Raw genomic sequence first — 144,179 nt, forward strand, 5'->3', positions numbered from 1 at the left:
TGCCAAACCCATTTGGGCTGGTATTCTTCAGTGATAAATTTCTCTTCTCCCAGCGTGCTACTCATGAAGAGACCCAGAATTATAGAAAGTCAGAGATAGAAGAGACCTTTAAGCTTATCTAATGAATGTGGATCTGTGGTTTTACAGATGGGAAACTGAAATACAGGGAGACAAGAGGAAGAAGATAGACCCCAAGTCTCCCAAGGACTCCCTGTCCCACAGAAAAATCTCCCCATTCCCCCACAGGAGCCAGTCAAGGAAATACAACTAGGCACATTTGGTTAAGATCAAGCCAGGTGAAATGTGGACCCCCTATGGGAGAATTCATGGTGATCAGTGAACTAGTGGGACTCTTCCCCTATCACTTCTTTTAGTTCTTTTCTCCAGTTTCACCCCTCCTCCACTTTGCCCAGGTTAGCAGGAGACTCTCAGATAAAGGATATGGAAAAATTACCTCATGGCATGGTGTTAAGAATGTTATTCTGTTAAAAGACAGCCCCAGTGTACAATTTCTCTCCAAAAGGGATACATATCTATGGATAAAATATATCTGTTGCTGCTTCCTGAGGTGAGGTCAGTGGGGAGGCTTTCCAAACAAGGGAGGGGAGCTTGCTAAGGTGAACCCAGGCCACAGTGGTGAAGGCTGAGGAGTTAACTGCAAAGCAGCCCTGAGCTTTCCATGCCAATCCCCAGGGACCTCGCGAATCTCTGTACTCCATTCAAGTCACTGTTTTATGTTTGTTTGTTTTATTTTGTTCCCTCCACCCTAAGACCTTGGGTACAAAGTGGAATCTGTAAACAGTTTTATGTAATTCATCCACGGAAGTGGGGCTCTAGGCTGACAAAACTATATAAAATTTTCCAGACTATTCCTTCCCAAAGTAAGAAATGAATCCAAAAAGCACAGAATATTTCTAATCTATTTTTCAAACCACATATTTGAATTAACTCTGTTTTGCCCAAGGTATCCAAGGTATAACCCACTGATATGACTCAAATAATAATAATAATAAAAACAGTTTTTCTAGCAGAGGAAAACCCGGTGCCACCCATGGCTACTTCCCGCTTTGCTTAAAGCAATCTTCAGTGTTTACCAGCACACTTGGGCATAAACCCAGGAAACAGAGGCATTGTTTGCCCTCAGGAAACAGAGCTACTATAGTTACAGATCCCTAATCTCCTTTATTATACAAACCAATGCAGCAACAATGAAGATTGCCCCTAATTAGAGTGGTGAGATTAAAACGCCTTTTGCACCCTCAAATTCAAGAGTGAATTTCAGGTGTATTTAAGTTTTAAGGAAGTTGTCCAGGATTTATTTCTTGGTCCAGACTGCCCCCTGAAGTTTGATAAGGGTAAGTACAGTACAGGCCTACTGCCTTCTTACAAAATGCGAATTGTCTTTCCATAGAAGAACCACTTGAGGTTGTCGCAAGATGGCTAGGTATTGATGGAATGTATCTCAAAATAATAAGAGCTATTTATGACAAACCCACAGCCAATATCATACTGAAAGGGCAAAAACTGGAAGCATTCCCTTTGAAAACCGGCATAAGACAAGGATGCCCTCTCTCACCACTCCTATTCAACGTAGTATTGGAAATTCTGGCCAGGGCAATCAGGTAAGAGAAACAAATAAAATGTATTCAATTAGGAAAAGAGGAAGTCAAATTGTCCCTGTTTGCAGATGACATGATTGTATATTTAGAAAACCCCATCGTCTCAGCCCAAAATCTCCTTAAGCTGATAAGCAACTTCAGCAAAGTCTAGGATACAAAAAAATACAAAATCAATGTGCAAAAATCACAAGCATTCCTACACACCATTAACAGACAAACGGAGAGCCAAATCATGAGTGAACTCCCATTCACAATTGCTTCAAAGAGAATAAAATACCTACGAATCCAACTTACAAGGGATGTGAAGGACCTCTTCAAGGAGAACTACAAACCACTGCTCAATGAAATAAAAGAGGATACAAACAACTGGAAGAACATTCTATGCGCATGGATAGGAAGAATCAGTATCGTGAAAATGGCCATACTGCCCAAGGTAATTTATAGGTTCAATGCCATCCCCATCAAGCTGCCAATGACTTTCTTCACAGAATTGGAAAAAACTACTTTAAAGTTCATGTGGAACCAAAATGAGCCCACATTGCCAAGATAAATGTGGCTTCAAACTATACTACAAGGCTACAGTAACCAAAAGAGCATGGTACTAGTACCGAAACAGATATATAGACCAATGGACCAGAACAGAGGCCTCAGAAATAACACCACACATCTACAACCATCTGATCTTTGACAAGCCTGGCAAAAACAAGAAATGGAGAAAGGATTCCCTATTTAATAAATGGTGCTGGGAAAACTGGCTAGCCATATGTGGAAAGTTGAAACTGGATCCCTTCCTTACACCTTATACAAAAATTAATTCAAGATGGATTAAAGACTTAAATGTTAGACCTAAAACCATAAAAACCCTAGAAGAAAACCTAGGAAATACCACTCAGGACATAGACATGGGCAAGGACTTCATGACTAAAACACAAAAAGCAATGACAACAAAAGCCAAAATACACAAATGGGATCTAATCAAACTAAAGAGCTTCTGCACAGCAAAACAAACTACCATCAGAGTGAACAGGCAGAATGGGAGAAAATTTTTCCAATCTACCCATCAGACAAAGGGCTAATATCCAGAATCTACAAATAACTCAAACAAATTTACAAGAAAAAACCAAACAACCTCATCCATAAGTGGGCAAAGGATATGAACAGACACTTCTCAAAGGAAGACATTTATGCAGCCAACAGACACATGAAAAAATGCTTACCATCACTGGTCATCAGAGAAATGCAAATCAAAACCACAATGAGATACCATCTCACACCAGTTAGAATGGCAATTATTAAAAAGTCAGGAAACAACAGATGCTGGAGAGGATGTGGAGAAATAGGAATGCTTTTACACAGTTGGTGGGAGTGTAAATTAGTTCAACCATTATGGAAGAGAGTGTGGCGATTCCTCAAGGATCTAGAACTGGAAATACCATTTGACCCAGTGATCCCATTACTGAGTATATACCCAAAGGTTTATAAATCATGCTACTATAAAGACACATGCACATTTATGTTTATTGCAGCACTATTTGCAATAGCAAAGACTTGGAACCAACCCAAATGTCTATCAATGATAGACTGGATTAAGAAAATGTGGCACATATACACCATGGAATACTATGCAGCAACAAAAAAGGATGAATTCATGTCCTTTGTAGGGACGTGGATGAAGCTGGAAACCATTATTCTCAGCAAACTATCACAAGGACAGAAAACCAAACACTGCATGTTCTCACTCGTAGGTGGGAATTGAACAATGAGAACTCGGACACAGGGCGGGAACATCACACACTGGGGCCTGTCAGGGGGTGGGGGGCTGTTGGGGGGGATAGCATTAGGAGAAATACCTAATGTGGATGAAGGGTTGATGGGTGCAGCAAACCAACATGGCACATGTATACATATGTAACAAACCTGCACGTTGTGCACATGTACCCTAGAACTTAAAGTATAATTTTTAAAAAAAAGAACCACTTGGAAAGAAACAGAATGGGACTTTTACCAACATTTGCATTAGTCTGATAAACACTGCACTACAGAGTGACCCTCTGTCAGCCCCTTCATTTGTTCTGGAAGCGTAAGAGAAATGGAGAAAATTAATCTTTCTAAAATAATTATTTACAGATCTGGAAGAGCTTATTCAATAGAGGGCTATGCAAAGTCTAAACATGAGTTCTATGTGAAACTTCCTGACAGTGGAATTTCTTACTCTGAGGGCCTATTATATCAATACGTCAGTGATTGTCATGTTTCAAACTCAAATAGTCAAGTCAGGGGCCTCATCTTCCCTGACTCTCAGCAGTATTTAACCCAGTTGCTGTCTTTGAAAACCTTCTTGAAATGTTTCTCTGAGCTTCTGGGACACAACATTCTCCTGGTTTTCCTTCTACCTCACAAGGGTGTTCATTCTCACACGCCTTTACTGGATCCTCCTCCTCTCCTCTCCCTTTCTGTAAATGGTGGGGTACTCCAAGGACCTCCTCACTTTTCCACCAGTCCCTGCTAGGTGATCTCCTCTGGTCCCATGGCTTTAAGCACCATCCCTATGCTGGTGACCCCAGAAATGTATCTCCAGCCCAGACCTTCCTTTGAACAATGGGTTAGTATACCCAGTGACTCACTTAACATCCTAAATTGATGTCTCATAGGCATCTCAAAGACCTGAAGCAGCTGACTAATACCACATAAGAGTGGAGAGCACTGAGCCTCCAAGTTCAAGCAAATAAATCAAAGCGACTTCTAATTTTAGGATATCCTGAATGTTTCCTTCAAGTTACGCAACATACCCAGGTGCTTGCACAATTTATTTATGTTGAATGAAAGTCACATGAATATGATTTTAAGAGTCAAATAACTCTATGATTCCCTGCTTCTCAGAGACAAATATTTTGAACTGATTTAGCTGGTTCTTTTGGTATTTTTCACTTATTTCTAAATAACATGGTTATAATACTACTTCTTGGTTTCTCACTTTTATTGATTTACAAAAGCAAAGAATGAAGATTTATCAGGGGTGTCCAATCTTTTGGCTTCCCTGGGCCACACTGGAATAAGAAGAATTGTCTTGGGCCATACGTAAAATACACTAACACTAACGATAGCTGATGAGCTAAAAAAAAATCACAAAATAAACTCACAATATTTTAAGAAAGTTTATGAATTTACGTTGGGCTACATTCAAAGCCGTCCTTGGCAGCATGCAACCTGTGGGCAGAGGGTTGAACAAGCTTGATTTAGATCTCTTTTGCCATCCTCCCCCCCACCAAAACACTCTCTAGTCTCCACCTTCTCAATATAGTTACATTGTTATTAGTTTGGTTATATCAAAATCATTTCACCTTATTGAGATTGTTTATATTCTATTAACAGCTGAGCTAGGTTGTATGCATTGTTTTTTTTCTTTTCTGTGCAGCTTTTTGTTTCTGTTACATGTTGTATTTTCTTTTTATTGCTTGAATATATGTGTTCTAATCAAAATTCATCCCCAAACTCTCCTTCTCCAGTAAGTAAACCTCTTCTAAATAACACTCAGATGCATTGTTTTTCTTTTTCTGAGCAATCTCTTCTGAAGATCCAGCGTGGATCTGCCCTGTAACTGCTGTCTGGGAAGTTCCCTTTATCCCCATCAGGAAGGTTCTATTCCCTCTGCTTCCTTTTCTATTGCATCCTTTGTTTTGCTGGGGCCATGTCTTCATCCTTCTGGGTTTACTCCCATATATGGCCTGGCATATTCCTCAACAATTTTGAGGAAAGGAAGCATTGGAGGGAAATTTATTGAAAACTTCCATACATAAAAATATCTTTATTCTTCTTCACATTTAGTTGCTTCTAGGTTGCAATCATTTCTCCTCAACATTTTGACAGTATTCTTCATTGTTTTCTAGCCTATAATATTACCGTGGAGAGTTCTGATAATATTCTGGTTTTTGACCCTTTGTATAAAATCTGTTTTTTTTTCCTCTCTGAAAGTGTTTAGATCTTCTTTTTGTCTCCTGTGAGCTGAAATTTTGCAAAGATGTGTCTAACTATGGTTTTACTTTCATCCATCCTACTGAGAATTTGATGGGCAATTTCAACAGAGAATCTCATGTTTCTTGGTGATAACATTTTTTCTCCATTTATTTATTTAATGCCCTTCCTTCTGCTTCTTTCCCCTTTTTTCTGCAAACTGTACTCAAGTTTTGAAACTCTTGGTTTTGTCCTCTAATCCTCTTTTCTAATTTACAACTATTTTTCTTTAATTCTACTTTCTAGATCATTTCCTCAACTTTATCTTCCAATCCTTCTACTGAAGCATTTTATTAATGATGTTTTAAATTTCAAAGATATCTTTTTGTTGTCTGTGTATTCCTTGTTATAGCACTCACTTTATAGAGGCAATATCCTACTTGAGGATAAAACTGATTGTTTCTTAGGTCTCCTGCCTTCTAGTATGATTTTCTCTCCTAATGTGTATTTGTATGTTTGTTTCTTCATTGTTCTAGGTAAGCTTGTACCACAGGGCTAAAGGTGAGACTGCATTGCCTCTCCCTGCCTTTTATTTTCTCTTTTTGGCCTCTGCATTTAATACTGGAAGCTTTTGTAAAGTACTTAATGATCCTAGACTGTTTGCTTATATTTCAGACTGAGACACTAAAAAGCTGATTTGATGTTTGGATTGTCTGTGTATGAGGACTCTTGGCCTTCCTGTAGGGTGATTATCTGGAAAAATAATTCCTTAGTAAATGTTCAAAGTCAGTATCTTCAATGTTTCCTCCTGTTATCATCAGATTCTCCAGAGATGCCTGTTCAGACTTGACTTGGGTTGGCTGTGTCCCCACCCAAATCTCATCTTAAATTGTAGCTCCCATAATTCCCACATGCTGTGGGAGGAACCCAGTGGGAGATAATTGAATGATGGAGCCAGTTTTTCCCATTCTGTTCTCATGGTAGTAAATAAGTCTCACAAGATTTGGTGGTTTTACAAGGGGAAACCCCTTTCATATCGTTTTCACTCCCTCTCTTGCCCACTGCCATGTAAGAAGTCCCTTTGCTCCTCCTTTGTCTTCCACCATGATTGTGAGGCTTCCCCAGCCATGTGGAACTGTGGGCCCATTAAACCTTTTTTTTAAAATAAATTACTCAGTCTTAGGTATGTGTTTATCAGCAGCATGAGAATGGACAAGGCTCTTGCCTTAAAAATGTAAGACTTGCTGCCATTATTATATGTTAACTTTCACTAAACCTTTTGTTTTCAGGATGGGAAAACCTCTCCCAACTGATTCTGGTGTCTCTCAGTCCCAATATCCCATCTTTTTCCACATCTCCATATAATCTATTAGTAGGATGAAGGAAAGGACATTTGCTTGGCTACTTGGGATTAGGGAGGTACCTGGGGGACCAGATGCTTCCTAAATTGAACTTGAACCAAACAACTCTGCTATTCAGTCCCATATTCGTCCAAATTCTTAAGGTACCTGGTGCTGCAAAGTCTTAAGTCTCTTGGGGGATTCTGCAGTGTAAAGTAGGTTGCTTCTTGTTTTTCCCCACCGCCAGCTTAATATTTAACTTTCTCAGGTCTTCTAAGTCAGTTCACACCACCCCACCTGCTTTCCAAAGTGGTGTTGCTGTTATCTGCTCTCTCGTTCCCTATCTTTGGAATTTCATGTCTGTGACCTCCAGTGATCCCTCCATCCTGGCATTCACACCTTTTGAAATGCCCTTCCCTCGATTGTGGCCAGGACCTGTGGCTTGGTTCTAACCTGTGAAATATGGCAAAAGTTATGGGTTGTCACTCTCCTAATTATCTTACATTAAACAAGACTCTCTCTTAAAAGCAGACTGGAGTTAGCAACTGTCCTTGCAGGCTTAATGTTGTAAGTGGCCAAGTTGGAAAAGCCCATGTGGTGAAAAAAACAGGGGTGGCCTCTAGGGTCTGAGGATGAACTCTAGCCAATCGTCAGCAAAAAGCCACCATTCTCATTCCCACAACCACAAGGGGACAAATTCTGCCAACAACCTGAATGAGTCAGAAGTGAATTCTTCCCCACCTGCACCTCCAGATGACATGACAGTCCATTCAGTACCTTGATGACAGCCTTGTGTAACCCTGAGCAAAGTACAAGCTTAGCTGTGCATGGAATCCACCCATGACCACTTTGAGATAATAAATGTGTGTTGCTTTAAGCTGCTGAGTTTGCAGCAATTTTATATGCAGCAATAAAAAACTATCATAATAGAAATGGAATAAGCTACTATAATAGAAAACACAGCAATAGAAAATTATTACAATGTTATTCACTTTTTTATTATTTTATTGTTATTTTAGTAGCATTTTGAGGTGAATGTATGCATAATCAGTGAATTAGACAAGCATGCACATACATGATATCTAATCAAACATTTTTTGTCTCTCATCATCCTCATAAAATTTATTCAGTGGGAGAAGCTTTTCTTCTATCAGATACATTCCAGTTATATACCAACATACTCAGGTAAGAGCAACATTTTGGTCATTTTAAATAGTTTGGTAATTATGACTCCCAGTCGCCTATAATAAGAAGAAACTACAATAATTTAGTACTAAATTTTCTTCCCTCCCCAACTGAGTCTTGTGTTGAGTTGCCTACTTGCACTAGCACATCTTCCCTTGCTGGTTGACATTTTTGCTAAGATTTCTCCCTTTCCTTCCACCCCTCCTTGGACACTGAGGTTTCTGGCCTCCCCTTCCCCAAGGTCCCAGAAAAAAGAAATTTGTCTTATGAGATAGGGCCGCCTTCACATGGTGTCAGGGTTCTCTGGATAGTAATTGTGTATAATAAGAGAGGGAGCATTCAAGAACTCCCATAGAAATTCTCATAGTCCTGACTTCTCATCTTTAGCCTGTGCAGATTCTTTTGTATTCCAGGTGGTCATTTGTGACTCCTTCCTCATCCCACAATCTGGCTTCATCTCCCACTTCTTGATGCTGGGTTCTCTCCACCTCTTTGGACAACCCTATCAGAGAGGACCTAAAAGAGCCCCATGCTGACCTTCACTCTTGCATGTCTCACCATGGTTCATGGGAAACACGCACATCCATTGCCCTGACAAACACTAGACCTACAGGCTATTCTCAACACAGAACCCATTCAGGGCTCTACTACTGGAGCTGTGGCCACAATTCTAGGCAAGAATCAGGCTTCCATCAGCCATGCACCCTAATTGTTGTGGTTCCATAGAAAGCTATCTGAGAAATCTTCTCTCACTAAATTTGAGGTCAAGAAGCAGACATTCGTCCTTCTCTCACTTTTGTGGGTAGGTAGAGTGAGAAGGCTCATAGAGCAGTTTTCTGCAAGGAAATCTTTCTCATAAAATTCTGTTGACTCTCGTATATATTTGTGGGGTATAGAACCATCTAACTGGTCCTCAGTCACTTCCTTTGAACCTCTCACTTTCATATTTCATGTGTGCTACACCTTGGTGCCTTGTGGAAATCTAACTTTGAATTTCTCTTAGGTATGCTTATTTAATCTACCACCACTAACTAGAAGTTCCCGCAGCTGTCTTTATTTGCATAGCGTGAAGGCTTTCCACGTCAGGAGGCTAAGAGACACTCCCTAAGCCTCTCAAAACAGCAAGGATGAATCAAAGGCATGGGTTCCTCTGGGCACTATCGTCATGGCTGAAACTCAGGTAGGTGAGCCAAATGTGATGGAAGTATGGAAAAGAAGTGTTGCTTTACATAGCATCAGCTCCTGCTGCTCTGTATGTCATCCAAAAGTGGCACTGGCTGTACAATAAAATAACTTCCACAAAGTGCCTATGGTGTATTATGAAAGAAAATAAGGATGTTTTAAGGTACCTCCCTGGAAGCTGACCACCAAATTCTCCCTTAATTTCTCTCTTACATAGAATTCTGGGAGTGGTGAACTGTGTAACTGACCTCATAAAGATTTACTAGGGCTAAAGGTAATTTTCAAGGCTTTTATTGGCTGTAGAAATGGTCTGGGAGACAAAAGTCCTAAAAATCCCCAATTCCCCTTAACTGTCTTCACAATCTTTGGCAAGTCACCTTACCTCTCTGAGCCCCCATGCCCTCATCTCTGCACTAGGTCTGCCTTGACACTTTGGTTTGCAGGGTTTAGGACCAGATGAAAGTGCCTTGTAAACTGAAAAATACCACATTACATATCATATCACATTATTATACTTTCTGATAAATGGTTACAAAGCTATCTGAAATGGAAGTTTACATTTCATTTCTGATTAACTTTCAATGTTAAGTGATAGAACCTAAAAGGCAAAAGCAAACATAAAATTCAACTGGAAAATTTGAAAGAGAAATGGTTTTTTTATCTAGGAAATTTGCACTAATAACTTTTTCCCACCCTCCCCCCACCGGTAACTTTTTGACAAGAAAATGAATGCGGCCTATTAATTTATCTAAATCTATTTCATAAAATTTTCTTACTTCAATCCAGGTTATTGGAAATGCCATGTGAATAATGCTGTTTTATGAAAACAGAAACCATATTTTATGGTCAAGGTACAACTGACACAATTTCTAACAAAACCTACTCTTCTGCATTTATGGAGCACTGTCTTTGAATCAAATCACATGGAAATAAATCTTCTTTTCATTTAATTGAAGACAAAAGGGAGCAGTAATGAAGCCACTGAGATATTCTTGTTTTATTTCCAGACCCCTAAATCAGAAAACCCAGTCGAATACTGAGCATAATTTCTTCATTGACATTTGTCTCTAAATGTCAAGTTGTTTTGGAAATTTTTTCTTGATTTGATGATTCCTTGCCTTATTCATTTGAGAAAAACTGAGTTAGCATGATGTCGTTGGAGGAATCTCCAGTAGGAGAAAATGCATAATGGCCTGAAGGGGGAAAAAAAGGAAATAATTATTGTTACTCTGTTGAAATCAAGCATGAGACCAACGTGAAAATTAGCCTGTAGATTATTTTACAACTAGGAACAGTTTTAAAAAGATTCCAGGGAAAGACAAAAAAATTGTGGTTGGTGGAGAGAAATAGCATTTCACCGACACCCCAGAAGCTTGCATTTGCCAAGCATCACTTATTTCAGAAATATCACGTTTTTCAAATATTGCTGGGAAATGGCATAAAGTAGATTGAGATCACAATATGTTATTGCTGGAAGAATCTTAGTAATCTCTTAGCTTTTTATTTTATAGATGAGGAAAAAATGCCCCCAAAAGGTAGAGACTTGTAAAAAGCACTCAAGCTGACTGGTGGCAACAACAACAGAACCCAAGGGTCCAGGACAAGCACATTCTCCAGACACTTGTACTTTATCTGGAATTTGAATAATTTCAATGGGAATATAAAATGAGTTTCCTACATTAATGATGACATTAACATAACTGAATGTGAAATGGGACTTGAACTCTTAAGTATGATTTCAACTTAACTTGTAAGGCAACGTCTCCTCCTCCACTTCCATGTTCCAACCTTCTCTCTCCTCCAAGAATGCTGTGACTACTTGCAATGTTTAAACACTGGTCTTGCAGTTGCTGAATAGCACAGACTTTAGTAACTACAAATCAATGAACATAGGGCCAATGCATGTCACAGGTGGAGGAGACAGTGCTCTTTCACTCTTAGCAGGTGTGGCCCCTTCCTGCCCAGGGGCATTTTAGGGAGGAGGACATGTGCAACATCAGGGCACAAGCACCTGGCCGCATGCCCATTGCCCAGCAGCTGGCACAAAGAGGTGATTCTCCAGTAAGGACATAAGTGGTGTTTGTCTAACCACATTCCTTCCCCTCAAGGCCTCAATGATCAATGCCACAGATTTATATACCGTCAAACTGGGGAAACAGAGATAATTTGTGATGACATTACATAAAGATACTCTCTGGGTCTCCGTGAGCATCAAGTCGCCTACATTGTTCTGTCAGCCCTGAGCACAGTCCGGATGAACTCTGAAAACATGGCTGGCTGACAATCCCACACTTCTCACATGAGTTTCTTACATGTTGCCATTGAATTTTATTCATATGATATACTCATATTCTCTTTTCACACCTTTTATAACCTTTGGTTTTATTGTAACTCACCTTTGTTTTGCAGTGGGTTGAAAGGCTTTGAGAATTTGGGTTTGGCAGATAAATCTGATGAGTTTTGCTGCACAAAAGAAAAATAAGTCGTTTGGACATTAATAGCATTCTTTTACTGTTGGTCTGCATTTCCTGACTTCCTGGTGTCATCAACGATTCTTTATTCCATTTTCACGGGTGCTATTCTCTTTTAAAGAATTTGGAATGGTTACTTTTTCACTCTTTCTTCTGCTTTAATTTATTTAAAATGCCTAAAAATTTATTTTCAAGTGAATGCTGTGTTCCTGTATATTTTTATAACTTCTAACAACAAACTAGAAAACAGTTTTAAAGGTGGCATTATCCCTTTTCATGTCTATGCTTACATTTCTTTGGATCACATTTGTTACTAGAAGAGAAACCTACGGAGGAAAATGGAGGAAAAACAGTGCTCCTATTAAAAAAGTTTCCCAATAAAGCTCTGCTTTACTCTTGCTCATCTTAGCTCTCAAACCTACTTGTGAATGACGCTTTGGTCATTGCCGCAGAGTTCAATAATTTAAAAGCTGAATTATCAAATAAAATAAAATATTTGAAACAAAAAGCATGTACTTATCAGGAAAGATAAAAGTGTTTACATACATTATATATTTTTCTACTCATTATTTCATCATTCATTTGTCCATTAATTTACCATCTCATATTGAATGTCTTTGTGTGCCAGATGCTGTTTTGGCACTGGGAATATTGGAAGGAAAAAGTTCCATTCCTTGCTGCAGTCTATGCCACAAGGAAACCAAACCAAGGTGGGAAAAACATGTTCTTATTATATTCAGTAGATAGAACAGTGATAGTTTTTCAATTTTCACTGGTATTAAGGCACACTGAGCTCTGAAAAAAAAAAAAAGCTACAAAAATAAGAATTAAAAAGATTTGAAACTTTCAAAGCAAAATAATTAATTTTCTAGAATTCAGGGCTCAGCAAACATTTAATGCTATAACCCTTTTAAAAAAAATCACAAGGTCAGGGATCATGGCACTTAAAATTGCATCCTGTACCTTTTGGAGATAGAAATTTTAGGTTGTAACACTCAACATACTTCCTTGTGGTCTGGGAAGAAGTAGCCTCTTCAGGTGTGTGAAGTTATATGGGTCAAAGCACTTGGCCAAATAACAGGCCGTGAGTTACTGGAACTCAGATGTAGGTCTGTAAATCTGTTCTTTGTGGAGGGGGGTCCATTGAGGCCACCAGAGTCTGTGTCTTGAAGAAGAGTTACAGAGAACATGCCTAAGGACAATGGAGGGTCAAGACAGGGGCCTGAGCATGGAGAAGATTTGGGGTCCATACAATGTGCTGTAGCTTGAAGGATGGTCCTTGCTGAGACTATTGCTGGCTCTTCTTTCATTCCCTTCAGTCAGCTATCATAGTCTCACTGCTCTGTTCAGGATCCCTACTTTACTCCTCCTTTAGCTATCTCTCAGAGGATAGCCTTGTCCACTACTTAAGAAAAACAAACAAACAAAAAAAAAGTATCAAGGTTCAAACTCTCAACATCATGACACTGTAAACAAAAATAAAATTCTAAGCCCCTCAACCAACTGAATGGATCCCCTCTCAGCCAAGGAGATTTCAAAGAAACCTGAAAAACCAGTTGAGGTTATGATGGGAAGTGGGGGTCAGACATGCTTCATTGTACCCTTGTCCCTTTGGAGCTCAGACACAAAACTGAGATCTTAACACTGAGAACAGATTCTTTGTTGCAATAAGATACCAAATTCCAACCAAACTCTAGCATAGCATCATACGACAGATAGGTCCTGAAAGAAATCAAAGTATTTTACCACAAAATATATTTCTTGGACATATTTTGAAATGGCCCTGCAAGGCTGTCTCTTGTGGAAGAAATTTATATTCTGTAGAAAATTCCCTTCCCTTTCCAGATCTTTTTCTGATCCTGAAGAGATTAGCTGAGAGTCTATATCCTTTAAAAGGTCTGAATAGAAAACATTTGCATCTCTTGCATCAAACGGCTTCGTGTACATAAAAAGAACCTTGGTCTACACAACCCCTTAGCTTAACCCAGAAACTCCTTTCGATTGATTCCAGGTCTTTAGACAACAATGTAACTCTTTCAGCCAATTGCCAGTGAGAAAATCTTTGAATCCATCTATGACGTGGAAGCCCTCCTGCCCCTACTTTGAGTTGTCCCATCTTTCCAGACTGAACCAAGATATACCTCACATGTACTGACTGATGTTTATGTCTCCCTAAAATGTATAAAATCAAGCTGTAATCCAACCATCTTTGGCACACATTCTCAGAACCTCCTGAGGCTGTGTCATGGCTCATGATCCTTAACCCTGGCAAATAAACTTCTAAATTGATTGAGACCTGTCTCAGATACTTTTTCACTTAGAATCCCAATTTATACATGTTGCTCCTCCTGCATCAGTGTGGTACTTTCTGTGTCAAGCTAAGGAGCTAATCCCTCCATCTTGGGTCCAACCAATCCCTCTGTCTTCCCAGGAGTCCTCTTCTGCCCATTATCCTCTCTCTCTCTCTCTCTCATTTGTTTTCAGAGTCTCTTCACTGGCTCACTCCTCCCAACATACGAACTTGTCACATCCTGGCAACTTCAACTCTAGCCTGTCACTGCCGTGCTGGGTCTACGTCTGGTTACCACTCTCGCTGATTTTGCTCACCAGCGAGTTTCTCGGCAGGAATATTGATCAAGTGTGATCTCTTTCTCACCTTCTCATCATCTGTCATTTGGTGTCCTTGGGGTCCTGCCTTTTCATTCAAACTCTCTAAGAAAATTATAAATGCCCATATTTTCTTCTTGAAAAAAATGTATATTTATTTTAAAACAAATGAGCCACCTAACCAGCAAAAAAATCTCATTTTTGTCACCTAATTTGGAAATGAAATTGGGGAGAAGGTACAAATACAGACACTGCCTTCTCAGAAGTGTCAGTGCTTGATGTTAGAAACAGAGAGAAACCATTAGGCATTCTTGCTTTTGCTTTTGTTTTATTTTACTTGGGAGTATTTTTCCTTCTTTGGTTTTCAAAAGAGAAAAATTCTGACTTTCTGCTTTGCAGGGTGGGGAGTGTCCCGTCTCATTATATTCACTAAAGGTTTTATCTTTGATGTAGTCACATGTGCTATAATTTTCTCCTTTTCCTAAGTGTAGATAATGACTCATTAGTTTCACAAATTCTGGTTCGAGTGATTTTTAGTTCTTCCAGACATAAAATCTAAATCCCAGAATGTGAGAACTTCTGCTTTGAATAACTAGTCTAACGTTTATTTTCTACAGTTGAGAAAATTGAAACTTAGAGACGAAGTGACTTTCCTAAGATCACACAGCCAACTGGTTACGGAGTCAAAAATACAAGGGCAGGACTGGTCCACCTGCTCATGGGCCAGTGCTCCGTAATTCACAGCAGTGCTGTCTGCTGAAAAATGCAGACCAAGGAAGATTTTTTAATGCCAGAGGAAAATTTCCTTATTGATTTTTATTTCAAAAAGTTATATTGTCACTTGTAAAAATCTCTAAATACCCATATAGATTTGGATGCAGTTAAGTCAGTTGACTTTTATAAAATACAGAAATTCAATGCTTTAGAACTCCTTCTGAAAGGCCCTCAGTGCCTTGCTGAAAAACAAAAGTCTAAATAACATTGAAAACACAAAATATGTGTTCAAGTACTTTTGTTTCTAAATATACTATCCTCATATGGATTATACTTTTATGGCAAAGAATGAAACAGAAATCCTCCCTTTCCTTAAAAACTTGTGAGTTTGTAGACTTAAGAGCTAAGATTGCAAGTAACAGAATCAGTGATACCAGCCTAAAAAAAGAAAATTATTAATACATAATACTTCTATATATTAGAAGTTAACCAAATTTAAAGACAAGAATTTAACCAAGATCTTTCCTTTTATCTGTCTAGAGAAGGAAAAATGGCTTACAGAAGGTTCAGAAAGTCAGATGAAGAAAAGGGCCTTGCTAGTTCTAAATATTGACAAGCAAGTCAGACTAAAGTAAATGCCATTGTTCAAAAGTATTCACTCACAAGCACCCACAGACTTCCATACTTGAGCATCCTTGTAAGTTTCCATGACTTCACAGTCATTCATTTAATCACTCATTCACTCAACAACTCTTTACTATCGCTCATGTGCCAGGCTCCATGTCAGATACCAGGAATATAATGGTGAAAGAAATTCAAGGGGTTTACACAAAAGTTGGCTTGCAGCAAGACTGTATAAAGAGAAGAATGCAAAACTGGAACTTCATGTGTTGGATTCATGGCAGTAGGAGATAATTACCTTTTCTGTTTGCTTCCAAGAACTTAAGGCAGACAACTTGTTGAACAGAAGTTGTCGCAGCTATAAGGGCAACAAAGAAATATTGAGGAGATACACATACAATCATACACAGACAAATCAAGAGCAGCTGCAGGTTGAAATGGTTATTTAATAGTATTATTTCCTAGAAGCAGTTAGTAGACCATGAATGGATATCTGGTAGAAAGATTATTTTCTTCATCTCTTTACCTATAAACAAAACTAGAATTCAACAAAGAACAATAGTACCAAATGCCATACTCATTCCAATTTTAGACATTAGTAGTTGGCAATAATTGCTAAATTGAAGTGTATCTTTGAAGTGAAGAGTTTCCTAGCCACAAGAATGGTAAGACAAGGCAATTATTTAGTACAATTACGAACAGCAAATTGCTTCTTTGTAGATAGGCGTTTGTTCATGTGCAAAATTGTTCCTATAATCCAACAATTTTGCTAATTATAAAAAAATTTTTATTTTATTATAAAACAAAGACTATACATCTATTAGCTTATGGCCTTCACCTCTCCCAACAGAATTGTTTAATGCTTGGGTTTACGAAACAAGTATATTTAAATTTTTTTTCTATTATCTTTCATCTAAACTCACTGTTTTTCACTGGGAATTTTATTTAATGTGAGAGGCTATTTATTTATTTATTTTTCTTCAACAGCATACTTTACTTTTTAAAATATTTTTATTTCCATAGGTTATTGGGGAACAAGTGGTGTTTGGTTACGTGAGTACGTTCTTTAGTGGTGATTTGTGAGATTCTGATGCACCTATCACCTGAGCAGTATATACTGCACCCAATTTGTGGTCTTTTATCCCTCACCCCCTTCCCACCCTTTTCCCCTGAGTCCCCAAATTCCATTGTGTCATTTTTATGTCTTTGCATCCTCGAAGCTTATCACCCACTTATGAGTGAAAATATGCAATGCTTGGTTTTCCATTCCTGAGTTACTTCACTTAGAATAATAGTCTGTGAGAGGCTATTAACACTTACTGTTTAAAACTCTACAAGTATAGAAGTAGATATATCCTTCAGCATATTCTAAATAAATGGGCAGGCTAATTGAAAGAACAAAAGAGAATTCACCTCTTAGCAAAGCAAATTTGCTATGGAATTATTGCCAGACCATAATTTAAATTAGAAAAGTTAAAGGTAAAAAGAATTCCCCTTTTTTCCGACAACATTTACATTACATGTTTGATTCGTTCTGCAAGCTTTATCAGCAGTGACTGTTTAGTTCCTTTGTTTTCTGACTGAGCCTGACTTCTCTAAAAGCACAGAATTTTATTACAAAAGTACCCATAGTGCAACCTCTTATTATATGAATAAAGGTTTCAGAACAAAGGGAAGGGGGCCTAAGATGTCTGGCCTAGGGGTTAATGAGAGAAATAAATGCACATACCTTACTGTCCAAGAGTATTCCAAAGCATAAGATAAAAAATCCCTTTAAAAAAAAAGGAATAAATCACATGTATCGTATTTTTCTTTTCCAAAAAAGAAAGCATTTATATGTAACACTATTCAATCACCCCACATTGAAACTGTTTTCTTGTCTGTATCCCTAAGAGACTGTAGTCTCCTTGAAAGCAAGAACACCGTGTGGCCTCCGCAAGTGCATGGCACTATGCAAAGTACTCAAAAAATTTTTTTGTTGATGTCTAAATAAGCAAATGACCAAGTGAAAGAAGTTTTGCATGTGGAGCTTCATTCTCCCCTATCATACCATCCCAACCCAAAACAAATAGCATCCTTTTTTGTCTGTATCTTAGTCTTTCTTTAGACCAGGCATTTAATGTCTAAGCATCTATGGTGGCAGCAGGCACAGAGATCCAATCCTATGGCCAAGTGGAGGGATTTGACCTATATCAGCACCCTTTCCTTCCAGTGCAGGTCTTGGGGGAACCCTTGGTAAATGTTTCGGTGGACCTTGAATTCCTTCTCTCAGGCATAGCTCCTTCAGTTGGTGCTTGTTCAGACAGTGTATCACCATGAGACTGTACTCCTGCTCCCCAACAGGAGTGCCCTAAACTTGTCACTGCTAGGGGCATGCTCTATGATTGCCATCCATACTAGCACCTGACTGTTCACCGGTTGCTGAATGGGTGGAGAACCAACTTTTAGGAAACACCTATTGAGCATTTGTTATGTGCCAGACAATGAGACAAGTGCTAAATTATCTCATTTAACCCTCACATTTATTTGATGATGTAAGCATTACTATCTCTATTTAAAAGGTGAGAGAATTGAGAGACAGAGAGATTAAGCAATGTGCTAGAGGTCACACAGTTTGTAAAGTGATGTATTTGAGCCCAGACCTATTTAACTCTAGAGTTCAAATGTTTAACCACCACTTCCCTGAGTCATTGTCTGAGGTGGTCCAGCAAAACCTTCACTGAACTGGGATTGAAGGCTCTCGTCCAGATTCATCAAAACCTAATCATTGCTTTGTCCACCTCCTCTCTGAACACTCTCTGACTGTGCCAAGTAAAAACCCATTCTTTGTAGGAGAGATTAGCAAACCTTTCCTGTGATCAGCCAGGTGGTAAGTACTTTAGACTTTGCGGGCTATATGGTTTCTTTTGCAACTACTCAACTCTGCCATTGCAGTGAAAGCAGCCATAGACCATATGTACATAAATAAGCATGGCTGTATTCCAATAAAACTTTATTTACAAAAACAGGCTACTGGTTGCATTTTGCTAGCCCCTTCTCTATTGCACCCTAGGAAATTCCTTTGCACCATTCAGAGTCAACAAGTGCTTATGATGTATTTCCCTTTCTCTGTTTAATTTTTTCCCAGAGTTCTGCATAAGAGAAAGAGAACTGAGTCAGCAGCAAGAGAGATTGTTTGCCAGAAGAACTCTGATAGATTTAAAGCCCTGTAATGGGTTACTAAAGAAATCCAATATTCTGCTTCAGTACGATAGTAACTAAGTAAGAAAAAGATTTTTTTCTGTTTATTGTTTCTATGCAGTTTTTTCTGATGGTCTTGCTGGAGGCAGGGAGATGAGATAATCTCCAGAGTGGTTTTACCTGCCTGAGTTCTCTACTTATTCCAATCACTTGACAATACAATAGGTTAGTTATTGTTCTCACCTGGAATGCATTGAGTAAAGCAAAAATAACATGCCATGCCGGATTCTGGCTGTCCACTATTGTTCCTATTCCAAAGCCCCAGGTGAGCCCTAGCAGAGGGGTCAGAATGAGGAGGCTCTTCCCCACGCGGACGATGGTGGCCTTGTCATCCCGACTCAGTCTTTCCCCAACAGTCGGCCTCCAGAGCTTTGTGAGAACTAGCAGCACCACAACGAAGTTCACAGCCACAATAGCCAGTGCAGGGACAACAAAAGCCAGGAGTGGTTTGCTTCCATTGGACCAGTTAAGCCAACACACATCTTTCCTTTTGTAAGTATTGCTAGGTTGCGTGACAGCAATGGTAATGACAGATATAATGAGAGGGCACCCATAACCCAGGCAGAATCCAACAGCCATCATCAAATGCTGGGCCACGTGATGGAACACAAGGATGATCCGGTAAGCCAGCAGGGTGCCAAGCATGAGCATCCAGAAGAACAAAGAGAGGTAGAAGAAGTGTGTAAAGAACACAGCAGCTGTGCAGACTCCAGAAGGGTTCACTGTGGTGTCCACTGTGGCACCAACAATAAACCAGACATCAGCAATCAGGAGGGACAGGGCTATGTTCACCATGCAAATACAACGTGTGTGAGAAGTTTGGCTTTTTTTAATCTGCTTCCAAAACAGAGCCTCGATGATCAGGCATAAGATGAGACTTCCAATGGAGATACCCAGTCCCACATAGGTGATCCATTTTACAACGGGGAAGATCGTAGGGGGGACAAAAGGTGACATCAACATGGAGAAGGAGGTCAAGTGAGTACATCGGCACATCACGGTGTCTTGAGTTTCATTCACTAGGTGGCAGCCTCCATCGTTCCACTGCAAATGACTGAAATCCCAAAACACACAATGAGGCTGGCTCAGGTTTGACTCTATCTTGGAAAAAATTAGGAAAACTTCATTTATGGAATAGTTTTGAATAACCGTGGATATCACAGGTCCATTGACCTGAGCATTTCCATTTTTGGAAATGGGTAGAACGCTCCCCAGAGTCAATGAGGCCATGCTGATAATAGTTTCTGGAAGGGATCTCTGGAATTGGTCTGACCCAATTAACACACGGCCTCTGATGGGAATAGATGTATTTTGGGGAAACATTTCAATCTGATAGCTGTAACCCCTTTTGAGTTGGCTTTTGGTCACTGGAATCCCTTTCCAGTTAATGAATTTCCGAGGAAAATTCAGAGGAAGGGCTGTCGGAGGCACCAGAGTGCTGATGTTTTCCAATGTCTCTAGTAACCGTGAGCTGGCATGCTTTTCTTCCTGCAGTAAGACTGTCCAGTTGGTTACTGAGGCTGAATTAAGGATATTGTCAGCTATACTGATGACATCCTGAAACACAAGGGTGAGAGTCAGTTTGTGTTTTTGAGTAAACAGATAAGAGGACCAGCAGTGGATAGTCATTAGCATTAAGAATAGGAAAAATGCCCAGAGAATTGGCTCAGTCATGAACCACATTAAAACTCATCCATGAAATTTAGCTCAATTCCTCTGTACAGTAGAAGCTTTGGGCAAAATCTTGGGTCAGCAGAATCATGTAAGTCCCAGGGTGATCACCCCAGAGCATTTGTAAATGCACTGGGGCTTCAGGACGAATGAGAAAGCATCCTGCAATTTCAGCTGCACATGTGATGTGCATTTCCTCCTCTCTGAGATGTTAAAAATGACTACACTGCTATTCAGCCTGAGGCTCAAAGACGCAGACACTACTTTGTACTGCTTTCCCATATTATGTTTGTTTTGCTAACACCAGAAGTTCAAAACGCACATAAGAGATGCTCAAATTTTTAGATTTCTTGTTTACTACAGTTTTTATGTTTCTTGTTTCCTATTACATAAAGCAAAACAATTTTTAAAGCCTGGACCCAAGCATTGAATTGTCATGGGTTTTAAGGATCAGTCTTAGTCTGAGATTCATTTTCCAAGCAACTCCTTGGAAACCGTTACTTCTTCCCACAGAACCCCTTCTCTTGCTTATGGGTCTGGCTCCCAGACATTCTGCTGCAAGCATCTGTCACTCCACCTGAGTCTTACCCTGACCCAGCCCTCTCTGCCTTCTAGTCCAGAATCCCATGATGTTCTACTTCTACTTCAGTTGGTCTCTTGTAAACAACATGTGGTCAGGTTTTTAAAAAAACAAATTGGAGTATCTTTTCTTTAACTCAGGGAGTTTAACTTACTGATATTTAGTGTCACTTCTGAAACAACTTTAATCATATATAGTTAAGTATTATTGTGTGATTATTTAACATAACGTTGACATTAATATAATCCAATTTTGTAAAACGTTATATCCTTTAACATATAAAATGTATACACCCAAAATGTTTGGAAGGATATTTATTGAAAAAATATTTATTGAGCACATGCTCTAGATCACTTGTCATTCTTCTAGGTACTGAGGTGATACCTAAAATGTAAGCAGTGTCTATTTTAAAGTGACCAGGCTACAGATAATTTATTTTTCTTTTTTGCTTATTTGCACTTCCTATAGTGACTAAGTATCATTTATGTAATTCGTAAGTTAATCTTTAAATATCCAAATTAAACCATATTCAGTCGAGAGAAGGTGTTACGATGGGAGTTCTTAAAATACACACTGTTCATGTCTGAGCTTGCGGCCACAGGAAAGAAAAATTATAGATTGCAAACACATTGAAAAGTCGGTGCCTATGTCACATAGTGCAAAAGCTCACCCCCTCCTCTAAGCCAGGTGCTGCCCAGGTAACCTGCATAAGAATGGCTCTGTCTTCCTTTGAACTCACACTATGGATCCCGAGTTCCTTGTATACCTCAGAGGAAGCAGTAAAGTTCACATAAGGACGCTTACATGACTTTCTGTCTTTTCCAATAGTTCCCCATCTTTAAGGCTTTGTCATTCCTCCTACAGGATCAAGCATTTAAAGTGAGCCCTTCAAGCATAGGCAGACCATACCTCCATTGTTGAATTGGACACCCTGAAATGGCTGGCCAGTGACAGAGATGAAATATTGCTCAGAATCGACACCACGGAAGCCAGATTCCCCGCTGTGGTTGATGGGTTTTGCCGAATGATGATGGAAAGATTTTGCACCAAGGATGACACAGCTGCCTCAGTGGCATTGCCTACAATCATACTGAAATTCTAGAAGCAAAAATCGTTAAGTTCTAGAAAACAATGACATGCTGTGTTTCATCAAATTTAAATCAGATGTCTTGGCCATATAGAACTAACATTTGTATGGTGTGTTCTAATGTAGGATAATTACATAACAATAGTAACAAAGGCTGTTATTCAGTGATTTCTATATTTTAGACATTGCACTAGATGCTTTACCAGGGATTCATTGAATTCTTTCAAAGTCCTTTGAGGGAGGTACCTTTATTATTTTCATTCATTGAATTCTTTCAATATCCTTTGAGGGAGGTACCATTATTATTTTCATTTTATAGCTAAGGAAACTGAAACTTGCAAAGATTTACTAAAAATCATTTTCATATAAATTATTATCTTAATTATACAGAAACTCATGTTCAGTGAGATTTAATGACCTTCCAAAGAGCACTCAGCTGGAAATGTTAGGGTAGGTCTACCGGTACTAATCCTGTTATGTTCACCACGCTACACTGAGAATGTGTTGTAAGATGGGAAGAGAGAGAAACATACATGGAGATGTGACTACTGGGCTTGTGCCAGCCCCCGTTTTGTCACAAGATTTGGGGTTTTTTTTGTTTTTGTTTTTTCGAGATGGAGTCTTGCTCTGTCAGCCAGGCTGGAGTGCAGTGGCGCAATCTCAGCTCACTGCAACCTCTGCCTCCCGGGTTCAAGAGATTCTCCTGCCTCTGCCTCCCAAGTAGCTGGGATTACAGGCACGCACCACCACGCCCAGCTAATTTTTTTTTGTATTCTTAGTAGAAACGGGGTTTCACCACGTTGGCCAGGCTGGTCTTGAACTCTTGACCTTGTGATCCACCCGCCTCGGCCTCCCAAAGTGCTAGGATTACAGGCATAAGCCACCGCGCCTGGCCCTAGATTTGGAATTTTACTTCTTTCTTGAGGCTCCCATCTACTTTTACTACACCAGGCTAACTTGGAAAGCAGCAAAGGAGGGCAGTCTCCTTCCACTCAACGTAAGTCCACTCAGGAGCCCAAGTGCCCACCATTTTCCTTCTTGCTCTTCTCAACTGACAATGCTGTTTTCTGTTCAAGCCACCTGGGATCTGCCTGGAGCGAACTAGTCTCAACTATTGCTCATGTCCAGAATTGAGGCAATGAAGGCAAGAGCAAGAAGAGATCCCAGAATCCAGCTAATCTAATTCCCTTCCCCAGTTTACAGATGAGGAAACTGAGATCCAGAAAGGGAGAAGTAAACATTCCACAGTCCTCCGATGAATACTATTCTGGGGTTTTCTACTGCAGCAGCAGCAGCAAGGTCTCTGGCTGGAATAGAAGTTCTGCTCAATATGGAAATCTACTTGCTGAACAGTATCTGTGAACTGGTCTTGGGGTCCATCTTTTCTGTGACTTGAGTTCTTCTGATTCCTAGATATTTATTTCCTTCTTTCTATCTTCCTTGTCTTAATACTTGAACCTTCCTAAGGAAGCATCATGTGGAGGGCATAGCACCTGATATGGTTTGGCTCTGTGTCCCCACCCAAATCTTATGTCGAGTTATAATTCCCAATGTTGGAGGTGGGGCCTGGTGGGAGATGATTGGATCATGGATGTGGTTCACCACACCATCCCCCAAGTGCTGTCTCATGATACAGTTCTCACAAGATCTGGTTGTTTAAAAGTGTGTATCATCTCCCCCATTCTCTCTCTCTCTCTCTCTCTCTCTCTCTCTCCTGTCACCATATGAGGATGTGCTTACTTCCCTTTCGCCTCCCACCATGACTGTAAGTTTCCTCAGGCCTCCTCCGATATGCCTTCTGTATATCCTGCATAACTGTGGGTCAAACCTCTTTTCTTTATAAACTACCCAGTCTCAGATAGTTCTTTGTAACAATGTGACAACAGACTAATATAGCACTGGACTAGGAAGTGACCATGCTTCTTATTCAAAACTATTGCTACCAGAGGAACTATTGGCCCCTTGGTCTTTTGTTTTCTGATCGGTAAAATGAGGTTGGTAAACCAGATGGCCCTTAAGGTCCATTGCAGTTCAGTCATTTTATATGGTTCACCTTTGTCTGACCCACTCCTTGCCCTAATTTCTGGTATAGATATATCCTTACTTGTACTAAGCCTGCTGGCTTATGACTCACACCTTCACTCTTCTCTTTAATTCCCAGGGCTTCTGAACTTCAGAGACCAGCTTCGTTGCTGCTCTACCATCCATCATAGACCTCCTCAGCATTGATACACCCCTCCACAACACTTCTGCCTGACAAAACTATCAACTCTGTCTTTGAGCTGCAACCTAGACTCTGCTGCCCAGACGCTACCACTCATGCACAACTCCACGGGTTCACCAGGGTCTGATGTCATCCTTGCTCTTTGCATACTGGCCAATGATGCACGTAGGTATACTTACCCTCCACCTAGCCATGCTCACTTGGATATTGCCACTCTGAAACTCAAAACCAGGGCAAGTCTACAAAGTGAAAAAGCCTCACCTTCTTCAGTTCTTCAAGCTGAGAGAGCACACAAGTCTCCCTGATGACCCGCCACCCAGAGGACTCACACCGGGCTGTGATGTTTCCCCTGTAGCCACTGCTGCAGGGCAGGGTATATTCATCATCCTTGGACCCAAATCCAAAGACAATGTTGTTACACTGGGCTGGAAACAAAAGAAAACAACGAAGAAAAATGACCCTAGAATATCCTGGCACTCTATATAAACCATGTAGTCATGTTTAAATGTTTTAGAACTCATTTTTGGAGATGAAATCCAGGCAAAATTCAGAAGTAAGAGAAGTTTGTCTTTGATGCCCAGCTTCATCCCTCTCAACATTCCTTACTCATTCCTGATGCCTTACCCTCCCTGAGGCTGACTCTTCCTTCCAGGTGTCTGATCTATGCCAACAATATCACTTTTAATGGGCTATCAACTAGTAAGTATTAGGTGATAATAAGGAAAGATGTGATTACTCTCAGGAACTCTTTTTACTCTTTAAAGGAACATTAGAAAGCCAGACAATTTTCCAGACACTATAGAATAAAGCAGTAATGTTATGGTTAAAAGATGGGCAGTTGCTATTTGTGGGCAGCACTTCCTACCTGTGCCCCTTTAAGCATTTCTCACATTGCAACCTGTTGCTACTCTTGCCGCTGGCCTTTAGTAATGCATTCTTACCATGATTAGAACTAGGAGATGGAGACATTAACTGGAAGATCCACAAGGGCCATGATTTTTTTTTTTTTTTGAGATGGGGTTTTGCTTTTGCTGCCCAGGGTGGAGTGCAGTGGTGCGATCTTCGCTCACTGCAACCTCTACCTCTCAGGCTCAAGTGATTCTCCTGCCTCAGCCTCCCTAGTACCTGGGAGCACAGGTGCACACCACCATGCCTGGCTATTTATTTATTTATTTATTTACTTTCGTGACCGAGTCTCGCTCTGTCACCCAGGCTGGAGTTAAGTGGAGTGATCTCAGCTCACTGCAACCTCCACCTCCCAGGTTCAAGTGATTCCCCTGCCTTGGCCTCTCGAGTAGCTAGGATTACAGGTGCGTGCCACCACGCCTGGCTAATTTATTTTTATTTTTATTTTTAGTAGAGGCGGGATTTCACCATGTTGGCCAGGCTGGTCTCAAACTTCTGATCTCAGGCAATCTGCCCTCCTTGGCCTCCCAAAGTTTTGGGATTACAGGCTTTAGCCACTGCACCGGGCCTGGCTAATTTTTGTATTTTTAGTAGAGTCGGGGTTTCACCATGTTGGCCAGGCTGATCTTGCACTCTTGACCTCAAGTGATCTGCCCACTCTGGCCTCCCAAAGTGCTAGGATTACAGACGTGAGCCACTGCACCCAGCCAGGGCTAAGATTTTTGTTTGTTTTCACCATTGCTGCATTTTAAGTGTCTAGACACTTTGGACTCTCAGTAAATATTTATAGAATAAATGTTGTTGAAAGAGAGTGGTACAAATTTTGGTAGGAAAGGCTCAAGATTGAATGTAAAAGGAAAAAAAATCTGAAGAAAAACAGTTTGTGTGTGTGTGTGCGTGTCTGTCTGTCTGTCTTTATATGTGTTAAAGACCTGATTTCTTGGATCGTGACTTAGGAATATTGTCAGCCTCAGGGCTCTTTCAACGTGTATGCCAGTCAACTATTGCTGAGCCCTTTCCATAGCAGCCTGCAGTGAAGTCAGTTCTCCACACTGTTTACACTAAGAGGTACAGATCAGATTTCCAATTAGCAAGAATTTGAAATAGTCGGTTGAAGTTAAGTTTCGTCGTGGTGCTGGGGAGAAACAGCTGCCTGTTTGTACTGAAAGGCAGTTAGAGAACAATTCTTTATAGAAATGTCTCAAATCTACTTCCTGAGGACACAAATGAACTACTGATTAAAGGACTCTCTTAACCTAAGCAGAGGATGGGAATCCAGCATTACCTTTTCTGAACACTCTGAAAGAGCTGTCTTCTAACGGAAACAGCTTGTGAAGGGCTGTCTTAGCCTTCTCGGCAACCTGTTCAATGGCTGACAGCAGTTCAGATGCACTGCTGGAAGCAACAACTTCATACCCAGCAACGATGCTTCCATTCCTGCAGTGATTATGGGGAAAGAGAAATGAGATTCATTACTTATTCATTCATTCACTCAGGGCCTGTGCTGTGGCATTGGGTCCATAGGAATAAAGCAAACAGGGCTTACATTCTAGTGGATAAGGCAAGGCAAATAAAAAAACAAGTATCCACCAAAAATACATATATATATGATATACATATATATATAAATGCATCTGTATATATACAGATATAATTATGGGGCCCCACATTAAATAAAGCTAGTTATGGAAGGCTTTTTTGTGCTGAGGGTCTTTGAAGCTGAGGCCTGAGGCCAGCTATGCAAAGAACATTGGTGTGGAATGTCAGCACATGTAAAGGTCCTGAGGCAGGAACATGCCTGTGAGTTTGACAAGGTTAAATACTAGGATGATTGAAATTCAACAGCAAGGGAGCAATAGCAGGAGATGATATTGGAGTGGTACCAGGAGCCAGATCTCACAGTACATTACAGTTGGGATTTCATTCTTTAGTAAAAAGTTTTCTTCTTTATTAAAAGGCAGTGGCATCATAAGATTTATCTTTTTAAGACCATATGGGCTGCTGTGTAGAAAACAGATGGAAGGGAAGCAAGCAAGGAACAGGGAACCCAGTTAGGAAAGAGCTGGTGGTGGCTTGAACTAGTTGGGTAGCTCTGCATGTGGTCAAATTCAGGTTTTATTTGGAGCCAGAGCCATAGAACTTACTAATGGAGAAGATTTGGGGTGTGAAAGAAAGAAATCAGTCAATAATAACTCCAAGGAATGGAAAAGCAAGTTTTTATATATTCTTACAATGGAGTACTACTGGACTACAAGAAGGAAGGAACCACTGATAGAAAAATGGGGATGAATCTCAATGATATTATGCTGAGTGAAAGATGCCAAACACTCAAAAAAAAAAACTGGATTATTCTATTTATGTGAAGTTCTGGAATAAACTAAACTAACCTTTGGTGATAGAAATCAGACAAGTGGTTGCTTCTGGTGTGAGGGGATGGCATGGAAAGAGTCTGGAAAGCAACACAAGAGAACTCTTGGGGTTATGGGAATGTTCCATCTTGATAGGAAGGGACTTGCACAAGCGTTTGTCAAAGCTGATAGAGTTGTACACAAAATTTGAGCACGTAACTGTGTGCAAGTTATACCTCAATAAAATAAATTATAGCACAGGATGGCTCCAAGGATTGGATCTCTGCAAGTGGAAGAGCAGCATTGCTGTAATAGAAATAGGGAAGACAGTGGGAAAAATAAGTTACAGGTTAGGAAGGGGAGAGTCAGAGGATTCCCAGTTTGGACATGTGACATTTGACATGCCAGCTGGAAAACCAAGTGGAGACTGTCAACTAGGCAGTTGGTTATTTGAGCCTGGAGTTCAGGGGAGTGCCTGAGCTCAAGTAATAAATTTAGAATCCATCAGCATACAGATATGTTTGAAGCGATGAAAGCACATGAGATCATATACATTAAGTCGATCCTGCAATAACTCATGAGATAAGCAGTGTATCATTCCATTTTATAGATAAGAGAACTGAGGCCCAGTGAGAAGTTGGGTGAAAAAATTATCAATTACTAATTGATCGGAAGCTCTGCAGCTCAAATTCTTACTACATTGAACTTCTGCTCACAATGTATAAATAAGTGCAGACACCCTTTTGCATAATGATGGTCACAATACCTTTGCATTGATATGTCCCTTCTATTGATTACAGAGTATTATCCTGCTTGTTATAGATTTGATTTAATGAAGTTAAACCAGGTTCCACAGGTGTACAACTGTGCTGTTTGACAGATAAGTAAATACAGTGAGAGATTAAGATTTATTTTAATCTGGGCATGGCACTTTGGGAGGCCAAGGTGTGTGGGTCACTTGAGGCCAGGAGTTTGAGACCAGACTGGTCAACATGGTGAAACTCTTCTTTATTTTTTAAAATAATTTTTTAAAAAGAGATTGATTTTAAATCATATATGCAAAAAGTAAAACTTTAGGCTGGGCTTAGTGTCTCATGCCTGTAATGCCAGCATTATGGGAGGCCGAGGTAGGAAGATCGCTAGAGCCCAGGAGTTTAAGACCAGCCTGAGCAACATAGCAAGACCTCAACTAATTAGCCAAGCATGATGGCAAGTGCCTGTGGTCCTAGCTACCGGGGAGGCATTGATGGGATTGCTTGAACCCAGGTGGTCAAGGCTGCAGTGAACTGAGATCACACCACTTCACTCCAGCATGGGCAACAGAGTGAGACCCCATATCAAAACAAAATGAAACAAAACAAAAGTAAAACCTCAAAAGTTGTAGTTTATAGACTTGTGCCTACTTTTACTGTGATTTGCTCTGCAAATTATTGGAGACAGCTTATAAGATATACATGACAGAATATAAATTAGAAGTATAAATAGAAAACAAGGCTCACAGAAAAGAAAAATATGAATATTGAAAGTATGGTTAACTGTATAAACCTCAATATAAAAAAAAAGCAGTGTTTTTGCTAGTATTGAATTTTAAAGAAAACTATTCATGTATGACTTAAAGGACAATGCCCAGGACAATATGTTTATAGCAAATGCTGCTGAAAATTCCCTATGGGTTGGCCGGATGCAGAGGCTCACACCTGTAATCCCAGCACTTTGGGAAGCCGAGGCAGGCGGATCACGAGGTCAGGAGATCGAGACCATCCTGGCTGACACGGTGAAACCCCATCTCTACTAAAAATACAAAAAAATTAGCCGGGTGTGGTGGCACACGCCTGTAGTCCCAGCTACTTGGGAGGCTGAGGAAGGAGGATGGCGTGAACCTGGGAGGTGGAGGTTGCAGTGAGCCGAGATCGTGCCACTGCACTCCAGCCTGGGCGACAGAGCGAGACTCCATCTCACAAAAAAAAGAAAAAAAAAAAAAGAAAAGAAAAGAGAAAGTTTCCTATGGGTGTTTTTAAGTTAACTGTGAAAAAAATATCACAAGTCAAGTTCTCTGACCTCTAAGCCACTTTCTCTAACAAGCAGACAGACTATTAATAGTTGGTAATTAATGTAAACATGGCTAACTAAACAACTTTTGGAATTAAGGCATAAACAAAAGGATAATTTACTAAATATTTCTTTATTTGCTGTAAACAATGACTACTGGGTTTTGAACTATGATGTATACATGATATCTGTGCAAAGATATCTCACCCAAAGCCCCACTTCTGGCTCCGAATTATGAGGCATCGTATCTCCTGTGGTTGCTGAAGGAGAAAATCCACCCTTCGACAACCCGTAACCCTTATCCCCAACCCTCGCTTTTTCCCATGCACTGTCACCATGATCTCCTGCCTTCTTTCAAGTTTCTGCCCTACTACTCTTGTTTTGTAGTTCTACTCACTGACCCACAGTTTTGACAATGTTTTCCAATATTTAAGGTCCTAGGCCAGATGTGGTGGCTTATGCCTGTAATCCCAGCACTTTGGGGGCCGAGGCAGGCGGATCACCTGAGGTCAAGAGTTCGAGACCAGTGTGGCCAACATGGTGAAACCCTATCTCTACTAAAAATACAAAAAAAGTTAGCTGGATGTGGTGGCAGGTTCCTGTAATTCCAGCTACTTGGGAGGCTGAGGCAGGAGAATCTCTTGAACCCGGTAGGCAGAGGTTGCAGGGTTGCAGTGAGCTAGATTGTGCCATTGCACTCCAGCCTGGGCAACAAGAGTGACACTCTGTCAAAAAAAAAAAAAAGAAAAAAATTTAAGGTCCTAAACTCATTTAAGTGGGAATCTAGGCTTTCCTCTTCAGACTTTTTAAAGCATCACAGATCCTTGTTCACTTAGTAAAAATCCTACTATAAAGATGAATTCTGTCCTGTTTGCTGTCAGGGTCACCTAAAAACAGTGCTCTGCCTTCTGCAGAACTGGTGCCCAATTCTGGGGATGCCCTTCTAAGACCATTGTGTTACTTACCGAAATTGGGTGACCTGAACCGACTCAAAACCTTGAATTCTTTCGTATGCTTTTTTAAGCTTAGAAAGAGAACAAAGAGCAATGTGTTAATCGTTCTTCCCATACTTCAGAAAGACATTTGAGCAAAAAATTGATATAGACAAGAAATAAATCAACAGTAGCAAAGGAGCAAAGAAAAGAGATACAGTGGGAAGTAATTTCATGTCATACAAATACAGTTAAAATAACAGTTGTGAATGTATACATACACACACACATATCCATACATATACACGTATAAAATGTATCTTTGAGATTGCTAATAAATTGTGAGTAACAACTGCTTAGAATAGGAGATGAATTTGATGCCAGATCATAGAATAAATTTACCCAAAATCCATTTTTTCCTTATCAAAAACAAGCCATTAATTTTTGCAGGTACTTAGACTGAATCCATCTATTAAGTGTTTGCTCGGGTCTTCAGTTAGAGCTACACCTGAGCCAGCATCCTAGGCAGAGGGACGCTGATCTAGTTTTTATGTGACTTTATTATAAAGTTGAGAGTTTTGCTCAGTAACTCTCTTCAACCTCTAACAACAGAGTTTTCTTTATAGAACAAATCCCAAATGCTGACAATTGAGCTTAGATCATGATTTTTTTTTTTTTTTTAAGGTGGAGTCTCACTCTGTCACCCAGGCTGGAGTTCAGTGGCACAATCTCAGCTAACTACAAACTCCACCTCCCGGGTTCAAGCGATTCCCGTGCCTCATCACCTGAGTATCTGGGATTACAGGTGTATGTCACTATGCCCTGCTAATTTTTGTATTTTTTAGTAGAGATTGGGTTTCACCATGCTGGCCAGGCTGGTCTCTAACTCCTGACCTCAAGTGATCTGCCTGCCTCAGCCTCCCAAAGTACTAGGATTACAGGCGTGAGCCACAGCGCCCAGCCCATAAAAAATTTTTATAAAAAATTAAAAGAGAAAATAATCAAGAAGCCTTAGTATATTGCTAAAATAAGTGAGCAAAACTGAACACAAGAGAAGTGCAAAGAAGTCAGCTACTAAACTTTCCTAGAGAGAAGATGCTCAGGGAATTTCAACTGTGGGCAGAGAAAATAACTGTTCCATAATAGCTCACTGAAAATGAATAATTAAGAATATGTATTAAATATACATGCTGAATTGAAAACATTTGAACTTGAGTGTAGCAAACAATTCCTTATATAATAAGTAGAAAGTGCTTACTTGAATTTCAATTCCATTTGCATATTTGGAGTATATAGCAGAAGATGAATTCAAAAGGTCATTTGTAAACCTTTCATTAATTTTGAAAGTGCCCCAAATCTCTGTAGGAAATAAAAATAAGTTTATATATATAATAAATTTCTAACTTGATTTTATTAGTAGCATACAATTATAGAAGTACAATTCGGAGTCATCTATTCAACAGTGATGTTTCAAATTTTTTTCATAAGAAATGTTCACCTAAAATAACACAGGATGCATACATAAAACCAGAGTTTTCAATTGCAGATTTGGAACAGTAATAGGGAAGTGCTGGTAATCAGGGCAACCTTAAAAGTAGGTAAATGCATGGCCTCTCAAGTGTCACTAAAGAAGGCATTCACTGAACTCTGAAATGTATCTTCATCTAGGCAATAAGCTTGAGCATTGTCCGTATTAAAAATTAAATGATGACTGTAAGAGCAACACTACTTGCTAACTCCAACACATTCCTTACTTACCCATTGCCAGTACTTCTCTGCAGTGGGACAATTCTCTGTGTGGACAAATCCCATTTATCCTTCATTCAGGACCTAGTCAAATATCATCTCTTCCACAGAGTCTTTAATCCTCAGATGCAGAGTCTTTCTCTCCTCTAAATTCCTACAGTACTTTATCCCTATCTCCCTCCCATCCTCTTACGTATTCCTAAACATTGATTTGTGTACGTCTCATCTATGCACGTCTCCACGGTACTGTGGGAAGCTCCTCATAAGTGTCATCCCTGTCTGATCCAGCTTTGTATCTTTCAAAGATGGATTAGACATGGACCATCCTTTTTTTCTCTTCTTTTTTTTTTTTTTTTTTTTTTGAGTCAGGGTCTCACTTTTGTCACCCAGGCTAGTGTGCAGTGGCACGATCTTGGCTCACTGCAGCCTCAATCTCCTGGGTTCAAGCAATCCTCTTCCCTCAGCCCCCCAAGTAGCTGATACTACAGACACACACCACCACACTCAGCTAATTTTTGTATTTTTTGTAGAGATGTATTTTTGCCATGTTGCCCAAGCTGGTCTCGAACTCCTCCTGAGCTCAAGCAATCAGCCCGCCTTAGCCTTCCAAAGTGCTAGGATTACAAGTGTAAGCCACTGTGCCTGTCTTTCAAAATGTAGGCTTTCATCAACATTCATTGAAGAAATTACATTATTTTATTTCCTGTATTACAGCCTGGCCTCTGCAACTAGTCTCCTAATTCATAGACAGCAAGAGAAATTCTTCTGTGTGTCCTCCTAGAATTTGTCCCTGATCTGGGTGTAAAGATGGTGCTTAATAAGTAGTGTGTTGCCATAACCTGAATTGCTGTAGTCCCAGGAAGGAGAGCCAGTATTCCCAATTAAGCTGGGCTATTTCAGGCTCACTCTTTGCTCAGTTCCACCAATATCTGGGGCTTCCAGTTAACCGGAGTAATCACTGCAGGAGCTTCGTAAAGTCCATCATGCCCTGGAGTCTGTGTCATTTGGCTCATCTCATCTTTCATTGAACATAAACCTAAGTTAGCCATAGCTCCCCCAGCTTCCACTGGTTTCCTAAGCTAGACTTTTGGCTTTTGTTCTGTTTTAACAAGGCATTCAGTACACATATTTGTTGACAATTGAGAGCATTTCTTTTAATGGAATCATTCACTATGTGTTCCTCCCTGCATCCATATCTCTAGACTCCCCTTTCCTTGAAATTGATGTTGGCAAAAGGTGTGAAAAGAGGGTAGGAAGACAAATGTTGCTTACTCAAGCAGTTCCTCTTTTTGGAATTTTAGCAACTCTTCTTCAGAAATCTCAATAAAATCATATGATTGCAGAGCTGAGCTGGATGGACCTAAAGGTTGAAGTGACCTTCACATGTCACCATGTGTTTCTGGATCTTCTGTGCTATGAAGGCTCTCACTGGGTCCAGCCAGGCCTAACATGATATATCATCGCTGTCCCTCAATCTCCCTGTAGACAAACATTGACTAACTAGACAATGAGCTAGAGTCCCTTCTCTGTTGCATGTTGGGGTGGGAGAAGCCCCAGTCCAGAGCATTCTTAGTTCCTTACTTGTTCTCTCACAGAAATTGACACTCTGGCTGAGGTTGTTGAGATGACATTCACAGCTTGGGAGTGCTCCAGCCGTGTGAAGGTAGCAGTTCTGGGGATCAAGGCATGAGGGAGGAAACCAGGTGTAGCTGTCTTCACAGGTACACTGCAGGACCCCATTCAGGCTGTTGCAGTCTGCACAAAAAATAGAACTCAGTCTCATGGATTCTGGTTTATAAACTGACTACTACTGAGCAGTGATTTTATTTTATATATGTTTATTTTTCAGATTAACTTCCCACATCTTCTATGAGTTTTGTTTTGTTTTGTTTTGTTGCCCAGGCTAGAATACAGTGGCACGATCTCAGCTCACTGCAACGTCTGCCTCCTGGGTTCAAGTGATTCTTGTGCCTCAGCCACCTCAGTAGCTGGGATTACAGGCACGCACCATCACCCTGGCTAATTTTTGTATTTTCAGTAGAGACAGTATTTTGCCATGTTGGCCAGGCTGGTCTTGAACTCCTGAACTCGAGTGATCTGCCCGCCTTAGCCTCCCAAAGTGCTGGGATTACAGGCGTGAGCCACCACGCCTGGCCCTGAGTAGTGATTTCTGATCCTTAGCTCTCACATGGAATCTGGACCAAGGATTTTGTTGGTGCAAAAGTAACAGCAATTTTTGCCATTAAAAGTAAAATAATGGTAATATTTCTCACCAAAAGCTAGAAGGATGAAACCAGGACAGCAACATATTCAAGGTAAGAAAATGTCCAACTCAATAAATTCTGAAGTTGGTATCAGAAAGCTAACAAACATAAAGCTACAATGCCTGGGATTAGCATGCAGAAGAAGGGTGTATGCCCCATGCATAGCCACTGCAATGGAAGAGAGAAGCAGAAGAGGACATTTGTAACAGGAGAGTTGTTTAAAGGATTCTAGAGCGTATTTGACCACCATCTCATTGGAGGCTCCTTTCCATCCACCTGCCACCACTACCAAGTAGGCCTTATAAGCAAGATGACAAAGGCAGAGAAACATTTTTGGGGAAAGTCATGATGAAAAGTTTCTCTAGTAGCAATCCTGTATGCCTGCCCCCTTCTATTACACCTGAAATTCCCACCAAAGTCATCTTTTTTTTTTCAGTAGATCAAAAACCAGGGCAAAGTCACCAGACACCTTTGTGAAAATATCCATGGTGTGCAGTGAATGAGTCTCAAGCTTTATTGCGACACAGAATGACCTGGAAGATCTCACCCTGGAGTTTCTGATCCTCTAAGTCGAGACAAATGAAGAATTTGCATTTTTGCTAAGTTTGCTAATGCTGCTGCTGCTGGCCTGGGGACCACACTTTAAGAATCACTACTTCAGATCAATAATTTAATTTCTCTGAACCCCACCTTTGTGCTTATTAATGCTGTTTGCCAAATATTTCTTGCTCTCTTCCAGGTACACAGGATTGCATATCCTAGTCCCCTGAAGTTAAGTGGGGCCATGGAGCCAGTTCTAGCCAATAAGTTGTGGGCAGAATTACTGCGGTCACTTCTGAGTTAGAGAATTTAATTGCCTATGGAAAACCCTCCAGTGTTTCATTTATTTTTTACTCAGCTTGGGTACATATGAGACAGGATCTGATACATCACTGGGTACTGGTGGCAACAAATACAGCCCTCTGCCAATCTGCAATGGACATGTAGCATGCAGAAGATATAAAGCGTTTATTCTTTTAAATCACAGAGATTGTAGGGATGATTGTTTCCACAGCATAACCCAACCTAGCCTAACAGATACACCCGCCTTCCCCATTTACACATCCAGTCACGGAGAGCCACCCTACATGTGGTAGCCTTTGCTCTGATAATCTTCATTAGCCCATGTGACCATAATAACGGAGGCTTCAAGAGCTTCAGAAAATTTCTCAAATCTCTTTTCTCCTTGGAATCTCTATAGGTCACCTGAAGCAGCAGCTCATATTCTTCGACTGGGCCTAAAGAGAGAAAGAGAGTCAGAAACCTTTTTTTCTGTCCGTGGGGAAAATATTGCTGAGGAAGTGACTGAGAAACAATCATCAAATTCAGCCTGGAGGTCAGGGACTCTACCATGCTGCTTGTTCTTGAGTTCCTCTCATCCAAACATGGACTAAAAATGAACACTGAGGGTAAACACAAGCAAATGTTTCCCACACATGCCAAATATATGTCTGTCCTCTCACTTCTGCCAGGCCAGCTGCCCCAGTGCTGTCTCTCCTTCCCCAGAATCACTCTCTCAATGTTATACACTTCCTCAGGGCACACCCAGATTCAAGCTTCAGGTGTCAAGACTGAAGAGGGAAGAGGTGAGGAAATACAAGTCAACCTTCCCTCCCCCGCCCCCAGCTCTGATCTCCTTGAAGTTTCTCCAATATAAGACCCCTCAATCTCACACTTACGAAGAGCCCTTTCTTCTCCTGTGAAAATATTCCATTCGTTAGCTGCGTTTGGGTATTTATATGAAATCCAAAAGCAAAACAAAACTAAACCTTCCCTTGAGGCTTGATGCACCCTCACCTCCAGCTCATCATTTCTGGACAGCACCTTTTCTTTCCCCATGAAGAAGCCATTAACTGATTTTGACAGGGAAAGGAGAGGAATCCTATGAGTCTTCTCCCATCCAAAATTCACTTAAGCCCATTCGCATAAAACTTGACATGAAATTCCCAGGGGCTTCAAGTTCCCCCGAAGCTCACCTATGAAAGACCCGACATCTCACACCATTGCACCCCAGTCCCATCTCTTACTCTCCCCATCTCCTTACTGACTGGAGCCACTTCCCCAGGCATTGCAAGTCCCCTCTGAGAGCTGGGAGCTGAGATGAGTCCCACTTCTACTGTCCAAGCAGATGCGCAGTGGGGAACAGGGAAAAGGATGGTCCTGCTCACATCGGCGGGGTTAATGGCACTGGTTCTGGAGCCAGATTGACCGGATTTGAATCCTGGTCCCTGCCCCTAGTTCTGAGCCTTAGTTTCAATATCTGTAAAATAAAGGTGACCACTGTACCTAACTCAGAGGGTCAGTGTGAGGGTTTAATTCATCTAATGCACTTCGAATAGTCCTGCCACATAGTAACATCCCAACAATAGTTGCTATATTTTTATTGTTATTTCTACTGTCAGGGAAATTGTATTCATGTCATTCCAAGTTGAAATTTTGATTTCATTGTCCCAAAGAAGTGTAGCCTTGCATGGTGATAGGTGCTATGGTACTATTAGCACATTGCTGTATGGCAGATTTATTGCATGGTAGAAAAGCTATTGCGGACTGACCTGGGAACCTAACAACCGCATGTGCATCACTGTTTCTATGAGGAAATGTGTTCAGCACTAGAAACATCAGATCCACAAACTAAATTTCAGAACACAACTCATTTCTGGACTGGGGCTATGGCCATTAATTACATTGTTAGAATCAAGGCACAGAAGAAAAGGGCGTGTGTGAAGAGCTACCTGCCAGGTCTGATGTAAGATACTATGCTCTCATGATATTATTTAATCTTCACAAATGTCTTGCTCATAGGAATTACTGTCATTCTCCTTGTACACATTTGGATGTTTAATAATGTGCCTAGGATCATACAACCAGTAAGGGGCACTGCTGGGATTAGAACCCTGGTCCTTTGACACCAAAATCCACTGCACCATGCTGTCTAACAGAGCCTCACCTAGATGTTTTTTCTTATTCACAATGAGTTCTCTTTTTGTTTTGATGCCATCATTTCTCTGTTAAAAAGAAAAAGAAAATAGTTTTGGTGAGACTTTGAAGAGTTGTGCTTCATAAGGCCTTGCTGAGTTTTCCAGATGAATTAAAGTCATGAATCTAAAATCCAAGCCAGGGATGGTGGAGAAGCGGCCAGGGAATGCCTCACTGGAGCAACTTTTGAGCAAACACCTGAAGGGTAAGAATATGCCTGGCAGGTGAAGGCAGAATGAGGACACCAGATCTGCTGAGACAGGAGAGTGAGAGGAGAGGCACAAGAGGTGGGGTCAGAAGGTCTCTGGGGAGGCAGGTTGTGCAGATCTTTATAGGCCATGGAAAGAGTTTTACCTTTTCCTTAAGTGAGATGAGAAACCGCTGGGGAGCTTTGAACAGGGGAGAGACATGCTGTAACTTACTTTGTAGCAGGCTCAATCCTGAAGCCCTGCTGAGATCAGATAAGCACAGCAACAATGAGTGCATTTCAGGGGTTGTTGAAATCATGCAGTCAAGAGACAATGAAGGTGTGGATCAAGGTAGCAGCCACTTAAGTAGTGAGAAGTTTTTGAATTCTGAATATATTTTAGAGGTAAAACTTTAAAAGTAATGCCAGTGGTTTAGATATGGAATGTGAGAAGAGTCAAGCATGATTCTTAAGGTTTTTTTGCCTAACTAGCTGGAAAGATAGTGATACCACTTGCTGAGATAGGCAAGAAGGAGTGGGTTCAATTTTGGACAAATGAAGTTCGGAGGTCCGCTGGGTTTCCAGCTGGAAATGACACATAGGTAATGGATATGTGAGTGTGGACAGGGGAGAGGTCTGAGATGGAGCTATACAGCTGGGAGTCATCAGCATGTAGAGAATATTAAAACCATGGTCCTATATGAAAGCATCATGCAAGAGAGTGTAGATAGGAAAGAGAGTGTCTAAGGATTGCTAACGTCCATCATGTGATTTTTCTGCATCCGAGAAGCCATAGTAGAGCATGTGTTGAACTGGAAAAGATCTCTAGGATAGTTTAATCAAAGATCCTCCTTTTGCAGTTTGATCATCTAAGCTCCGAAGAGATGAAATGACTTACTTATCCAATGCCACACAGTGAATGTTGGTAATGTTGAAACAAGAACTCAGGACTTCTGATCTCAAGTACATTAAATTATGCAGTTGCAGTCCCCTAGAGAGTGAGGGGTTCTAAAAGTGCCAGAACAAGAGAGGAGAGATAGTTGAGAAGAGATATGAGACATAGCACCAACTCACCCCCAGGAAGCCACCGTGGCCATCAGTGAAGGTGAAGAAAGAAATGAGCCACAGCACTCCAACTTTCATTTTCCCTGGACTGAACAGCAGCAGTCGGGTGCATAGTCTGTGACTAAACAAGCAGGGTACCAGGTAAGGTAGAGGCACAAAAACAAGAAATTCAAGCCAAAATGTAAAAATGTACACAGTGGTAAGGCCTCACTGAGCTGATCCGAACCCCTGGGTGTTTGATTATGTTTCCACTCCACGGAACCTGTGACATCATGACTTCTGCTCCCATTGCAGACGTAGGAAATTTCCATCTTTACAAACTTACTAGAAAACTGCTCTAAAGCTCTCTTCCAGGTGATGGTATCTGACAAAACACAGGCTTTTTTTTTTTTTTTAATCGTGACTTGCTTAACATTGCAACTAGGTGCATTTAACATCAGTCTTTTATATTTCACTGAGGTTTCCTTTTCATTTCAGGAAAGAAAAACATTAAAATAACCAAAGACTCTTTAAACCATTAATACCAGGATATAATTTGAGCGTTTAAGCATATAAAAAATAATGAATCAACCCAGCAAATTTCCTTCTTCATAGTAGACATAATTAGCAAAAAGATGTCCTCGAGTTTATGGTTATCTCAAATAATTTAGATAAAACTCAGTACATAGACCTGGTCACAAGATTGATCACTTATAACCAGGTTATTTTGCATCAAAAAAAATCACAAAATGTTAGAATTGTTCTGTCTAATACAGTAGCCACTAGCCATGTGTGGCTATCTAAATTTTAATTAGGTAAAATTAAATTAAATTTAAAATTCAGTTGCTGAGTCACATTGACCACACTTGCAGTGCTCAGGGGCCACATGTGGCTGGGGGCTGCCATATTGGGTAGCTCAACACAGAACGTTTACATCATTGCTAAGTTTTACTCCACAGCATTGGTAGAACTTAAAGGAATACCTTCTTCTGACCTCTCAATGTTTCTTTTACATCTCACAGGAGAAGATGAGAAAGTTTGATTCCCAAACTCAAGAGTCCTCCAGTGGAATAAGTGTCCTTGCTTAGCAGTCCAGAGTACACAGAGTAGGGCTCTCCACCCAGCCCTTACCTTGCTGCCAGGGTGTGCTTAAAATTCATACAAACGCTGCCATCTCTCCAGTGCCACCCCACACTGCCCTCTAATCTAAAAATCAGAGAAAAGGCATTAGAGACAGGGAAGGACTACCATAGAGGTGGCCTGTGTTTCAGCAGAGACCTTTTCTAGGGCTTTCTAGGGCAGCATGAAAAACAGGCAATGTGACACGCACAGCTTTTGAATTTACCTTCTCCTTTTGGATGAATGGCCCTCTTATGCCCAACCTTCCTGTTTGCCAAAGACTCCTTGTAAATCTATTGCTTTAAAATTCTTTGGCAGCAGCCTGGGCTCTAGATTATTCTTTAGGGTCTTGTTTCCCCACAGTTCGTCTGCTCTGAGTTCTATTCCTTCCCGCCTGTGCTTTCTGCTTTCTAAAAGTGATGAATGTTTGTCTCTAGAGCAGTGTTTTACAAACTTTCTTGACAGGATCCCATAGAAAGAAAGATATGTTATAACATGAATATGTGTGTGTGTGTGTGTGTGTGTGTGTGTGTGTGTGTACCTTGGATATTTTCTACTTGTTTTTATTTCATTTTTATTAGTAAATTGTTATATTCTACTAAACTGTTTCTGCAATACCCTCATGAAGTACAGTCACATTGCAGAGGGGGGTTGTGCCCCTTCCAGCCCCTTTTCCACTTTTTCTTCACTCTTTTTTTTTTTTTTTTTGAGATGGAGTCTCTCTCTGTTGCCTAGGCTCGAGTGCTGTGGCATGATCTCGGCTCACTGCAACCTTCACCTTCCGGGTTCAAGTGATTCTCCTGCCTCTGCCTCATGAGTAGCTGGGATTACAGGCGCCCATCACAACGCCTGGCTAATTTTTGTATTTTTAGTCGAGATGGGGTTTCACCATATTGGTCAGGCTGGTCTCAAACTCCTGACCTCAAGCGATCCACCTGCTTTGGCCTCCCAAAATGCTGGGATTACATGGTAAGCCACCATGCCCAGCCACCTTTTCTTCACTTCTAGGGAAGGAATTTTAAATTTGAATTCCCGGGAACTATTTAGGCCACAGTTTATAGTGCTGGAGCTTTCAAATGGGATAACAGTCTTGGTGCCTGCGGTGTGATCCGTTCCGCCTCTTTGTGCCAGAGTCTGCTTCCTAATGGGAGACCTGGCCCACATGTGGCTCTCTTGCTCGCTCTCTCTGTGTTTCTCTCTCTCTCTCTCATTCTCACCTCCTCTCTCACTCTGAAAAATCTTTCTCATACATGTAGTCCAGGCCTGAGGCTGTAAAGCCAGCTTGAGAAAGCCTGAGGACAGCTCTGGGCATTGCGAGAAAGCCCTCTCTCATAGACTCCACCTCTTTATTCCCTCTTCTCCCACCCTAGAGATATATTCTGGCATCCTTGGACTTGCTACAGATGGTAAACTCTAACTTAGTGTCAGAGTTTCAGACCAGTGAGGAAGGGAGGGAAGAGAAGGAAAGGAGAAAACATTTAGGAGCTCATTAGAAAATGTGGGTGTCCCCGTCTCACCCTAAACCTACTAAATCTTGGACAGGTCAGACCCAGCTATGTATATTACAATTATTGTTATTGATACATGTCCTTGCTCTGTCACCCAGGCTGGAAGTGCAGTGGTGTAGTCATGGCTCACTGCAGCCTTGACCTCCTGGGTACAAGTGATCCTCCCACCTCAGCCTCCCGAGTAGCTGAGACTACAGGCTAATTCTTTTAATTTTTTGGAAGAGGCAAGGTTTCACTATATTGTCCAATCTGGTCTTAAACTCCTGGGCTTAAGCAATTTTCCCACCTCAGCCTCCACGGTGGGACTACAGGCATAAGCCACCATGCCAGGGCAGCCCACGTGTATTATTAAAGCTACACAAGCAATGCTCACATCCAGGCAGGTTTGAGAGCTGTTATTCTAGACTGTTTTAAGCATAGGAAAAACGATTTCAACAGGGGAAAGAGGCTGAGGGAGAGGTTGTGGCACCTGTGGCCTCTACTGTGCCCCCTCCTCCTTAAAAAAATACAAATAAAATAAAAAATAAAGATTTCTCCACCTAGCCTAGTCCTGTGATAGGAGTTCTACTCTGGGATTTGAAACCAAAGTTCAAGTGAGTCAGAATTGTTTTCTTTGCTTCCTGGGTGCATATAGCTCCCTCTGGGATACAGTTGGAAGATTTAGGAAGTAAAAATACGAGATACCCTCAAAATTTTGAATTTCAAATAAACAATGATTTTTTTTTTAGTTAAGTATGCCCTGTGCAATATTTGCAACATTATTTGTTGTCTAAAATTATTTGTTTCTTATCTGAAATTCAAATTTAACTGGACACCCTGTATTTGACAACTAGTCAAAGGTGGGAAAAAATGAAATCTCAAGGCACATGGTCAAAATGGGCTCTGTAGCTGTACTAGCCAGGGTCCTGTTCCCAGCTTTGACATTTATCAACTGGATGCCCTTTGGAATTGTCTCAGGTTTTCTATACTTTGGTTTAGCCATCAAGAATATGGGGAAAATAGTATTTAATTCACAGGCTCTTAGGAGAATTGAATGAGTACTTTGCAAGTAAAGTACCCAGAGCGGTGCCTAGTATTTCAACCTTAACCATCAGTTTTTATAGTTACTTGCTGGATTGTGTCAGAATTTGACTTCTCAGAGTGCACTTGGGTTAATTGATGGCCATCGCTCTGGAAATGGAGGGATCCCAGCTTTGAAGCAATAAAGTACATTTTTACAGTAATTGAATTATCTGACTCAAGGAGGGTCCACAGCAGCAAAGATGTCAGGGATTGCTTTGCATGTGTGCAGGGTCATCATAAATCCCTCTGAACTTCGCCTTTAGTAAACATAAACCCCATGGTATTTTCATTGCTTCCCTTCCAAGCCGGAATGGTCCTGGTTATTTAGAAATTCTCAGAATCCTTGTGTCTTTGCCACAGATGAGGAGCTGTTGTTGTCATTAGAGCATGACATGTTTCCATCACACCTTGTGCTGTGGCTGCTGGGGCCAGTGATGCCTGATCTGCAGCTGTGTGGGCACCAGCTTCCGTGGGAAGACTTGGCCATGGTGGGAACCCCCTCCGCACTTCCTTGAATTCATTCAGTGAATTCATTCCCTGTCCTTCAGTTTACAGGGAACAATCATTAGAACTTGCTATTATGCCTCTGGAGAGGGCTGGCTGTTGTCTCCCTATTCTTTCAGTTATATACTTATGGACTCCAAATATCATTTATTTATGCCAACAGCTGTCTCCTTGTCAACAGCAGGCTTAGTTGAAACTGCTCACACCTATACTTTCCAGCATTCTTGGCAACCATCTAATCTTAGGCACAGTTGAACTCTGCGCTGTTTCTCTGGCATCAATATTTGTGGGATTATGTTTCTTTCTCTATAAATAGAATTCCCAGTAGAGCTGTCTCTTTCCTGTCCATCTTGGCCTCACATGCTCCCATGTGCACACACATTGACGAAAAGAGCAGGTCTCCACATAGGATCTAAAAGAAATTATGACTCAAAAAGAATTAGGCAGGTGACCTGTAAAACCTTGGTTTTGTTTTACCTCTCATTTTATCAGTTTTTGATAACATTTTCATTGGCATCTATCTTTTCTAGGAAACGCTGGGCGACTTGCCTTTGAGAAAAGCTCCTGTGTGTTTCTGTAACTGGACAGAGACAGAGGAGAAGACAGCTGAGAAAACAGGTAGGAGGACAGAAAAGATAGCCACTTCCATCTTTGGAAAAATGTTTGGAGGTTTGGTAAGTTATATGAGCGAGACAAACTACCTCTGGAAGGACAGTAATTTAAAGTCATTTAAAATCTCAGGGAAGGTCTGTATACATGTGTGCACAGTAAAATTGTAAACACGTTTTATATTTTAACATGTTTTAGCACATTCACGTTTATAAACACAGCAGGAAGAGGTCTGGATGAATTACACTGTAACCTCATGTTTGTACCTCTTCTGTGAGGATTTGTGAAAGTTAAAACTCTGTGGGCTCGGTTTCCTCCTTTATACAGTAAGGGGAACAATAAAGTGAGCTCAGATCTATTCACATTCAGGTTTCATTATTACATGCCCATTCTCCACGTTCTATTTGTAGGTTACTTATTTAATTGTTCTTTTATCAATGTCTGGCAGTCACCAAACCTAACCCTGGAAAGATTACCGATTGCTACTCATCTTTATTCTTGTTTTCTCCTCAAACTGTTTATTAAATTCTTTAACATCTTTTGAGATGAGCTAAGAACCTACTAAAAATTTAATTATTGGGTTCAGAACAGAGGTATAATTTTTAAGAATTCTGGACTTATAAGTCTGGAAGTGACAAAAAGAATTACTTGGCTCAGTCACTCCTCCCCCAAGACACTTCGCCAATCTGCTAAACTTGCATTTGTTCGACTACCGTATACTGACAGCCTCCAATTTCCCAGGCATTGTGCCATGCACTGGCTGTTAACAATATCATCATGCAGGATTATCACACATGGTAGCTCCACACCTCAAGAGAAACTCCAAGAGCCAGACCCGCTTTTGGGAACTTCTGGTTACCGAGAATCTCTGTTCCGGGATCCCTATTTTAACTCTCCTATGTTTCATTGACTGGTTGTGCCTTCAGAGTCCAGTTTGTGACCCTATCTCCGAATCTGATCCTTTTCCATCCCAGAATTGAGATATGTGCTTATAAGTCTGTGTTTCCTTTGCCACTCATTAGAACTTCATTCAGCTCAAGAGTATTTCTCCTGCTGCTGGTGCCTTCAGCCTAGCACAGCTGTCTGCTCCTTCCTAGCAAGGATTCTGTTTTTCTATTTAGTCTGCGCTTTGCATCTGAGAAGAGCTTCACTCAGGATGATTTGTTGTTTTTAGCTCATTGCTCAATATGCCTTCTGGCTTTCTAGTAGGGTTCATTTCCCACAGAAGACCAGTCCAGCTCATTTCCACTGTAAAAGGCTTAGCTGCCAGCCTCATGGGTTGGCTCTATTCCAAACCCTTGTAACTGAAGATGCTCACCAGCCACTTGTGGTTCGGTATAGCAGGAGTGACCATGAAGCCCTTAAAAGATGATTAATGGCATTCCGCAAAAGGTGCCGAGCTCTTTCTTCCAGCCAAGACTTCAGCTTAGTATCAGGACCCACCCTTCCTGTAATTCCTAGGTAGGGCTCATGTCTCATCTCCTCTACTCGACTTCATTTAAAGTAGGTAAAGTCCAGATAATTTGAGCTTCTTGAATTGTTTGCTTTTAAAAATAAAAAAGTACCTGAACAGAACTCCAGAGAGGTGATAGCTACCTAATAAAAAGGAATAAAATAATTCCTCCTAATTTACAAAGTGTTTTTAATAAGTTTTGATTTGATTATTTTGGCAATTGTGTAAGTTAGGTGGAATTTATTTTCATTTCACAATTGCTGAAAATGAAAAGGTAACATTTAAATTCTAAATACAAAGAATTTCTTAACTATTTCCCTAAATTTCTCAGCCTAAAGAATCAAGTATTTCCCTTAGACTATGAGCCGGTTAGTTTTTGTTGCCTGGGGCGTGATTTTAATAAAATCATGATTGTTAATTTGATCTCCACCCGAGGTCCTTACAAACAATTCTTTTTTCAGAAAAAGGAAGAACATACATTTCAAAGCTATCTTCCTGTTCCTGCATTAATTTGCATGTTCTCACAATCAACACTGGGGACTCCTAGAGCGGAGAGAGAGGGAGAGGGGGAAAGGGCTGGAGAGCTACCTATTGAGCCGGGCGCGATGGCTCAAGCCTGTAATCCCAGCAATTTCGGAAGTAGAGGCCGGTGCATTGCTTGAGCTCAGGAGTTCGAGACCAGCCTGCGCAACACGGTGAAACCCCGTCTCTACTAAAAATACGAAAATTAGTCGGGCATGGTGGTACACACCTGTGGCCCCAGCTACTTGGGAGGCTGAGGTGGGAAAGTCACCTGAGCCCTGGAGGTGGAGGTTGCAGTGAGCCAAGATCGCGCCACTGCACTCCAGCCTGGGAGACAGAGGGAGACCCTGTCTCAAAAACAAAACAAAACAAACAAACAAAAAACAGCTACCTATTGGGTACTATGCTCACTACCTGGTGACAGGATCGTTTGTACCCCAAACCTCAACATTACACGATATACCTATATAACAAAACTGCACACGTACCCCCTGATGCTAAAATAAAAGTTGAAATTACACAAGAAAAAACAAGCTATCTTCCTGACAAATATGATTGTCTTCAGTGTCGAAGGAAAGTCAGGAGTCTAAGGATGGAAACACAAATGATCAGGCCTGCTGGAAAACCCCTGCAGAACAGGCTCTGTGGGACTTTTATATATAAATGGTTGGATTAAAGATGTCACAAACTCTTCTTGGGTGATCTATTTTAAATAAGAGTAAAACATACTTCTCCGACTTCTCATTCAGTGCTTACACTGATAAATCTTCATTGTTTCGAACCTACCAAAACCCACTAATTCTTTACGTTTCCCTTTACATATGAATAGTATTTTCATCATAATTTTCTTAAGAAGTAAAAATTAGTTTTAAAATCATACTCCCCAGATGATTCTTCTAGAAATAGAACCATTTGACTGGCATTCCGCCTATCCTGAAAATATCACATCAATTCATTCTCAGAAACCATCAAGATTCTACACCATACAGAATGAAAAGCAAACTCAAGATCATGGCAGTTTTGAACTTCCACAGTCTGCCCTCAAACTTCCCTTCTATTAAGCTTCCTTTCACGCATCTGAATTCCAGGCAAACCAGGATTTAACTTTTAACTTTTCTAAGTTAAAAGGAAAGTGCTGCTTCAAAAGGTTTATATATTTGGAGTTTTTATAGACATGGCCAAACTGCCCTCCTAACCCGTACCCATTTATAGTCACTGGTAAGGTGCAGAAATGCCTATTTCATCACTCCGTCCACAGTATCTTTTTAATGTTCCCAAACAGATAGAAAAATTTTTGTCTTATTGTTTTAATTTTCCTGTGTTTGACTATCAGTAAGTTTAAGCATTTTTCAGGGATTTACTGACCATTTGTATTTTTTTGCAGCTTGACTATTTAAGCCATTTTCCTAAGTTTTTCTATTGGAATGTTCATCTTTTTCTTAAAAATTGTGTTTCAGGAACTCTTTTGTCTTTGTCGCTCCTGTTGTAGGTATTTGCTCATGGTTTCTAGTTCATCTTTAAAACTTTTGCATTATTTTCTTCTGCACAAAAGATTAAAGTGTTCATGAAATCACATCTGTTAATCTTTTCCATTATGGATTTTACTTATTCATTTTTACTTTTAGTTGTATTTAGAGACAGGGTCTCGTTCTGCTGCCCAGGCTGGAGTGCCGTGCCATGATCATAGCTCACCGTAGCCCCATCCTGGGCTCAAATGATACTCTTGTCTCAGCCTCCTGGGTGGCTGGGACTATAGGCACACACCACCACACCCAGCTAATTATTTTTTAATTTATTTTTTTGCAGAGACATGGTCTTGACATATTGTTCACACTGGTCTTGAACTCCTGGGCTCAAGTGATCCTTCTTCCTCAGCCTCTCAAAGTGCTGAGATTTCAGGTATGAGCCACCACACCCAGCCCCATTATGGATTTTAAACTTAGGGTTGTGTAAGGAATGTGTGGTTTTGTTTGCTTGTTTGTGTTTTGAGACGGAGTTATGCCCTGTCGCTCAGGCTGGAATGTAGTGGTGCAATCTCTGCTTACTGCACCCTCTTCCTCCCGGGTTCAAGCGATTCTCCTGCCTCAGCCTCCCTAGTAGCTGGGACTACAGGTGCATGCCACCATGCCTGGCTGATTTTTGTATTTTTAGTAGAGACGGGGTTTCACCATGTTGGCCAGGTTGGTCTCGAACTCCTGACCTCAGGTGATCCACCAGCCTCAGCCTCCAGAAGCACTGGGATTATAGGCGTGAGGCACTGTGTCCAGCCAAAGAATGTGTTTTCTGTAAAAAGATTGGAAAACATTCTTCTACATTTTAGTCTAACAGTTAGTTCTTTAAATTATTTTTAATACACTTAAATCTTCAATCTTTCTTAAGTTAATTTAGGTTTGGGGACAAAATAAGTAAATATTCAATCCTGCTGGAATTTATTTAGGTTTTCAGATTTCCTTTCATTTCCTCCAAGTGAATAGCCAAGTTTGCCAACTATATTTCCCAATGAAACCATTTTTTTATCTAGACCACTTTGATAATTCTGTATCCATTTTATCTATTTATTTTAAATTTTATTTTTAATTGACAAATAATAATTGTACACATTTATAGAGTACCTAGTGATGTTTTGATATATGTGATATACAGATCAGGGTAATTAGCATATCCATCATCTCAAACGTTTATCATTTCTTTGTGTTGGGAACATTGAATATTCTCCTTCTAGCTATCTGAAACTATGTATTATTGTTAACTATAATCATTCTACAGTGGTATAGAACACTAGAATTTATTCCCCCTATCTAGCTGTAAGCTTGTTTAATGAGGCCCATCTTTTCCTATAAAATTCTGACCTAAATATATTTTTAAAATTCTACTGCTGTCTACATCTTTTACCAATTACTTGCTTAATTGATACCTTGGTCAACAACGTAAAAGAGTATGATATGCCTAAGAAATATATCATTAAGTGTCTTATCAGAAATAATTAGCTTGATTCTCTAAGAGATGAAGCGTAGGGAAGTCTCCAAGTAGAGTCAGGCTGCATGCAGTACAAACACAAGTGTAAAAGGTGTTCATGGAAAATATAATCTGCTTAACACAAATTTTCTTTACCCAAAACTTTGCAGGTGTGAATCTGTTGTACTATGACAGGCTGTCCCAACTTCACAAATGTATAATAAATATCTGCTTATCCCAAAACAATAAAGAAACTCTTATCAGGTTTTAAAGTTTTGCCTTCCAAGAAAGAAGAAAAGAATAAGAAAATTTTCTTAAGGACTTTAAAGTCTTTAGATTTGTGGACCTCTGGAGATTAAAAACTGACATTTGCACTAAGACCAAGAAGACACCATGAAGATCTGATAATGCTTATCAATAAAACATAACTAGAGTTTGCAGTTTTAGGACTGCATACCTCATTGCTGTTCATCTCTGTATTTTATTTATTCAACTGACTACACATAGGAAATTTATTTTAACTCTATGAAATGCTAGGGCATATTCCACTTCTATTATTAATTCCTATGAATTTTCATTCTCAACATGCCAGTTCCCAGTTTCCATCAGCCACTGACCAGGAGCCTCTTTGAGATTATCTGTGGCTTATTGGGGAGGGGATGTGATAAGAAGGCTTCCCTTCCTTAGTGGTTTTGTGTACTATGGGTTGAGTTTATCAAGGCTTGAACCCAGCTGTGAATGGAAGAGGGTATGTTTCAGACCATGATGCTATAGACCTTTAGCACTATCCCTCTAAGATCCTAAATTGTTTTCACATCTATTAAAACCATGTATCTCCGGGCGTGGTGGCTCATGCCTGTAATCCCAGCACTTTGGGAGGCCAAGGCCAGTGGATTACTTGAGGTCAAGAGTTTGAGAAGACCCCGGCCAATATAGTGAAACTCTGTCTCTACTAAAAATACAAAAATTCACCAGGCGTAGTGGCAGGTGCCTGTAATCCCAGCTACTCAGGAGGCTGAGACAGGAGAATTGCTAGAACCTGGGATGTGGAGGTTGAGGTGAGCTGGAATTGTGCCGCTGCACTCCAGCCTGAGCGACAGTGAGAGACTCTGTCTCAAAAATAAATAAATAAATAGATAAAGAAAATAAAATAAAACCATGTATCTATCCAGTCAAGAAATCTGAAGGCCTTGAAATCTTGCGAGCACTACTCTGCTAAGACAAACACAATTTAGGAAAATCTCAAGACATATCTATTTGGCAACAGCGTTTCCCCTTCTCTACAAGCTATGGGTGTTCCCTGCCAAAGAACATTAAAAAGAGAACCAGGCGGTTGGGCGTGGTGTCTCACGCCTGTAATCTCAGCACTTTAGGAGGCCAAGGCAGGAGGATCACGAGGTCAGGAGATCAGGAAATCGAGACCATCCTGGCTAACACGGTGAAACCCTGTCTCTAATAAAAATACAAAAAATCAGCCAGGCATGGTGGCGGGTGCCTGTAGTCTCAGTTACTCAGGAGGCTGAGGCAGGAGAATGGCGTGAACCCGGGAGGCGGAGCTTGCAGTGAGCCGAGATCATGCCACTGCACTCCAGCCTGGCCAACACAGTGAGACTCTGTCTCAAACAATAAAATAAAATAAAATAAAATAATAAAATAAAATAAAATAAGATAAAATAAAATAAAATAAAAATAACCAGGCAAAATATTTTGAAAGTTACAAATATAAACATTTAGATTAGGTAGGTTACACAACACAGTTTCCTAAGTGTGTCCTTAAGCAAAATTGTGAATTCAGTGACACTTGTCCTGGGGACGCCACTCCCCCACTTTCTGACTTGTGCACCCTTGTGATGCACACCCCTACCACTGCTAATGCCCTCAAATACCCATTACCCTCTTGCTTCTGCCAGTTTTTACTTTATTTACTCTCAGCCAAAGCACTAAAATCATTCATTTATATCCGAATTTGAATGAAGGTGTTCATTTACTTTTTTAAAGAGATGTTTGCTTTCCTTTAGTTGTGTAATGAAAGACATCAGAAGGCACATTGTTGCGAAAGTATGGTGCTTTCCTTGCCCTCGGCCCAGCAACAGACAGACCCTGTTATGGGGACACTGTCCCTGTTTTTTAAGAAATTTACTCTCCTTTAGGAGAAGAAAGACATACGGGGCATCCAATGATAATTCACGTCGGCTTGGGGTTGTGCACAAAAGGTGAGTTTGCAAGTTGAGCTTGTCAGACTCCACAGGCATACACTCCTATTTCCAATCTTAATGCTTATTGGCACCATTTTACAAATGAAGTAACCAGGACAAGACAACTACATAATTTGCTCAATGTTTTACTACTTGTCAATGGTTGAATAAAGTATTATGGGACCATTATTAGAACACTGTTGTCGATTTGGGTTATGGTTAGATAATGAGTGGTGTTTTCTTAATGAAAACAGAGCATAATAAAAGGCTTGTGTTAATATTCTAACATATTAAAGAATGTACTTTTATTTATTTTTTGTTATTCTCGCCTCTGTAATCTCCAGCCCATGAATGCTATTATCAAGTTGAGCTTAATGGATCTCAGCACAAAAAAGCCAAGGTCATCACTTCTCCACGCCTCTCCCACCTTGACCTTCTTTCTATACCTCCTTCAGTATCTTTCCTTCATGTAGTCTCTGGCATCGTACATTACATAGGCTATCAGGTTACATAAATGGATTTTTCATGAAAACAAAGAAAAGAAAAAAGAAAAATTATACATTTTCAAGGCCTCTACTAAGAAAATACAGTGTGTCATTTTATATTTATTTGGGGAAGTAGCAAGAGAAATGGTTAGTCAATTCTAGGATTTTTTGGAGTTAAATTGAGAAGTACTTCCTGGGTATATATGGATTCAGGCAAAGCTTAAACTAATTCACCCTAAAGGAAAAATAAGCTTAATTCTCTCAAGCATAATTTTATTTTAAGAGATTGCAAGGGTTAACGTATTATGAATTAGTGAAAACCATATGACTGATACTTTAACAAGTATCTTTGGTGGAGCCCTTTTTATTCTAGGCAATCTATCTCCCTGGCACATCAGAACAACGGGGGTCCTGCGTTATCACAGAGGGAAGAGTGTGCTTGCAGTCAGAAAATCTGGAGCTTGAGCCTCAGCCAATCACCTCATTACAGTTAGTAAACGGGTTGAAATCTGTTGTTTCTGCTCATTGCTTTTTCAACTCTGTTCCCTTATTTAACCATCTTCAGGAAATGAGATAATGAAATCAGAATTTTTTTTTCAAGGAGAGAAAAAGTAATCTCAGATTAACAGGTAGTATTGGTCATCGTAATACACGTTCTTAGTAGTAATCAAAGTACAGTTATTGGGCTTACCTGGTGATTTATCTCTTCATACCACAACTCGAGGGAGCCCTTCCTTCAGTATACTTGTGGCTCAATCACTTCTTACGCTGTTTGGAAAGAAAGTATTAGTATCGAGCCACAGCAGCTCACTGGCATGAACACAGGCTCACTGATCCATCAGCAGTTCCTGGCACACATTACTGCCTGTGCAGGTAGACAAGCCTGGGACACACCCCCTTCAAGAAGGAAACAAAATACTTTTCTGCTAACTCCCCTTCCCGCTTAAAGTCACTATCAGGTCTTGTAAGAGGAAGGAGCACAGAGCTCAAGACTTAATGATTCTCCCAGCAGATATAGATGGGTGTCTGAAATCACAGAAGGGAAATGGGAGAGAAAAGCTCTAGTGGAATGTGGAACACTTTTGCCCTAGATCGGTTTACTACAAAATGCTACTCCATCAAATCTTCCTGTCCAACCTCTGAACACACTGGGTCATACCCTATAAAGCTGAAGGAATGCAGCCCTTCATGCATAATTCCAATGAGGAGAAGTGGGTAACTCCTGTGGGGTAGAAATAAGGGTAGATACTGTTTTTCCTTTTCCACCTTTTTCATTTTAGACTAAAGAATCAACTAGCTACTTTCCCAGATAAAACAACCTCAGACTTCTGGGTGGGGTAGTGCAAAAGGAGCTGTGGCAAAAGACAGCAACAGGGTGGATGCTGGGGTGAATGCTTTTGGTGTGTTTTTGTCCTTAGAAAACCTAGAGTGAAACATGATTAACTTCTTTAGTAAAGATTTGTTTTCTTTCCAAGGAGTCATCCAGTTTGAAAACTATGAAAGGTCAAGATTTTTACGTGCTGTATCTTTAGCCACATTGGCTCATAAATTACTTTTGGTCAAGGTAATGAGCTACTAACAACCAAGTCTAAATTAGCAATTTGTCATTCTGTTATGGAATAATGAAGGGGATAATAATATGTTAATTCTCAAAAATGCCACTGAAAAGAAAGCAAAGGATGTCTCTGAATTCAATTAATTTATTAATTTTCTTTTGTTTCCTTTAAGCACTCCACATTTTACAAATGACTTGAGCTGGCTTACAATGTTAATGCATAAAATAAAATAGTGTGAGAATAAAAATTTTTAAATCATTATAAAAGCTCTATATAAACTATAAAAAAGGAAACTATAAAACTAAAGAGTCAATTAAGAAAAGTAATGCAAATAATAATCCCTGAAATTATTGTTTCATAAATTTGAAACTTATCTCTAGGGACAGAACTTCCTAACAGTTAAAGAAAAGGGGAAGCTAGTCAGGTACATTGTTCTCACAATCAGAAAAGAGGAAGCATCTATGTTTTCATGAAAGAGTAAGTAAATTCTAATAGAAACATCTTTTTTAGCGTGAACAATATTCCCGTCAACATTTGAGCTTCTAATTGCATGTTGAAGACCTTTAGTGCTATGTGGGCCTAAACCCAGTATGACCTACTTGTCTTCCACACCAGCTGGGCCACTGATCCATATCATACTCATCATGATTGGGTCTGGGTCTAGCCCACTAAAAAAGTTATCAAGAGAACGGGGCTTACCTGACTAACCCCAATTGTCAGGTAGACTCAAGCTTCAACCATTGTTCCTTTGTCCCCCATCAGCCTGGGTGGAAAAAAGCTAATCTCATAATCTAGTCGAGTTAATTCCATTCTCCTTCTGCTTGTTTTCTGCAGGGTTTTGCCTGTTTCACAGCCCACCAATTATAACTGTAGACCAAATTTCCATTCCAAAAGGATAAAGACTTCCAGAAATACATACTCTTACTCAGTAGGTCCAATGTCTAAAGTTTTAAGATGAGAGATGCCATCTTCTCAGTTCAGTGCCACCCCTTTCCTATTCTCTATATTAAATTGCAAGTGTTTAAAGTAATTCACTGGCATTCTAGTAGGAATGTGTTTATAAAATGGAATTAATAGCCTACTAATCACTAGGGCAAGAAAGTGGCCATGGAATTGGGTGGAAACAGTTAAAATGACCAACTAGTATGGCGTTTAAGGTGGTGAGGGCTTGAAGCTGAGATGGAAGCTCTGTTACCCACATTTGGCTCATTGTGTCATTGCAGCCCAACAACTTCCTAGGGCCAAGGTATGGTCCTCAGAACCAAAGGAAACCCTACATTGTCTCATTATACCAAAAACACTTTAACAGACACTAGTAGGTGAGGTAACTAGTAGACATCAATGATTCCATGAGCACATTGATTTTGGAGAAAATCTGAATCCAAACAGATGAATGCATTTAATTGTCTTTTAATTCCATGTTTAATAGAAGGAAGTCATAGTATGTCCAATATTCAGATTGTTTCGTAAATAAGGTGTGTTTTTGAAACTGATGACTCACCAAAAGGCAGTTTACTCACCACTTCTAATTTCCTGCTAGGAATGTGTAGTGCACGCAACACTAAATTCCTCAATACTTCCTGGTGAGTTTGAGGAGCTCTCTGGTCCTTGCAAAGGACACAGTGCAAAAGGAAGCAGCATGGGTTTATGCACTGTGGCAGCATTTGGACATCTTGTTACCTTAAGAGCTCAGGACAAAGCCAACCTTCTGAGTGCAGAGCTGTGGAGCTTTGTTGCCCCTCTAGTTTGATTGTAATGTTTCACATGCATGAACCAGGTGTTCACTTAAGTAAAGAAGCCAGGTAAACAAATGTATTTTGGTTCATCTGGTCAACTTTACATTCCACAAATGCTGGGGGAAAAAAAAAAGAAGAAGAAGAAGAAGAAAGGCCTGGAGCTGAGGAAGAGCTTCAAGCCTTCTAACTTCATCTGTTGGTGTTGGTTTAGTGAAGAGTCTGGGTATTTTTCAAGCAAAAGAGCAGAGTCCTACAAATAAACAGCAATAAGCCTGAGTCCTGGGAGAAAGAAAATGCAAACAGAACCACGTTATTGAAACTAGTTATCTAAATTCATATGTCAACAAACTGTCCCTGAGTGAGTACTCGGTGTGAGACAATATCTAAATTAGACAGAACAGCAGGTGAACCAGAAAAGGACAGGAACCCAATTAGAGAAGGACCCTGATGCCCATGTCCATCCATCAAAAGTGCTGGACATTCTTTGAGTTTGGTCATAGAGAAGTTTTACCCCAGGGGCTGCAAACACAAACGGCAGACTTGAGTGATGTGATGATGCAAGAGTGTGAAAGGCCCTGGACTGTTTCAGGTGATTTTATTCCATAATTGCAAAATGTTTGAAAGCATTATATAGATGTATATGTATATATTGCAAGTATAATTCTTTTAACTGAAAGGAGGAGTAAAAAAGAGAAGAGTTGAGTATAAACTGTAAATTTCAGCGAGATGATTTTTCTGGCTACTATGATAAAAGTCTTATCAAAGCTGATACAGGCTCTTCATACTCAGAACAAGGGCTTAAGATAGGAGAGGTGGGTTTGAAATTATGAAGCTACCTAAGGACAAGCGTTGGACAATGTGACTTAGGAGAAATTGCTTTTATCAGAGGGGTAGGGTGGCATCGTGTTACAATTGAGACCTGGACAGCTAATTAGAGGAAGAGAAGAACTATCAAGCACTTAGTATCAGCCAACATTTTGTTGTTGTTGTTGAGACAGGGTCTCACTCTGTCGCCCAGGCTGGAGTGCGGTGGCATTATCTCATCTCACTGCAACCTCCACTTCCCGGGCTCAAGCGATTCTCCAGCCTCAGCCTCCCAAGTAGCTTGGACCACAGGCGTGAGCCACCAATGCTAATTTTTGTATTTTTTGTAAAGACAGGGTTTTGCCATGTTGCCCAGGCTGGTCTCAAACTCTTGAGCACAAAGCGATCCTCCTGCTTCAGCCTCCCAAAGTGTTGTAATTACAGGTGTAAGTGAGAGTTCCTGGCTTAGCAAACTTTTTCTTAATTTTTTGTTTTTTAACTTGTATGGGCACATAGAAGGTATATATTTTTATGGGGTACATGAGATATTTTGATACAGGCATACAACGTGTAATCATCACCTCAAACCTTTGAGGTTATGCAGCATCATTTCTTTGTGTTACAAACATTCCAATTATACACTTTTAGGTATTTTTAAATGTTTAATAAATTGCTGTTGAATATAGTCACCCTGTTGTGCTATCAAATACTAGATCTTATTTATTCTATCTAATGATATTTTTGTACCCATTAACCATCCCCACAGCCCCACTGCCCACTATTCTTCCCAGCCTCTGGAAATCATCATTCTTTTCTCTATTTCCATCAGTTTAATAGTTTTAGTTTTTAGCTCCCACAAATCAGTGAGAACATGTGAAGTTTGTCTTTCTTTACCTGGCATATTTCCCTAAATGTCCTCCCGTTCCATCCACATTGTTGTAAATGACAAGATCTCATTGGTTTTTTTTTGTTTGTTTGTTTTTTGTGTGTGTGTGGTGGATCAGCCAACATTTACTGAGTACTTCCTACATGCCAAGTACTGTTGTGATCAGTTGATCAGTTTTCATGTGTTTTTATACTTTCTGCAACCCTATTTTATAGACAATGGAGTCAAGGCATCGAGCAGTTAAGTGAATGGTGAACCAGAAAATCAACACAACGTGACTTCAAAGTCTGTTCTGTTACCCTATTCTCTACTGCTTCCTAAAGACAGATGGAAAATACAAATAGAAGTGCCTGACCCTTGCTAAATAACCAAAGAAAAAGCAAAGGCAAACAAAGGTACTAATGAGACAGAACATTCTCATCATCTGAACCTTCCACAATAAATTGGAGAGCCGTCGAAGTCCTATAGAGTCCACACTTCATTTTATTCAAGAAGTAAGCTTCAAGTGTCACTAAATTCAAGGTTCTGTGTAAATCTGGCAGTTGATCAAGTCACTATCTGTGGCCTTTAATCAGTTCAGAATGTACAGTATTGATACAGAATTATTATTCTCTTTACAGAATGTACAGAGATAACACTGAGAAGAGAAAGCTATAACCTATAAAATAAATGATAATCCTTTTTCCCCCTCACTCTGTCTGTGTTTAAAATAAGAGTTATACGGCACCAAGAAGTCCACCTCTCCAAGCTCAAAAGATCCTCCTGAGGCCAGAGGAAAGGTACAGCTGCAGGCACGAGAACACATCCCCTGGAATCACAGGATGCACAGGAATTCTACAGGGTCAGGACAGCCTCAATGGAGAACCTGCTATATCTTACTAGAATCCTCCTTTTTACCATGCAGATTCTAAAGTTCCAGACCCTTTACAGTAAGATGCATTTCTCCACCAGCCTACGGCATCAGAGAAAAATAACACAAGCAAGGCTTCTGGAGAACACTCATGAGTCTGCTGGATTAGAGGCTAACACCCAACAGACTCAGAGTGCAAAGGGTCCATTCCTGTGGATGAGAAGCTCTTCTAGAACAAAATTAAGCTGATTCCGTCCCTGGGCACTTTTTCTCTGGTGTCGTGGCCGTGCTCAACTTCCTCACGAGGACAAACATCTGAAGATGTGACCTGAGATTAGGACATTCTTTTTCACTTACGTATTGTTTCAGCAAACCCCAGGTTGACTCCAGCACTTCCAAATGTCCTTTAGGCAAAGAGAGACATCTAGTGGCCAAGATTCACAATGTTTTAGAGGCCACCTGTTTACAAAATCACTATGGGTTACAATCACTTAATTTACCATGAAAGTGACTGAGGGACTTAATGGAGGAGGCGGGAGAAGGAGCAGCCCAAACCAGGTAACCTCTGTGACCTGAGTTGCCTTGTCCAGTTTTTCAGGACATAGATTCTGCTTGGAGCAGAGTTCATTCATTCATTCATCTATTTATTCATTCAACAAGCATTTATATTAAATGTCTACTAGGTGCAAGACACTGTATTAAGCCCCAGGACTTCAAAATCTATAAAGACACTCTTCAAGCATCTCTAATGGAGAAGGTAGGCCAGCAACAATCAGTTAAAATATGTTACGATAGGGGCTGAACACACTGTGCCACAGACGGCTATAGGAGAGGCACTTACATGAATCTCTGAGGATAACAAAAAGTGTTTAAAACACAGGTCTCAAACTGGCACCCTGTGGCCCCATCTGGCCGGCAGATATGTTTTGTTTGGACCATGCTTTGTTTTTGTAACTCCGAATTAGTTGCCGACATTTAAACATCAGGAGATTTCACATGAAAATCCAAATTTCAGCTTCTTTTGGAAAATGGGAAGATCTGACAACATTGGTTTGTATTCCTGCAGGGTCACATTCAATTGGAGCAGCTTTCTTAATGCTTTTACGTAACAGTCAATAATGTCTCTGCATAACAGCTTCTTTTAATAAAATGTTGGTAAATTTTACATGAACAAGGTAGAAAACTCAAAATTACAAAAGCATATTCAGTAAACTACCCTTGTTCCGCAACTAACCAATCTTCACTTACAAAAGCACCGACTTTACCAGTTAGAAATTGTATAAATGCATATCCTTCTCTCACAGTTTACACCAAAGTTAATTTTATCTGGATTTAAAATATAAACACAAAATATGAAACTATAAAGATAGTAGAAGAAAACAGTTGTTGCTGATACGTTCTTTAAATAATGTGTTAGTTTAATGGCAAAGGTATTCCTAAAGTTAGAACAAAACCCAGAAGTCACAAAAAGAAAAAAATGGTATTTTTTTGGTATCTTTACATAAAAAGGAGAAAAGATTCTGCATGGCCAGCAATACAATAAACAGCATCCAAATAGAAATAACGATCTGGAAAAAAAAGGTATTTTCAATTTATTTAATAAATTTTTCCTAATATGCAAATAGTTCTTTGGAATCAATGAAAAAAGACAATCAACCAGACAAATAAACAAACGGATATAAATAAATCCACAAAAAAAGCATACAAATAGTTCTAAAGTCTATGAAAAGCAAGGAAACATCTAGGATAACTTGAAAAATGAAGACTAAAGCAATGATGGGATATTATTTTTATCTCTCAGGTAAAAGATCAAAAGTGTTAATGACAATATTGTTGCAGGTAGGAGGAAATAGGCAGTGTCATATAGAGCTAGTGGGAATATAAGTCAGTGAATCTGTACCAAATGTTTACATTTATATATCACTTGACTTAGCAATTCTATTTCTAGAAATACAACCTACACACATACTTGCATATGCGCAAAATGATATGTATACAATGCAGAATTATTTCTAATATGTTAAGATTGAAAGTAATCTAAAAGTCCATCAATAGATGTGGTGAATTGTATTTGTTTAAAATATATTGTATGTGCAAGACATGAAACTTTTTTGTTTTGAGAAGTTGAAATTTTGAGGTTGTTACTATATTGTAATCTAGCTTAAGTGGACTAACGCAGAAATTGGTACTAAAAGTGGAGTAAAGCTGCCATAAGAGAAATCTGACAATATATGACATTTGCTTCTTGTCTGGCCAATGAGCAGCCAAAAAATTGTTCTTGGAAACCATATGGGCATGACCTATATAAGAAACATTTGTACTGGGCATGGTGGCTCACGCCTGTAATCCCAAAACTTTGGGAGGCCAAGGTGGGCAGATCACTTGAGGTCTGGAGTTCAAGACCAGCCTTGCCAACATGGCAAAACCCCATCTTTACTGAAAATACAAAAATTAGCTGGGCATGGTAGTGCATGCCTGCAATGCCAGCTACTCAGGAGGCTGAGGCAGGAGAATCTCCTGAACCTGGGAGGCGGAGGTTGCAATGAGTTGAGATTGCAACACTGCACTCCAGCCTGGGCAACAGAGTGATACTCTATCTCAAAAATAAATAAATAAAAATTTTAAAAAGAGGAAAGTGTGATACATGTGAATGGCAGTTAATATGCTGAATGAGTTTGGGGCTTCAAGCAAGAAAGTTACAATCCCTTTTACTACAGCTAGTGGCTCTCTTGTCAGTACAATGCTCTTAAAACATAGTTGTCACTTCATTTGTTTCATTCCAATCAGCTGCACGTGCCATCATATATGCCTCACATTCTTTTCCAGGCAGTACCTTGAGTCTATCAGGTGTCAGTGGCAGAGACACACCTTTGGTTTCTTTTCTGGAGTAATTTTATCCACCTGAAAGACTTAGAGCCACCTTACTCATTCCCAATGCTGAAGCAAAAAGATCTGACGGCCATATCCGTGACTCACTTCTTGTTATTAGGCTTGGATATAATTGGTTTTATATCCAAACCAAGATCATCTCAGTTTTATATTTTATTAGTTAGAGATAGCAATTAGTTACGTCTTCTCTTTGATAAGTCCCAGAATTTATGGACTTTTGTTTTTTAATTTTAATTCCATTTACAAAGTAGCCATCTTTTTCTTGAAATACACAGTCTAAACAATCTGTAGCAATTAACTTGTGCTAGTAACATTGTTTTGCATTGACCTACCCATTTGTTTCACACCATGGACTGAATAACATATCTTTTCCTCATTGATTTGAGATGCTACCTTTATTAAATACTAACTTCCTATGTGACTTTGGGTCAATTCATGGATTTTGTATTCATTTCATTCGTCTGTGTCTACTCAAGAACAGCTTAATACTCTGTTTATTGTGACTTCATCTTATATTTTTATATCTAATATAATAATTATTCCTTATTATTCTTCCTTTTCAGAATTTTTCTATTTCTGCTTATTAATTTGTTCATATAAGCTTTAGAATAAGCTTGACTTTCCCCCTCCCCACACACCACAAAATCCTATTGATATATTTACTTAGATTATGTTAAGTGTATAGGTAAATTTGGGGATAATTAATGTCTTTTGAGTTCCTCTAAAGAAGAATATGGTTTGATTTTCTACATGATCAAATAAAATAAAATAAGCAATGCTGATCATAATTCTGAAAGACACAATTTTGAACATGATAATCTGTAATTTCAACCATAATTTGGGTTGAAATACCGAAAGATCAAAATCTCCAGTCTAAAATCTTGAAAATCACAATAAATCCCAAATGTTGAAACCCTGAAAGCTGAATTCTGGGGAAGGTATGAATGAGTTTTCAGCTGTAAGCAGGGTCGTTGCAGCATGTTAGTTGCATTATGGCAGGCAGAACTATTATTACTTTGTTTTTGTCTTTATTTGCATTTGGAGGGCAATTCAGATGACTGGACTGGCCATGTGATAAGGCAATGATGAAAGCTTCCTTTTAAAAATGCATTATTTCTGCTGAGTGCAGTGGCTCACGCCTGTAATCCCAGCACTTTGGGAGGCCGAGGTGGGTGATCACCTGAGGTCAGGAGTTTGAGACCAGCCTGGCCAACATGGTGAAACCCCATCTGTACTAATAATACAAAAATTAGCTGGGCTTGGTGGCATGCGCCTATAATCCCGGCTATTCGGGAGGCTGAGGCAGAAGAATCACTTGAACCCAGGAGGCAGAGGTTGCAGTGAGCCGAGATTGCACAACTGCACTCCAGCCTGGGCGACAGAGCGAGACTCATCTCAAAAAAAAAAAAAAAATGCATTATTTGTCTGCACTGGCATTCCTTTCAACTGATGAAATTCCAGGAGCTTTTAATGAATTAAAGTCGCATTTCCCTGAAGAAGCCAGCAAAGTTACTGACTAGTTTAAAAATAAGTATGTGCCTGGTAGGATAGGAAGACACACAACAGTGTTGGCGTTCAATCAGCAGTATAGTTCCCACCAAATGTGTAGTCTGTATATGAGTGCATGCAGAATGAACTTTGCATGCGCAAAGCAACCTAGAAGTGTGGTACAGAAGACGGGAAAACAATAGGGAATGCTTACGTTGTTGTATATTGAATCACAGAATGATTTCAAAAAGAGCAGCACCATATAGAAAATGAAAGTGAACATATTCTCCAAGGGGAATCATACCCCAAAAAGGAAAACAAAAGCTGCTATTCATCTTGATGCAAGACTTCAAAATAGAGCTAATGATAGTGAGACCCGGCCAGCTCTTATGAACTGCCTATGTGCAATTGTGCATAGTCTATCCCTGTAATTGCTTTTTTATATGGTAAATTTTCTTTCGAGTTTTTCTTTTTTCTTTTTAAATTTTTGATTCCCAACTATTTTAAATTGACAGCATTATTTTTCACAATTTGCTGTGCTGTGTATTTCATCTTTGCCTCATTTCCAATACTGGAGGTATAAATTGTGTAAAGACTTTTAAAGAGTTCTAATTCATTCTATGCATTTTTTATAAACTTGGCTCCACAAAAGTACATTTGACTTCATGTGTAAGCATTGTGTGTATATGTAAAAATATTGAAACTCCCTTAACAAATGAAGAAATGTCCTTTTAGTGCATCTGCTTTTGTAAAAGAGAAAACTGCTCAAGGGTTCGGCTCTTTGGGTGACTGCATATGCGGTGGCAAGTGATCACAGGTTTCTATTGTTCTTCTCAAAAGACGTGGGTTGTCCATCACAGCATTTCAGATTATTGCAGTTATAAAGCTGAGTGTACACAATTACCAGCCACAGTGATACATGATTTCTACATTTCACTTTTTGATCTATTTATGAATACAGTCGTCTGCTCATAACTTACACCCATGCAATTGTTCCTAGTATACCTAAGTGGACTTGCAAAAACATAGTTTTTTATTAAAATTTAAGTTCTGGGATACATGTGCAGAATGTGCAGGTTTGTTACATAGGTATACACGTGCCATGGTTGTTTGCTGCACCCATCAACCCGTCATCTACATTAGGTATTTCTCCTAATGCTATCCCTTCCCTAGCCCCACACCTCCCAACAGGCCCCAGTGTGTGATGTCCCCCTCCCTGTGTCCATATGTTCTCATTGTTCAAATCCCACTTATGAGTGAGAACATGTGGCATTTGGTTTTCTGTTCCTGTGTTAGTTTGCTGAGAATGATGGTTTCCAGCTTCTTCCATGTCCCTGGAAAGGACATGAATTCATCCTTTTTTATGGCTGCATAGTATTCCATGGTGTATATGTGCCACATTTTCTTAATCTAGTCTATCATTGATGGGCATTTGGGTTGGTTCCAAGTCTTTGCTATTGTGAACAGTGCTGCAATAAACACACATGTGCATGTGTCTTTATTGTAGAATGGTTTATAATCCTTTGGGTATATACCCAGTAATGGGATTGCTGGGTCAAATGGTATTTCTTGTTCTAGATCCTTGAGGAATCACCACACTGTCTTCCACTATGGTTGAACTAATTTATATTCCTACCAACAGCATAAAATTGTTCCTATTTCTCCACATCCTCTCCAGCATCTGTTGTTTCCTGGCTTTTTAATGATCACCATTCTAACTGGCGTGAGATGGTATCTCATTGTGGTTTTGATTTGCATTTCTCTAATGACCAGTGATGATGAGCTTTTTTTCATATGTTTCTTGGCCACAAAAATGTCTTCTTTTGAGAAGTGTCTGTTCATATCCTTCACCCACTTTTTGATGGGGTTGTTTTTTTCTTGTAAATTTGTTTAAGTTCTTTGTAGATTCTGGATATTAGTCCTTTGTCAGACAGATAGATTGCAAAAATTTTCACCTATTCTGTAAGTTGCCTGTTCACTCTAATGATAGTTTCTTTTGTTGTGCAGAAGGTCTTTAGTTTAATTAGATCCCATTTGTCAATTTTGGCTTTTGTTGCCATTGCTTTAGATGAAAAACATGTGTGTTTTATTGTCTATTTTATTTTGGAAAGTGGGCTATGAGGTGTTCTGTTGTGTTTTTATAATGTTTCTCAAATGAACCACCTTTTAAAAATGAAAATAAAATATCTTTTAAATTATTTTTTCCAGAATTACATTTTTAGGATTTTGATTTTTCGGGATTTCAACCTTCAGAAATATGGTGTTCAGGGTTGTGTCTTTCAGGATTATGACAAAATCCATTATCAAGGAATGAATCTAACAACTAGGCAGGACTAATATTAAAATATTTTTTAATATATGAAAAAACACAGAAGAAGTTTCCTCAGTTATGTCCCAAGGCTTGTGAGGTGTGATTGTATGCCTTCATGTATCATTAAAATATAAAATGAAATTGAACCTGATGTTAGAAAATATTTCCACCCAGGATGAGATTCTATTGCAAGTTTACCCTGAAAGGGCAAATGGATGAAAGATACATCTTTAAAGAGAAATATATTTATTTCCTAAAGAAAGAGGGGAATAAAAAGGGAGAATGCAGAGAGACACATAAAGTACACTCATTTTTGCAATGATTTTTCTGTCCTGGTTACTTACTATTGTTGCTGCTCCTTCTTTATGGTACTAGGGTACAATGTGTATTCGTAGGCCGTTTCTATTTCCCTGCACACAGATGAAATGCAAGTAGGGTCAGGCCATGCACAGTTGTCGATCTATCTCCGGTAACCCCTTTCTTTTTCTCCCCTTCCTCACCTTGGCAGCCCTTCTGTCTGCAAGAGCATGGTGGGGGGCAGGGTATTGTGAATGATGAGGAATAAGGCCCAAACCTTTCCTGTGAAATATGTGTTCAATGCTTGAGTAAGCATTGATACTGATTATTAATAAGGGAGGACAATGAGATGAACAAAATTAGAAAATATTTTTCTCAGAAGCAACATGCACTAGCAACTAATAAATTTAAAGTCTAACTTCTCTAAAGTACAATGTTATACTTGTGTCATCAACTGTTAAAAATTTTCTTAGAACACCATTTATATGTATACATACATATATGTATGCGTAGGTATACTTAATTTAATAGATGATTGACCATGTGGCGTAGTCTCCTGCTTTCCAACAATATAAAGTATTGGCAAGGGTGCTGAACAACTATAACACTCATAAAATTGTAGATATGTAAAATTGTACAATCACTTTAGAAAATAGTTTGACAATTATTAATTTAACAATTGTTTATTGCTAATGACAATTGTTACTTTTAGTTATAAGATTAAATAGGCACTTACAATTTGACCCAGCAATCCCACTTGTAGATATTTACCCAAGGGAAATGAAGGTAATAGATCAACATAAATTGTTGTATGGGCCAGACATGGTGGCTGAAACCTGTAATCCCAGCACTTTGGGAGGCTGAGATGGGAGGATAACTTGAGGCCAGCAATTTGAGACCAGCCTGAGCAACATGATTAGATCCCATCTCTTAAAAAATTAAACATTAGCCAAATGTGGTGGCACATGCTTGTAGTCCTATCTGTTCAGGAGGCTGAGGCAGAAGGATTGCTTGAGCCCAGGAGGTCAAGGTTGCAGTGATCCATGATCATACCACTGCACTCCAGCCTGGGTAACAGAGTGAGACCCTGTCTCACAAAAAAAAAAAAAAAGTTGTACGCAATATTCATAGATTTATTTGTAACAAAATCTAAAAGCAATCCAATGTTCATGAACAGGTGAAGGAACAAACAAATTCAGATATAACCATACAATGGAATACTACCAAGGAAGCAATACAATATTCTTAGCAAGACACCTGGAAAGGTAAGCAATAACAAGGACTTTGCACTCTATGGAAAAACCGTGATGTACAAATGCAAGATATTACTTTCCTTGGTTTTAACCTATACTCTTCCTTCAGGATTGCTATCACTCATGGTTTACTTTGGATTACACTTCCTGAAGATGTCAGCTAATGCTTTCTAATGCCTCAGTGCCTGTTTTAGTAGATGATCCCAGAGCTAAGGTAAGTACTGTGTCAGACACAGCAAGAAGTATACCAAGTCCCAGGATATAGAGAGCTGACAATTTTGTATAGTAAACAGTACAAACGCAAAAAAAAATTGAGAATAGTATTAGACCTTATAATAAACATTTCCAATGTCTGTTGCCTGCCTATGTTCAATAAAAACAACAAAGAGGAGACGAACCATAATAACTTAAGAAGTTAATTAAAACCTTACAATATGCTACATCTGCTGGTCTTCTGCTATTCTCATAATTGGCACAAAAGAACATGTGGTGGGAAAGCCAATGTACCCTATTACCTCACTTTTCAGAGATCGGGATTCTACTTTTTCCTGCTTCTCTTGATAAATCATCATGGTGCTATCATATATTAAAATTTTTATCCTTTGCTAAATTTATTCTGTCTCCAGCATATAACAACATCTCATGTAAGTTATTTTAACTTCTCGTAAAAGATTTTATTTTATTTAACTTAGCTTTAAGTTTTAGACCTAAAAGCAGAATGTCAATTATTCTCAAGCTTAGTGCAACTTTCCTACATTCCATTAGCCCTTATTCACAGGGTTTGATCACATGCTGATACTTATACTTTATAAGCTGGAAACCTCATTTGTAATTTGTCACATATAAAACTTTTTAATGAAAACTTTTAAACAAATCCACATAAATTTAGAGAATTTTAGAAGGGGTATAAATTTGTCATGATAAATCCACATTCTTTTTCCTGATTCCCTTACACACCTACTCATAGTTAGGCAGCAGGCCAGGGATGACAGTACAGATACTTAACTGTGGGAAAGCCCACTTAAATGCCTATCAAATGCCTGAGCATAGCAACATGGCCAGATAAAAGCATGTTTAATTTACTGAGTGTATTAGTCATGGTTCTTCAGAGAAAGAGAATCAATAGGTAAAAGAGAAGGAGAGAGGTGGATAGATGGATGGTTGGTTGGATGGATAGATAGATAGATAGATAGATAGATAGATAGATAGATAAATAAGATTTATTATAAGAAACTGGCTCATGTGATTATGGAGGCTGAGAAGTCCCAGGATCTGCACTCAACAAGCTGGAGACCCAGAGATGATGTGTAACTTCCAGTCTGAGTCTGCTTTAGCTCAAGCAGTCAGATGGGTAAAGTTCCCTCTTATTCAGGAGAGTCAGACTGTGTATTATATTCAGACCTTCAACTAATGAAGGCTACCCACACAGGGAGGGCAGCCTGCTTTACTCAGTCTACCAATTCGAATGTTAATCTCATCCTCGTAGAAGAATGTCTGACCAAATATCTGGGCACTTCATGGCCTAGTCAAGTTGACATATTAAACTGGCCATCACGCCCAAGTTAACTAACTACAAACTGTCCAGCCCAGAGGTTTCCAATCCGTGGCTCTAGATTTTTGATGTTGCTCTTCTGAGATTCTACATGATTAAGTTTTACCATGTTCTTTGAAAATTATAAAATTGTACTATATTATCGAGACTCATCTATTTCACCAACCAGAAATAAAGAAAAATCAGTGAGGTGATGAGCATTATACAGAAGACACCAGTGGGCCAAGAGCCTGCCATCCCTTGTCTATTGTATGGAAAATTTCTAGCACTTCATCTGGGTCACCTTGGCCACCCAGATCCCCCTGATGTCTCCCACAACATGGTATGTAACACGTGAAGAGCCAATGCTAAGTCCAGCTGTCCCCAACAACCCTGATTAGCTATAGCAATCGCTGGACCCTTCACAGTCAATCAACATGCATCGTTACTGTTGTACCGTGGCCCAACATCCCAAGAAGTCTCCAAGGGCAATGTCTTTTCAGAGTGACCACTTAGGAACAGGGAATATGCAGAGAGTTACTAATATCAGCTCTTCCAGGCATCAGGACACTTTACAGATTTGGCTTGCATAAGAGGTATGAAAATAAAATCCAAGGGAAAGAAAAAGATGCTTTTTGCTGACTACTATTTTTGGAGTTTTTAGAAAAGTGGTGTAACGTTTCACAGAATAAATTTCTGCACTAAGAAATGAAGCAAACTGCCCTTCAAAGAAAATGTGAGGATCCACCTTTCTCTATGTTGGGGGATGTGGGGCAGTGAATTTCCTCCAGGCATAGCAATACCTGGGCAATTTTCCCACTGACTGATGGGACCTGCTGAAGCTGCCTCTTCATGCTGTTGTCTCACAGCAAACACCACAACACTTCCTGTACCCATCCCTCTTTACACCTACCCCTTCCTTGGAGACACAAATAGACTTTGGATGGAAATAACTGAGGCAGTCCCACTAATTTATTTCACCTCCTCACTGAGCATTTATGGAACACTTACTAGTGCCAGGAATTTTACATGTATATTCTTAATTAAATTTCACAATGCAACCACCTGTGGTGAGTTCAATTTTTCTTCCTTTTCACAGATGATGAAACCAAGGCTTTGAAAGGTTGGCCAGCTCACCCAAAGTCACACAATTAGTAGAAAAGCTGGCTCTGAAAAACAGTTCTGTCCACCTTGGATTCCTGAACTTTTCATCATTTATCTTTAAATAATTGCTTAATGTCTCTTTTTTCACATTTAAAAATCACAAGACTTTAAGTATATGGTTTAAAGCAAACTTTACAAGAAGTCTTAGGGCATTTCAGAGGTTGAAGTTCCCCTATTTGTGCATTGCATAAAAATAGTGTTTCTGAACCTATTGAATTAAAAAAAAAAAGTCCCTGTAAAGTTCTTATTTTGGTCACAGAATATAAATTTAAATTATTGCTTTTAGATTCTTAAAAAGAGTTCAAGCATTTGGGAACAAGGCAATGAAGGCCTTGAGTCTGTCTATCTTCTTTATTACTCTATCCAAGATAATATGTATCATAAATATTAAATGTATTAAGTCAAAATAAATTTGATTTAATTAGCTTCATTGAGAGTCAGTGGAGAGGACAGATGTAATTGGAAAAAGCTTGGCTTACCCGAGCTAAGCACTAGTGATTCCCACCCTGAGGGAGCATATAGATTAACAAAATACATGGTCAAGTAATAAACAATAACAGTGAAACTGCTTCACCTATAATGACAGGAATTGGGTTCTAACAGGACTGGTGATGACTGGGCTCATCCATGTCATCTCATTAGCCTAACAATGATCTTATCCTATATCTTACGAAATTGAATTCTGGTGATCCCACATAGAGTGATACAGCAGGGTTTTCCATATCACCAATATAATGGCTAAGAATTGGATCAGCAGATGGCCGAGGGTGTACTGAGCACCTAAGCCATGTCTGACCATGGAAAATGTATATACATTGAACACACTCTGCCAATCCAACTCCATTCCCCATTTCTTCTCAGAATACCCTTTTGTCTCTCCTTTTCTACCATGAGAAGCAAGTGCAGAGGTTAAAAACAGGAGACAACTGCTGGGTTCGAATCCAGTTATACTTGATCAATCAGCTAGTGATGTTGAACAAGGTATTTCACCTCCCAAGCCTCATCCATGAGCCTAGAATAATTAATTCCTACCCCATAGGGTTGCTGTAAAGATTAAATGAGATAATATATGCAGCGTGCTTTGCCAATGACTAGCATATAATAAATGCTGTCTAAAAAGTTGCTTCCTGGAATATCCAATTGTCTCCTCTCCAATTCTTCAAGTCCTGAGATTTTAACTTACTGACACTTAAAGCCTGAATCAAGTTCTCCTCCATAAAGTCTCCCTGCCGTTCCTGTGGGAATGGCATCCCTTAAATAGTCAACACCACACAGTTAAGTTTTGGATGATAGGCAACACCCGAAAAAGAGGTGATGCTATTTGTGTGGGCTGGTGGAGCAGGGAGATGGCAAATGGACGAACACTAATTCTACAGTGTTGCTTATGCTGGTCTGGGTTGGCCAGCAGAGAGAAGGGGACCAGAGACTGTGTTTCTACCCTATCCTCTTTCCTCCCCCAATCTCTTACTTTGTAGCTATATAACCTAAGGTAAGGCCAGGCTTTGGTTGTTTTATCTGTAAAATGGGCCGATTCTATTCTTCCTAGCTAAAGTCAGAAAGATGAACCAGATCCTGATGTAAGACCTCCTCTAGCTCCATCTTTGAGATTCTCCTGGCACATGTGGTCCTGAGTGTAGGAGGGTGCATCACCCTGAAGCCAAGTGACCTGCACATCTGGTCACTCGAGAGGCCTCCATTCCCTCCAAGTGAACAGGATATGTTCTTGCTTCCCTTCACCCATTCCAGAATCTGGAATCTCCCTCAAATCAGGCCATGAGCAAAAAGCTGCTAGCACCCAGGCTGTCAGCAGGGCAGTGCCCTGGACTCCCTGGTGTAAACACTGATGAGGAAGGATTGAAGTTTGGCTCTGCCTGTGCCTTTCTGTGCTATCTCTAGCCAAAGGCCTGGAGGCTTTCATCTGCTGAGCCAGGCAGTGTTAAACAACAACATTATTCTTCCTTCCTGCCTCGGCTCCACCCCTCCCTCTGGCCACTGTCTCAAAAGAAACAGCCAGTAAGGACTGGACAGTTGCTGCCATTTAGCTTCCTGTAAATGGGGAGGGTGCTGGGAGAGATGGCCAGATTCTCAGCTTCCTTTAACACTGACCGGGTGACTAATCCCAGGGAGAATTAAGAAACGGGAAGAGCAGGGAATTGGAGACTTCTTTTGGCTGGAAAAGAGGGGCAGATTTCTAATCAAAGAGCCCTAATCTAATCGGTAATCAGACAAAATCTGTCTGACTCCAGGTTCTCCCCTAGGCATTGCAGGAGAAGGACCCTGGCAAGAGTGACCACAGTCCAAGGCCAACTCTATGCAGCAGTCCAAGGCCACTCTTCCAACAGTGGGAAGGCAGCTGTCCATGGCAGCCATTGTCAGGGTCACTGCATACAGCCATGTACGTTGTGCTTTCCCAAGGGCACTGGCCCAGTCAGAGCTGAACAACCCAGCAAGTGTCTCCAACACTTGCTAAGCTATGTGCTACATCTGCCCAGAGGGGATATCTTTTCCGATTTTCACAAAAGCTCCATAAACCATGGGCCGTATGTGCGTTCGTGTATCTGTGCCTCACGATGCCTATGCCCGGTAGTTTCGCAAATAGAGGATCAGTAGCATCCTTATGGCCAAGTGCCCTTCTGCATCCTCTCAACACCATGACTTATTTCTTCTTTCTTTCTTCCTCCTTTTCCTCTCCCTTCCCCAGTACATCCTCCTTTTCCTCTTCCCCTTTCCCTTCCTTTTCCTTTGACCCTCTCCTTGTCTCTTCCTCTTTGCTCCCAATCTGTTGTCACGTGCTAGATGGCCAGCTTATCCCTAAATGCTCAGAAACACCCTGGAAGGAGAGGGGCAGGTAACAGCAGAAGGAAGCCACGAAGAAAAAAGCATTTGATACTCAGAATACAATCATTTTCCTTTTTTCTAAAGTGTTGCCTTTCAGTAAGTGGCAGGTTATTTTGTGAGATGACAGAAAATATCAAGAGGGTGGATTTTTAAAACTTTGACCAGAAAGAACTTGAAAAAGTTATTTAGCTCTCCCTTATACACATTTGTATGCACAAATGCACTGGTAGAGCTAAATTATATTTTCCTTTTTAGTTGACTGCTATAGTAGGCACAATAATGCCCTTCCCATCCCCAGATATAGCCATGCCCTAATCACCAGAATCTGTGAATATATGACCTTACATGGCCAAAGTTTACAGATGTAGTTAAAGCCACTAGTCAATTGACCTTAAAAATGAGAGATTATCCTGGATTACCTGGTTGTGTCTAATCTAATGACATAAACCCTCAGAAGCAGAGAAGTTTCTTCAGCTAGAAGCAGAAGAGATATGTGGCAAAACAGGAAGCAAGAGAGATGCAACAGAAGGGGAGGTGAAAGAGATATGAAGCCTGAGAGAGAGACCGACACACAGTTGCAGGCTCTGAAGTGCAGGGGCACCTATGCAGGGACCATAGCGAGGCCTTCAGGAGAACATAGAAAGCATGAGAAGGAAAGTGGGCAGCCATTAAGAGCAAAGACCAGCCCCTGGCTGACAGGCAGCAAGGAAGCAGAGACCTCAGTACTACAACCACAAGGAACTGAGTTCTGCCAACAACATAAATAAATTGGAAGTGTTTTCTCCCCAGGGCCTCCATTAAGGAATACAGCCCGGCTGACACCCTGAATTCAGCCTAATGAGACCCATATCAGACTTCTAATCAATAGAATCTTGAGAAAATAAACGGGAAAATAAAGAGAGAAGATATGAAAAGTATTGTAGTCCCCTCTTATCTGTGGGGAATATATTCCAAGATCCCCATTGGATGCCTGAAGCTAAGGATAATATCAAATCCAAATGCTGTCAGTCAGAAAACATTTTTGTTCATGTATTTCGTCCATTGTATTAGTCCGTTCCCACACCACTGACGAACCTGAGACTGGGTAATTTGTAAAGAAAACAGGTTTAATTGGCTCATAGTTCTGTGGGCTGTACAGGCTTTGGCTTCTGGAGAGGCCTCAGGAAACTTACAATCATGATGGAAGGTGAAGGGAAAGCAAGCATGGTCTTCCCATGGCCAGCAGGAAACAGAGAGTGAAGTGGGCGATGCTACACGTGTTTAAACAACCAGATCTCATGAGAATTCTGTCATGAAACAGCACTAGGGGGATGGTACTAAACCATTAGAAACCACCCCCTTGATCCAATCACCTCCCACCAGGCTCCATTTCCAACACTGAGGATCACAATTCATCTTCAGATTTGGGTGGGAACACAGGGCCAAACCATATCACCCATGAGTTTGTCTTTTTTCATCTTAACTAGGCACTTCTGCACTGTGGGCTTAGCTTTCGCATTTTGAAGTGTGACAGGAAAACTAGCATGAATTTCTTTTTCCTTCCTCACAATTTCACAGGTGGAAGAGTTGTTCTTACCATAGATCTTAGCAACCTCAGCATATGATTCTTTTTGTTTCCTTATTAAGTCAAGAACTTTCACCTTTTCACACAAAGAAAGCAATTTACGGCTTTTCTTTGGCATATCTGAATTGCCAACAGTATCATTCTTGCGCTTTAGGGCCATTATTAAGCAAAATAAGGGTTATTTGAACACAGTGCTGTGACACCAGCAAGTCAATCTGATACCTGGCTTGGCTATGAAATGACCAATGGTCGGGTAGTGTATATACTATGAATACACTGGACAAAGGAATGATTTACATCCTGGGTGAGACAGAACAGAATGGTACAAGATTTCACTATGCTAGTCATAATGGCACACAATTTAGAACATCTGAATTGCTTATTTCTAAAATTTGCCATTTAATATTTTTAGATCATAATTGAACATGGGTAACTGTAACTATAGGAAGTAAAAGCATAATAAGGGAGGGCTGTTGTACTTTTAACAAATGACTGAAAACTCCCCAAATATGGCAAAAGACATAAACTTACATATCTGAGAAACCGAGAGAATCTCAAACAAGATGAATCAAAAGAAATCCACACCAAGATACATCATAGTAAAATTTCTGAAAACTAAAGACAGAGTAAAGCAAACCCTCCAAAATTTAAAATAATGAATGTCATACAAAGAATGTTCTTCATCCAAAATGTTATCAAACTAGAAATCAATGACAGAAAAAAAATATTTCTAATCATCTGGAAACCTAAAACTACACCTTGGACTTACCCCTGGCTCAAAGAACTAACAAATAAGTTAAAATGCATTAAACTGAATAAAAACGAAAATAAAACATATCAAAATGTGTGGAACACAGTTAAAACAGGGCAGCAAGAAATTTATAGCATTAAATGCACATATTTGAAAACTGTCAAAATATTAAATCAATATGATAAGCTCAAAATTTTTCAAGGATTCTCTAGAATTTTTAAGAATCTTGAAATTAAGAGCAAAATAAACCAAAGCAATTAGAAGGAAGAAAATAATAAAGCAGATATTTGTGAAACGAAAACCAGAAAAATAATAGAGAAAAACAATAAAACAAAGAGCTGGTTCTTTGAGAAGCTTGGCAAAATTGGCAAACTTATAGCAACGCTAATTTTTAAAAGGGAGAGAAGACAAATTACCAATATCAGGAATGAAATAGAAGCTATCACTACAGACCCTGCAGACATCAAAAAATAAAGTAATACTACAAACAACACTACACACATCATCTTAACAACTTAAATGAAATGGACCAATTCCTCAAAAAACACAAACTACCACTACTCACCTATTACACAGTGCATGACTGTATGAAATACAATATTAAATATAGTCATGCACCACGTAATGATGTTTTGGTCAACAATGAACTGCATACACAATGGTGGTCCCATAAGATTACAATGGAGCTGAAAAATTCCTATCACCTAGTAATGTCGTCACTGCCCTAACATCACAGTGCAATCCATTACTCACATGTGTATGGTGATGCTGGGGGAAACAAGCCTACAGTACCACCAGTAGAAAAGTACAGCATTTACAATTGTGTACAATACATAATACCTGATAATGATAATAAATGACTGTTTATACTGGTTTGTATATTTGCTCTGCTATACTTTTCTCATTATTTTAGAATGTTAGAGTGTACTCTTTCTACTTAAAAAAAAAGTTAACTGTAAAACAGCTTCAGGCAGATCCATCAGGAGGTATTCGAGAAGAAGGCATTGTTATCATAGGAGATCATAGCTTCATGCGTGTTATCATCCCTAAGACCTTCCAGTGGGACATGATGTGGAGGTGGAAGACAGTGATATTGATAATTCTGACTCTGCTGGCCTAGGCTAATGTGTGTGTTGGTGTCTTAGCTTTCTTTCTTTCTTTTTCTTTTAATTTTGAAATGGGATCTCACTATGTTGCCCAGGATGGCCTCAAACTCCTGGCCTCATGTGATCCTCCCTCAGGCTCCAAGTAGCTAAGACTACAATCACTTGCCACCACACCCAGCTTGGTGTATTAGCATTTAACAAAATAGTTTCAAAAGTTTAAAAAATATAAAATTTTAAACATAGAAAAAGGCTCATAGAACAAGCATATAAGGAAAATATTTTTGTATGGTAATACAGTCTGAGTTTTAAGCTAAGTGTTATTACAAAAGAATCAAAAAACTAAAAAAAATGTTTATAAAGCTTAAAATATTACAGTAAGCTAAGGTTAATTTATTATTAAAGAAAGAAATTTTGTATAAATTTAGTGTAGTCTAAGTACAGTGTTTATAAAGTCTATAGTAGTGTACAGTAATGTCCTAGGCCTTCACATTCACTCACATTCACTTCATATTCACTCACCACTCACTCACTGACTCACTCAGAGCAACTTCTAGTCCAGCAAGCTTCATTCACAGTAAGTGCCCTATACAGGTGTATTTTTTCTAAATTTTTATACCAGAAATCCCCAACCCCTGGGCAGAGGACCAGCACCCCTCCAGGGCCCGTTAGGAACTGGGCCACACAGCAGGAGGTGAGCAGTGTGTTGAGTGAGCATTACAACTTGAACTCTGCCTCCTGTCAGATCAGCAGCGGCATATGATTCTCATAGGAGCGTGAACCCTACTGTGACCTGTGTATGTGAGGGATCTAGATTGCGTGCTCCTCATGAGAATCTAATGCCTGATGATCTGAGGTAGAACAGCTTCATCCCAAAACCACTCCCCAACCTTGTCTGTAGAAAAATTATCTCCCATAAAACCGGTCCCTGATAAGAAAGATTGGGGACTTCTGTTTTATTGTGTTTTCACTGTACATTTTCTATGTTTAGATATATTTGGATACACAAATCCTTACCATTGTGTTACAATTGCCAACAGTATTCAGTAAGGTAACATGCTATACAGGTTTGTAGACTAGGAGCTATAGGCTATCCCATATAGCCTAAGTGTGTAGTAGGCTATATAGGTTTGTGTAGGTATGCTCGATAATGTTTGAACAGACAAAATTGCCTAAGAATGCATTTCTTAGATAGTACTCCCATCACTAAGTGATGTATGACTGTAGATAATTTTTAAAGTCCTCTAACTATTATTACTATAATTTTAAAAACCCCAAAAAGGAAATCTCTAGGATCAGACGTTTTCACTGGAGAATTCTACCAAACATTTAAAGAACAATTAACATAAATTCTACATAATCCCTTCCAGTAAATGAAAGAGAACTGAACACGTCTCAATTCACTTCATAAAGCTAGTATTACACTGATACCAAACCAGACAAACACAGTATAAAAAAAGAAAACTACAGACCATATCCCTTGGAGACAAAAAAAAAAAAAAAATCCCTAACAAAACGTTAGTAAATAGAATTCAGCAAATATAAGAAGGTGTACACCATGACCAAGTGAAGTTTATTTCAGGGATGCAAGGCTAGTTTGATATTCCAAAATCAATCCATATAATCCACTATACCAAAAGGCTAAAATCACATCATCATATCAATTGATGCAGAAAAAAGCACTTATCAAAATTCAGTCCCTCTTCATGATTTTTTCAAAAATTTCAGAAAATTAGGAATAAGAAGGAACTTCCTCAACTTGATAAGCCACATCTGTAAAATGCCTACAGAGAATATTATGCTTATTAGTGAAAGACTAAATACCTTCCCCCTAAGATCGGAAACAGAGTAAAGACGTCCACTCTCACCACTACTTTTGGCCAACATGTTGCTGGAACTTCTAGCCAATGCAACAAAACAAGAAAGTGAATGAAAAATATACGGATTGGAATGGAAGAATAAAACTCTCTATATTTGCAAATAACCTGATTATATAGAAACAAAACATCTATATTTTGTTTTCTATATAGACAAAACATAAACAAAAACAAAATCCTTGAACTAACAAGTGAGTTAGCAAGGTTGCAGAATCAATATGCAAAATTACTTATGTTTCTACATATTAGCAGTTGCATTCCTGGGAATTTTGTAAGCAAATGTTCATGCACACACACACAAAAGCTGTACATGAATGTTCATAGAAGCTATGTTCATAATAACCCAAAACTGGAAATAACCCAGATGTTCTTCAACAGGTGAGTGATTAAGCAAACTGGTACATTCATACAATGGAACACTTCTCAACAATGAAATGGAACAAAATACTGATACACACAACAACCTCTTTGTTTTGTTTTGTTTCTGAGACGGAGTTTCACTCTGTTGCCCAGGCTGGAGTGCAGTAGCGCCACTTCAGCTCACCACAATCTCTGCCTCCTGGGTTCAAGCAATTCTGGTGCCTCAGTCTCTCGAGTAGCTGGGATCAATGGGACGCACTACCATGCCTGGCTAATTTTTGTATTTTTAGTAGAGAGAGGGTTTCACCATGTTTTCCAGGCTGGTCTTGAACTCCTGACCTCAGGTGATCTGACTGCCTCGGCCTCCCAAAGTGCTGGGATTACAGGCCTGAGCTACCGTGCCTGGGCAACAAACCTCCTGGTGAATCTCCAGAGAAATATGCTGAGTGAAAAAGCCAACCCTAAAAGGTTACATACTCTATATTTCCATTACTTAAGATGATTGAAATGACAAAGTTATTGTTATAGAAATGGAGACCAAATTAGTGATTTTCAGGAGCTAAGATGGGATGTGAATGGAAAGGAAGTAGATGTGACTTTAAAAGGCCAACATGAGGGATCTTTGCAGTAATGAAAATGCTACATATGTTGGCTGTACAAATGTCAATATCCTGGCTGTGATATTGAATTCTACATAGTTTTGTATGATATTAAAGATATTACCATTAGGGGTAATAGTACATTGGATCGCTGTATTATTTCTTACAACTATTTGTGATTTCATAATTATCTCAAAATAAAATGTTTAAGAAATTAAATGTATACTTCGTGCAACAAGGCAAGGTAAATATAGTACCCACCCACTAAGTTTTTAAGAAAACAAGCCACAAATAAAAGTCATGCAAATTCACTGCAATTCCCATTCTATGGGTTCCAAGCAACGCATAGCACCATTCCACATTCCAGGGGAGGGGACTTAGATTCCACCTATTGATGAGTACATGGTAAGGTCACATTATTTTAAAAAGTATGTGTAATGGGAGATATTGTTGTGGCCAAATACCATCTGCCACAATGAGTAATGTTATTCACCGCCATCCTCTTTTTTTCTCCTGAAAAAGTGCCTGAGGTAGAATGAATGAATCCTTTACTTCATTTACTCCTTATTTTTTATCATATCCCTCATCCCTTCTCTTTCAAAAGTAACCCTCTCTCCATCTGCCCTTATTTAAGTTTCTGCCTGCTTTCACTGCTTTTATTGATGTTGAGATGGTTGCTGGCTGGAGTCTTCTGGATGTTGACTCTGGAATATAAGAACACATACAAATAGGTACTGATGGTATATCTATGTCTGCCCAAAAGAAGTGTTTCGGAAAAGGTAAGTTGTGTCTTCTTAAATTCCTTCAGGAGATTTTACGCTTGATTTTAATAAATACTTTTATAAATCTTCTCCTAATTTAAATATTAAATTGTCCTGGATTTATGAGTTTACCAAAAGCAAAGGATATCCTTTACCTGTGTGACACTAATTTGCCAACTACTTCCTTTACAATAAAGGGCCATGTTCTTCCTGTTTTCAACTCTAGAGGTCCCTCCATCCCTCCCTGTTTTCAACTCCAGAGGTCCCTCCATCACCCTAATAACGTGTTGTCACTGTGCCCCTGCTAAAGGAACATGATACTGCTACTTGACAAGGGCTACTCTCTCTCCTCAAGAAGGTAAATTGCTTTTCCAATAGGGATGAAGAATTTTGGCAAATCCATCCAAAGCTTTCGGTTGACTTCCCATTGCTGGGCCTTCCATGGACTAGGAGTAGTTACCCTCTTGCAGTCTCTCAGCTGTTGATTAAATAGGTAAATGGTCTAGATACAGTGAAGGAAAAAAGTATGTTTTGCTACTTAAGAGATGCTTTTTGATAAATCTACAAGACAAATCAAAGACCTAAACTTGAATTTTTGCTTAAATTAAGCTATAGCCAAATTTCTACTAATTATTTCATGCATGAGAAAGATGTCCTGCCTCCTTAATACCTATAACTAGGAATAAGATTTGAATCATAATTATCTTTGAGAACAAAACTCACTGGCTTGAATTCACACTAATAAATGACTACTTATTCTTCTCTGAGAGGTTTTTTTGGGTGTGCTCTTTGTATGTGGAAGGTTTAGAGAAAAATTAAATGGTAGACCAGATGAAAGGGTGGAATGGCCCAGAAGAGAAAAGTACACGATGCAGGGGTTTAAGACCTATATGTAGCAGGAGAAGCTGTGGACCTATGTGGAAATATCACAATTTTCTCTTTTTATTGGTTCTAGGCCCTATAACCTGTGGACATGAACACAGTGACTCATCGATTTACTTGCCTATTTTTTCTTTGAAGTTTTTCATTTCTACATTATACAGAGCCTTTGATAGCTTAACATTTGGAGTTGTAAGAACATTTGAGTTAGGGAGCACTTAAGAGAGACTCGTGTCCAGCCTCCTTTAGACTCTGGAAATCCTCCTTCTCATATGGAGAACAGTTGAAAACGTTAGGGATGCTTAGCCTAAAGAACACAATAGCCTTCTTAAGGTATTTGAAGGGTTCTCCTCTGTAAAAAGTTTGATGCTTGCTTTCTCTGAACCTGGGTGATCAGAGTTCAAAAACTTAAAGGTCAGATCATCCCAACTTGAAAAATGATGTTTTCCAATAGATATAATCACCCATGAGCAGAACAGCCATTTATTTAGCTCAGATGCTCTGTAGGGGCTTCAGGCTTTTAATGCATTGTAGGATGTAATGACTTTTATGTATTCTTTTCACCCTGAGATGCTAGAGCTGTAAGTGTCCAATATGGTAGCCATTAGCCACATGTGGCTATTGAGCCCTTGAAATGTGGCTAATCTGGTATGTAAAATGCATGCTGTATTTCAACGACCTGGTACTAAGATAATGTAAAATATCTCATGAATAGTTTTATACTGATTATATATTGAAATGATAATATTTTAATCAATTAGGCTAAATAAAGTATATTATTAAAATTAAATTCACCTGTTTCTTTTTATGTTTTTATAACATCTCCCAGAAAATGTTAAATTACATATGTGGCTATGTGGCTAATGGTACATTTCTATTGGACAGCACTGTTCTAGCTAATTTGAGGCTTTTCACCTCAAAGCCCCATACTTTCCTTAAAAGAGCATATCTTCTGGTCAACTGCACTATTACCCTTTCCTACTTCATGCCTTAAGATGTACCCTAAGACTTGTCCTTACGGTAAACAACACTGGCGCTGTAAGACATAGTTTCCAGAAAGCATTTAATGCGAATTTTTGAAGTAGAGGGGGAAGACAGAGATTCTCTAATCCTCCTCCCATTACCCATTAATAGTTTAGTTTATAAGATTAGAAGATTAGTTTATTTGATCTTGAGCATCTGGCTCAAGTTGAATTTCAAGGGTGTTGAATTTCAGAGGATTAAACAAACTAGCACCCAAAGTAGTCAGGGAACATGGAAACGGATGGTGCCACAAATCAGGGTAGATGACACAATCGGGCCTTTCTCGTTGGTGGTTACAAAAGGATGAGGGTCTCAGGGTAGGGTGAGACCCAGGATGCTAGGCAGGTACTGAAGGCCAGTGGCTGGAAAAGATCCCAGACAAACACCATTGCCTCCTTATCCCACTGTCTGCCCAAAAATATCTCCAGGAGCAAAGAAGTCTCTTTCTTTTTTTTTTTTTTTTTTTTTTTTTTTTTGTTTCTTTTTTTTTTTTTTTTTTTTTTTTTTTTGAGACAGGGTCTCACTCTGTCACCCAGGCTGGAGTGCAGTGGTGCGATCTGGGCTCACTGCAACCTCTGCCTCCCAGGTTCAAGTGATTTTTTCCACCTCAGCCTCCTGAGTAGCTGGGATTACAGGTGTATGTCACCATACCCAGCTAATTTTTGTGTTTTTAGTAGAGACTGGGTTTCACTGTGTTGGCCAGGCTGGTCTAGAACTCTTGACCTCAAGTGATCCACCCACCTTGGCCTCCCAAAGTGCCAAGACTACAGGCGTGAGCCACCACACCCGGCCAACAAGTCTCTTGATGAACACCCTTTGCTGGAGAGGGATCTTTCCACTGAATGCCATGCACAGAGCCTCAGTTTCCTTTTATGTAAATGAATCCCTGCACACAAGGGTTGTTGTAAGGATTAAATGAGATAATATGAAGAAAGTGCCTAGTACAGAGGAAATACTCAGTAAATAGGTTCAGCTATGACGTCTTTTCTCTGACACCATTAGGCAAATATTCTACATAGGGGCACCTGAGAATGTGTTCCTCCTAGCTGCCAAGGAGTGAGACCTGTGCTTACAAAAAATGAACTAGCAAAGCACAAATTCAAATTAGTTATGTTGCTAGCCTGCAAAAATAAAATGCAAACTCAATTTGAAAAACATAAATTTAAATTGCTAAAGTGTTTTCTAACCCCAAATTACAATTATCTTCAAAGTATTAAAGAGCATTAAAAGCACTTATCCTGAAAGAGCTATTTTAATGTTGGACTAACAGCAGAGAATGTTCTCACACAACCTAACCCTCAGTAATCACTCCACAAATGCTAACTAAGAGAAAACTCATACTCTTGGTTATTGAAAATCTCAGGCAAGCCAGATGGCTTTATCTCCTTTCTCATGGCAGTTATCTTGTAGGGCAAAACTGATGCACTGTTGCTACTTGAGATTTGTAAGTCTTACCCTTGTAAGACTGGAAATGGTAAGAGTCCATTCATTGATTCAGAGAAACATTTAATCAGTTCTGGCACTGTGAAAAGTGCTGCAACAAAAATGAACAATGGTGGTAATAAAGGACAATAGCATCCAAGTTCAAGAATGTACAGAGTGCCACGAGGTTTAAAGGAGGGAATGGCTGTACCTGGAGGTAGGGGTGGGGTATTATTCAAGAAAAGCCTCCTAGTGGTTAGAGATGAAATAACCCTGGAATTGGGTCTTAAACCACAGATTTTTAGGTAATGTGGCATAGAAGAGGGCTGGGGGCAGAGAAAAATTGAGCAACAAGACAAATAAGGAAAAGTAAATAGAAAGAGAGAGGTCAATCTGGGCAAAGTGAAAATAGAGCATATGTTTAGCTTGTGGTCTGGGTGTTGTGGTGCAAGAGGTGTGGGTGAGAGATAAATGGAGAGCTGAGGGGCAGGCTGGGGCTAGATGATAATAGGATTTATTGGTCCCCCTGTGGGGTATGGACTGCATCCTAAAAGCAATAGGAAGCCATTGAAGGAATTTCACTCCAGCTGCTTTAAGGAAAATCGATTGCAGACACACACACACACACACACACACACACACACACACACACACGCAAAAACCCGGAGGCAAGAAGAGCATTTTAATAATAGAAGAAAAAGACAGGAACAGAGGAGGAGAGCACCAAATACATATCAGAGATGCCAAGGAAGGTCAAGTCTACAAGATGTGGTAACCGACCAGGAAGCCATAGGAGGTGAAGGAAAGAGGAAGAGGGAGGATGACCCCCAGGTTTCTCATTTAAATGGTGGTGTCATTCTGCAGATTGGGGTACAAGTTTTATAGGAAAGGTAAGTGCAATTTGGGGTGTGTTGAGTTTGAGCTGCCAAGGGGAAGAGATCTTGAAGGAAACAGTTGGAACTTAGGGGGAAAGTCTAGGGTGGAGATATAAATATAGGGGCCACCAGTATGTAGGTAGAAGATGGAACCATGGACATGCAGGAAATTGCCATAGGAGACTGAGAAGGGATGAGACCCAAGGACCCTAAGGAATTTGGGGGTGGGGATGGGAAGGAATCATCAGAGAGTGAGAAGGAAAAGTATTCATCTTTGATGAATAGAAAAAGGCCATAAGGTACAAGGGGCTTAGGAAAGTTCATGATGCTTTAGAGAATATTTCAACCTTGTTCCTATTGGGAGCTTCAACCTCAAGGTCATTATATGTGCATGCTGCTGTCAGCCAGAAGAGATGAATGCTCCTTGGGTTGGGGTCAGGGTTGGAATAGGGTAGGGAGAAATTCTCGAGAAGGAAAAGTAAGAGGTGATGGTGTCATGGAAATCAAGAGTAGAATTTCAAGAAGTGATTAATGGAGACAAATACTATGTAAAAATCCAAACAAGGTGAGGCTAAAACAAGTCCTTTGCCTTTAACAATTAGAAGGTCATTTTCAAATGTAACTGTATGAGATGATAGACCTGTTAATCCGCTTCACTGTAGTAACCATTTTACTATCTATCTGTTGTAAACCTCAAATATACACCACGAAATTTATGTTTTAAAAAAGAAAATAAAGAAGGTATTTCGTGCCTTGTTTCAGAACAATTTCATTGGAATTGTGGGCTATGAGTGGGAGAGTTGTTGTGGGGGAGGCTGAGGGTTTAAAGAGGAAACCAACGTCCTGGAAGATATAGCCTGCAAAATGTAGGTAGGAGTAGACATGTCCAATAGAAAGGATCCTTTGAAGGACCTTATCCAGGAAGGGAAGGGAAGGGAAGAAGAAGGAAAAGTATTGGGGAATAAGAGGAGAAAGACACAGGTTAAGCAAAGGTGAGGAGGGGTGTTTTTAAAAGATGAAGGAGGGCCAGGCGTGGTGGCTCACACCTATAATCCCAGCACTTTGGGAGGCTGAGGTGGGCGGATCACGAGGTTAGGAGTTCAAGACCAACCTAGCCAACATGGTGGAACCTCATCTCTACTAAAAATACAAAAATTAGCTGGGCATGGTGGTGAGTGCCTGTAATCTCCGCTACTCGGGAGGCTGAGGAAGGAGAATCACTTGATACCGGAAGGCAGAGGTTGCAGTGAGCCGAGATCACACCACTGCACGCCAGCCTGGGCAACAGAGCGAAGCTCTATCTCAAAAAAAAAAAAAAAAAGATGAAGGAGACCTGAGCATTTTTATAGCACATGGAAATGGAGCCAGTTGAAAGAGAAAAGGACGATGCAATAGAAAGCAGAAATAACTTGGAACAAGTTCCTAGAGGAGACATTTGGATGAGGAATACAAGAGGCGGAACTAGCAGTAAACTGGAGAAAGACTGCCTTTGTGTGAAACTGAAGGAAGAGAGAGGTGGGGAGGAGGGGGCATATCTTCCATTTTGTCTCAGAAGTTGGAGGCCAGTAGCTCTTTGGCAGAGGAAGGCCTGAAGGAAAGGATGAAGGTTTAGGAGGGCAGATGTGGAAGGGGTGTGGGAGAAACAACGTGGCCATTTTCATGATGGTTGGAATTAAACCCTCTAGATGAATAAGAACATTCTGTTAGAAAGGAAAAAAATGTGTTTAGGCTGCAGCCCCTGGGGGTGGTTTCAGCTTGAAGAAATCACCAACTTATTTGGAACCCCTTTTGCCCGTGATTTTTTCATACTTCTGTGTTCATTTTAATTAAACTGGCCTTTATTCTTGTGAGTAATCAAGGAATATTCTGAGATAAAGCATGTCACAGCATGCAAAACAGCAACACTCATTTCTCCCCCTGGATCTAGTCGGCAGCCACCAAGGGCTCACCACTCTATTAAAATGACACGGCCGTCATTTCAGTGAATTGCAGTATGTCTGGTTTGGCAATCTGCAGTGGTGATTAAGGATCCCTGTGAAAGAGATGAGGTTTCTGGTGCTGAGAGGAGCAGGTCTACTCTGTGTAACAGTATTGTGGCTGAAAAGCTCTGACAAGAGAGGGTACAACGTCCTTTTGGACACCAGATCATGGGGCCATGCAAGATGTTATCTGGGCTTGTTGGCCTTGGAAAAAAAGATGGTCTTGGAACAATTTGGGCAGGAAGACAATGGGATTCTTTATTTCTTGGCACAGGAATGAATGAATCTTTATCCCAAATGCAAAGCAGGCATTAAATTCAAGGACAATAAATGGTGAGACCAGCATTCCAGGAACAATCCCAGGCTTTCTCTGTGTGCTCACAGTGAAAACAGTCCCACAGGGCTTCAAAGAGACATGTGGATTTCTTTTTCTCTTTTTAAGTAAACAAAATTAAGAGAGAACACGCACTTCCTACAGCTGCGAATTGCCCAGAATTTCTCCCTACCCTATTCCAACCCTGACCCCAACCCATGGAGCCTTCATCCCTTCTAGCTGACAGCAGCATGCACATATAATAACCTTGAAGTTGAACTTGAAGCTATCCAAGCACCCCAATAGGAACAAGGTTGAAATATTCTCTAAAGCTTCATGTACTTTCCTAAGTCCCTTGTACCTCGTGGCCTTTTTCTATTCATCGAAAATGAGCATAAATTTCTTTGAACAAACCACAATATTGATCATGTATGTTTATGAAATTGATAAAGTTGAGGGGGATCAGACAGTTCACGCTGCAAAAGTATGCACTGTGATACTCTGAATAGCAAGCTCCTTGATGCATTTTTAAAATTGGTTTTTATTTATAGAAATGAATGAGTTCGGTCTTCGGTACAAAGGGTCATACCAGTATTCCTTTAGCTCAGCCTTCAGCTTGTGAAGGAGAAGCTTCATGCTAAAAACTGGCATTAAAAAACCAGTGCGAGTCAGGATGGGACCTGGAGTGAGCTGCCCCTTTACTTTCTACTTCCTCTCAGCCTGGCAGAATGCCATCTCCACAAAAAGTCAAGTCTTTGTAGAAGCCGGCAAGGCTCTTTGTGGAGTCACCTCTTGCCACTTCCCAGAAATCACTCTCGAGTCAGGGAATTGCAAATAAAGTTTGCTCCACATCACATGATCCCCTCCTCCCACAAACATCCCTCCTTGAGTCCCACGGTTTACATATCCCCACAAGGTCAAGTCAAGGACATTTGGTCACATGCAGAGTTATAGAAACAGTACACATAGAGCAGGCCGTGCAGCAAGCTCAGAGATTAAATATTTTGCTAATTCCATGTAGGCTTTCACATGGGACTGTTTCCCTTTGACAGAGAGTTATCCTTTTCCCAGAGCAAGAGTAAAATGTGACCAATCCTTCAGGGCAGACAATTCTAGTTCAGTTCCATGAGTATTTCTGTAGTAGATCTAGCATTTGTCGAACATAATGAGGGACAAAAGAAATTAAAAACCAGGTGTGGACTTCGACGGTCTTATAATCGAGATTAAAGATAGGAAACACGCACATCTATGAAAGTTTATTGATTTATTCATGCAATCAAAAAATTCTATCAAGAATCTGCCTTGTCACAGGCACTATGCAAGATACTGGAGAAATAACAAATACATAAGTTTTGCTCCTGCCTTCAAAATGCTCACAGTGTAACTGATGGAAACAGACTCATCAGTATAGGGATCAGCGGTGGCAGGAAATAGAGGCAGAAATAACTTACATATCCAATAAATATTGAAGGAGTTCACTGCAGAAGAAATGAGCAAGTGCATCAGAAATCAGGTAAAACAACATGAACGAATAGAACTCAGGGTTTTCTTTTTTTTCTCTTAAATTTTATTGTGGTAAAAACACTTAACCTGAGATCTATCTTCTTAACACATTTTAGTGTATAATACAGTATTGTTATCTACAGGCAAGATGTTGTACACCAGATCTCTAGAATATATTCATCTCATATAACTGAAAATATGTGCCCAATGAACAGCAACTCGTTGTTTGCCTCTCCTCCTAGCCCCTGGCAACCACAATTCTATTCTGTGCTTGCATGAATTTGACTATTTTTCAGATCCTTCGTATTTTGTCCTTCTGTAACTGCATTATCTCGCTTAGCCTAATGTCCTCCAGGTTCATCCGTGGTGTCACATATTGCAGGATTTTCTTCCATTTTAAGGCTGAATAATATTCCATTTTATGTATATAGCCCATTTTTTAAATCCATGTATCCATTGATGGACATTTCTGCATTTGGGCTATTGTGAATAGTGAAGTAATTAACATGGGAGTTCACGTTTGGAGAGGTAGGCTTTGAAGTGAATGTTAAAGGATGGTTAGGTTTAGATAAGTAGAGAGAAGAGGTGAGGCACTTCGGTAAGAAAGAATCAAAATGAATGATGTTACCAAGAAGTCTATGAGCATGGTAGCTCCCAGGATAGGAGAATGAAGTAAGAGCTGCAGTGAACCACTATACATATTCGTAGCTCTTTAAAATGCAGTGAAGTATCCTGCTCCACACTTAGGTAATTGGTCACAAAAAGGTTAGTGAACTGACTATTAAAATATAATATGAGCCTATGTATAACACTTGCAGTTCTGTCTCTTATTCCCTGTATATCTTTGGATCAGTTATTTAATTTCTTTGAGACTCATTTGCCTCAATCATAATATTACCTATTACCAAATAAGCTTGTTGTGAGAACTAAGTAGGTTATATACGAAATATTATTCAAACAGTGCCTGACATAAAATATGTATTCATTAGACATTATTATTAAATACAGAAAAAGTACTTGGAGGCTGGGCATGGTGGCTCATACCTGTAGTCCCAGCACGTTGGGAGGCCAGGCGGGCAGATCACTGGGGCCAGGAGTTTGAGACCAGCCTGGCCAACATGGTGAAACCCAGTCTCTACTAAAAATACAAAAGTTACCTGGGCATGGTGGTGCGCACCTGCAATCTCAGCTATTCAGGAAGCTGAGGCAGGAGAATCACTTGTACCCGGAGGCAGAGTTTGCAGTGAGCCAAGATCATGCCACTGCACTCCAGCCTGGGCATCAGAGTGAGACTCTGTCTCAAAAAAAAAGAAAAAAAAAAAGTACTGGGAGATATGGTAATAATGGCTAACACTTACTGAGTGCTTATATAGGCTGGGGAATTTACTAAATGCTTTACAAGTGTTAGATAATTTCATGTATAGTAAAATATTAACAAGATATGTCGGGGCAGCAGAGCCATCAACGGGTGGCTGGGGAAGATTTCTCCCTGACTCTGCCTAATATCTTCCATTTGTGCCTGTTTTAGGTCAGACATCTAGATGCAGCGTTTGACACAGGGATTTCAGCACGTGCGATTTATTGAGGGGAGTCTCAGAAGAAAGGGAGAGCAGGAAGGAGATGGAGCAGGGAAAGGGCTAGACAAGAATGTCCTCACCTGAGCTGCGGCTTCACCCTAATCTCAGGGAGCGTCAACTGTACCCCACAGGTGGTTCTGCTTCAGGCAAGGGGACCACCTATGTACCACTCATTGGCTGCAGGCTGCCCCTGGGCTGAGGGTGGTGAACGTAACCTCCCTTGGGACTCCAGTCAGCCTATGGTAATTCTCTGAAGGAAGAAGGAGCAGGTGAAGGATGATACACTGGCTCAGTAAAAGGGACCTAGGTGCTGGGTAACAAACCACTCCAAACTTAGTCACGGAAAACAACAGCAATCATTCATTTCCCTTACGAATCTACAATGTGAGCAAAGCTTGGCTGGACAACTTGCCACTATATTACATGGTATCAGCTGGTGTAGCTTGAACACTGGTGGGTGACGACGACTGCTAAGGACTGAAGTCACCTGAAGGCTCACGGTGGTGTTGGCTTTCGGCTAGAACACCCATATGTGGTTTCTCCACAAGGTGGCCTCTCCTTCTCACAGCTCTGGATTCCAAGAAGGGCCATTTCAAGAGAACAAGGAGAAGGCACTTGATATTTTTATGACCTACACTTGAAAGTGACAGGGTCACTTCCTCCTTACTGTATTGGTCCAGACACCCATAAAGGACCAGCCAGGTTCAAAGAGAAGTGCTATGGACTGAATGTTTGTGTCCCCCGAGAATTCATATGTTGAGGTTCTAGTACCCAGTGGGATGGGATTTGGAGGTAGGAGCCTTGGGAGATGATTAGATTTAGATAAGGTTATGAGGGCGAAGTACCCATTATGGGATTAGCGCTCTTATAAGAGAAAGAAAACAGAGCCCTCTGTCTCTCCACCACGTGAGGACGCCGTTAGAAGATGGCTGTCTGCGAGCCAGGGAGAGGGCCTCCACCAGAAGCCAGCCATGCCGGCATTCTGATCTTGGACTTCCCAGTCTCAGGAACTGTGAAAAATAGACATCTGTTATTTAAGCCACCCAGTCTATAGCATTTTGTTACAGCAGCCTGAACTAAGACAGGAGGTATGTTAGTCTGTTAGGGATACTGTAACCTAATACCACAGACCAGGTGGCTTAAACAATAGAAACTGTATTTTCTCACAATTCTGGAGCTGAAAGTCCAAGATTGGGGTGTTGGCAGGGTTGGTTTCTCTGGGGGAACTCTCCCTGGCTTGCAGATGGCCACCTTTTTACTGGGTTCTCACATCATCATCTCTCTGTGTGTGTACATGTCTAGTGTTTCTCTATGTCTCCAAATTTCCTTTTCTTATAAAAACAGTAGTCCTTATCTGGGTACAGTATCTCATGCCCGTAATCCCAGCATTTTGGGAGGCCAAGACAGGAGAATTGTTTGAGGCAGGAGCTAGAGACATAGCTAGCAACATAGCAAGACCCCATCTCTACAAAAAATTTTTTAAAAATTCAGCCAGGTCAGGCATGGCAGCATGTATTCCTAGCTACCCTGGAGGCTGAGGCAGAAGGATCACCTGAACAAGAGGTTGAGGCTGCAGCGAGCTATGGTCATACCACTGCACTCCAGTGTGCAGACTGAGAGTGAGACTCAGTCTCTTAAAAAAAAAAAAAAGACACTGGTCCCTATAGACCCTATAGATAAGGGCCCACCCTAAAGACTCATTTTAATTTAATCACCTCTTTAAAAACCTTAATTCCAAATAAGTTTGTATTCTGAGGTACTAGGTGTTAGGATTTCAACACACAATTATTTGTGGGGGAAACAATTCAGCACATGACAGAAGGAAACACAGACTCCACCACTCAGTGGCAGGAGGGCCAACATCGCATTGTAGGAAGAACATGTGGGATAAGATATATTGTGGGGACATTTGGAAAATACAAACGATATCAGGCACCAACATTTACTTCAGTGCCTTAGCTTTTCATCTTTCATCTCTGATTAGAGCAAACCTCAATAAAAGTAAAATGTTTTGCAAAGAAACATTGACTCACTTCTCTATAGCTGTCACTTTCCAACCAGTTTGCTGTCTTCCTACACAGAAATTCTGAAGCCACTACTCTTTTCTGGATAATGGAACTATGAATGCTGTGTTATTTTTAATAATAGTATATTCTTATAGATAGATTATATGTTACATAAAGTGCATATATTCGTAAAAAAAAAAGTTATAAAAATAATGCACTGATGAAATGTGGCATTGGTAAAGTACTACTTGAACTCCCAACCAGAATCTAAATTGTAGCAAATTAGGACTGCCCTATTCACTATGTTTCAGAAATAAAGTCCCCCTCATATTGGAAGATTGTTATCTTTAAAAAAAAATTTTTATTGTTCCTTATCTGATTAGAAATTAATGCATGCTTGGCAATCACTGTTGATTGGCTATACAATGTTTTTCATCTTTCCTAACACACTTTTTATGTTTTATTACAATATTTTTAAATTAAGAATACATTTTTAGAATTAAAAATTAACAAATCATAAAATTACACACAGTGAACAATCTTCTTTCCACCTCTGCCATTTGCTCAGTTTTCAATACTCTTTTTTTTTTTCTTTTTTGAGATGGAGTCTCGCTCTATCACCCAGGCTGGAGTGCAATGGCGCAATCTAGGCTCACTGCAACCTCCGCCTCCTGGGTTCAAGTGATTCTCTCACCTCAGCCTCCTGAATAGCAGGGATTACTGGCACCTGCCATCATGCCCAACTAATTTTTTTGTATTTTTGTAGAGATTGGGTTTCACCATGTTGGCTAGGCTGGTCTCGAACTCCTGACCTCAGGTGATCTGCCTGCCTCAACCTCCCAAAGTCCTGGGATTACAGGCATGAGCCACTGTGCCCGGCCAGTTTCCAATACTCTTCTTAGTGTATCTTTCCAGAATTTTATTGCATTTCAAGAAAATGTTGTCCTCCTTTTTCACAAAATGTAGCTCATTTTACATGTTCTTCTATACACTTTGCCTTTGTTGCTTTATATTTCAGAGAGCTTTCCATATAAGTTCATAGATATGCCTACATCTGTGACACATGTAAGCATAGCAGATTACTCTCCATAGAACTGGCCCAACAGAATGTATTGTCACTTTTGTATTTTTGCAAATCTGATTGGTGAAAAATGGTATCTTTGTGTAATTTAAATTTATATTTATCTTACTCTGAGTGATCATGAGCATTATTTTATACGTTTAAGAGTTATTTGAGGCCGGGCGCGGTGGCTCACGCTTGTAATCCACTGCACTCCAGCCTGGGCGACAGAGCGAGACTCCGTCTCAAAAAAAAAAAAAAAAAAAGAGTTATTTGAATTTCCTATTTTATGAACTGTCTATTTTTTAATTCATTTTTTATATTGGCTTACTGGTCTTCTAAAAATTTTAGTTCTACTATCCTTTTATGTATAGGGAAATTCGCCCTTTGTCAGAAATATGAGCTCTGGCTGGGCGCTGTGGCTCATCCCTGTAATCCTAGCACTTTGGGAGACCAAGGTGGGTGGATCACCTGAGGTCGGGAATTCAAGACCAGACTGACCAACATGGAGAAACCCTGTCTCTACTAAAAATACAAAATTAACCAGGCTTGGTGGCACATGTCTGTAATCCCAGCTACTCGGGAGGCTGAGGTAGGAGAATCACTTGAACCCGGGAGGCAGAGGTTGCAGTGAGCTGAGACCATGCCATTGCACTCCAGCCTGGGCAACAAGAGTGAAACTCCGTCTCAAAAAAAAAAAAAGAAAAGAAAAGAGAAAAGAAAAGAAAGAAAGAAAGAAGAAATAAGAGCTCCATTCTACTTCTAAACTTCAATTTTGTTAGGTATTAGACTAGTTAAAACATCCTGATGCACATGCTTACTGTGAAAATCTTAGAAAATGGAAAAAGAAAAATAATCAGCATAATCCCATAAAACAGATCCCATTGTTGACCTAAGCAACCTTTTCTTGACCTATTTCTCTAAAGAGATGAGAGTTACAGAAAAAAGAAAGGATGGAAACATTTACTGAGCATTTACTATATGCATTTTGTTCACATAATCCCATTTATAATCCTTAGAACAGTTCTATTAGATAACTTATTTCCATTGCATAGCTAAGAAACTTGAAGTTCGGATAGGTTTAAAAAACTGGATCAATATCACACAGCTAGTATTCTGAAGAACTCTAGTTCTTAAGAACTGGAACTGGAGTTCCAACTGGGAACAGCCAGACCCTAAAATTCCTGTTTGTCCCATAGTTCTTGTTGCATTCCCAGCCCCTGTGTTTTAAGAGTAGGCTGTTACATGTTTGAAGATCCCTAACAATTGAATAACAGAGCCTTTACACTAGTAAAAAAGCTCTGCTGTTAAAACCAAAACCAAACCAAAATCATAACCGAGCTGATAACAACCCTAGTGAAGAAGAAGAGAACTTCGTTGTTGTTTCAAATACCACTAGAATTCATTTACTCCTAGTCCTGGAACATTTCACAAGTCAGGAACTGTCACATTCATCAGGAAGTAGAGCCCAGCTGGCTGTGGCTGGCTCTTAGCCATGTGCAGACAACCCCTGGTCATTTGTCAGTGTTCCCCAGGAGTGCCTGCTTCATGTTAAAATCCTGGCAGTGTGCCTCACCCACTGTATAATTGCACTGGCCACAGTAAGGCTGACTAAATCCTATTGATGCTTCTGCTAATTCCATGGGCCTTGCAGGCTGGAAGGGCCCAGAAACAGAACAGGGCACACCCAAAAGTGCAGTCCAAAGAATGGAGGCTCCTCTGGTTTTTTGACATGGGTAAACATTTCACTGTCAAATTGTCAACATGCAGTACTGGCAGAGCTTTCTTCTGAGCTAGAATAGAATCTTGGAACTGGAATGGACATCAATCATTCCCTAATACCGTGTTTTCAAACTGTCCTCTGAGGACCCCTGAGATGGTGGAGGTTTCCATAAGAGACCACGTTGGGGGCATCCAGGAAAACTAAACAGGTGAGGGTCTTCATTTTACACCCTGTTCTAGTCCATTCAGCTGCTATAACAAAATACCATAAACTAAGTAGCATATAAACAGAAATGTATTTCTCACAGTTCTGGAAACTGAGAAGTCCGAGATCAAGGCAGATTCTGTGTCTGGTAAGGGTGCTTTCTGGCTCACAGCATCTTCTTGCTGTGACCTCACATCAGGAAGAGGCAAGGGATCTTTCTTGGACTTCTTTTGTAAGGCACTAAGGCCATTTATGAGGATTCACCTCATAATCAAATCACCTCCAAAGCCCGCCCACTGCTAATACTGTCACATTGTGGATTAGGATTCAACACATGAATTTGGGGGAAACATGAACATTCAGATCATAGCACACCTCAAGTTCAACCGGATCAGCACTACTTCTATCTATGGCTTCCACATAAGATTTATTTGGAAATGGCTCCCAGATAAAACAAGCATGAGAACCACTTCATTTTACTGGTGTAGAAATGGAGGCTCAGAGAGGGTGTGATATGGCCAGGTCACATGGAAGTTAGGGGCAGGCCTAGACTAGTAGCTGACTCCTCAGCCAAAGCTCTCTCCACTCCATGGGCTCTGTTACAGTACTGAGTCCTCCAGTTTGCTTTGTTCCTTGCCCTTCTTCTTAGGAATTTGCAGCCAGCTATTCCTCAAGCCCTCAGCTGTGGATCAAATCACTCTGAATTCTCAAACGCTCCTCTGTGATGCCAAGCTCTCAGTAAAACTGTCTTGGCTTTTCCCAAGTCTTCCCCAATCACAGCACATCCTGCTCAGCCCCGCGTCATGCTGAGCCTTGTTGGAGCCTAAGGCAAAGGAAAAATACGTGGCCCTATAAGCACTTATCAAGATATCCTCCTACACTTTAAATCAAGTAAAAGCATTAGTAAAACCTCTGCCATTAAAACAAAACCAAAAATCTTGTCTATACACAAAGCGTCTCATCATTACCAACCCTCCTCATATGCCCACACAGGAGGATGCAAGAGCAACGCAGATCCAGGAACCAAGTGCTGATGGGAAACAGCCTTCCCTGTCGCACAGTAACCCAATGTCATAAGACAAACAAACAGCAACACCTTGTCTTTATGTAAAATTTTGATATTTTGTTAATCACAGCTTTTTACAAGAATTCTGTAGTTTTTTTTCCAGTATTACATTAAAATGTTTATTTTGATTGCTATGTTTTTTTGGTGCTCCCTTAAATTTTATGCCTGTCTCCCCTGACCCTAATCCCTATACTGCAGTTGGGCAGCTCTTCCCCACCATAGGGATTTCCAGACCCTTGTCTAGTCATATATAGAACCCAAAGACACAATAGCCCATAGAGTCAGCCAATATTTTGTCCCCCTTAAAAATTCTGGATCTGGCCGGGTGCAGTGGCTCACACCTGTAATCCCAGCACTTTGGAAGGTTGAGGTAGGTGGATCACCTGAGGTCAGGAGTTCAAGACCAGCCTGACCAACATGGTGAAACCCTGTCTCTACTAAGGTAGAGGGACAATAATGTTGTTTTGCTCTTTTCCTTCCTTCTACACCTTCCTTCTACCACCAAGCATGGTGGTGCATGCCTGTAATCCCAGCTACTTGGGAGGCTGAGACAGGAGAATAGCTTGAACCCAGGAGGTGGAGGTTGCAGTGAGCCAAGGTTGCACCACTGAACTCCAGCCTGGGCAACAAGAGCGAAACTCAGTCTCAAAAAAAAAAAAAAAAATTTCTGGATCCACCTTGTTATTGTATTATTTATCTCAGCCCTCTTTTCCCCCACCCAATTTCAAATAAGAAGTTCTTTCTCAAATTCGAATCCACTTTGGAAGGCAATATGTTCTCTGTAGGTACTGAACCAGAACAAGGTAAGACCTTTTGGACTAAGTCAGACATGTAGATTCCAGAAAACCATGTGAAGGAGTTGCCGAGGTTTGGAGTTCTCAGTTTAATTTGTATTCCTAAAACTTCTTCAGTCCTTGCAGCTCCTCATTTACACAAAAATAATGTGGGATTTGGGGCTGGCCCAGTATGGACTTCTCAGGCACCTTCATGCCCCCACAGCTGTTGATTTTGAAACAGCTGATGCTGACTTGGAAACCGTATCTCAAGGGAGTATGTGAATAATCTGAGGGATTAATGGCAGGCAGGTTAAGCAACTTCCCCTGCTTTGCGGCATGGCAATACAGGTGCAAAAACACCAGGTTGAAAGAGGGACAATAATGTTGTTTTGCTCTTTTCCTTCCTTCTACAATATCTTGGAAGTGTAGTCAGCAACCTTCTTACCCACTTGTTTACCCAAATTAGTCCAAAATACTGGTAGTGGTTGGTTGTGGCTGGAATCTCCCTCAGCCTTACCTTCTCTAAGTCCGGGGACAACCAGCTGCAGGAAGCGGGCTTCAAAGGAAAGAGCCAGGAGTTTCTTACACATTTCCAAGCCTTGAACTTCAGTGGCCCTGCCCTTTTATGTTTACGTGCCCCTAGTCTTGCTCATGTCCCTAAAGCTGGGATGTCCCACTTGAATTCTATTGCTTTCCTTCTTGTTCTCATTAAGGCTGGAGGGATCATTTCTCTAGGGAGCCTTTTTAGATGCTCACATCCGGATTTTGCTAATCCTTTCATTCTGTGATTATAAGCTGAGGCTTCTATTGAGTGGGCCTGAAAATCTGCAGTAGAAGCATATCTGGAAGGCCCTAATCAAATAAAGTTAAGTTGATACTCCATTTTAATTTCTTTGTTGACTTTTTAGCCATATCTACTTGCATGTTATTTTTAGTGTTTGCTCTAGGAACTATAATACACATTCTTAACTTTTAACAACCAATGTAGAGTTAATATTATACAACTTCATGTAAAATATAACAAATTTGCATCATTCTTGAAATAGTTCTAATAGGTATTACATCTACATATATTATAAGCTTCATATTACAATGTTGTAATTTTGGGGTATTTTTTTTTAGATGGAGTCTCACTCTGTTGCCCAGGCTAAAGTGCAGTGGCACGATCTCTGCTCACCACAACCTCCATCTCCTGAGTTCAAGTGGTTCTCCTGCCTCAGCCTCCCCAGTAGCTGGGACTACAGGCACATGCCACCATGCCTGGCTATGTGCCTCTTTTTAGTAGAGACAGGGTTTCACTATGTTAGCCAGGGTGGCCTCAAACTCCTGACATCGTGATCCACCCGCCTTGGACTCCCAAAGTGCTGAGATTATAGGTGTGAGCCACCGTGCCTGGACAATTTTGGGGTATTTTTAACGCACAGAGGACGTCGTTCTGTTTCTTCATACAACAATTAATTTGAGATTATATCCCAGGCATTGCAAAAAAAATATGTTGTAGAAACTTTGACTTCTGTTATGTTCCTCTGAAAGATGATATTGATTTCATGCAGCCATAAAAAAGAATGAGTTCATGTCCTTTGCAGGGACGGGGATAAAGCTGAAAGCCATCATTCTCACCAAACTAACACAGGAACAGAAAACCAAACACCGCATGTTCTCACTCATAAGTGGGAGTTGAACAATGAGAACACATGGACACAGGGAGGGGAACATCATACACTGGGGCCTGTCAGAGGATGGGGAGCAAGGGGAGGGAGAGCATTAGGACAAATATCTAATGTATGTGAGGCTTAAAACCTAGAAGATGGGTTGATAGGTGCAGCAAATCACCATGGCACATGTATACCTATGTAACAAACCTACATGTTCTGCACATGTATCCCAGAACTTAAGGTAAAATAAAATAAAAAAAATTCTGCACATGTCCCCTAAACCTGAAATAAAAGCCTTCAAAAAAAAAAGATATTGATTGCACAAGAGAAGGATGCCTTGTCTCACCACTCCTATTCAACATAGTATTCGAAGTTCTGGCCAGGGCAATCAGGCAAAAGAAAACAATAAAGGGTATTCAAATAGAAAGACAGGAAGTTAAATTGTCTCTGTTTGCAGATGACATGATTGTATATTTAGAAAACCCCATCCTCTCTGACTAAAATCTCCTTAAGCTGATAAGCAACTTCAGCAAAGTCTCAGGATACAAAATCAATAAGCAAAAATCATTCCTATACACCAAAAACAGACAGAGAGGCAAATCATGAGTGAACTCCCACTCACAATTGCTACTAAGAGAATAAAATACCTAGGAATACACCTTACGAGGGATGTGAAGGACCTCTTCAAGGAGAACTAAAAACCACTGCCCAAGGAAATAAGAGAGGACACAAACAAATGGAAAAACATTCCACGCTCATGGATAGGAGGAATCAGTATTGTGAAAATGGCCTTACTGCCCAAAGTAATTTATAGATTCAATGCTATCACCATCAAGCTACCACTGACTTTCTTCACAGAATTGGAAAAAACTACTTTAAACTTCATATGGAAGCAGAAAAGAGCCCGCATAGCCAAGACAATCCTGGGCAAAAAGAACAAAGCTGGAGGCATCATGCTACCTGACTTCAAACTATACTACAAGGCTACAGTAGCCAAAACAGCATGGTACTGGTACCAAAACAAATATATAGACCAACAGAACAGAACGAAGGCCTCAGAAATAACACCACATATCTACCACCATCTGATCTCTGACAAACCTGACACACACAAGCAATGGGGAAAAGATTCCCTATTTAATAAATGGTGTTGGGAAAACTGGCCAGCCATATTCAGAAAACAAACTGGACCCCTTCCTTACACCTTATACAAAAATCAATGCAAGATGGATCAAAGACTTAAACGTAAGACCTAGGACCATAAAAATCCTAGAGGAAAACCTGGGCAATACCATTCAGGACATAGGCATGGGAAAAGACTTCATGTCTAAAACACCAAAAGCAGTGGCAACAAAAGCCAAAATTGACAAATGGGATCTAATTAAACTAAAGAGCTTCTGCACAGCAAAAGAAACTATCATCAGAGTGAACAGGCAACCTACAGAATGGGAGAAAAGTTTTGCAATCTATCCATGTCACAAAGGCTAATATCCAGAATCTACAAAGAACTTAAACAAATGTACAAGAAAAAAGCAAACAACCCCATCAAAAAATGGGCAAAGGATATGAACAGACACTTCTCAAAAGAGGACATTTACGCAGCCAACAGACATATGAAGAAATGCTCACTGGTCATTAGAGAAATGCAAATCAAAACCACAATGAGATGCCATCTCATGCCAGTTAGAATGGCAATCCTTAAAAAGTCAGAAAACAACAGATGCTGGAGAGGTTGCTGAAAAATAGGAACGCTTTTACACTGTTGGTGGGAGTGTAAATTAGTTCAGCCATTGTGGAAGACAAGGTGGAGATTCCTCAAGGATCTAGAACTAGAAATACCATTTGACCCAGACATCCCATTACTGGGCATATACCCAAAGGATTATAAATCATTCTACTATAAAGACACATGCACACGTATGTTTATTGTGGCAGTATTCACAATAGCAAAGACTTGGAACCAACCGAAATGTCCATAATGATAGATTGAATTAAGAAAATGTGGCACATATACACCATGGAATACCATGCAGCCGTAAAAAAGGATGAGTTAATGTTCTTTGCAGGGACATGGTTGAAGCTGGAAACCATCATTCTCAGCAAACTATCACAAGATCAGAAAACCAAATACCTCATGTTCTCACTCATAAGTGGGAGTTGAACAATAAGAACACATGGACACAGGGAGGGGAACATCACACATCAGGGTCTGTTGGAGGTGGGGGGCTAGGAGAGGGATAACATTAGGAGAAATATCTAACGTAGGTGACGGGTTGATGGGTGCAGCAAACCACCATGGCACGTGTATACCTATGTAACAGAACTGCACATTCTGCCCATGTATCCCAAAACTTAAAGTATAATTAATAAATAAATAAATAATTGTATTGATTTTGTTTTCTGAAGTTGTTCCCTGTGCATATTACGGTTCAAATTAGTCAGAGATTCAGATGGAGTTTATAAGCAGAATTTAGGGTTTTCTCTCCCTGACTCCATCTTTTTCAGAATTTTCTCCTCACTTTCCAGCAGCTCTGGTTGTCTTGAATTCCACCTTTGGGTTTTTTAAGCCAGTAAGACATACTTTTCCACTGGTTTTATTCATAACAGAGGGGATAGATTGTGGCCTGCCCTCATGCCAAAAGCTGAAAACAATTTTTTAAAAATTTAAAAAAGAGAAATGTACCTAGTATCATTCCCTACATCCAGGAATCAACTCTCTTCCAGTATCCGTGTGCTTGTCCTCACTCCCTTGTGCCTTCAGTTAATTTTTTACAATATTTTGTCCAGATTTTATAGTTGTTATTTTCAGTAGCTTGGCTCAATAGGAGGGACTTCACCAGGCCAGAAGCAGAACTCTCTCGAATGATGTTGATTTGATGTTTCTTCTCATGTAAAAATGGGACGGTGTAAGTGGAGGAACAATTTGAAGTTTTGTTAACAACCTGGTGATACTTCCAGTTCATGAATATTTTTGTAGTGCCTTCCAAGTTCTTGGCACTGTGGTAGGTATTTAGAACACAAAGATAATAAAACCCATCAGCCCTGCTTTTGAATCAGTTTACACTTTTGTTCCAGTTAAGAGAAAAGAACCATCTTCCCTGCCTTCTGGTCTGCAGATATGGGAGCTCTCCATTGGCTTCAGCCTAGCAAAGGGGTTAAACTCATTATCACAACTGACAGGGAGGGGTAGAAACACAATTCTGTGCTAAATTGCATCCTTGTCGCTGCTATTTCACTCCATCCCCATGCCAACCCCAGTGATACCATTGATGTGTTTTCCTTACCCTCCTCTTACAGATTTAAAAAAAAAAAAATGAAACTCAAAAAGGTTCAGTGTGATTTGCCTTTAGTCGCATGGTTAGTAAAGGGAGGAACTGAACAGCAAACTCAGTCTGTCTGGCTCTACACCCTGATTTCTTTCCACTTCTATTGACCACACTTGGAAATATCTGGCCTTCACCTCACCATTCCCATCTCACTCTGACCATATCATTGGACTCCAGTTTCCTTGTCCGTAAAGAGAAAACTAACATGTGCTCTTGGTATTTGGCCTTGCCCCACCGTGCCCTGTCCTGCCCTTCCAAGATAGACCAGATGATTTAAGGACTTTGGTGTTTCTATTGAATCATTGAGTCTACCTTTTGAATACTGTGAGGATAAATCACTTTCAAGATCTTTCGTTTTAAACTAGGAATCTCTGAGTTTCAGGCAACCTGCACCATTGCCCTTGGAGCTGCCTTCTCTGAACTCCTGTGACTCTTTTTTTTTTTTTTTGAGACAGAGTCTCACTCTGTCACCCAGACTGGAGTGCAGTGACACAATCTCTGCTCACTGCAAACTCCCACCTCCCAGGTTCAAGCAATCGGTTCTCCTGCCTCAGGCTCCCGAGTTGCTGGGACTACAGGCGGGCACCACTGTGCCCAGCTAATTTTTCTATTTTTAGTAGAGACAGGGTTTTGCCATGTTGCCCAGGCTGGTCTCGAAGTCCCGATCTCAAGTGATCTGCCCACCTCGTCCTCCCAAAGTGCTGGGATTACAGGCGCGAGCCATTACACTCATATTTCTCCATATTTTTAAAGATACTAAGTCCCAGACAAGTTGACTTGTCCAAAGTCACAAAAGTTAGGTGTGACGAGGATTTCCCCCAGCTTTCCCTTCTCTGCCGTTCAGTGAGACTGTGGCTGTCCTAATCCTGACTCACACAGTGGAAACTTAGCAAGTGATATTAATGATAATCACATTCACTGCCATATATGAAGACTCTGCTTGCCTGCTGGGAACTGTCAGTGGCTGTACTCACATTATTCAAATGTAACAGCAATCTTGCAAGTTAGCTGTCACTGGACCTGGCTTACAGATAAAAACAAAAAAGGAGATTTTTGAAATGTTAGCCATCCCAGTCAAAGTTTCACAGTCAGCAAATGGCAGATCTGTGATTTGAACCCACATTCCAAGGCCCATACTCTTTCCAGTGATTTTTGTTTCTTTATGCCATCTTTCCAAGGGGAAAAGATAGCATGGAAACGTGACAAACTATGAGGAGAATTTACACTCTGCAGTCACTTGATTCAGTGTATTCACTAGCAAAAATTCCCTCATTTATTTTCAGCCTGATTCCCGCAGTTCTTGAGTAGTTTATCAGATAATGCTCTTTTTGTCTCACCCTGTGGTGCAGAGCAGACAGAGGCCTTGGAAAGGCAGCTCACACAGCAGTAACGGGGCAAGGTGGGCCCAGTGTAACAAATCCACCAAATTAATGCCAAGGACACAGGGACTCCAACACTGTTTTCCGGAGGAATACACTGAACTAAGTCACTTGGGTATAAACATGTGTTTCTGCTCAGCAGAGCCAGACCCCACCTAACAAGCTGTTTCAGGGATATAAGCTGAACTAATCTGTTTGCTCGTGAGGGTTGACTCCCAGCTGATGTATTTCAGTTGTTCTTGGCTCTACAAGCAAATGGGCATAAGGGAGTACTTGCTGTAAGTTCCCCAACTTGACAACCAAAACTCCTGGGTGTTTACTGGGCATGCTCCATCCTGGCAGCTACTTTCAGCTCTCAGGAGAGACAAAGACAGAGAAGCAAAGGAAAAAACCAGGTGGTGAGGGTTCAGCTTTACCTAGTAAAGCCAAAAATAGATAAAGAATTGTCAAATGGTCCTGAAAATGTGTAAATATGACAAATGGGATCTGTTCTGAACTTCCACGGGACTTAATCCCTGTGCTGATTCAGATTTTTTCTTGTTGTTTTTTGTGTTTTGTTTTGTTTTGTTTTGTTTTTGAGACAGAGTTGCCCATTCTGGAGTGCTCTGTTGCCCAGGCTGGAGTGCAGTGGCATGATCTCGGATCTCTACAATCTCCATCTTCTGGGTTCAAGCGATTCTCATGCCTCAGCCTCCTGAGTAGCTGAAATTACAGGTGCACACCACCATGCCCAGCTAATTTTTGTATTTTTAGTAGAGACGGGGTTTCACCATGTTGGCCAGGCTGGTCTAGAACTCCTGACCTCAGGTGATCCTCCTGCCTCGGCCTCCCAAGGTGCTGGGATTACAGGTATGAGCCACTGCGCCCAGCCCTGATTCAGATGTTTTGCTCACGGCTTGGATGTAAATTCCTCCCATGTAGAAACATAGCTATATGCATCCGAGTAGTCACAGTAGGCAGGTGTAATTGTTTTCAAGCTATTTCCTTACAGATCGTGTTGATAATCGAGTGGAATGGACGTGGAGCAAGGCATGTTGCACAACGCTGAGATGCGCACACTGTGCATTTACAGGCCCGTAAACCAAGAGGCCAAACAGCCACAGTGGAAAAAGCAAGAGGATAAAAGGGTAGTTTCTTACCTCGCCGTTACCTTTATATGCTGGGGCACAACCCTTAGCTTGCCTGTGATAGCAAACCCATGATGAGTAACTAGATATCAAAAGACCTGGGTTCTAGTCTGAGCTCATCCATGTTCCCACTTTGCAACTTGGTGGCCTCAGTTTCCTAAAATCTGGGCTTTTGGCTCTTGATATAGAAAACAGGAAGCACAACAGGGTAAAAAGTGCATTAAACTTGGACTAAACGACCTGGGGGAAGGTATTTAACCTCTCATAGCTGACTCGATGCAAAAGTCATTTTTCCACAACAATTTATGGAGTATTCTCCGGGAGTATGACAAAAAGCAAAATGAGCAAAACCCCTGCTCTTATGGAGCTTACCTTTTAGGCAAATAGACAATAAGAAAATAAACAAATATGTAGACGTAGAATACAATGCCAGATAGTGAGAAGCTGTATGAAAAAAATAAATTGGGATAAGGAAAAAAGGAGGGTTTGCCATTTTAGAGTGGCCAGAGGCAAATAATATTGACCTCAGCAAGTTATTTTGAGAAAGCTAAAGGATAATGTATTTTAGTGTATTACATCATGAAGTAAATGTACCATAGTATTATTATTATTATTATTATTATTATTATTATTATTATTATTATTATTTTGGAATGGCTGAAAGGACAACTTCCCACAAGATGAGAGAGGCATTTTCAGGCTATGTTCATGACTAAGTAACAAAGCTCAGCATACCAATTGCTGGCTTTTCATTTTCTCTGGTTTCTTTCAATGCTGCTTTCTCAGCTTTCTGGGGTTTTTTCGTCTTCCTCATTTTTCTTTTTTTCATTTCTGCGGTGGGAACTTGACCTTTGGTAGCATGAACTTAATAAACGTAAAAATTTCTTATGAGCAAGTGGTGTTTGAAGGCACTTGATAAGGAGTCCATGGGTCATCTCTGTTCCCCAGCATTTGGGGATCAGCACAGGGCTCGGGCTTGGAGGCATGATGAGGAGCCTGTTTGTTTTGGAGAGACCCATCCACCAGGTGGTAGAATCGTCCTGTTCAGGAAATGAGCCCTGAAGCAGTCAGGCCAGTGGAATTCCTTTGCCCAGAGCACAACAAAGGGCTCCACTGTGCAGCCATGTCCTGGTCCAGAAAGTGCCTGCAGGTAGCAAAACTCAGACCATGCACTGGTCTGACTCTTGGGTTCAAGGTTCCAGAATTAATGACATGGATTTTTAGGGTTTTGGAAGAAAGCCAGTCACTGAGAGCTGACTCTCCCTTGTCTGAAGCAAAACTCTCTGTTTAGTTCAAGTGCAACTCAGTCTACAGGTTTCTAAGGAGTTGCTGCCTCAAGCTACAGATCATTGCCCGTTGTGTAAACAGCATTATGGGAAATTACAAAATTAAAAAAAACATTTTAAATGTTTCTGCTTGTCTGGTCAACAGGCATTTTCCAATATCCTTTGAATCTATTGCTGTTTCACATGCTTCTCACCTAAAACTGTTTATGGAATGGACTTTTTCCTAGAAACTTATGGCACCCAGCCTTCAAGATGGCCCCTAGTGATCTTCACTTCTGAGTATCCATGGCGTCTGTAGTCCCCTCTTACCTTGAAGCAGGACTGATTCATATGACCAGCAGAATACAGCAGAAATGGCAGTGGGTGATTTCTGAGGCTAGGTCAGAAAAGGCATTGCAGGCCAGGTGTGGTGGCTCATGCCTATAATCCCAGCACTTTGGATGGCAGAGGTGGATGGATCACTTGAGGTCAGGAGTTCGAGACTAGCCTGGCCAACATGGCAAAATCCCATCTCTACTAAAAATACAAAAATTAGCTGGGCATGGTGGCACATGCCTGTAATCCCAGCTACTCAGGAGGCTGAGGTAAGGGAATCCCTTGAATCCTGGAGGCAGAGGTTGCAGGGAGCCGAATCATGGCACTGCACTCCAGCCTGGGCGACAGATCGAGACTTCATCTCAGAAAAAAAAAAAAAAAAAAAGAAGGCATTGCAGCTTCTATCTTGGCCTCTTGGGTTGCTCAATCTTGGGGAAATGGGCCACCCTACCAGGAGGACACTCAAGCAGCTCCACAGAGAGGCTCCCTGGGACTTCTCACTTATGGCCAGGCATGTAAGGAAGCAGCTTTGGAAGTGGATCTTCATCCTTAATCAAGCCTTCCTGTTTCTGGAGCTCTGGCCAGCATCTAACCACAACCCAAAGGAAGACTTTCAGTTCCCAGCCAGAGAAGTCACTCCTGCATCCCTGAACTATTATTTTGAGAGATAATAAATGATTCTTGTTGAGCATCATTTGTTATACAGCAAGAGATAATTAATACAAAATTTATTCTAAGGTGCCAAGATTGAATGGAAGAGACTACAGTCTCCTGAACCCGATGAGTTTGAATCTCTTCAGTCTGAGTAACGGATTCCAATGAATGCTGCACCATTTTGCCCAATACCACACCAGTAATTCTTAGAAAATCTTTTCCTATAATTGACATTGAATTTTGGGGCATCGAGTCCTAATTTTTGTCTCTAAGAAACTTGCGATCTTTCTAAGGAGCAAGCCTGCCAAGCACTGCCTCTGAGCATGATCTTACAGATGTACTGAGTTTCACATTGTTCTTAAATTCTATAGATGATACACCAGCTTTATGTTTAGCCATGTTTACTATCTGAGAAGAGTTGAAGGCTGCTGGAAGGATGTACATTAGCTCCCTGGCATTTCTGGCTTGCTATGTGCATGGCCAGAAAGGGTTTCTCTCTCCACAAAAAGCCAGAAAACAAATGGACACAGATGCTGACAGTTGCAAGCTAAACCAACAAGCTCAGAAATGGTAAGGCTTGAGGGGATACTGGGGGGTACACCAACATCTGTTTCAGTTACCACATCCAGGCCTCAGGCACAGGAAGATGGCAAAGATCTAGTCATCAGCATTGTGGCTACAACATGGTGACTGAGACTTACGAACAAAATCGAAGCCCAGTTTTCCAAACAGATGATGAATTCAAGCCAGACTAGTAGCAAAGTGTTCCTAGACTTGATGGTTTGTCTGAGCTTCCTAAATTACTTTTGCTGGGAAGAAAAAGAAGAAGGCTGAGTCTGGGAATCCTCCCGCTTCTGTCTGCCCTGACCACAGGCACAAGATCCCCCAGGCACACCCTGGTGGATTGTGCTGCCACTTCATTTCCTTGCTGCTGACTCTGACCTCAGCTCTTCCTGTGGAATGTCATATAGAAGCTACTCGGGAGGCTGAGGCAGGGGAATCTCTTGACCTAGGAGGCGGAGGTTGCAGTGAGCCGAGATCGCGCCACTGCACTCCAGCCTGGGTGACAGAGCAAGGCTCCGTTTCAAAAACAAAAGAAGAAATGACAAGTCGGTTGTTTAGAAATAAACCCAACCAAAGGCTCAAAGAGGACCAGAGGATAGAATTCCCCTTCTTAAGGAAATTAGTGAGTTAAAGTTGAACCCAGCACAAAGTAGGCGGTAAAAAAACGTTAGGCCATTTTCTCCCAGCCCCTGCCGCCACTGACTTGGGGCTGCAGGGCAGAAACAGAGCCACAGAGCCACTCTGCATCTGCTCTCTAAGCTCTCCTGTAACTCGTATCTTAATAAAGAAAACACAGACAGTGAATCTGAGTCCTCTGGTGTGTATTTGTACTGCCTTTCCATTGGGAAATTCTCCCCGCTGTTGAAGGGTTGTTGCTGAGGCCCCGTTGGACTGAGACAGTTAAACAGGATGGAACATGCAGGAAGGCCGGCGGGGAACAAATCAGCATCGTGAGGATGAATTCGAGGAACCAACCGGTTTCTTCATCACTTGCCCAGTGGTTCCATGACATTTCACACTCAAGGTCACACAAGGAAAAATATTTCCTCCAAAGTCCCCTAGCCTTTGTCTTTAATGTACTTTGAGGCAAGCACTTACATGAGAAGGAACAGGAGCAGAAAACTCTTTGTCCTTTTATTCTCATGCTTTTGGCTTCTCTGGCTTCAACCTGCAGAGGGCACTGATCCTCAAAGAACTGGAAGACCTAGGCCTGGCATTGCAGAAGGCCAGCCGTTCACCCTGCAGGGAGGGGAAAGCCTGAGCAGTTCTCTGTGAATAATTTATATGGTGGAATTTAACCAGAGACTTTATGAGCATTTATAAATGGAGTCTTTTCCCCCAAATCTTTTAAGGAAGCTCCCAAACCATGGCTCATGCTGTTCATTCCTTCCCTTTAGAGATGTTTTCCCCGCCATCCTATCATTAGCACCATGCCTCTAATAGACTTTCTCTGGAAACTAACCCAATATTTCCTGGTCATGTTCAGTATCTGAGTAACATCAGAAAACTGAGAGAAATCTGGGACCCAGGAGCCAGTCCAGAGATTTTCAAGGTCATTGGGAGGTGATGCTACATGTTACCAAACACAGACATGAGTTTTACAGGCTAAAAACCTGATTCGACATCCTACCTCTGTTTCTTATGACCTTGGGCAAGTTATACAACCACACTGCAAGCTTACCTGTAAATGGAAATTATAATTAATCTTGCAATATTGTGGTATGTCATCATTTCATTTGGGCATGTAAAAAGGTAGCATTGTACCTAGCACAAAATAAGTGCTTTGTAAAGTTAGTTCTTTTTTTGCCATCCTTCTCTCTATCTTTAATGATACTATACAGGATGGCATGATTTCTAGATGTCTTTCTAAAGAAGCCTCACCACTTTCTTGAATTCAATATTTGCCCCCCTAAAAAAATAAATTTTTTTCATTTGTCTGGCATTCCCTCAAACAACAAGGAAGAGTAAAGGCCACTTCAGAGTCAGAAAGTTAGCTAACCAAGAAGCCCTAGGGCTCTCTTCAGTCTTGTAACTCTGGTTCCTACAGAATTGCGGGGAGTGGGCAGAGTCCCCAGGCCAGATCAGTCTGTGGGGGATGAGTGTGGAAACTAAACTTAGCAGGAAACTCTCCTATAATGTGAGATCCCCCAACCCCAACCCCATGCCTACTTCAAGTGCCTAATGTATTTCAAGGATGATACAAAAAGCCAGGTTTCATAATGAATCAAGAAAGTTCAGAAACAAATCTCGAGTAAATGTGCCCTCTTCGTATCCCAAGATGCTCCCAATGAGTCACTGAGCTAATCTCATGGAGCAGGTCCAGTTCTAAATCTTGAGATTGCTAGATCCTTGCCCTCAATTATCTTTCTGTCTAACAAGGGAGACAAGGAATAAACAAGCAATTACAACATAGTGAAATAAGCACAGTGCATTTTGAGCCAAGAGTCACATGTCTAGGACTAAAATTGTAAGAGATGGGGATCTGGGCTATGTTGAAGACGGCTTACATCCTTCATCACTTGCTGTATTTGGATGCCAAGATGACTTGTGGTGTTGCAATTCCCTGCCTGTCTTATCATGCAATTTCTGTGCCGCAACTTATTTGTAGTAAGGAAGGGCTAGAAATTAAGCTTAGGATAACACAGGGATAGATGTAACCAGAACCAGAATCATAGAATAATGTGAAGAAAGAATAGTTTAATCTTTTTTTCAATGTGGCTTTAGAATTTCTGAGGCTGCCATACAAAATTGGAGGTATTTTTAAAACCTGGCATTTATCAATCATCCCAGTTTGCCTGGAACTGTCCCAGTTCTAGCACTGAAATATTCATGTCCTGGGAAATTGCTCAGTCCAGAACAAATAGAACAGCTGGTCATCCTAGCTCTGTTCTGGGCATAGAAGGACCAGCAGAGCACAGAGAAAATGTACCATCCTAGTGCTAAGGCCTGAATCAAGAATGTCTAAAATCATAAACAGTCAATCTACAAGGCCCAAGTTGCTTTCTGAGTATGAATGGGAAGATATGTAATATTTAACAAATACATTGGTAAGTCATGAATGAATATGAAACTACAAGAGTACAAGAAATTGTGTTTTTTTGTTCTGGACAAAATTGCCTAGAACATAGGCTCCGAAGTTGCCAAGAGTGAGTGGAATTTACGTTTTCCTTGGTAGGCTTAACAAAAGAGCAAAAAGGCTAATAGCCCAGGCATTGAGAGAAGACAGATCTAGCTTCAAATCATGGCTTTGTTGCTTACATGCTGTGTGACCCAAGGTAAATTTCTTAACCTTTGTTTACATTAATTTGCTTTTCTTTAAAATAATAATACCTACTTTGAAATGTTGTTCTATAAATTAAAATAAAATTATCACAATATATGGAATATAATGAGTACTCAGGAAATACTAACTACTATCAAAAAACAAAAGCAAAAACAAAACCTGGCATTTTGTTGTCCCTGGGGGTACCAAGTAGAGACAATAAGGGGCCTTAGCTCAGAGCAGCTGGGTGCGGTGGCTCCCAGCACTTTGGGAGGCTGAGGCGGGCAGATCACCTGAGGTCGGGAGTTCGAGACCCGCCTGACCAACATGGAGAAACCCCGTCTCTACTAAAAATACAAAATTAGCTGGGCGTGGTGGCGCATGCCTGTAATCTCAGCTACTCGGGAGGCTGAGGCAGGAGAATCACTTGAGCCCAGGAGGCAGAGGTTGTGGTGAGCCGAGATCATGCCATTGCACTCCAGCCTGGACAACAAGAGGGAAATTCTGTCTCAAAAAAAAAAAAGAAAAAAAAAAGAGTTACATAGTTCAAGAAAACAATTTTGTTATGAAACATTAGGAATACATATTTAGACCTATTTCCAGTCCCACTTTATTTTCATATGTTCACACGGCAGAAAAGGACCTTGGGCTGAATGTCTTCATTTGCTCCTCCAGATTCACCTTCCATCTCCCTTTGTTCTCTGTGCCTGGCAGGCTGGCCTATGTGGTCTCTGAGAATAGGCATCCTTGCCTTCTGGATTCTGGTTGGATTTGGCTTAAATCAGCTGGCTGTGTCTCTCAACTGAAGAGCAGAGGTCCTGTCAAGAGGCCCTCTACCCCCAGTCTTCTGTCTCCTGGTTCTGGGAACCCCATTTGCTTCCCATCTTCACATTTAGGGATGCTAATTGTTGCAGTGGGTTACCAGCCTCAGGGTTCTGCACCCTTTTGTGGGGTTTCCCAACAGTCCAACCACCCATTTGTAAATCATCCCTTTGTGAACTCTTCTCAAATTATCCAACAGGAACTACCTTTTGTGACCTGCTGGAACCCTGACTGACACAGGCATCAAGAGAACATTTAGCTCAGTGATTTCTAAACACAGATCTGAGAACCAGTTCTGAACTGGCCACATCACAACCACTTAGGGAGCTTTTGAAACATGCAGATTCCTGGATCTCACAGCTAGAGTACTAATTTCATTGGTCTTGGGTGAGGCCCCAAAATCTGTACTTCTTATGCCTCCCCTGCTATTTCTCATTCACAGCCAGATCTGGGAAGCATTCCCTGCTGAGGCCCCTAATGGGTCCTCCTTCCCCATCAGTGCCTTTTGTTCTTGGTTCACATTTCACATTTCATGATCCCATTATGGTTACAGACAAAAAAATACAGCATATACAAATGCTATGTATGTCCTTGTGAAAGCCACCTCCAGAAGAGTAGGATTTTGAGTTGTTTTTTTCGGGCCTACAACACTGTCTGGCACATAGTTGCTACTCAGAGAATATTTGTTAAGTGAAAGCTGAATGAATAATTTATTAAGAACATTTACAGGACTTTAAGGTTTGGATTAGTTCAAATTTACGACTTCAAGGAGGGCATAACCTAAGCTCAATATCTGATTGAAATCCAAACAATAGAGAAAGTTGAATTCATCATTGAAGCTGATAATGGGTATAATTTCAAACTAGCGGCTTTCCTGGGATTTTCCCCCATCTGTCCTTCAAAGCCTGGCGTACATGGCAGTAGAAAGGGTGGCTGATGCTAAAAGCCAGGGAGCTATTGTAGCTGTCAGTCAAACTTTCTAGCCAAAACCCCAATTGTAACTTTCCCCTGGTCTGTACTATTATAAACATTTTGAGTACTCACGGTGCCACTAGTAACACAGAGGTTGCTGCACGTTTTCAAATTGAGTGTTCTCCTGGAAAATAAAACCCATAGTCAGGCAGATCCTTCCGATCCCCTCCTATCCCCAACTATCTCTAATTGCCTGCAGGGACTTGTCCCTTCTCTTTGTTCTCCACTTTCCTCATCTTTTAAATGAGTTGTTAACAAAATCATTTCTTGGCTTACATTTTTCTGACAACCAACAGCAGTAAAATATCTAGTTAATTGACCTCTTTTCCTGCTAAGACTTAATTTACCTGAATAAATTTCGTTAGAAAGCATTCTAGGGGAGAAACAAACTTCTCTGACTCTTAAATAGGTCATACTGATCCTACCCTTCGTCAACATCTTTTCTAGAAGACGTTTAAAAGTCAATGATCAGGCTGAGCACAGCGGCTCATGTCTGTAATCCCAGCACTTTGGGAGGCTGAGGCGGGTGGATCACCTGAGGTCAGGAGTTTGAGACCAGCCTGGCCAACAGGGCAAAACCCCGTCTCTACTAAAAATACAAAAACGAGCTGGGCATGGTGGCATGCACCTGTAATCCCAGCTACTCAGGAGGCTGAGGCAGGAAAATCGCTTGAACCTGGTAGGCAGAAGTTGCAGTGAGCCGAGATCACGCCACTGCCTCCAGCCTGGGTGACAGAGTGAGACTTTGTCTCAAAAAAAAAAAAAATCAGTGATTCAGTTTATGGTATTTTAAACCCACTGACTGCCTAAGGGCCAATAAGGCATATAGGACTGCTTTCTCTTTTCATAATTGGCCCCAATCTGATTCTTCTCTCTGCTCTTTCTAGCTTTTCTGTTACCTCCATTGGTAGTTACAGTTTGCAGTTGTCAAGGTTACTCCTAAAGGTAAAACTGCCAAATAAGAGTTTTCTGTGTAGGTAAGGGCTCACTTAGGGCTTTGATACAAACATATATATCTTCCCTGAGTTATGCAGGAGCTGATGTGAGAGGAATCGTCACAATTTGAGAAATGTGAAAGAATGTGTGAGTCCTAGGAATTCACAATAAACTGATAATTCATCAGTTGTCTAAAAACATTTTTAAAGACTTGAATAAAGGATTAATAAATGTATGCTATTTAACTTAGAAAATAAGTCTGAGGAATGATTAGATCTTGCTTTTCAAATATTTAATGCTTTTAGAATAAGAGAGAAGCAATACTCATTGATGAGAGATGTCCCCTGAGTGCAGGAGGAAAGGAAGCAAATGGGAGGGGGGCAGAAATGCCATCTATGCAGCAGGGCATGGCCAAAAGGGCTTCATGGGCTGCTCAGACCCTCAACAAGGAGGAATCTGGCACCTCAGAGAATAGGGCTTAGACGGGGCTGAGTACGTGTAGATTGGCTGAAGGTCTCCACAGAGAGAAGTGGGGTTTTCAGGCCCTCCTCATCTCTTCCACTTGCCATTCCCCTTCCCTATCGATTCATTGCTTATCTCCATCCTCCTCCAGCCCCAGGTAGACTGACCTCTAAGTGCAGATCTCCTGGGCTTCTTTGCTCTCTGACCCTAGTTGGATTAGCCAGTGTGAGGGACCATCAAGAGATTGGAGGGTGGGAATAGAGAGAAGTCCAGCCCTTCATTCTCCTATCTTCCTGTGGCTTCTTCACAGTGTAGCTGCATCCCTCTGTCACTATTACTCCTGTCCAGAGCATGGATCTTGCTCTCAAGAGGCTCCGATCACATGCTGTCTCCCCTTGCCCCTTCAACCCTGGAGACAGTGATGGCTTCCTACAGCTGCTGGTCCCTCGGGGCTTCACCCTTGCTTGCCGGTGCCCTCAATCCTGCCCTCTTCATTAAACTCTCCTCAGGAAAAAAAAAAAAAAGTGCATTTGGGAGAATATGCAGCTCAGATGAGAGAAAAGGAGAGTTAGAATGGATGAAGAAAGAAAGAATGACTATGAAGTTTGCTTGAAGTGCCCTTGTGAGGGAGTTATAGAATCACCAGGCCTTGCAATCTCTAAAATTAGGATGACTTACTAAATTTACATGCACTCCTGCCTGAGGACAGGGGGATGGACGCTATGGATTCTCAAATTTCCTTCTAATTTTATGATTCTATTTTCCCATACTCCTCTTCCTACTTTAAACATGCTGGAGCTATGTTATCCATTGGTTCCCAATTAGATCTAATGTCTTTCAAAGCTTCATTCTTCAATGAGAACACATGGACACAGGAAGGGGAACATCACACCCCGGGGACTGTTGTGGGGTGGGGGGAGGGGGGAGGGACAGCATTAGGAGATATACCTAATGCTAAATGACCAGTTAATGGGTGCAGCACACCAACATTGCACATGGATACATATGTAACAAACCTGCACATTGTGCACATGTACCCTAAAACTTAAAGTATAAAAAAAAAAAAAAAAAAGAAACCTAAAGAAAAAAAAGCTTCGTTCTTTTGGGAGTGTTACAGAGAAGTGAAACTGTCTACTGTCTAGGAGAAACGGAAATCTGGGGTTTTTAATACATAGTGTGAGTTCTGGCCTTTGGAAGTCCTTGTGCCCTGAAACAACCAGACTCAGTTATCACAGCACCAGTCCCGGCAGCATCTGAGGCACTCCTTTGCATTATGCAATAAGGAAATATGAAACATCAGGAAGCAAACGAGCTGAAGGCCAGAGTTTAGGAAAGTACCTAATATCTTCCAACAGATCTCAAGTGGACGTACTTACACATGAAGAAGCATAGGCATCTTGGGTTAAGTTTGGGAAGCTGAGGTTTAAATCTCATCTCCTTTACCAATAAATCCAAGTGCATTTTTTTTCACTTGTCAATGTCATACTTCCATTTATGAAACATGGGACTATTATTCCTTGATTTTATGTTTCTATCTCAAAAGCCAGCATTCAAGCAGTGAAATATGAAATGACCATCCTTTGGCTGCCTAGAATTGGTCAGGCAAGGTAATTGCTATTAAAGAAAAAGTGTCCTCCCATAATTCCCAGGAGCCTCTATTTTCCCCTGCGTTAAGGCCCTCTCTTAACTTAGTCATCACTCCACCCAACTCTAGAGGAGGAGGCATCAAACAAATGATTCAAAACATTTTCTTTCAAAAATAATAATAAAGCTGACAATGCCTTTCTTTCATGCCACAACAGGGAAATCTTTACTGCCAGGGAGAAAGACAGCTTGTTACCTGCACGAATTGGCAAATGGGGCCCATTGCCATGGGAGAAGTTTGTATTTGGTGCCACACTGGCTGAGAAAAGACAAATATATCCTTGGAGAAACTGTTTGGTTTAATTACCCAAGAGTCAATCTAGCCAAAACTCCTTGCATTTAGCAATTTTTGTTGATTATAGTTCTCTCAGTAAACATCAGGTGACAGGAGACAGCACTGAAGAAAGCCAACTTTAGGTTAAGGGAGGCAAAAAAAAAGAATTTTTTATAAGCATTAAAAAAAACCCAACTCACTCCTCCGTTTTCACAAAAACACTGGTTTAAGACTGATCTGCCAATTTCAGGTGTAGCTGACATTGAATATCTTTGGTCTGATATCCAATTAGGACACAACAATCATAGAATTTTGGAGCTTCAAGAAACTTCAGAGATCATAGAGTCTAACTCCTTTCTACAGATGTAGAAACAGACTTAGGGTCTGTTTATTCTCAGTGTTTCTAAAGTGGCTTGCTGAATATTCAAGAAACTGAGTAAAGATTAGAACGAAGGTCTTTCAGCTCACGATGCAGTGCCCTTTTTCACATGTCGTTCAAGGGCCATTTTTGGCTTAATGGCTTAAATGATGGGACCCAGGCTTTAAACTAGATCCACTTATTCAAAGGAGGGAGCCCTGGAATACCAATTTTTATAAGAACCTTCCGTGGAAGCTTCAGAATCATTTTGTACCCATGGGGTCCCCACTACCATGTGAGGGCATACTTGTCTTCTTTGCCAGGCCCAGCGAGATGTTGAAATGTTATTTTGGGGGGGAACTAAATGCCCATGCTTTTGATGGCAGTTCAGATTCCCCATCCTCCCACAACAACACCCCTGCCAGCCCTGGTGTACTGGCTCCAAACACTTTCACACAGTCCCCTTTGAGACAGCCCATGCCTCGAGTGGTCACAGCCATCCCCAACGGCTCAAGAGAAGAAGCCAAGACACCAGGTATCTTTGGTCTCCGTAATTACCCGCTGTGCACTGACAGGACAGGAAAGGATTCGCCATGAAAAGCAGTGTTTTAAAACAGAAATGAAGCTCATATTTCAGGGGAAAGAAGGAGTTCACTTTCAGGGTTGGTGAGAATGAGATGCTAAAGGACACTGAAATGGAAATGTCAACAGACCACTAGAGATGCAGAACTGCAGCTTGAGAGAGGAGTAAGGGCTGGAGACCCAGAGAGGAAGTCGTCCACAGCAGGGGAACAGTCGAGACTCTGAGGTGTTCATGGCCCAGAGGCAGCAGCAACAATGAGGCTTTGGAGCTAGATTCCTCCTGGATTCAAATTCTGACAGCACTATTTACTTGGCATATGATTTTAGATCAAGTACTTAACCCCTCTCTGCCCCAGTTTTCTCATCTGTAAAATGGAGGTAGTAATAGGACTTTACTTTTGAGAATTAAAGGAGAGAAAGCACATAAAGTTAAGCTAGAAGAGTGCCTGGCACATATAAATGTTAGCTAGTACTTTTCTTTTGTTAGTCTCAATATTAAAAGTTTTCAGTGGTTCTCAGGCCCCTCAGGACAAAATTCAAATTCTTTTGCAGGGTCTCTCTGTCCAACATTATGCCTTATTCTCAAGCCTCCTTCTCTACTATTCTGCCTGTTAGGGGTCAAATTGTCTCTTCCAAAATTCATACGTTGAAATCCTAACTTCCAGTACTTCAGAATGTGACCTTATTTGGAAATAAGGCCATTGCAGATGTAATTAGCTAAGGTGAGGTCATACTGGAGTTGGATAGGCCCTTAATCCAATCTGACTGGTGTCCTCGTGAAAAGGGAGATTTGGAACAGACGCACACAGGGATAATGCTATGTGAATATGAAGGCAGAGGTTGGGTGATGGGTCTGCAATTTAAGGAACAATGAACATTGCCAGAAATCCACCAGAAGCTCGGAGAGAGGCATGGAACAGATTCCCCCTTACAGTCCTCGGAAGGAACCAACTCTACTGATACCTTGATCTAAGACTTCTAACCACCAAAACTGTGAAACAATACATTTTGTTGTCTAAGCTACCCAGCTTGTGGTATTTTGTTATGGCAACCTGAGCAGATAAAAATAGTGCCTGTCCCTCCCCCATGCAGCTACAGGGTATGCCACCCGCCCTCCCCATACCTCCATGCCTTGGCACTGGCTGATTTCTTTGCATGGAATGCAGCCCACCCCACCCATCTTTGTCTGGCTTGATAAACGGCTGCTTGTCCTTTGAGATTTAGCTTAAGCATCTTTTCTTCTGTGACTCTTTCACAGAACTTCCCTTCCCAAAGCAAAATTGATCTCTTCCTCCTCCACCACGACCTACCAGGACTTACACATTCCTCTCATAGCACAAGCATGTGGAATTGCTGTGACTGGCCGGTGCTGCCTTTGCCTTTAGATAAGATCAGGTGCGTTCAGGATGGTATGGCCCTAGACTGCCTTTGGCTTTAGACCATTGTTCTCAACCTTCCCTGCATACTCATTAGAGTCAACTAGCCTGATTTTTTTTTGGTCAGACCCTACCCCTGAGATTCTGATCAGGTGGTCTGGGGTGAGGCTCTGGCATCAATATTTTTCAAAGGCTATCAGGTATTTCTAATGTGCAACTGAGGATAAGGACAACTGTATTAGTGTTTCCAAAGGACAGAGTTTCAGCCTTATTCTTTGATCTCTTATCACCCTGAACAGTGGCTGGCCATGAGTGAGCACTTAACAAATGTTGGTTGAGCTGGATAAAGGAGCCCAGGTCCTCTGTCCATTTTCTGCTTCTACCCTGTCCTCTCCATATTTAACCCTTCACCTCTCCTCAACAAAACACCTGAAACAAGCCTCATGGACAAATGCTGTCTCGAGGTCTAGAGAATTAGACTGTCTGAAATCAGCATAGGCTGGGGGAAGCAGAAGAATGTCAGTAGTGCCTTTTTTAAAAAACAAAACAAAAGAAAACAGAATCTCGCTCTGTAGCCCAGGCTGGAGTGCAGCGGTACGATCACAGCTCACTGAAATCTCTGCCTCCCGGGTTCAAGTGATTCTCCTGCCTCAGCCTCCAGAGTAGCTGGGATTACAGGCCTGCGCCACCAAGCCCGGCTCATTTTTGTATTTTTTGTAAAGGCAGGATTTCACCATGTTGGCCAGGCTGGTATCGAACTCCTGGCCCCAAGTGATCCTTCCACCTTGGCCTCCCAAATTGCTGGGATTACAGGCGTGAGCCACCACACCTGGCCAGTAGCACTTTTAAATAAGGCAAAACAAGCAAACATGCAGAAAGCACTTATTTTAAATATCCATATCCCCACCTTCAAATATCAAAAGCAGTCTCTTTTCTGTCTCTAAGTGTAGGACGAGGGCAAATGGCTCATGGGCAGCCCCGACTTCTACCCCCTCCATGCCTTTCCTTCCAGGATCTCAAAAAGGAACTGCAGTGCTGGCTTTATGTTTCCCCAGTGCTTTCAGTCAACCACCCATTTGTGAAAATGGAGTATGAAAAGATTTTGGAGCCCCAGTTTTTCCTTCTAGCACTTCCAGATTGCTCGTCCACATTTTTTCTCCCTTTCTCCTTCCTCTATATAAATACTAAGATGAAAACAAATGATAAGAGGCTATTTGCTTTCTTTTTCTTGAGGATAAAATTAATATACGCTCCTTACACAAAGTTTAAAAAATAGTTTTTAAAGGTAATAAAAAGAGGCCTTGGTAATTCTGCCATGAAGAATTTGGGGGCTGAGTTGGGAAGCTCACTTATGGCCAGGAGTTCGAGACCAGACTGGGCATCAAAGTGAGACCCTGTCTGTACAAAAAAATAAAAAATAATTAACCAGGCATGGTGGCATGCACCAGTAGTCCCAGCTACCCACAAGATAGCTGCAAAGAGCTATGATCATGCCACTGTACTCTGGCCTGGGAAACAGAATGCAATCTTGTCTCAAAAAAAAAAAAAAAAGCACAGAGAGAATTAACTGTTAAGGTTTTTAGTATGTTTTTATCATAAATTACAGATCTATATAAGGAAAATATTTCTGTAAATATATGTAACGCATGTATAATGTTTCCATAAGTAATATATGTAATGCAATTGTGTAAGAGAGAGAGGAGACAGAGAAAGGTAATGAAGAATATATTGGCTATCTCTTGGTGGAGACATCTGTCTTCACACTGTGTTCATTTGTTTTTTACATATCCAAAAAATAAAGACTCAACCCTACAATGCTTTAGACAAAATATGTTCCTGAAGATTCCAAAGAGGAGATGGATGATGGTTTCCCCTAGCTATTGGAAGATAGGCACACATAGTGCAAAAGTATTCAAGGAGGATATAAAACTAAAAAAGAGCAAAATTATGTTCTTCTTCCTCTGAACTGGTCATTAGGGAGGATTCCGTTTTAAGCTCTAGAAGAGGACTTGGCGATCCACAGCCCACAGATCAAATCCAGCCACACTCATTCACTTCAGTATGTATACGCTTCTCTCGCATCACAATAGCAAAGTTGAATAGTTGTGACAGAGACCATATGGTTCACAAAACCCAAAATACTTACTATATTAAATATTACAGGTCCTTTACAGAAAAGATTTGCTGATCTCTGACCTAGAGAAATTTGTTCTAGTGCGAGGGACTCCAAAATTTAGAATTCCTATTTGTATTTTTGTTGTTGTGTGGTTGGTTGGTTTCTGCTGCTAGGGAGGAAACTTCAATCTTGGTGGAAGGGAGGAATGAGGGGAATCTCCACTATTCCGGCGGGGGGCAGTAGGGTTTCCCTTGGAGTCTAAGACTTTGAGCCTTAGTGAACAGTCTAAGGGTAGGAGGGTTTCCCTTGGAATATGAGACTTTGAACCTTAGTCTGTAAGAAGAGGAGGGAACACGTTCTTTAGGATTAGATCAGTCATAAACTTTCTCTAATATCACTCTACCCTCCACACCGCAAACCACAGAAATATCCCTTATCAACATCCTATGGGGGTAAAAGTGGATCAAATTGTCCTAGAGCTAAATTAGGAACATTTCCAAAAAGTCAGACAGCAAAGATTTTACAAATTGCAAAGACCCGTAAGAAATTTATTTCTTGAAAACTGATGTAGTATGGTGGTGAAATGCTTTGGCTCTCAAACCAGACAGACACAGATTGGAGTTCTACTAGCTGTGTGACCCCTGGAAACCTCAGCTTTATCTTCTGAAAAACTAGAATAATAGTAGCCTCCTCATAGGGTTGGTATGAGAGGTAGATTTGATAATGCTTGAAAAAGATTTAGCACCGTGCCCAACACGTTAACAGAATTCAATAAATGCTTGCTGTTATTTTGAAGCAGTTTTCTGGCTGATTCATGTAGTAGGAGTGCTATAATTGTAATTTCCTAAAAAGATTTTTAAAGTATTATTATTAATGGGACTGACAATTTTTAGGCATTTAATAAATGATACCAATAAAGATCTATTTTGGCTGGGCGTGGTGGTTCATGCCTGTAATCCTAGCACTTTGGGAGGCCAAGGCAGGCAGATCACCAGAGCTCAGGAGTTCGAGACCAGCCTGGGCAACATAGTGAAACCCCGTCTCTACTGAAATACAAAAATTACCCGGGCATGGTGGCACGTGCCTGTAGCCCCAGCCTCCCAGGTTCAAGCAATTCTCTCGCCTCAGCCTCCTGAGTAGCTGGGACTACAAGGCAGAGGTTGAAATGAGCCGAGATTGCACCAGTGCACTCCAGCCTTCATGACCAAGTGAGACTCTGTCTAAAACAAACAAACAAAAAAGATGTATTTTATAGATTACTTTGGCTAATGGAGCATCTTTCAAACTTCTTTGGTTGAATCCATGAGAAGAAATGTATTTTATAATGAAACTCATCACATATGCTTATGTGTGTGTGCCTGCGGTTATAGCTGAAAAAAAAAATGCCCATGAAATAGTACATAACCTTCCTACATGCAATGAACTTTGATATTTTCTATTACATAATTTAAATGGTGGTCATAATCTAGTCAATTAATTTTACAACCCACTAAAAGGTTAAGACCCACGGTTTCAAAAACATACAGCATGGGGCCATCCAATTGAGCATCCTGTCCACATGATTGTCTCTTACCTCTAACACAACCATTCTTCGCCATTTTGAGACCTATAACACCTTTCATTGTCATTTATTTTATGTTTCTATGTCCTGGATCCTTAATTACATCTTTTGAAATAAAAATAAAGTTTTAGGTCAGGCGAGGTGGCTTATGCCTGTAATCCTCAGCACTTTCGAATGCCAAGGAGAGTGGCTTGACTTGAGCCCAGGAGTTTGAGACCAACCTGGGCAACATGGCAAAATCCTGTCTCTACACAAAATTAAAAAAAAAAAATTAACCAGGCATGGTAGTGCATGCCCGTAGTGCCATCTACTTAGGAGGCTGAGGTGAGAGGATCACCTGAACTCGTGAGGCCAAGGCTACAGTGAGCCATGATCGTGCCACTGCATTCCAGCTTGGGCAACAGAGTGAGACCCTGTCTCAACAAAATACGTTTTTATTCTTACTTGGAAACTCACAATTTTCGATCACAATGGAGGAAGCAAAAGAACTCTCAAAAATTGTTTTCAGAGGGAAGTGAGTTTATATTTGCAGAAAATTTAAGGGAGTAGATTGTTCTGTCTTCCACAGGAAATTTCATAACACAAACTATAGAAGATAATCCGAAGCAAAAATTATCTGCCTGTTGAGGTCGGAATCAGGATGTGAAAGTTGCTCAGAGGCAAGACACTGAGCAAAATATATGAGGAAAAAAAATTCAGTTCTACTGGTTCCTGTCTCCACCTACCCACCTCACCAGGATTGCTAGTGGTGATTTCTAGGGGGCTGGATTCCAAGGACTTAGTATCAAGTAATTTAAGATTTTCTGTCGTATCTCGACCCAAGAAGAATCAATCTTCTTGACTCTTCTCCCCCTGACTACACACATTCAAATTTTGTAAAGTATGATTCCCTCTTTCATTGACAGAAACACAACCAATATCCACAGTTTTTGCTTAGATGACCTAAAAACATGTAAAGCTGTGAAAATCCTAGGAAGTGACTCCAGTGCAAATAAATGCCAGCTCCAGAACTCTACCTGCATTCCTGAGCCAGGATGGAACTGTCCCGAGCCAGATGAGACCAACTTGCAGAATTCCAAATCCTGAGACTTCCTTTCCTTTCTGTTTCACACACATATTTTCTAATGTTAGTGTGTATAACCTGCTGACCTTTGCCCCCACTGGAATTTCTGAACAAGCTACCCATGCTCAGCAGGGTTAGGGAAGTAATTTGAGTTTCAACCACAGCGTTTTTAATTTTTTTACTTTAATCTTTATCCTTCAAACATGATGCCTTAGATAAATGCTACCCCCCAAAATCTCAAAATATTAGTGATAGAATGGTGACCCCTTCTCTCCCTTTTTCTTTTTTGTTTTTCTCTCTTCCAATTTGCTGATTTTCCTACATTTTCTTCAATGAATTATGAGGTGAGGGAGATTTTCTTTAATTGCTTGAGGAAAAATTATACTCTTCTTACTCTTAAAATATCAAGGAGCTTGTGCAAAACTCTTAACTGGTTTGTTCTTAGCTTAGTATCAAAGGCAAGGTCAGAAGAATACGACACTTTTATGTATAGTAGCAATTTTTTAAGATAGGCTTTCTTTCTAAGCAGCTTAGTTCCTTCAGGTTCATATCCTGTATCCCTTTGCCATTTGGTAGCACTAAGCCTCAGTTTTTATATCAGGAGAATGAAACTAATAATAGTATATTATTCATGGTGCTGTTGAGAAGGATTACATCAGATCATCACAGCATGCGTGCAGCACACTCATGTCCCCTGAGCAAGCACACTGCAAACATTTTCATTATTTTTATTATTACTTTTGCCTAGGATTCCTCTTCCAAAGCCGGAGCCCCTAGTCCTGGATAGAAAGAGGACTCCAGCAGCGTAACACAGGCAAAGCTTTACTCCTAGCCTTCCCAGGAATTTCTCCCCAATGAACAGCCAGTCTTGTGACTGGAAACTGTGGGAAAGACTTCTAAGATGAAGACGTAACCTAGTGAGTATCCCATGACAGGTCATCAAAGCCTCCGAATGAGACTGGCCTGCTGCTCCGAACACGCTCCCCAGGGACAAATGTTTACCCTGCCCTTACTGACAGTCCCCAGAAAGCATGCTGTCAGTGACAGAGTGAAGGTGAGTGAAGTCCCCCCGAAGATACCCCAGCGGGGAGGTGCACCCACAGCGTGGGTATGAGGAGCAGATAATGTGAGGTAAAAAGAAGCCTGGGTCTGCAACTCATGTTGACAACATTACCCAGATTTCCCCAGACCCCACAGCTTTAACCCTATGTCCTAGAACCACGAGCTGGAAACACATGAACTCAGAACAGGATTCACACATATCCCCAGATCCCAGAGTTTCCTGCCAGGTCTCCTGGCTGGGAAATCTTTGCAGACTTTTATGGAGGTGTCAGGGCCATCTCCAAGTTTTCCAGATTTATTGAAAAGATAACTTCCTGCCTGGGAATGTTCAAAGTAAACCACTAAACTGGAGAGGGAGAGACTTTCAGATTCCCTAAGGCCAGCTCACTGTTCTTTTGAATGCCCTGTACCATACCTAAGCCTTTAGAGACACTGGTGAGGTAAATGGCGAACTCTGGCTACTCTCTCAACCCACAAGATTAGTCTAAGAAAGGTTTTCATGATGTAAATGTTAGAAACCGGTTATCTAGGCCGGGTGCAGTGGCTCACACCTGTAATTCCAGAACTTTGGGAGGCTGAGGGGGGCGGATCATGAGGTCAGGAGATCGAGACCATCCTGGCTAAAACGGTGAAACTGTCTCTACTAAAAATACAAAAAATTAGCTGGGCATGATGGCGGGTGCCTGTAGTCCCAGCTTCTGGGGAGGCTGAGGCAGGAGAATGGCGTGAACCCAGGAGGCGGAGCTTGCAGTGAGCTGAGATCATGCCACTGCACTCCAGCCTGGGCAACAGAGCGAGACTCCGTCTCAGAAAAAAAAAGAAAAAGATATTTAAACCTCAATCTCAAGAAACAGAGCTGCAGACACAGCACAACATTCCCCTGCATTTTCCAGTCTCCAAATTTTGGCCCAGAGCCCTGGAGACCCAGGAGGCTGAGAACAGCAAAACAAGACATTTTGCCTCATGCTTCATTCCCATCTCCTGCAATTTCCTGTCAAATCTGCAGCTGTTTTCTACACCAGGGCTTTACAAGGCTCATAGTAACCTCCCTCAGACAGAGGAAGACTCTAGGGTTCAACTGGGTCATCCTCCTGCCTCTCAGCAACTACGCCCAACTCGTGAGATACACTCACGTCTTTGTGAATTTGACTTCCCTTAAATATCTTTTAATCTCTTTCCAGGTTGAAGCTCTTATAGATGTCAGGGTTGCACCTTCTGATGTAGAGTAAGAAGGAAGGAGTTTTTCCCCCAATTTTCCCTTTCTTCCTGTGTGCAGAGTTTCTGATTTGCACTTAACAGGAGGCTTTGTAACATGTACACCACAGCCATGTATTACAGAAACCACAGGTTTCCAGTGAATACTCCTGGGTTGGTTCAGTCCATTGTGCAATGTACAAGATCTGGTTACATTTCAGGTCCTGGAACTTCCCGAGATATAAGGGGTGATGGGGAGGAAGTGTTAAAGGTAAATGTGGTTTTGAGCCAGGATGATTGAGGTGTGGTCTCTGATAGAATAAGCAAGTCAAGAAGCAGAAAAACATTATAAAAGTTAAGATAGCCAGAGAACAGATTTGTGGGTACATTTTAGTTCATCAATGGGAGTGGAATCATTTATTTATTCATTTAGAGACAAGGTCTTGCCCTATCTCCCAGGCTGGAGTACAGTGATCACGTGTGATCATGGCTCACTGCAGCCTTAACCTCCTGGCTCAAGTGATCCTCCCACCTCAGCCCCTTTTCCCACACTCCCAGGTAGCTGAGACTACAGGCATGCACCACCACGCCTGGCTAGTTTTTATTTTATTTTATTTTATTGTACAGATGGGGTCTTACTATGTTGGCCGGGCTTGTCTCAAACTCTTGGGCTCAGGTGATCCTCCTGACTCAGTAAAATCATTTTAGAGGGTTTTACACCTTCATTCTGGATTCGGAAAATATGAATCTCATTAGATAAATGAGATTGTTTCTAAAGACTTGAGGCAGGGAAGATTGCTGTGCTGCAGAAACTATTATTTGTCACAGGAGGTAACTGGAAGAATAGGAAGGAGACCCTGCAAGATAATATGACAAATTATTTGATATTTATGTATAGATTTAATAATTCCTCCATTTCTGGCATAGTCTTCAAGGAAAAGGGAAACTGGAGGGTTGATTGTAGGGGAACTAACAAGGCTTCCTCTCCCTAAGTCAACTCTGAGTTCTGAACACATCTCAGTATTTGAGAACAGTTCTCAAGTCCCCCAAAAACCTTCTATTTTTTAGTAGAATAGGTTCAGTTCCATCAAGTGATGGTTTCCAAAACCCTCAACACTCACTCTCTTCTGGATATGTTTTAGTTCATCAATGTTCCTCTAAAAATGTGGCATCTAGAATATTAGAAAATCTCTAAATGCCATCTGATCTGGTAAAAATTCAACAGATCTATCATCTCTCTCGTGCTGGCCACATTTTTCCCCTCAATGCAACCTAATGCCACATTGGATTATTTGCTGCAATGTGGCAGTCACAATTGGCTTGTATTGCCTTTGCAGTCAATTAATTCCAGTTTGTCTTTTTCAAATAAATTACTAGTTTATACTTATGCAATTATTTTGTTTTGTTTTTTTGTCTAACTAAAGGCAAAAATTTACCCCTGTTAAATTATACTATGTAGATTTTAGCTGCCTGCCAATAGAGCTTATTAAGGCCATTTTGAATCTGGATACTGACTTCTCATTAACCATCCTTCCCAGTTTTATGTCATTCCCAAATTGGTAATCAGGCCAGTTACGACTTCTCTCAAATGTTCAATAAAAATATTCAGCTGTGCGGAGAGAAACAAGCCAAGACCACTGTGGCATATGCTATTATTTTCCTCCTTCTCAACTGAGTTCTTCTTCAGGGTCATATTGTTAGGGTTCACTTCATTAACTTAGAAAATATGCCATTCCATTATATAAGTCATTGAAAAACTTAATAACTTTTTTCACAATGCCTTTTTGATAAACTTCAACGGTTGGACAAAACATAGAAGTAGTTACTTCATTAAGAAAAATGTGTCTATGTTATTAAATTGAATTAAAGAATAATGAAATATTTTACTTGAGGCTCACATTTGGGCTAATGACATCATAATTTTTTAGCACTAGATCAAAGATGAAGGCCAAAGGGAGAGTTGAGAATCCATAAAATGGATGTATACCATAGGCTAGGATGTAGCTACTCAAACCTTAGCAGTATGTTGACATCACAATTACTTAATGATATTCCTGGATTTTTTATGATTGCATAGGCACTGAAATCACTCTGGGGCTTAACATAAATAGAGCCATAAAAGGGAGCCATCTAAAATAGCATTAACCTTTTAAAATCATGTTTCCCAATGAGTATAAGCTAAGAAATTGGGGTAAGTGAGTCACTCATTTTGGCATGATTATTAAAAGGGCAGAGGGGAAACTTGCAAATATGTTGATATTCACCTAACAAATATTTTTAGTGAATTAAATTAAGTCTATCCCTGGCTATGGATTCCTGAAGAATAATCACAGTTTCTCAGTTAAACAATCTCCAGCCTAACCGATATCCTCACCTTCTCTCATCTCTACCAAAGAAAATAATGAGATTTGACTTGCTGAGATGGATATGTATGTCACCCCAGCTATAATCTGAGCCTCTTTGACCAGTGAGCTTATGGGAAGGTTCTTTCCCTGCCAGGGGATCAGAGACCACCTGCTCTAAGAAGAGCACGGAGAAAGTTGGACACACGCACAGAAAGTGGGGCATAGGGCTGGGTGGGGAACCTATTGCAGGGTAATGACGTCTCTCGTCCCTCCTTGGGTCCACCTGGCTGGCCTGGGTGTGGCAAGAATACTTCAGACTCATTCAAAGAAGCCTCGCACTAGAGTGACAAACCTTCCCAGTTTGTCCAGGACTAAGAGGTTGCCAGGAACTGAGAGGTTGCCCAGCACAATGAACTTTTAATACCAAAACTGAGAAAGCTCCAGTCACACAGTGATGAGTTGGTTACCTCATACATACAACTGAACAGGAGGATTGTAAGGGCTTATCCAAGTCAACAAATCTCTTCCCTTAATTCTCCCTGAAACCAAAACTAATGGGGGTGTAGGGGGTGGAGACCTGTTCTTAATGTTACCTGTCAAAGCTCAAGGTACTGAATGTGACTCTTTCCTATGAATTCCTGAGGATGTGCAGGGTGGGTGGTATATCATGGGCCATAATCCAAGATATGCAGGGTGGGTGGTATATCATGGGCCATGTAACATTGTGGGCAGGAACATAGACTCTGGTCCCAGCTGCCTGAATCCAAACGCCATGTGACCTGGAGAATTTTTCTTATCCTCTCTGTGCTGTCATGTTCTCACTTGTAAAATGGGAATGAGAGTAAGGCCTAACTCGTAAGTTTGCTGTGAGAATTAAATGAGTTGTGATAAAGAGCTTAGTACATTACTGGTCACATAGTCCATAAGCATCTGCTATCATGTCTATCTTTAGCAATCCAGCAGATCTTTGTTTGACCTTTGATCATTGCTTGTGGCGTGCTTTGTATGATCATTCTTTCTCAGCTCCAAGCACCATGCTAGATACTAAAAATACACTCATGAATAAGACTAAGTTCCAGCTCTGCCACAGCCACAGTATAGTGGGCACGATAGACAAATTGGCAATTGTGCTAGTAAAGGAAGAAGGAGAACAAGGTTAAGGAGTCTGTCATGGGATATCTTACGGGGTGACATAATTCTGTCTTCCTAATTAAGAAAGTGATATCTAGAGTGAGATTTGAAGGAGAAGGAATTGGTAGGACAAAGATAGGGAGGAGGCTGGTAGGGGCATTTCAGGCAGAGGGAAACAACAGCATTTCGATTGCTATAAAGTATGAGAAACATGTCACTAAAACATTAAATTCCATGCCTTGTGAGTTCCACCGATAGACCTAAAGTTGTGGAAGAAAAAGAATTGTTTCCTCTTCTCCGCTTCTTTCTTTTGAAGAAGACCCTGTTCTCTGCTGGGTTTCACCCAAGTGCTTAGCCCCCGAGATTTCCTTGAAACTAAGCATGACCTTGTGACTACGTTTTGGCTAACGTGCCAACTTCCAGGATCCTTTTTTTTTTTTAAGGAATGTGCTTGCCCTCCACTTCCTCTCTCCCTCTTCCTGTGGGCTGGAATATGTGGATGTGGAGGGAGCCAGGTTCCACAATGCTGATGAGTACAATATTTCAGGAGACAACAGAACAGCATGAAGAAAGAAACCTGGATCTGCAAGTGCCTGGCAGTGAACAGACCCCACCAACACTGGGCCACTGCTTCTGGACCATCCTAATAAAGTAATGCAAACAAACACATCTCTCTTTTTAAAGCCATGATATTTGAGTGTCTCCTTATTATGGCAGCTTTCCTATACCCTAAGTAAGAAAAAGATAAAGGGAAAAGAGGAATAAAGTTGAAAGAGGAAATGGAAGTAGGTAGGAAAAAAGAAAAGGAGAAGGAGGAAGTATGAAAGCTGGAGAAAAATAAGGCTGACAAGAAAATTAAAAAAAAACAACAACTGTTTGAGCTTTCTAGTGCTTAAGTGATTGAGGACAGTAGTATTTCCAAATAAGCAAATCTGGCAATCTGAATGAGTTAAGGCCACAGGCAAGTGAAAAAGAGGCATGTTAGTGAGCTGGCCCAGGGACTGCTCTCCACCCTCTCTGGCATCATGGTCTTCCCTTCTCCATGTGGAAGGAAAACTTCCCTGATGCACACTAACTTTATGTGGGTACTTCGTATATGCTGAGTGCTTTGCGTTCATCACCTCACTTAATCCTACAAAGACCCTAGAGTGAAGTTCCATTATCATCCCTACTTTCCATTTTAGGAATGAGAAATTAAATAATTTATCCAAGATCACACAGATAGCAAGTCACCGAGATAGGATTTAAATCCAGTCAAGTGCCTCCACAGTCTGTTTGTCTAACTGTTGCCTTATTCTTCATATTAGGTTGGCGAGTCTTTACGAAAGTCCCTAAGGAATAGTGATAATGCTTCAAAGTTTCAAAGGAGTTGAAGTCTAACCAAAATAGGGATATATTTTCAGCTGCCTTAAAAAGAACACAGAAGAAATACAATTTGTATCAGTTTATCCACTCCACTGCTCATAGTTGATGGGCTCACTGGGTGGTGGGGGTTGGGGGCGGCACCTAGACCAAGGGCAGCCAATCTATAGTGTCACCACTGGATATGCCAGTTGCTACAGCTGCAAAAATATAAGCTGACCAATTAGAGTTACCCCATTATACATTTGAAGTTGAAAACATCAGCAGAATATGCAGTTATCTACAGGAGCTAACGTCTCGATGTTGAGATAGAAGCTGAGAAGACTTGGATAAGTTTAAAGTTAACAGCAAGCAGAAAGTATAAGAAGGGAGAAAAAATGAATGAAGATGGCAAAGTTTCATGGGAAAGAGAACATGTAGCCCATGAACGTGGGCCAGGAAGAACTGCACAGGTTAAGTTGAGGTCATTTGTATTCATAAAATAAAATAAAGGTCAGGAGATAGAGATGGAGCAAGTCTTTTTTTCTATGTAACCCTGAGTCAAAAGAGAAAGAAAAAAAAAGAGTTGGGGAGAGCTTATTTATCTAAGACAGTGCTGGGAACCCCTATGAACCCTAATATTTGTTTAGGATATCTTTGAGGTAAAAACTATTTTAATAATAATAATAGAAAAAGGAGGAGGGGGAGGAGGAGGGAGAGTAAAAGGAGAAGGAGGAGACATAATTTGTCCTTTTCACTCTCATTCTCTTACATTTGTACAGAGTATAAGAAGTTCATCGGCCGGGCATGGTGGCTCACGCCTGTAATCCCAGCACTTTGCGAGGCTGAGGCGGGTGGATCACCTGAGGTCAGGAGTTCGAGACCAGCCTGGCTAACCTGGTGAAACCTGGTATCTATTAAAAACACAAAAAACTTAGCTGGGCATGGTGGCGGGTGCCTGTAATCCCAGCTACTCGGGAGGCTGAGGCAGGAGAATCACTTGAACCCAGGAGGCGGAGGTTGCAGTGAGCTGAGATCGCACCACTGCACTCCATGCACTCCAGCCTGGGCGACAGAGCGAGACTCTGTCCGCACCCACCTCCCCCCTCCCCCCACAAAAAAGAAGCTCATGGCCGGGCGCGGTGGCTCGTGCCTGTAATCCCAGCACTTTGGGAGGCTGAGGCGGGTGGATCACAAGGTCAGGAGATGGAGACCATCCTGGCTAACACGGTGAAATCCTGTCTCTACTAAAAATACAAAAAATTAGCCTGGCGTGGTGGCCAGCGCCTGTAGTCCCAGTTACTTGGGAGGCTGAGGCTGGAGAATCACTTGAACCCAGGAGGCAGAGGTTGCAGCGAGCGGAGATCACGCCACTGCACTCCAGCCTGGGCGACAGAGCGAGACTCCATCTCAAAAAAAATAAAAAAAGAAAAAAGAAAAAAGAAGTTCATTAACATAGTTTGAGATTTCACATAGTGGCTAATCTTTAAGAAACAACCACCTGTCAAGTTTAAGTATATTATTAAAGAAGAATATCCAGAATTACCTGAAAGGTTATTAAAATACTTTTCTCTTTTTCAACTAAATAAATGTGTGACAGGCTGGATTTTCAGTCAAAATGCTATATCACAATAGATCAAATGAAGAAGCACATATGACAATCTAGTTATCTACTAATAACCCAAACATCAAAGAGGTTAGCAAAAATGTAAAGCAATAAATGTAAAAGTCTTCTCACTTTGTTTTGAAAAATATAGTTATTTTTCATAAAAAATTATATTATTTATGCTACCAAAAATGAGTTTTTATTATTTTTAAATGGATTAATAAGCTTTTTAAAATTTTGTCGGCTTTAGTATCCACTAAGGTAAGTAAGATAGTCCACATAAACCTCTTTGGGGTCTCCAATAATTTTTAAGAGTGTAAAGGAGTCTTGAAACTGAAAATTTCGAGAATTGCCCCTCTTGTTTTCATTTTTAATAGACTTTATTTTTTAGAGCAGTTCTAGGTTCACAGCAAAATTGAGCAAGAAGTACAGAGATTTCCTGTACAGCCCCCTCCTCCACACAGTCAAAAATTCCCCTGCACTCACTATTCCCCACCAGAGTAGTTCACTGGTTACGTTTGGAGAACCTACATTTACATGTTATTATCACCCCAAATCCACAGTTTATATAAGTATTCACTCTTGATGTCATGTATTCTGTAGATTTGGACAGACATTTAATGACATGTACTCACCAGTAGATTATTGTACAGAATAGCTTTACTCCCTAAAAATCCTCTGTGTCCTGCCTTTCTCTATCTAAGCCCTGGCAACCACTGATCTTTTCACTGTCTCCATAGTTTTGCCTTTTCCAGAATGTCATATAGTAGTTGAAATTATCCCGTATGTATAAGGAATATGCATTTCAGACTCCTCCGTGTTTTTTCGTGACTTGATAGTTCATTTTTGTGTGTGCTAAATAATATTTCATTGTCTGGATGTACCACAGTTTATTTACCATCTAAATACCAAAAGACATCTTGGCTGCTTCCAAGTTTTGGCAATTATGAATAAAGCTACTATAAACATCCACATATAGGCATTTGGGTGGACATAAATTTTCAACTCCTTTGGGTAGATATCAAGGAGCACAAATGCTAGGTTATACGATAAGAGTATGTTTAGTTTTGTAAAAAACCACCAAATTGTCTTCCAAAGTGGCCGTACAATTTTGCATTTTCACCAGCAATGAATGAGAATTCTTCTTGCTCCACACCTTTGTCAGCATTTGGTATTGTCAATATTCTGGATTTTGGACACTCTAAGAGGTGTATATTAGATTGGTGCAAAAGTAACTGTGGTTTTGTCTGTGAATTTTAAATCATTATAACTAGGCTCAAACATATCTTTATTAATCAAAATAGGAATCATTACAATCAACACGTTTTTGCCAAGGAGAAACGTTTGTCTATTCCTGTAGCATGGAAGTCTGTGCTTCAGGGTTCAACAAACTCTTGGAAAGTGTTTTCTGCATCCTGCTGGTTGTGCAAGTGTTTTCCCTGCAAAAAGTTGTCAAGATGCTTGAAGTGGTAGTTGGTTGGCTAGAGGTCAGGTGAATATGGTGGATGAGGTAAAACTTTGTAGCCCAATGCATTCAATTTTTGAAGCATTGGTTGTATGACATGCGGTTGGGCATTGTCATGGAGAAGAATTGGGCCCTGTCTGTTGACCAGTGCCGGCTGCGGGCATTGCAGTTTTCGGTGCATCTCATCAATTTCCTGAGCATACTTCTCAGATGTAATGGTTTTGCTGGGATTCAGAAAGCTGTAGTGGATCAGACTGGCAGCAGACCACCAAACAGTGACCATGACCCTTTTTTGGTACAAGTTTGTCTCTGAGAAATGCTTTGGAGCTTCTTCTCGGTCCAACCACTCAGCTAGTCATCATCGGTTGTGGTATAAAATCCACTTTACATTGCACATCACGATCTGATCGAAAAATGGTTTGTTGTTGTTGCATAGGATAACAGAAGACACTTCAAAATGACGATTTTTTTTTTATTTTCACTCAGCTGATAAGGCACCCACTTATCGAGCTTTTTCACCTTTCCAATTTTGCTTCAAATGCCGAATGACCACAGAATGGTCGACATTGAGTTATTTGGCAACTTCTCCTGTAGTTGTAAGAGGATCAGCTTCGATGATTGCTCTCAACTGGTTGTGGTCAACTTCCAATGGCCGGCCACTATGATCCTCATCTTCAAGGCTCTTGTCTCCTTTGCAAAACTTCTTGAGCCACCACCGTCCTGTTAAGTTTGTTAACAGTTCCTGGGCCAAATGCACTGTTAATGTTGTGAGTTGTCTCCGCTACTTTACAACCCATTTTTAACTCGAATAAGAAAATCACTCACATTTTCTTTTTAAGTGAAATAACTCAAAAATGGAAAACCAAACATCGTATGTTCTCACTGATATGTAGAAGCTAAGCTGTGAGGATGCAAAGGCATAAGAATGATACAATGGACTTTGGGGACTTGAGGGGAAGAGTAGAAGGGAGGTGAAGGATAAATGACAATAAATATGGTGCAGTGTATACTGCTTGGGTGATGGGTACACCAGGATCTCACAAATCACTACTGAAGAACTTACTCACGTAACCAAATACCACCTGTACCCCAATAACTTATAAAAAAAAAAAATAAAATAATAATCATCATCATTTGCTTTTTGACTAACATCATTTCCATAGTCTAAAATAAATATAAACTAAAGAGCAATTAGTAAGTCATTAACAAAAAAACATAAAGCAAGAACGCACATTAAAATGGTGTATAACGTAACTACATTTATTTAAGAATGTATTCCAATATGAACAGCAAATTTCAACAATGCAAAAACTGCAATTGTGTTTGCACCAACCTAATAGTAGTACCTTATTGTTGTTTTAATGTGTGTTTTTCTAATGATATAAAATGTGGAGCATCTTTTCATGTGCTTATTTGTTATGTGCATATCTTTTTGGTGAGGTATCTGTTAAAATCTTTAGCCATTTTTTAATCAGGTGATTCATTTTCTGATTGAGTTATAAGAGTACATTGTATATTTTGGGTAACAGTCTTTTATCAGATATGTCTTTTGCAAATTTTCCCCCAGTCTATGGCTTGTCTTCTCATTCTCTTGACACTGTCTTTTGCAGAGCAATTTTTATTTTTAATGAAGTCCAGCTCATCAACTGTTTCTTTCAAGTGTTATGCTTTTGGTTGTATCTAAAAAGTAATCACCAAACCCAAGGTCACCTAGACTTCTTTTTTAGTTGTCTTCTAGGAGTTTCATAGTTTTGCATTTTGTACTTAGGTCTACTTTTTCTCCATTGTATTAATTTTGCTCTCTTGTCAAAGACCAGTTGACTATATTTAGGTGGGTCTGTTTCTGAGCTCTCTTTTCTGTTACATTTATCTGTTTGTCTTTTCTTTCACGAATACCACATTGTCTTGATTACTGTAGCTTTACAGCAAATCTTGAGGTCAGGTAATGGCCGTCCTCCAACCTGGTTCTGCTTCTTCAATATTATGTTGACTATTCTGGGCTTTTTGCCTTTTCATTAAACTTTAGGATTAATTTGTCAAAATTCACAAAATAACTTGCCAAGATTTTAATTGGAATTGCAATGAATCTACTGATCAAGTTGAGAAGAACTGACATCTTGACACTCTTGAGTCTTCTTATCCATGAATATGGAATAACTCTTCATTTATTTAGTTCTTCTTTAATTTTAATTTTAATTTTTTTTTTTCTGAGACAGGGTCTCGCTCTGTTGCCCAGGCTGGAGTGCAGTGGTGCAATCTCGGCTCACTGCAAGTTCTGCCTCCCAGGTTCACACCATTCTCCTGCCTCAGCCTCCCGAGTAGCTGGGACTACAGGTGCCTGCCACCACACCTGGCTAATTTTTTGTATTTTTAGTAAAGACAGGGTTTCACCATGTTAGCCAGGATGGTCTCCATCTTCTGACCTTGTGATCCACCCGCCTTGTCCTCCCAAAGTGCTGGGATTACAGGCGTGACCCACCACGCCCAGCCTCTTCTTTAATTTTTTAAAGCAGTTGGTAGTTCTCTTCATATAGATTTTTTATATATTTTGTTATAATTTACACCTAAGTATTTTATTTTGAGGGTGCTAATATAAATCATATGATATTATATTTTTTATTTCAAATTCTACTTGCTCATTGCTGGTATAAGGGAAAGCAATTAATTTTGTATATTAACCTCATATCTTGCAACCTTGCTATAATTGCTTAACAGTTCCAGGAAGGATTTTTGTTTTTGTTTGGTTTATTTTTTTCATATTCCCTACACAGACAATCATATTATCTGTGAACAAAGATAGTTTTATTTATTTTATCCTCTTCAGTATACCTTTTGTTTCCTTTGTTATCCTATTGCATTAGCTAGAACTTCCAGTATGACCTTGAAAAGGAGTGGTGAAAAGGTATATCCTTGCCTAGTTCTTCATCTTGTTGGGAAATCTTTTGGTTTCTTATAATTGAATATGATGTTAGCTGTAGGGTTTCCATACATATCTTTTATCAAGTTGAGTTTAGTGTCTGACATTAATCTGGGGAAATTCTCAGGTTTTTTTTTTTTTTTTTTTTTTGAGACGGGGTTTTGCTCTGTTGCCCAGGCTGCAATGCAGTGGTGCGATCTCAGCTCACTGCAACCTCTGCCTCTCAGGTTCAAGCAATTCTCCTGCCTCGGCCTCCCAAGTAGCTGGGATTACAGGTGCCCACCACCACTCCTGACTAATTTTTTTATGCTTTCAGTAGAGATGGGGTTTCACCATGATGGCCAGGCTGGTCTTGAACTCCTGACCTCAAGTGATCAGACTTCCTGGGACTCCCAAAGTGCTGGGATTACAGTTGTAAGCCAGGCCAATTCTTAGTTATAATTGCTTCCAATATTTCTTCTGTTTCTTTCTCTCTTTCTTCTCCTGCTGTTCCCATTCTGCATGGTATACCTTTTTAGTTGTCTCACAGTTGGTGGGTATTGTATTCTGGGTTTTTTGGGTTTTTTTCCAGTATTTTTCTTTGCTTTTCAGTTTTGGAAGTTTCTATTGAAAAAAGTCCTCAAGTTGAGAGATTCTTTCTCAGCCTCATTCAGTCTACTAATAAGCCTATCAAAAGCAATCTGTATTTCTGTTATGGTGTTTTGATCTCTAGTATTTCTTTTACATTTTTTCTTAGGATTTTCATCTCTCTGCTTGCATTACCTAACCATTTTTGCATCCTATCTACTTTATTCATTAGGTTCCTGACATTTTAATCTTAGTTATTTTAAATTTTCAGTATGATAATTTCAACACCCCTGGTGTATCTAAGTCTGGTTCTGATGCTTGCTGTCTTTTCAAACTGTGTTTGTTCGCCTTTCCGTATACTTGTAAATTTTTGATAGTCAGTCATGAGGTACTGGGAAAAAAGAACTGGTGCCAAATGGGCCCTTAATAATGTGGTGGTAAGCTGTGGAGGAGGGAGAAACATTCTATAGCCTTACAATTAGGTCATAGTCTTTTAATAACCCTGTGCCTCTAGACTATGAACTTTACAAATGCTTGTCGGTGTTCCCCACTCTCAGGTGGGACAGGGTGGCTAGAAAAGGCTAGAGGTAGGTAGTTCCCTTCTCCCAGGTCAGTCAGGCTCTGGTAAAATCCCAGCAGGTTAGGCTCTGGTTAGTTTCCCTGAGGACAGGCCTTGTTAAGAAGAACAAAATGCTCTGGCATCTTTCCAAATGGCTGTTTTTCCCCCTCCCGCTGCCAGAAGCACGAGGGAATTTTTCTCCAATACTCACTGTGAGAATCTGGTTACGTTACTAGAGGTAAAACTGAGAAAAGTGTACCCCCCACCCCAATCATGGCTGGATCCCCCTGAGGGTTTTAACTCATCAGATTGTCCCCATTGAGCCTCCAGCTTTGGTCCATCACAGTTTTGTCTTTCTACCCCAGCACTGATTCCCATGGAAGTCTCTGCTCCTGGGTTTCTGCTCTAGTAAGTTGTGATTCTCTGTATTTGCCTGTCTGTCTCTTCAACTGGGGGACAGCAGTTTGCCCTGTGACCTCACTTCTGTTATTGATTTTTCAGTCTGTTCAGCATTTTACTTGTTAAGACAGAGTGGTGACTTCCAAGCTCCTTATGTGCTGGACCAGAAACTGGAAGTCTGCCCTAGCGTTTTTTAAGACCCCTTCATCACTTTGAATTTTATCCAGTCTGCTTCACACTGGTCACAAACTCCTGGGTCACTGCTTTTTCACCATTTTAATCCAATATACTCTTAAGGTGCATTTAGAAAGAAGGAAAGTAAAAGCCAGTATGCATAGCATTCTGTGAGGCCTCTATGTTTTAATTCTCCCTTTAATTATAACCTTAAGTTATAGCTCTCCAGCTGATTTCATTCAGCAGAAGCTTGATGACTAATTCAGATGAAATCTTTTCATAAGTAAGATCATGGATGTTGGCTTACATTGAAATATCTTCCCCACTGCCCGCCCTGTTAAATTCTTTATTTCACTCCAAGGCATACTGACTTCACTTTGCTCCCTTTTTATGGACGCAAAATACTAAGTAGTTTTGATTGAATCTTAGAATAGCCAGGCACAGTTTTAAGGGTCTTACATGCATGGCTTCACTTATTTATACCAATAACACTCCTGAAGTTGTTGTGAAAATTAAGTGCTTAGAAAGAGAAAGTGTTCAGTAAGCAGGACATGCTCAAGAAACAATGACCAATATTAAATCTTCTCAAATGCCTTGTGAATTGCTTATTGTTATCATTCCCATTTTACAGATGACAAAATAGATGTTAAGCAACTCCCCAAGGTCACCCATGTGGCACAGCCAACCTTGGAACCCAGAACTCTGGCTTCAGAACCTATGCTTTTAACCACCATATTTATGACTTTGATTTGCCAGAAATTTATGGAAGTTTTAGGTAAGGCAGACTTCAATATTTTGATTTTAGACCCCTAATGGTCTCTAAAATTGGGGAAATAATCCTGTTTACTTATCTTCCTTTTTTTTTTTCCAGAAACAATTATAAATAAATTAATTTATAATTCCTTAATATTATCCTTATCAACATTGCAGAAAAGGTAGTAAAGAGTTGACAATCACCTGATATCATGGAAATTATATGGATAAGTTTTCCCCAACTATCTTCTCTCAAAAGATGAAAACTCTTTTCTGGTAAAATCATTGTTTTTTTTTGTGGATTATGGATTCTACAGGCTTCAAGATAAGATCGATTGATTTGGCTGACTTCATACATGTTAATGGCAAGGCCAAAACTCAAGTTAGATCCTTCAGGGGTCTTTCCACCAGAGTATGCATTTAGTTGGTGCACAGAAAACCTATGCCAAAAACATTACAAGCAGAAGTTAAAAGACTGGCAGAGGAGAGTCCACATATGTTCATGTTGCTGAGGTGTCAGTTATTATTAATTATAATAACCATGGTAATACTTTTACCTTAGCAGACCTTCTGCTCTGAAGGTCTGCCTCAGCCGTCCAAAGTGCTGGGATTGCAGGAATGGGCCACCACACCCAGCAGTAAACAATGAATTTCTATTATTTATAAATTAAACAGTCTAAGGAATTTTACTATAGCAGCCCAAACTAAGACCACATCCCGCTGAATAACTGAATAGTTATTTTACTAACCGTGGTACTAAAATGATTAAGTACAGAGCTGAGATCAAAAACATAATGAAGGCTGGGTGCAGTGGCTCACGCCTACAATCCCAGCACTTCGGGAGGCCGAGGTGGGCAGATCACCTGAGGTCGGAGTTCAAGACCAGCCTGACCAACTTGGTGAAACCCTGTCCATACTAAAACAATACAAAAAAATTAGCTGGGCATGGTAGTGCACTCCTGTAGTCCCAGCTACTCGGGAGACTAAGGCAGGATAATTGCTTGAACCTGGGAGGTAGAGGCTGCAGTGAGCCAAGATCACTCCACTGCACTCCAGCCTGGGTGACAGGGCAAGACTCTGTATCAAAAAAGAAAAATAATAATAATGAGCTAAGAAGACTATTTAGTGAGTAAGCATTAGAGTCAAACTCAATTTTGCCCCAGAGTTACAGTTCCAAGTGGGTAAACTAAGACAGTGTGAGAAAGTACCCAAGCTCTCAGAGCCAGCATACTCTTTAGGAATGTAGTTTCATTTTCTTTTCGTAGCAGAGTAATACACCCTCAGTTAAAACAGATGGGAGCAGGAACCGGCCCTTTGGTTTCTTTTAACATGTACAATCAATGGGAAAAATAAATAAAAATGTAAAATAAAAAGTGAAAAAAAAATTAAAAACAGAGCTGAAAGAAGAAATTAGGAGTTTTGTCACAAATAAGAGAAGTTCCAGGAAAATTACTTTTAGGGAATCGGCAACAACTGAATTTGTACACATTGAAAGGAAAAAAAGAGAAAAGGTAAAGAAGCGCATTGCTCTAGACCTAAGTTGTCTCTTACCAGTGTGTTTTGTAAACTGAAGACACACAGTGCTGAGGACTTATAAAAGGCTTGCCTCAGTAACTAAAACATCTTTCAAAAAAGCAAATATAAATAGAAGTCATTTACAATGATTAAAAAGGAATTGTTTAACCCATCACAAACTAAACTACTGTTAGGAGAGAAAAAGGTCAAGAGTGGCACAGTACCATTGGGTGGGAATGGCACCTGGGAGGCTCTGGCAAATTTGATGACGAATAAGCAACAGCTGATAAGAGGAGTCCGAACTGTCCCCCTGAGTATGATGATGTGCCAACATGCCCTGAAGAATCTTGGGTTCATGGGGAGTGATGTTGAGTGCCTCATTTGCGCATGCATTTGAGCAGAGTAAGCAGAACACAGAACAAAATCTGGTGCAAAAATGCAAAAACCCAGATCTCGGCCTAGGAGTGAGAAACCTTTATTCTAAGATTGCTATTGGATGAGACAAGTGAGAGGAAGTCCTTTGCTCCAGATATTTCTGTGACCTGCTTCTCAAGGCTCCGTGGTGGGGACTTGCAGATTTCTCTGTGTGGATGACAAATATTTTTAGCACATTGGAGCTATTTTTATGCTGAATGTGGATAGCAAATTGACCCTCCCTGACTACCCCCAGCCCACATGGAAGGGATAAACAGTCACTACATAACTCTTCACACTTTGGAAAGCACTCTTTCCTCTCACCATGATAATAATTCTGTAAGCAGAGCAGCAATGATTGCGGAGGACCTCGGTCACAGGGCAAAGCAGCAGCTGTCTTCTGTGAGTCTCATCTCTGCTTCATCAGAGCTGCAATAGCTAAAAAGAAAGAGAGAGAAAAGAAAATGTAAGAAAGAAATTTCAATGGAGAGGAAATGTCAGCAAGCCCGTCTCTGAGCCTCCATCTCATAGCTTAGAGACTGGGGAGGATCATGCCTCATTTTTTGTTCTATATTAATGATACTAGGTATTAAGAGGCAACTGCGTGTAGCCATAGGCATTCCGTTGGCAAAATTGCTTGAGGCGTTTCTCTATAGCCCTCAGTGCCACCACAGACAGCGAAAGTGTTCAGAGAAGATTCTTTTTCTCTTTATTTGTATTTAATATATGTGGAGCCAAAAGGTACATATTATTCTCTACAGTGCCAAGCACTTGGCAGATGGTGGAAAAACCCAGCATGGACAGCCAAAACTCTGCTTTCAGGACTGGGGAATGGGCCAGGGACAAATTACTAAGCCCCACCAAGATTTAAACACAGGTGAGAAGGTTAAGTCACGTGAGCGTCATGGATAGTCTTTTTACAAATAAGTTGTTGGGTTGTGCTTTAAAACCACAAAAACAACAGTGTGATTTGCAACAGGCTAAACAATATTGAAATGTACTCTTACCTATAAGGCCAAGTCTCCTCCCCTTCTATCCTTCCCTGCCCTCCAGATAACTGTTATTAATGGTTTGATGTGTATTCTATCTCCCATGCTTCATTATGACCAAGCAAACATACATATGTACCATATTGAGATTTTTTTTTTTCACTCTACATCTAATCCATCAGGAAATCTTTTAGCAATACTTTCAAAGTACACCCAGAATCTGAACTGTCCCCCGATCCAGGGCCACCACCAGGTCGGAGCCTCACCATCTCTAGCCTAGATTATTACGGTAGCCTCCTAAATGTTCTTCCTGTTCTCTTTAAGATTTTTTAAAACAAAAAATGCATGTCCCTTCCCTGCCTACATCCTCTGAACAGTCTCATTTGCCTCAAAGTCCTCTTTTTACCCGACAAGCCCACCCCATTGCTGCCCCTCAGCTGCATCTCCTACTCCTTCTCCCATTCATTCCATGCCACAGCCTGAGCTCCCGCTCACACTCTGCCGCAAACACACCAGGCAGGCTGCCACCAGCCATGGACCTTTGCCACAGCTGGGCCCCTCTGTCTAAAAACTCTTCCACAAAGACCCAGATCACCCTGTCCCTCACTTCCTTCAACCCTTTGGTCAAATGTCACCTTTTCAGTGTGGTCCACCCTGCAAACCCTATTTTAAATTTAAAATGTTGTGTCCCACTCTCCCCCCGCTTAAATTCACTTTATTTTCTTAAATAAAGTGGAGTAACCTTCTAGTATACTATGTAATTTACTTAATTTACTGTAGTTAGTATTTACTGTTCTTCTCCCAACTAAGAGGTATGTACAGATTTTCATCTGTTTGTTCGGTATTCCAAAGGCCTAGGTCAGTGCCTGGAACACAATACATGTTGGATGACGAAGGAAAATGATTACATCATATCCCATAGGTACGTGTTGCTATAATTTAGTCACTCTTGATAAGGAACTAGACAACAACAACAAAAGATCCCAACAAAGAACGAAGCACATCATGTGGAATAGAATGAGGAAATCATACAAAGCAGGACCAGATGCCTCACCTCTAACATGTATTAAGACTAGACCTTTTAAAATGTAATAAACACCACCTTCTCTGTGAGTGTTGTCCAGTGTTGGTGGTACCACTGGAATACTGGAAATAAATAACAATAACAGAATTAAATGCAAAATATCCGAAAAAATAATTAAGGTCAAGCCTCATGATTTAGGAAAAGTCACTCTTTTTTTGTGGGGGGGAAAGTCTCACTCTATCACCCAGGCTGGAGCGCAATGTCACGATCTCAATTCACTGCAACCTCCACCTCCTGGGCTCAAGTGATTCTTGTGCCTCAGCCTTCCAGTTGCTGGGATTACAGGCATATACAGGCTAATTTTTTTGTATTTTTAGTAGAGAAAGAGTTTTACCATGTTGGCCAGGCTGGTCTCTGACCTCAAGTGAGCCACTGCCTCGGCCTCCCGAAGTGCTAGGTTTACAGGCATGAGCCACCGCGCCTGGCCTTAGGAAAAGTCACTCTTAACTCTCTGATCTCTTTTTGAGCTAGCTTTCTAAAAGCTGGGAGTTATCAATGCTAGCTCTATAGTGCTATGAGAACTAACAGAGACCAGGGTCTTCGGAGGGGAGAAAAGGAGAAATACTAGAAAAGTCTATGTGAGATCAAACCCCTCCACCCTCCACTGTGCTAATTCTGCCAGCTAGACACCTTTGTTGTAACTCATTTTGCTTATTGTTGCTCCTTTTATAGCCTCCCCATGCTGTGCAGTTGCTAGGGAAACAATAAAGGGTGTCAGATACGGCAAGGATGAGGAAGGGATTAGAGTACCCACACTGCTGAGTGAAATTTATTTAGGTTACAGGAGGGGAGGAAATTCACTCCAGGAATTATTGTGATTGCTCTCATGTCTCTAACAGTCTATAAATATACATACCAGAGGTTCAAACCTCTCTCCTTGCTAGAACTCAAGTGCCTTAAAAGACAATTGAGTCTGGTTGGAGGGAAAAGAGTCCTAGCAGGCATGCAACTGAAACATTAAATTCAACGCAGTTGTTAAACACCTAGCTAGTATTTTGAATGTCTCCATCCAGGCATATTTTTCTTTCTCATACTCTCCACTGCCCTCAGAACATCAAATATTCTTTTGATATACACAAGACTATCACATAATTACTGCAGTATTAGCTCCACCGAGACAGTCAGACTGGCAGCTAGCCCCTCTATTTGGGTTAAATACTGCCCAGCATCCCAAATCCTTCCAGATCCAAGGTTTTATCTCCTTCCAGGTGATGGGGTCTAGAAGTGAGAATGGGAATGGAACAAAGAAATGTCACGGGATCTAATCTGGCTGTTTCCCTGGCAACTTGCTGTTGAGTCAAATCCCAGCATGGATGGCTGAGTGGCACCTGTAAGAAGCAAATGTTGGGTTCATTCATTCATTCATTCAATTCATCCAACAAATACTTATTAAACGTGTAATATGTACCACAAATTGCGCCACCATGAGGATAATGACTTTAGTCTGGTGTTTCCTTAATGTTGTTATTGAACCATACAAAGATTTACAGATGTAGACCATACCCTTAACGATCATCTTCTCCTGTAAGCGAGACAGTGTTTACTTTTATAACTACAACTCAATGTAGAAAGTAATTGTTGATAGGATTAACTTGGAGTATTGTTATCTGATAAAGTGGTGTCAGAGAATCCAGAGAATTTCTGCCCAACTAGGGGTGAGAAAAGAGGCAGGATGTGGGAGAATCAAGCCTTATTGCACAGATAACATTAAAACTACACTTTGGCTAGGCACAGTGGCCCATGCCTGCAATCTCAGCACTTTGCCAAGCTGAGGCAGGTGGATCACTTGAGGTCAGGAGTTCGAGACCAGCCTGGCCAACATGGTGGTGAAACCTCATCTTCTACTGAAAATACAAAAATTGCCCTGGCGTGGTGGCACATGCCTGTGGTCCCAGCTACTCAGGAGGCTGAGGCAGGAGAATCACTTGAACCCAGGAGGCAGAGGTTGCAGTGAGATGAGATGGCATCACTGCACTCCAGCCTGGGTGACAAAGCGAGACTCCATCTCAAAAATTAAAAAATCAAACATTAAAAAACAACAACAACATGTAAAAGGTGGATTTGGCCAGGCATGGTGGTTCACACCTGCAATCCCAACACTTTGGGAGGCCAAGGCGGGCGGATCACCTGAAGTTCGAGACCAGCCTGGCCAATGTGGTGAAACCCCATCTCTATGATAAATACAAAAATTAGCCAAGTGTGGTGGCGGGCACCTGTAGTCCCAGCTACTCGGGAGGCTGAGGCAGGAGAATTGCTTGAACCCGGGAGAGGGAGGTTGCAGTGAGCAGAGATCGCACCACTGCACTCCAGCCTGGGTGACAGAGCGAGACTCCATCTCAAAAAAAAAAAAAACAAAAAAAAAGGTGGATTTGCTGGTGAACAATAAAACAGGAAGTCAGAGGAAGAGAAAAGAAAAGGGAAAGAGGAGAGAAAGTGACATTTGTGTTCAGATCTATAGAAAAACTGCTAGAACCAAGATCAGTTCCTGAAAACCTAGAGAAATGTGTGAAGTTTGACCCCACTTGCACATTCCTTCCCCACTTGTGTCGGTGGCACACCAAGACTCCACCCCAGCCCACCCCATTTTCACATTCTCTACTTTTCTAAAATTGGGAAGCTTTGAAGACAGATTCCTTCTCCCCTCCCTCCCCGCCTTTTCTTCAGTGTACTTTCACTCCCAGCCCTTTTCCCTTCAGGGTCAGATAATCTATTCTCGGGAAATGACTCACACCAAGGTATAAATTACCAGTATTGACACAGCATGTTACACTTAAGCAGACTGTTCGCCTTACAAGATAAGTGGCCTTTATTCAAAGAAATGACGTTGGATCTCAGACTGCAGGGTGCTTGTAGGAATGGGAAGCAAGCGTTGCTAGGAGGAATAGAAATTTTCATCTTTTCTGGATGTGGGGTCTACTCTCCCTTCTTCATGTGTCTATTTTGGGTCTTCCCTCCACTAAAGTTAAGCTCTCTGAGGGCAGTTTTGTCCATCTGGTTAGAACAGTGCCTGGGCAATAGTAGATACTCAAAAAGTATTAATACTTGTTAACTGGCTTTTAGTGAATGTTGTCTGTTTCTAGTGCCCTGCAGCACAGATCTGATAAACTGAAGGAGAGAAGCGGAAGTAAGAAAGCCCGAAATTTAAAAATAAATATAATTTTATTTTAAATGATGTACATGTTTATTGTTGAAAAAACTGAAATACAGAGAAGCAAAAATAATAAAGTAAAAGGTATTCATAATTCTCTCTCCAGGATCAACACTTGTTAAGATAGTGATGTAAACCATCCAGATTTTTATCCGTATCTATGTATAACAAAAAAACACACTGTATTTAACATTCTAAACTTGTTTTTTAAAATACAATAAATCAAGATCATCTTGCCATGTAATAACATATTTTGTGTCCTTTTAAATGACTGCCTAATAATAATCTAGGCTGCTAGATATACCAGCAGACCCTATTCTACCAATTCTCTATTGCTGGCATCAGGTTGTTTCCAACTTTTCACTAGTACTTGTAAAAACACAGCAAAGAATGTCTTTATCACAAAATCTTTGTGCTTATTTCCTCTTACAAGTGAAAATATTGTCATCATTACTCTTAAAACATTGACAATATTTATCAAATACACCCTCTGTGCCAGGTGCTTTACAAAACATTATTTAATCCTCCCCCAAACCCTCCTATTTACAGATGAGGAAACTGATTTTGGAGATGCTGAGTCATTTGTCTGAGGTTACCATTAGTCATGTCTTTAATGTTTTTGATACCTATTGGCAAATTGTCTTCTGGAAACAGGGTTTGGAATGCTGTAGGGAATACTAGAAACCTGTTGTTTCAGATAAATCCTCCATGAAGGAAAGATTACACAATCTCCTTTAGTGAGCTATTCCCGTTTTATCGGCCTGTCAACGTTGTTTTCTCCATATGTTTACCCGAAACCTTTGTGATAATATAATTACCTATACTACTGGGCAGTGAGGTATCTTTTTGATTCACAGTCTCATCAGACTGTATTCCAGAGAAGCAGAACATTCTGGGGCTCAGAGTCCTAAAACATGGGTTTGAACACTGATTTTATCTTTCCGGGAGTGAGATCCTGAGACACATCAGTTTACTTACCCAAGACTTGGCTTTCATATAAAATGGCAAAACTAATACGAACCTAACTGATCTCCCAGGGTTGTGATGGCGGGATGAGATGATGAAATTGAAAGAGCTTTGCATGCCGGAAAGAACAATAGAAATGCAAGGTATTATAATTATCGATGGCATCATCATGATCATCTCCATCCTTAAATCTATTACCTTGCTCTTATTCAGGCCTTTGCTTTCTTAGACAGAACCAACTTGCTTTTTGATACCAATTCATATGTAAAACAAACATTTTATCTAAATTCATACAGAACAAAGGGAGCTATCTTTTACTGGCATCTGTTGGTAGCAAGAGTTAGGGAGCCTTGTTCTTTTGGGCTAGTGACTGAGAGAGATGAAAGCTTGAGATAGA

At 40.6% G+C, this 144,179-nt stretch overlaps 1 protein-coding gene across 2 annotated transcripts; it reads right to left on the bottom strand.

Annotated features, from left to right (window-relative positions):
* Window positions 1-7,897: 7,897 nt before the first annotated feature.
* ADGRF1 (adhesion G protein-coupled receptor F1) lies at window positions 7,898-52,227 on the bottom strand. Of its 2 annotated transcripts, XM_032140359.1 has the most exons (15): window positions 52,087-52,227; window positions 39,014-39,125; window positions 37,724-37,781; window positions 35,865-36,014; window positions 34,055-34,228; window positions 31,986-32,086; window positions 30,761-30,819; window positions 26,684-26,835; window positions 24,754-24,917; window positions 22,091-22,279; window positions 19,114-20,487; window positions 17,420-17,461; window positions 15,989-16,048; window positions 11,674-11,740; window positions 7,898-10,470 (listed from the first exon to the last, which is right to left on the bottom strand). In XM_032140359.1, the coding sequence occupies exons 2-15, from the start codon at window positions 39,080-39,082 to the stop codon at window positions 10,397-10,399; spliced, it is 2,733 nt and encodes a 910-aa protein (XP_031996250.1). In that variant the 5' UTR covers window positions 39,083-39,125; window positions 52,087-52,227; the 3' UTR covers window positions 7,898-10,396. The 2 variants fall into 2 exon arrangements, with proteins under 2 accessions (XP_031996250.1, XP_031996252.1); XM_032140361.1 differs by lacking the exons at window positions 7,898-10,470; window positions 11,674-11,740; window positions 15,989-16,048; ... (3 more) ...; window positions 24,754-24,917; window positions 26,684-26,835 and adding an exon at window positions 29,910-30,520.
* Window positions 52,228-144,179: the final 91,952 nt, after the last annotated feature.

The sequence above is a fragment of the Hylobates moloch genome, unplaced genomic scaffold (genome assembly GCF_009828535.3).
Source record: "Hylobates moloch isolate HMO894 unplaced genomic scaffold, HMol_V3 SCAFFOLD_20, whole genome shotgun sequence".
In the NCBI taxonomy this organism is placed as follows: domain Eukaryota; kingdom Metazoa; phylum Chordata; class Mammalia; order Primates; family Hylobatidae; genus Hylobates; species Hylobates moloch.

What these genes read in the sequence shown, in the direction of transcription:
- ADGRF1 (XM_032140359.1), bottom strand. Translation starts at nt 39,082, where the DNA reads ATGAAAGTTGGAGTGCTGTGGCTCATTTCTTTCTTCACCTTCACTGAT. An exon ending in TTTCAGAGTGTTCAGAAAAG is followed by an intron (nt 24,918 to 26,683) that starts GTAATGCTGGAT and finishes TTTTGTTTCCAG; the next exon opens with CCCAGTGTAACAACATTGTC. An exon ending in GAATACTCTTGGACAGTAAG is followed by an intron (nt 16,049 to 17,419) that starts GTATGTGCATTT and finishes TTGCCCTTATAG; the next exon opens with CTGCGACAACTTCTGTTCAA.